The sequence below is a fragment of the Coffea arabica genome, chromosome 4e (genome assembly GCF_036785885.1).
Source record: "Coffea arabica cultivar ET-39 chromosome 4e, Coffea Arabica ET-39 HiFi, whole genome shotgun sequence".
In the NCBI taxonomy this organism is placed as follows: Eukaryota; Viridiplantae; Streptophyta; class Magnoliopsida; order Gentianales; family Rubiaceae; genus Coffea; species Coffea arabica.
The window spans coordinates 9,641,523-9,784,106 of NC_092317.1; the positions used below are offsets into that span (position 1 = coordinate 9,641,523).

At 36.8% G+C, this 142,584-nt stretch overlaps 10 protein-coding genes, 3 long non-coding RNA genes, 1 other non-coding gene and 1 pseudogene across 20 annotated transcripts; 9 read left to right on the forward strand and 6 right to left on the reverse strand.

Moving 5' to 3' along the window:
- The first annotated feature begins 443 nt into the window (after positions 1-443).
- Positions 444-2,487, forward strand: LOC113741282 (NADH dehydrogenase [ubiquinone] iron-sulfur protein 5-B). Its single transcript, XM_027268778.2, has 2 exons — positions 444-721; positions 2,148-2,487. Exons 1-2 carry the CDS (start codon positions 572-574, stop codon positions 2,244-2,246), a joined length of 249 nt encoding a protein of 82 aa, XP_027124579.1. The 5' UTR covers positions 444-571; the 3' UTR covers positions 2,247-2,487.
- A 2,999-nt stretch (positions 2,488-5,486) lies between these two features.
- LOC113742324 (uncharacterized) lies at positions 5,487-12,517 on the reverse strand. 2 transcript variants are annotated; one of them, XM_072047569.1, is made up of 10 exons: positions 12,017-12,504; positions 10,066-10,548; positions 9,803-9,960; positions 9,466-9,549; positions 9,304-9,356; positions 8,291-8,372; positions 7,313-7,420; positions 6,788-6,911; positions 6,532-6,617; positions 5,487-5,932 (listed from the first exon to the last, which is right to left on the reverse strand). In XM_072047569.1, the coding sequence occupies exons 1-10, from the start codon at positions 12,405-12,407 to the stop codon at positions 5,711-5,713; spliced, it is 1,791 nt and encodes a 596-aa protein (XP_071903670.1). In that variant the 5' UTR covers positions 12,408-12,504; the 3' UTR covers positions 5,487-5,710. The 2 variants fall into 2 exon arrangements, 1 of the variants encoding a protein (XP_071903670.1); XR_011813610.1 differs by having other exon boundaries at positions 5,719-5,932; positions 6,783-6,911; positions 12,017-12,517.
- Positions 12,518-17,209: 4,692 nt separating this feature from the next.
- LOC140005712 (uncharacterized) lies at positions 17,210-18,253 on the reverse strand. Its single transcript, XR_011813280.1, has 2 exons — positions 18,101-18,253; positions 17,210-17,967 (listed from the first exon to the last, which is right to left on the reverse strand). It is a non-coding gene; the product is annotated as an uncharacterized lncRNA (long non-coding RNA).
- Positions 18,254-25,884: 7,631 nt separating this feature from the next.
- Positions 25,885-27,770, forward strand: LOC140006029 (uncharacterized). The gene is made up of 2 exons (XR_011813611.1): positions 25,885-26,535; positions 27,025-27,770. It is a non-coding gene; the product is annotated as an uncharacterized lncRNA (long non-coding RNA).
- Positions 27,771-29,521: 1,751 nt separating this feature from the next.
- Positions 29,522-48,302, forward strand: LOC113742323 (isoleucine--tRNA ligase, cytoplasmic-like). The gene is made up of 27 exons (XM_072047570.1): positions 29,522-30,252; positions 31,128-31,193; positions 31,796-31,939; positions 33,259-33,473; positions 34,159-34,324; positions 35,779-35,892; positions 36,216-36,313; positions 37,108-37,186; positions 39,085-39,243; positions 39,572-39,661; positions 40,600-40,733; positions 41,515-41,674; positions 41,829-41,912; positions 42,069-42,281; positions 43,339-43,464; positions 43,836-43,973; positions 44,077-44,180; positions 44,394-44,457; positions 45,335-45,423; positions 45,510-45,651; positions 46,299-46,362; positions 46,452-46,519; positions 46,701-46,823; positions 47,288-47,353; positions 47,612-47,723; positions 47,812-47,903; positions 47,999-48,302. The coding sequence occupies exons 1-27, from the start codon at positions 29,719-29,721 to the stop codon at positions 48,110-48,112; spliced, it is 3,558 nt and encodes a 1,185-aa protein (XP_071903671.1). The 5' UTR covers positions 29,522-29,718; the 3' UTR covers positions 48,113-48,302.
- Positions 48,303-49,998: 1,696 nt separating this feature from the next.
- On the forward strand, positions 49,999-56,454 carry LOC113742969 (rhodanese-like domain-containing protein 11, chloroplastic). Of its 3 annotated transcripts, none has more exons than XR_003460943.2 (10): positions 49,999-50,292; positions 50,399-50,494; positions 51,086-51,193; positions 51,546-51,642; positions 51,900-51,939; positions 52,039-52,106; positions 54,604-54,691; positions 54,773-54,840; positions 55,839-55,911; positions 55,995-56,163. XR_003460943.2 is itself a non-coding variant. In XM_027271003.2 (10 exons), the coding sequence occupies exons 1-10, from the start codon at positions 50,152-50,154 to the stop codon at positions 56,076-56,078; spliced, it is 867 nt and encodes a 288-aa protein (XP_027126804.1). In that variant the 5' UTR covers positions 50,000-50,151; the 3' UTR covers positions 56,079-56,454. The 3 variants fall into 3 exon arrangements, 2 of the variants coding, with proteins under 2 accessions (XP_027126804.1, XP_027126803.1); XM_027271003.2 differs by having other exon boundaries at positions 50,000-50,292; positions 54,600-54,691; positions 55,995-56,454; XM_027271002.2 differs by having other exon boundaries at positions 50,007-50,292; positions 52,039-52,113; positions 55,995-56,454.
- Positions 56,455-57,336: 882 nt separating this feature from the next.
- Positions 57,337-59,255, reverse strand: LOC113741897 (cytochrome P450 71AP13). The gene is made up of 2 exons (XM_027269556.2): positions 58,289-59,255; positions 57,337-58,145 (listed from the first exon to the last, which is right to left on the reverse strand). The coding sequence occupies exons 1-2, from the start codon at positions 59,165-59,167 to the stop codon at positions 57,534-57,536; spliced, it is 1,491 nt and encodes a 496-aa protein (XP_027125357.2). The 5' UTR covers positions 59,168-59,255; the 3' UTR covers positions 57,337-57,533.
- Positions 59,256-71,277: 12,022 nt separating this feature from the next.
- On the forward strand, positions 71,278-75,009 carry LOC113740584 (cytochrome P450 71AP13-like). 4 transcript variants are annotated; one of them, XM_027268133.2, is made up of 4 exons: positions 71,278-71,492; positions 72,445-72,495; positions 73,055-73,979; positions 74,123-75,009. In XM_027268133.2, the coding sequence occupies exons 3-4, from the start codon at positions 73,077-73,079 to the stop codon at positions 74,750-74,752; spliced, it is 1,533 nt and encodes a 510-aa protein (XP_027123934.1). In that variant the 5' UTR covers positions 71,278-71,492; positions 72,445-72,495; positions 73,055-73,076; the 3' UTR covers positions 74,753-75,009. The 4 variants fall into 4 exon arrangements, with proteins under 4 accessions (XP_027123934.1, XP_071903673.1, XP_071903674.1 ...); XM_072047572.1 differs by having other exon boundaries at positions 72,450-72,495; XM_072047573.1 differs by lacking the exon at positions 72,445-72,495 and having other exon boundaries at positions 72,975-73,979.
- Positions 75,010-76,845: 1,836 nt separating this feature from the next.
- LOC140005451 (berberine bridge enzyme-like 9) lies at positions 76,846-78,074 on the forward strand. Its single transcript, XM_072046444.1, has 3 exons — positions 76,846-77,221; positions 77,857-77,949; positions 78,058-78,074. Exons 1-3 carry the CDS (start codon positions 76,846-76,848, stop codon positions 78,072-78,074), a joined length of 486 nt encoding a protein of 161 aa, XP_071902545.1.
- Positions 78,075-81,518: 3,444 nt separating this feature from the next.
- LOC113740718 (berberine bridge enzyme-like 21) lies at positions 81,519-83,672 on the forward strand. Its single transcript, XM_027268249.2, has one exon. It carries the CDS (start codon positions 81,601-81,603, stop codon positions 83,200-83,202), a length of 1,602 nt encoding a protein of 533 aa, XP_027124050.2. The 5' UTR covers positions 81,519-81,600; the 3' UTR covers positions 83,203-83,672.
- A 1,351-nt stretch (positions 83,673-85,023) lies between these two features.
- On the forward strand, positions 85,024-90,628 carry LOC113740710 (protein SLOW GREEN 1, chloroplastic-like). Its single transcript, XM_027268241.2, has 4 exons — positions 85,024-85,032; positions 88,397-88,543; positions 88,855-88,935; positions 90,274-90,628. Exons 1-4 carry the CDS (start codon positions 85,024-85,026, stop codon positions 90,439-90,441), a joined length of 405 nt encoding a protein of 134 aa, XP_027124042.1. The 3' UTR covers positions 90,442-90,628.
- A 2,080-nt stretch (positions 90,629-92,708) lies between these two features.
- On the forward strand, positions 92,709-95,751 carry LOC113742012 (uncharacterized; annotated as a pseudogene).
- A 119-nt stretch (positions 95,752-95,870) lies between these two features.
- TRNAG-GCC (transfer RNA glycine (anticodon GCC)) lies at positions 95,871-95,941 on the reverse strand. The gene has a single exon. It is a non-coding gene; the product is annotated as a tRNA-Gly (tRNA).
- A 1,207-nt stretch (positions 95,942-97,148) lies between these two features.
- Positions 97,149-101,740, reverse strand: LOC113740711 (probable phosphoribosylformylglycinamidine synthase, chloroplastic/mitochondrial). Its single transcript, XM_027268242.2, has 3 exons — positions 101,693-101,740; positions 97,448-101,651; positions 97,149-97,302 (listed from the first exon to the last, which is right to left on the reverse strand). Exons 1-2 carry the CDS (start codon positions 101,738-101,740, stop codon positions 97,449-97,451), a joined length of 4,251 nt encoding a protein of 1,416 aa, XP_027124043.2. The 3' UTR covers positions 97,149-97,302; position 97,448.
- A 2,477-nt stretch (positions 101,741-104,217) lies between these two features.
- Positions 104,218-105,328, reverse strand: LOC140005713 (uncharacterized). Its single transcript, XR_011813281.1, has 2 exons — positions 105,095-105,328; positions 104,218-104,408 (listed from the first exon to the last, which is right to left on the reverse strand). It is a non-coding gene; the product is annotated as an uncharacterized lncRNA (long non-coding RNA).
- Between the last annotated feature and the right edge of the window lie 37,256 nt (positions 105,329-142,584).

Below are 142,584 nucleotides of genomic sequence, written 5' to 3' on the forward strand. Positions count from 1 at the left end.
TAATTTTTCCATGAAAAATGACGGAAAATGCAATCCAAACACAACCTTAATTTTTAAATGTCAGGGACGAATTTGCTTCATTTTAAAAGTGAGAGACGAAAAGAATATTTTTGCGAAATGTGAGGGATGAAACAGGTCATTTTCCCAATTAAGAATATGTTGCTATTACACATTTTTTTCAAGATTTTAGTAGGGATGAAGCGATATTCAAGAAGTAGGAAAAGAAAAGAGAAATTAAAATTTAAGACCTCTGCAACCTGAAATTTGAACTGCTTCCTCAACAAATTATGCGTTCTCTTATTATCCTTTACATTATTTCAGTTTAATTATTTTTTTTATCTCACACGCATCACATTAAATTCATTACACTGTATATTACAAAATTTTTTTTCCAATTAATATATAAAGGACAGTAACACACTTCAGAAAAGGGCACTGCCATAATTTCGTCTCTAATTAAACAAATAAATAAAAGAATTGGAATCCCGAAAATATCCTTAGACCATCCGATCCGGAATTAGAAGTGACAACCGAGCGGCGAAAGAGCACCGAAGCGGCGGCGGAGAAAGCAATGGCGTCCGGGTGGGGAATAACGGGGAACAAAGGAAGATGCTACGATTTCTGGATGGATTTCAGTGAATGTATGTCTCGTTGTAGAGAACCCAAGGATTGCGCTCTTCTCAGAGAAGACTATTTCGAGTGTCTCCACCACTCTAAAGAGGTCTCCTTTTCTCCGATCCTTGTTTTTTTCCTTCGTTTTCTGCGATCTGTTTTGCTTTGTTTCAGTGTTTATGCAAGGTTTTGGTTGTAATTTTTGCGATTCCTGAAATGATTAGTTTAACTAGGGTTCTTTTTGGTGGGATTTTGTGTATCAAACTGAAGAAGTTAATTGGAGCTTCGAGATTATATTGGTTGGAGGTCTTATGGACGATAAATTGCTGAAAATGTTTTAGGGAGCTGGCATAGGGGATTAGAAGTAAAAAAAGAAACTAGTTCTACATTTCTTCGCTGTCTACTGGATTTCTGTCGTATATTGAGCGAAGCGGTTGGTTTCAGTAACTCAATAGGTTCTCGGAAAAAGTCAATGGATGAAAAGAAGCTAAAGAGAGGTGATGAAGGAGATATTTTGAGAATAAGGGAACTGTGGGCAAACCCCGTTTCTTGATGCAACAAGCTTAGTGCACACTTATGTGATCTGTTCATGTAAAGGAAAGTACCTGAAATGATATGAAATGTACTATAGTTGGTGTGCCAGATACTAAAAGAAGTAAGATTAGCTAGCTATAGGTCATCTGATCTCAAAAGAAATGAAAAGCGGTTGGCTGGGATGTGAAGTTGCACTCGAGATGTTTCATAACATGGGCACGCATAAAATGCACTGACAGGATCTGGAGGTTTAACATGAAAGTGTAGGGTTGTTAATATCTGATTGTGCTCAGTTTTATCTTGAGAATACTTTTTGGGAGTCCTCTTAGTCCTTTACTGTCCTTGGAAATTTGTACTTCATTCCAACGTTGTTCAAAATGATCTTCTCTTAGGTGCCTTACAAGAAGCTGAAGGGTTGTCTTGTGTTTGATAGGCATTCAACTACAACAGGGATGTATAGCCAACTGCCATTTCTATTATTTTCTCTTTTTATAGCCAATGCAATCCTTGACTGTCACATAGGATGTGATAACAGCAATAGATAGATGTGTGTGTTACATGTACTTAAAAATCTGAAATGTAACTAAATTTAGCCATAAAGATCATTCTGTTGTTAGAGTTGCAGAACATTGAACGTTTTATTTTGCTAGAGGACATTTTTATTTAACTTGAAATAGGTCCAACACTCTTGTGAAAGGTAATGATTATGAAAATTTTAATTTTAAGGGGGCAATGTTGTTATAAAAGGGAGTCACTTTAGCTTTGGGAGGGGATTTTTTTTTTTTTTTTTTTTTTTTGCGTGGGGTGTGGGGGGGGGAGAGCAAGTATGATGTAATTGAAAGAATTTCCAAATTTTCTGAACCTACATTGTGATTTTATCAAAGTTGAGTCGGGGGTTTTTGGTGGGGAAGGTAATTGCGCAGGCTCAACAGTATCTGGTTCTGGCACTGGTTCTAACCATCTTTTTTTTGCTTAAGTAAATAATATTGCTTTTGCTGCAGTTTCAACGTAGAAACAGAATCTACAAGGAGGAGCAGAGACAGCTAAGAGCAGCTACGCAGAAAGGTGAGGATGGTGGACATGGTGGAAGTCATCACTGATAAATGTATTTTGAGAGGGTGGGCGGTAAATGTTCGACTACTGAATCTTTTGAAATAATTGCCAAATCAGTTGTATTTTTCTTGTCAGCGATGGAAACAAAACATTTTGTATTTGTCAATTGTCTTTGTTTCTTGCAAGACACAACAAATTTCCTTGCAGAGGAAGATACATAGTTATTTCTTTGGTTTATGGATGAGTGCTGATAAAATAACCATAGACACATAAACTACTTATGTTGAATTTCAGAAGGTTTCACCTGGGTAGCTTTACTTTCAGCAATCGCAACCTGTGAGGTAGAGAATTCTTTTGCTTTTTTAGGATACAAGATATGTATTGGCTCCATAACCAATCATGGAAGCTTATCGTGTCCAGTCTGGTGATCTAGATGCTATAGCATTTCAAAGAGAGCTTATTATTGATGTTAGAAGTTTGAAGCGAATGAGAATCAAGTCATTATTCCTGACCAGTAATACAATGGATGTGCACCGAATTGAGTTATGAGATTGGTTGTCTGCCAATCTGCATAGCAAAGCTTATCAGGATGCGCGGGATGTAGTGCTCTCTGTTAGGCGTTTCACATTCTTGCTAAGTTAATTAGTGTGCTAATATTACAGAAACTGACTGAGTGGTAATATTTCATGGATGGTTCCTAGCTGATAATTTTTATACTCAGAAAAATGACTCTGGGAAGTGATGGGTTAGCATTGTGAGCCATGAGAAATGGAGTGAACTAGGAATGCTCGCATTGCAGCCCCTGATCTATATACTAAAGTCGTAACCCTATCTCGTGATTTGACCTACCTTCGGTTCAGTGTGGAGAAGTTTCAGTTGCTTGTTTACCCTCTGGGTGATGAAGTCTTGAGAACGGACTTGTGCTTCAAAGTAGCAACTCTGGCAGAAGCACTTCCACTCCTAAGGATCTTCGTTGAACAGCCAAATTAACAGTTTATATGGGCCTTACGGCCAGTGCAGCAACTTGCAAGTAATTCTTAAGCATTTTCTTCTGCTGCATCTTGATGAACTCAGGCAACTTTCAATGCTAATGAAACCTTGAAAAAAAATGTTATGGAAACCTTTGTCTTTCTTTTGGAATGTTGCTTAGAGAAACATATCTCCAACAATTATGCACTCTCCAAATGCATTTCATCTTGGGAGGCTCTTTGATTCGTGCCCAGGAAACCCTGTTGCCAACTTATACCCATGACAAAACTATGGTTCGCCAAAAAGGCTCAGTTAGAGTTTCAGGCAATATATTCTTACTCTCAGTCTGGTCAGCTAGAAGAACAAGTGTCTTCAAATTCTCGTACCGTAAGCCACTAATCAGTACTTCATCAGGAATCCAATTTCCTCACAAAAGGAAACTCAAGCGGATGCCTGGCGAGTTGGCGTCCAGTTTATTGTATTACTACATGACAAGGTTGATGGGTTATCAAGGCTGAATAATTGATTCCAGGACAAGCTTTCCTTCCCACCCCAAATGGCTACAAATCAAAACTCCTTTCCTCTTCACAGAATTCATGCAGCATTGATGAAGAAGCTTGTTTTTTTGGCTGGAATTCATAGCATCCAGTTTTGTAGCTCTCTTGCTTCTCTCTAGGGAGTAGGAGCCAGTAATGCAGCTGCCGAGTGCAGCCTTGTTTGACTCTTTTTTATCACCAGCTTAAATACCAGAATTGTGAAAGTTCAGTTTCTTCCAACTACGAAGTTTTCCCATACGAAGTTTTCTTATACTTTAGTATAGTTGAGATATGTTTATGTAGATTTTCAATCTTAAAATATGTGCCCGTGGATTCGCATCATATGATAATCCAGATGAGAGAAACACCGTGTGGGATGAGGCAACATTCATTCTAAGATTGCACAGACTTCTAATGCATAGAATCTTTGTAAATGTGCTTCAGGGATCTTTCAAGGAGGACATGAAGGAAACTTTGTATACGTAACACCAGAACACCTTTTACATTTTCATCATTGCTGATTGTTGATTGACTTGGATCTTCCTGAATACGAAGCAATACCTCAACAAAATCTTCATATTCAGGCTCAGAAATCTCGGGATCAAGATACTCCTTTATTACTCCGTTGAGGAAGCTAACGAGTTCCCTAAAAGTTCTTCTCTGGCCTCTCGTAAAACCACTTTAACCATGCCATCCATCCATAGAAAGAAATCAGCAATGTCTACTCCATTAAGCAAGTCTTCTTTATCATATTTATGTTCCCCAGCGCGTGATGAAAGCTCGCATTCTTTAAGGTATTTAACCATATCATCAGATTATACTGTTTTCGTAGTTACCATGAAAAGTATCATCACATCAAGCAAAGGTTTCATGGGTAAAAATTTTCTTAGATTTCGATGAACAAATATGCATAGATGCTACATTCTATGTTCTTGTTGAAATTCAATGGTCTGATGGAGAGTCGATGGCTCATGGCACATATTTCTTGTTGAAGTTCTAGCAGCAGTATTTCTTCTTTGCTTTTAAATACCATTTGGGAGATTGGCCAACTGCGGCTGCTCTTGCCATGGCAACAGCCAGACCATGCTTCCCTGTTCTTCTGTTGCTTTGTTATTCAGGATATAGCGTGAAACTGGAGCTATGCTTTCCCCATTTCTTTGATTTCAATTCGAACGTTGGCTTTTGTCTTCAAAATTTATACAGAAGATTTCTTTCTCATGGATGTTTCATTAGTCTTCAACCACCGAATTTAGTTGCCTCGTACCATTAGTTAAAGAAAGAAACGAAAAGGATTCTCAGCTACTTCGAAATATAACCCATATTGACTGTTGAAAGATATACTCCTATCATCTTTTGAACTGTAATCTTGTTGCATGACGCTTACACCTCTGGCTCCTCTTTTTGCTCACTGGGATGTCTAAAATTCAAAATGGCCGTCCATAATATGCTTCTAAAAAACCAATTACCTCTACAGTAGTTAGCCACCACGTGTCTTTGTGAGGTGGGAGGTCAAGGGTTCAAACATTGTCTCCCATCAAAAGTTGCCACTTAATGTGGCTTCTCTTAGATCCATATGAGTGCCTCTCGCATCCATATGGTCTAATGGTGGTTTAATTCCCATCGATTCCTCGTGACTTTGTTGGGTCACCCCTTTAGTATAGGTTAAAATATGAGTAGAAGTAGGTGTAGATGATGACAGTAGATCAAAAAAAAAAAATGCTTCTAAAAGCATGTCAGAGTAAAAGCACAATCAGGAGCTACTTTAGAGCACCAAACAATGAATAGCATGAATCTCCATGGATATCTGGACAATGGACGTCTTTTTACATGTTGAGTAATTGTTCTTAGAAGTTGCCACCAAAATTTTTGAAACTCATGTACACCCCAGAGAGGAAAACGACTGTACTCTACAGAAAAAGCCGCAACAACAAATTCTACCTCATCTTTTTCTAATTATCCATGTAACAAAAAGTGGAAAAGAAAGAAGGTGACACTTGGTGGCTCTCCTACTTCACTTTGTTGGATACCTTGATGTAATTCAGGAGCCTACTTAGGGCCTTGCCACTGTCGATAGCCTCTCTAGCTCTATCCAAAGCTCTCGATATATCTTCTGCACCATCACAACCAAGCAAGTGATCGATCATTCCAGCATTGAGGACAATTCGATCATATGCAGGACCTTTCTCACCACCCAGAGCTGCTAACCCCAATTCCAGGTTCCTCGAGACCTATAATGATTAGGAAAAGAAAGGGGCCCATTAATGATCATCAGCTCTTAGGGAGTAGGATTGTATAAGAATGCATACTAACATTTTCTACAAAAACCAAAAGCCGCACTTTCAAGAACTAGCTAACACACAGAAGATACAAGTTGAATGAGGGAAACTAACATAAAACCGAACAAAAGCTTGTAATAAAGCTATTGACTACAAGAATTAGACTAGCTATTTAACTCCCAACACATGCCTAACATAAATCATGTAGGACAGAAGTAAGCAGGATGTACATAGCAAACAAAATCTATGACAATATCTTAGCTTTCAAATGCCTGATATACTCAGGTCATGGTGTACAGTTTGGCAAGGCACTATCTGCAGTGTGTTTAAACTATTGCATGAACTTGAAGAACTTGGAAGCGGCATCATGATCACTGAAATTGCAGTGTCCTGGAGAATGGTTATTTCAGTATAACCAATTTCTAAGAACATCAAGTAAATTATTTTTTCTACCTAGCATCACATATCATAGCAACACTGCAGGAATAGAAACAAGCATGTAAAATTGGACAAGCATAAAAAGTTAACAAGAGAGTCTAAAACAACGTTACCGATCTATCAGTCCTTGGAGTATCACTAGGCTCAAATCCGAGGTCCCTGGCATTCACCTCCATGGTAAAAGTTTCACGAGACACACCTACAGTAATGCATATTTCAGTTTTGGCCTGTGAAGGTATACCACTGTCCATTTTCTAGCTGCTACCAAAACATTCTGTTAATAACTTTTTTTTTTTTTAATAACGTAATTCATTAAGCTTCAGAACGAACAAAGCAGAGTAAGACATAAAAATGAGATGTATACCATACCATCCAGTGCACCAGCAGATACCACATTCAAAGAGCGAAAGCCTGAACAGTAATTAACAGGTAGCCCCTTTGATGCATGAATTGATCTTGATTTTGTTGTCATTGAAAGAGCCCCTTCCTCACCCTGAAATTTATTTAAGTGAATAAAAATAACAATGTCTACAATGGAACACCTAAAGCTTCTGTATTAGCTTATTAATGAAGTTTAGCGGGCAACAAACTCGTACATTTTAAAAAATTCATACGTTGGAAAATCTACAGAATAGTAAACACTTGTGTGCTTAAAGCTTCTATTCAGATCAATTAATGTTACTGGAAAAAGAAAAAAAGGGTTCATATATGAGTATACAGATATACAACTCAACATAGTGGATATTTCAGAGGAAAATTTAGAGATCCAAAACTATGATATGATGAACATTTCCAGTACATAACCATAAAGCATACATACTGCAGAAGAATAAACATTATCCTCAAGTTTTACTTTGCTGAAAGAGTAAACCACTATGGAATCTAATGGCATACCTTAACCACCAAACCAGATTGGACACCTCTTCTTCTCATAAGCATTAGTAGTGGCTCCTCATAGCCATCATGATAAAATCCGGCAACAATTGCTTCTCTTCCCCTAGCCTAATGTGCAGGCCCAAGAGAGGAAAAAAAGGAAAAAAGGGAGGCAAAGAAAAGAAAAAAGGGACAGTGGGTTACCACATTCTCAACCAATTCTAGTAGTTTGGCTCTTGATATACCAATAATAAAATAAGAACCACATGCACAATGGCGGGCAAGAATCTCTGGTCTATTACTCAACAACTACTTCATTTATTTACACGGGTCATATTCAGGTTTTATCATTTGACTTGCTTGATTTTCCCATAGCTTTCTTTGTTCTTTAACTAAATCACCAACTTTCAAATTTGTACAATTTCTTTGTCAAATCATTAATCCCATGTCAAAGAAGCTATGTGATGCCACCTATGTTGACGGCAAATAACTTTTTACTCTAAATTTAGCGGGTACAAGACATCTCTCTACATGTTTATAACCTCATATGGATTCGTCCCATGAAATAACAACACAGTATCCATATTCTGCACAAGATATGTTCTAAGACGGCCAATTTGCAGGAACTTCAGCAGAAAAAGACATTTACTTCCCTAAATATTAAACAAGGTAATGCCTTGTGCAAAATAAATCGCGTGAAGGTAGAACAGTGTTTAAGCTTCAATATGTGCACATGAAATATATTATGCAACGCACAGTTTGATATGAATTTCAGTAATCTGAAAAATTCAGAAGTTGTAGGGCAAGACTACTACATCGGAAGGACCAAAACATTATATATATATATATATATATAAATCAAGCAAATGACCAAGGGATAAAATAAACTTTTGCCCTTCAGCTTACAAGGAGGAAGAAAGAAAAAGAAATTTGTTTGCCCTTCATAGACATTCAAAAAAATGTTGGGTGAGACATGAAATAAAGGCAATCCGAATTTACCCTAACAATTTGCTGAATCTTTTCAGATGTTGCCAGTGGCGGCCGTTTCTTTATATGTTCCCGAAATCCTACCAATGAATATCTGCACAAAAGCATACGCCATTAGATGCAGCGCCTCAGAATGAGCTAGACGACATAGTACTAATCACTAAGGAATTATCGGGGGTGGGAGGGGAGCAATCTCATTAGGAAGATGACATGGTACTAATAAATAAGCAAATCTACAAAATTAGTGGTCCTAGATGGATGAGCAAAACATATCCCGTCTTTAGATATAGAGAAACAGGAGTACTCTAAGAGAAGAAATTTAGAAGATGAGGGATGAGAAGACTAAAGACAGAACGCTTTTCATGCTTTCCCATTACAAATTTAGCATCATGAGACATAACTAACAACTTCTAGGAAAATTCTTCAGGAGATTGTCAGCTCAAATCTGTCGAATGACCCTAGGCTTCAAGGCCAGAAAAGTGGCTGCTCACACCAATACTGAAAAATATCGCAATCACAGTGGAAAATAATTTGGCAAGTCACCGAAAGATTAAATAAAGGAGAAAAAGCAATAGAGGTAATGATACCCCTTTAGATGGAGATGGAAGCTTAGGCTGTTAGCCTCCACACCAATTAAGTCAGAACATCAGAATCAAATCAATCCAAGAAAAACTCCTGAGCCAAATTACCAATGAAATTGCCTCTGAGAACTAAAAGCCTTCATACGATAGCAACCGTAATCAGACATTGTATTTTCTTTCAAAATTGACAGTGAAATAGAGGATATATAATTGAAAGAGCATTTGGAATGTAAACCTACATGGCATTCAGGAAAAAAGGAGGCAAGAAAAAGTTTTGCAAGATACAATCGGTGAAGTCTACATACAGTGAGGGGTGAGTATCCTGTTGATTGACATAAGCAAAGAGCATTTGGAATGTAGGCATACATGTAAACACAAATGGCATTTAAGAAAATAGAAGGCGAGAAAAAATTTTGCAAGATACAATTGGCGAAATCCACATACAGTGAGGGGTGAGTATCCCGTTGACTGACATAACCAAAGCCAACCTCCCCATCCTGCAATGACACGGAAAAATGTTAATGAGTTGCAACCAAGTGATGACGCAACAAAAAGGCTAACAAGATACAAAGTTCTGTAGAAGTAGCAAAAAGGAGGAAGAAGAACCTCAAGAAGCATTTTAGCTTGCAATGGAGATAAATGAGTGTTTGCTCCCATGAACTGCAGCATTTGTTCCTCAGTGATCCCAGCCTTAAAAAAGAGCAGCAGGCAATCAATTCAATTTCTATATTGCGCTTTGCACATGCAATCACCTTTCTTAGTTTTCTTTCTTTTTGCTGAAATATCACTTTATGGACCATAACTACCATGGAATATTTGAAAAGAATGATTAGGATGGAAAAAACACAAAATGTTCACAAGATTTCTGGAGAGAAAACCATCCTTCCTCATTTTAAATGTGTACCAAGACCCCAAAACTTAATAACAGTAAGCAGAAAATTACCTTTGGGGGCATCCAGTCCACACCATGCAGCAAGCAAGATTCACCATAACAGGATCTAACAGCAGCTACAAACAAAGTGCTCCTGAAGAAGCGTGTATTTCCATCATATGGTTCACCATAATGTGTCAGTGATTTAACGTCAGCAATTGGTGGTTGACCTGATCATACAGTGATAAGCAGCCATAAGAAGAAAAGAACGGCGCAAGGATCAATTATTACAAAGCTACAATTAACCTGCTGATCCTTAATTACGAAACAAGTACCAAGTTCATCATCAAAAGCAAGGCAGTAGGCTTTCAGCTCACGATCTGTTTCCCGGTTCATTCGTTGGCCTATTAAGAAGGCTGAAAGCAATGACTCACTAACACTATGTGATGCCGAACCATCTAATTTTAGTGGAAGAACATCTTTTAAAACACCCTGAACCTCTTCATACCCAAGATGTCCGCCAGCTAAAACTTCCCTAAGGGCACCGACTAATCTCATTTCAGAAGGAATGCTGCCTCCAAATCGGGGTCCAATAGAATTTCCAGCTCCCATTATTGATCCTTCAGGATCAGCAATAAAAATTATATCTGGAGGTAGTGCTTGCACTAACTGTGGCCAATAATGATTCATTGCGCACCTTTCTCCTTCGCTCCATTGGGTAGGTTCAGGGAAAGCATTAGCACGAATTGTCATTGCAGCAAAAAAAGCTCCAAGTTGTGCTCTCGACACTTGCTCTTCATCTTTGAGTTCTCCTTTTGCTGAATTCAACAATAACCTTGTGATTTAATTCCAAAAATCAACCAAAAAAAAAACAGAGTTGTCAAGTAAGAATAGCTGCATGAAACTTAAAAAAAGTTTGGAAAAGATATTTATACATACTACAGAAACTTTCTATATGGATCATAAATGATCAAATCCCACAGCACCCAGAAGTACGAGTGTGGGAGCCTGGGGATTCTATTAGTATCTCTAAGATATTAAATATCAAAGGAAGAGTTAACATCATGCTTTACAGCTAAACCTCAGCCCACTCTATTGTCAAATTATGCCATAGTCATCTTCCACTTATAAATCTCGTGGTCTAACAAAATTGTAGTTTGAACATGGCAACGTTGAACACCTCCTCCTTTGCCCCTCATGCCCATACCATCCCATCCTTCCCTCCCCTCCAGAAACGAATAGAAAAAGAAAAATAATAGAAAGAAACACACACAGGCAAGAACTGATAGAAAAAGTAAAACAACCTGCACGCTTAACTGGTTCACACCCTGAATTATGCAACATTTACATATCCCTAAAAATCCCTGAATTTTATGAGAAACGTTCATCTTTAGCGTTTTTATCCAAGGTTCAATCTTTTGCGGAGCCAAGCAACCAGATGGAGCTCTAATTGAACTGATTTAAATGCTTTGTCCGGGAAAATATGTTCCATGAAGTTTTCTTACATGATAAAAGTCATCTGCATCTTACACATATATGTCTAACCACTCGAAGGACAATAAGACAAGCTCATTTTCCGTTATATTTAACATGATTTTTCCTTCCAAGGCATCAATGCAGTGTTTTTCTTCATAAAGCAGTAGTTCTATCCAGAATGGTACACAACAATGCTGAACTCAGTTAAATAGCATAAATATGGTGCCTAACGTGCTAATGTATTCAAAATGTGATAGTCAGATAAACTAGCGAATACCTCTAGCTAGTTTAGATGTCAACATTGAGTTCTGCAGATCTTAATTAAAATGCACTCCTGTCCTTTTAACCACCTCTCCTGATCCCAACTTAAGTCTTTAACCTCCTACCATGCCCTTCAAGTAAATCACTCGCACAACACATCCTTCAAAACTCAGCATAGAACTCTTTGTTAACATTCCTAAATGAATATCCTCATCAAATTCAAGAAATTCAGAACACATTTTTTTTTCCTGGCACCTCGATTCCATTGAAAATTCTAAAACATAATCTGCAAAAGGACCACCAAAAAAAGAACTTTGTCCTCAACCAAACACATTCTTAACTTTAACAGTTCATCCAAATCTCATACTAGTAAAATACTGCAGCACAAAACTATACAAATCAATGCAAACCATTAATCAGTAAAGTAAGTAAAAATTTCCAAATAGGAATTTGAACAACATGGAAACTTCAATTATGAGTTCATAAATAAACATATGCAATAAAAAATTAAACAAAACTTAAAAAATTCAACTCAATTAGATTAGTTACCTGATTTAAGTATTGTCTCCAGAACCTTAAAAGCTTGTTCTTGATTAAGTGGCCGAGTTTGAGTAGGCCCAGTGCAGACCCTCGTCTGAGCTTCCAGAACCGTCTGATTGGGTATCGGAAAATTGGGATTCCGGTACGATGTTGAAATGGACGGGTTTCGAAGACCCGACCCGGTTTCGTCTGTCCGTACCGAATCCAGAACCGATTTAACAGCCAGGGGGCGGGCATTTTTCCGGATAATCAAGCGACCAAGATGATTTGATGCTAGGAAATGGAGGGAAAATTGCGGCGAGAGGCATTGAGGAGGCCTTAATTTGACGTATGGCGATGGGTTTGGATTCCACCTGATTTGGTTAACCCGACCCGGATCAAGAATTGCTCTCGTGGGCATGGCGGTGTAGCGGTGTCTCCGGGTTGACTTGGCTGCTGCGTTGTACACCTGAGTTGGTGCTCTTTTGTAGCTGCTGAGGTCAAAGTAGAATATTTTATCATTTGTTTACTTTCCCTTTTCTTTTTTCCCCCTTAAAAAATTTCAAGGATAACTTAGACCGTATTTGGATTGAAGGAAAGGAAGGGAAAGAAAAGGAAAGGATACCTATGAAAAAGAAAGGAAAGAAAAGTAGAGTAGAGTGGTTTTCCATCCATCTTGTTTGGATTAAATGCAGAAGGAAAAGAAAAAAAGTACTGAATTTTTGTTTGGATTGAAAAAGGAGAAGAAAGGAAAGGAACAGACCAAGAGTTAATTTACTAGAAAAGATAGGAAAATTTTGAACCTTTGAAAAATTTTAAATTATTTCAATAAATTTAGTTTCATTTCCCTCCGTTTTTCACTTATTTTTGGACGGAAACCATAATTCAACAAAATAACTAGACTCCCTTCCTTGCTTTCCTTTACTTTCTCTCTTCAAAAATCAAACCAAACAACACAAACTAAGTAGATGTTTGATTCGCAACTTAGAATCGAATTCAAATTTGGAATCGGATATCCTGGATTTGCAATAAATCGGATATCCTGGATTTGCAATAAGACCATTCATTCCAATACATCTGTTTGGTTCAAGTATCTAGAATGGATATCATTACTATACTTGATGTTTGATTCGTTGGTTCTTTCGGAATGAAATATAATAAATTTTCAATTTTAACCCTGCCTGTAAAATTGAAAATAGACTTTGTCTAAAGGTTTCAAAAGAAAAAATACATAAACCTTATTAATAATCTTGTCATATAATTACAAGTTATCATGAGCATAATAATGTAACATATCAATAATTACTTAGAAATAATCATATGACATAAATAATATTTTGTCATTTCATTTTATCAAAAGTAGAAGATTTACATAGAATCCAAACAAAAGATCAACATGTTTATAGCATAACCCAAAAGATCGTGAACAGAGTCACATGTTCCAAGATAGACAAAAAGTTCCCATCGAGTTTATCACCATGTTCACTAGCCATACTTTTCCAAACATTCATAATAAGTAGCTACACTTCAGAAATTAGATGAAGGATAGAGGAGATTAATGACATATTGTCTTCTCATGTCAGCAAGAAGATTAAAGAACATATTTAACTTTGTTGCATCTGCTCCTATAATGTTGCCTACTTTATAAACGTCTCCACTTGGTAATCCAAGATTGACCAACTCAGTAGGCAAATTATTGCTTCTATTTACAACCAACTGTTCACGTTTATCTTCATTTGCCATGACAGCTGCCATAGTGGTGAAGTTAGTGGCAATACCCTCCATGAAGGATCCAAACTGTCCTGTTAGTTGTTGAAATTGAATATCAATGGTTAGCTGTGTTGTAGTTGATTTCATCTTTTTTGATGGATTTCCTATTGTAGGTGATGCTTTCTTTTGCTTCTTTGATGAGTTTCTTGTACTTGTTGAAGCTGTTTGTGTTACTGAATTTGCTTCATCATCATCATCACTGTTATCATCATTCGTTAAGTCTACTTGGGCAGCAACCTCTTCCACTTCTTTTTTCATATTTTGGACAGCATTTGCAAAACCTTCAGCAACAACTCCAGTAGCTCTATCTCGCCCATACACTATGTCAAAATCATCCAAATATGGAAATTTAACATCCCAAAGGCCTTTTGCTTCTATATGCATCTAAAAAGTAGTAATCAAATAAATAAGTAGAAATTTAAATCTTCAAAATTTGAAAATATAAATAATTACTAATACTAAAAAGTTATAGTTAGAAGTTTTTTTACCTTACACCAATCTTCATACCATTGCCTTTCACATTGAATCTTTTTTCAACATCATTCTATTGACAATCACTTTTTTTACACATGTCAGTGATTGCATGATATCTAGATTTCAACCATTTTACCTTTGACTCTAAGTGTGGAGAAACTTGTTTTTCAAAAGTAGGAAGCTTGCGTAGCATTATCTTGTGTAACTCATTCATGTAGTTGTTTTTTAATCCACCATCCGTTTTCCATAAGGGATCACAAGCTAACTCTTGTAGTGCTTCAATCAATACCTTTACTTCATTATCATTCCAGAAACACTTGTTTCTTTTTCATCCCCGAATGCTTTCATCTTTCTCCATCCTATCATAAAATATCATTCTAAATAATTATAAAAATAAACCTTAATGTCAACAAATGAACTTTAGTTTAAAAGTAAATATCAATTCACAAATTTACATATTTATTACAACAAACTTTCAAGAAAGAAATTGTCAAATTATGAAGCAAAAGTGCATTCAAACTACAAGTAAATAAAAAATTTGAAATTGTAACAAATAATACAATAAGATTGCATAAGTGGCTAAATTGGCTAAAGGGTGATACACTTTAAAAATCAACCATCAAATGTAGCTCGCCAGGTGGTGAACATTTTTTCAGCTAAATTGTTTCTAAAATTGTTCCAGTCATCACTTGGTGTAATAGTTGTTATATACTCCATTTCTCCATCGTCGACATCACTTTCAGTCTCTTCACTATATGATACTTCACATAGCATTTGTTCTTGTGGATCATAGGACATGAACTTTCGAATCAAGTTATGCAATAAACAACAAGCCATTATAATTCGTACTTGTGTTCGAATTGTCAAAAATGAAGGTGATGCTAGAATTTTCCATCTTCCTTTTAGTAGTAAAAAACATCTCTCTATCACATTTCTCACTTTCGAATGTTTCATATTATAAAATTCTTCTGATGTCTCTGGTCGACGACCATGAAATTCATTAAGGTGTATCTTTGCCCTTGAAATGAGGCAAGAAATCCCTTTGCATTGCAATATCCAGCATCCACCAAGTAATAACAACCTTCAAGATTAAATCACATAGAAATTAATAAAATTTTTCTTGAAGATAATCATATCAGGATACTGGATAATCCAATGATACATTTACCTTGTGGTACTCTAAGACCATTAGGTCTAGAGATAGCATTTCGAAGCACACGACCATCATGTGCAGAACCTTCCCAGCCAGGCAAAACATATATAAATCTCATGTTTGGGGAACAAACTCCTAATACATTTGTCGCAATACTTGCTTTTCTTGTTCGATATATTGGCTTCTGATCACTAGGTGGTGTCACTTTAATTAAAGTCCCATCTAAAGCACCATAACAGTTCTATTATAGAACCAAACATATCAAACTAGTAACAAAATATGTCGTAAATCAAAGAAAAATTTCATTAAAATTCAAAATATTTATGTCAATTTACAATATACAGTACCTTAAAATATTTTCATCTGTCGTTTGTGCACTCATCAGTAATAGGCTCAGGATTCTCGAATAGCAACTCATATAATTTTAATACTGCTAGAAGACAAAGATTAAATTGGCGACTCACTGTTTCTCCACTTCACAAAAATGTAAGGCCAATCATTCTATTTTTTTTTTTTTTGATGAGCCAAAGTGTACACAAACATGGCAACAATTTCTTATAAACTCATGTTTCTTGTGGGTCTCTAATCCCCAAAGTCTCTAACCATGTCACATAATATGCCGAATGTGCGTCTATCCATGCGAAGTATACTCACACAATGAATATCACTTTCTCTAGTGATTCTAAATAACCATTGCATTCTCTCTCTTTTTTTTTCTTTAGATTTTATTGAACGTCTCACATTGTACAAATACACCAAAGTCACATGGTACCACATCATGAAAACCACAATGAAAGTCATAAGCATTGCAAACATAATTCGAAAATTGCGCATTCGCTTCCGTCTTCTATTTGTAATAGGAAGACGTGCCATTTATCTACAATAGAATGTTACAATATAAGTAAAATTTTATTTAAAAAAATATATAATTCTATGATATAAATAATTGTATTGAAAAAAATTACACGTCCAAAGAGGATTAATGTCCCAAGAGAATGATACATACATGGAGAGTAATAATAACTTGTAGAAAAATGAATTTCAACCTCATTTGTGTAATTTTTTAGAATATTGTGTTGTATGACCTCAATATTACCTAGAAAAAGCAGGGAAATTCTGTACTTATTAGATCTAGGTGGTCAAGCATCATAACTAGTTACGAACTAGGCACACTTGAGAACAATCACTTGATCCCATTTTATTTTAGTGTGTGAATCTGAAGAATTTAGGCATGAGCCATTAATTGCTTGGTAGTTCGATTTGACTACGTAGTTGTTTCTATTAATTAAGGTTTTGAAGAATTTCTCCCTACAAGTACCAATACAAGCGAGGCATAATGAAGGGTCAAAATTTCAACCTAATTGGGTACCAAGATCAGCCAAGATTTTCCTGGCATCATTAGTCAAGTTCTTGTTCCAAGATTGGGTGGCATCATTAGTCAAAATTTCACCATGTTTTGAGCTGCAGCAATTAAATTTTTGTACTTCCAATTAGTATTAAATTTTTTAATTTCCCTTTTTACCCCTAAATTTTCAACTAGTATTCGACTTCATTTCAAACTTGCCATCATTTTTAAACTAAGTGGTAGTTGTAAACTTTAGTAATTTAGAAGAGCAAAGCAGAGAAACATAGGAAATTTCAGAAATTTTAGCAGGTGCAATTATAAGACAAGATTGAAAATTTATTCAAGCCGTTTTTAAAAATTCTTCAAAGTTGAATGTGACTCCGCTAATTAGCATGAGTGTTGATTAGCAATCAACCAACTTTCGGTAAATCCTTTCAAAGATGCTAAACGGTAAAAAGGACTAATACTTCATAAGGAGACAGGATAGTAATAGGACTTGCTCTATCAATAACAAAGCAACCATGTTTTCTTCTTTTTCCACCACACGCGGAGGGCACTTTAATCCACAGGTGCCAACCTAACTTTTTACTTATTGCATTCTACACAATGGGGAGTAGAAAGTTGTCAAAAGGCTTTTCGGAAACCATTGTAAAATAATCCCTGAAGCTTAGTCAAAGTGGAAAGCACAGATAATGGAAGATGACATTTTAGGATTCAATTCTCCAGCTCAATAATCTTGACCATAGATGCATTGCCCACTTTTTGGCAAACAAGAACTCGATCAAGCGATTTTATGGCTTCAAGATTGGGTTGGGGGCCGACATTCACCCATGACTTACAACAATAGTGCAACTATAGCAACAATAACAACTTCTAAAACCCCGGAACAAATCTTAATTCTCAGGGGAAAAAATTGAATCTTGAAATGACTTCAGGCAATCAACATACATGACTAATGAATTCTCAATTTTGCATATAAATCGAGAAAGAACAGCAAGCAACGAAAATATAACCCAAAAAGTCAATAGCAGAAGAGAAAGCAAAAAACAAGCAGAACCCACAAAAAAGAAGCACTAAAGGTCAAGAATCATGAAGATCTGCTGATTGCTAATATCAGAAGAGAAAACAAAATTAGAAAAACATGCAGATTTGCAGGACCGTACAGAAAACATAGTGCGTACTGCTCCCAAGAGCAAAAAATCTAAAGAAACTAGAGATACAAACCTTTTAAGGAGCAATCTACAAGGGAAATGGAAGATTGAATCAGCAGAAGAAGATCCACATGGCACAAAGAATACTTGTTTATGGACTTGAAGAATAGAGAACTTGGGACAAGAGAGTTATTAAAACAAACAGAAGAAAACTTGCGTACCTCTCTAGTAGCACAGGTGTGGTATTCCTCGTTTTTATTCTTCTTCCCACGCCGAAAACTCCAGCTTGTCCTGTTTTTAAGGGGTAATTAAGCTAGAGAATTGAGGGGAGAAAGGCGATGGAGATGATGAAAAAGAGAGGAAGAAGAGAGACCGGGAATAAGATTTGGGTTTTGGACAAAACCCACCAACTTACTAAGTAATGGAAGAATGCCAAATTTTTAGACATCATTCCAAAATTTCAATTCCCATAGTAGTGAACCAAACATAAATCATGGAGTTTATTCCATAACTTCATTCTGATACCCTTTTACCAAACGCCCCCTGTTAAAAATTTAGAATATCTTTTTCTATGTATATCCCATGATTTTTGCTCTATTTTAAGATAGAATAATTTACTCCTAATGTATTTTAGGATAGAATAAATTAGCTCCTAATTTTTAGGAAATTACAGATTTCATGGAATTGACAAAAGTCAAATTTCATTTGTATAAATGTTATACAGAGTCTAGAACAAAAGATATGACAGAACAATTCAGTTTTTCTTTTTGTTTATGGTATCAGAGCTTCTGCTCTTGGGACCTCTTCTTGTCAGCCTTCATTGCTGAGTGCTTTTCTCTTTTCAAGTCTTTATTGTCAAGTGCAATTTTCAGCCTTCATTGCTGATTTTTTTTTTTCATTAGGCCTTCATTGCCAATTTTTCTTTGAAAACTCCAACATGTCTGAAACTGAAATATCAGAAATCCACTCCAATACCAAATCAGAAGAGACCTCAAATATTCCACAAATAGGGGATTTGCAGAGTATCCAGGCAGCCTACAGGCTCAACGGAAAAAACTATTTGAAATGGTCACAATTTGTTCAAACATTTCTCAAATGAAAGAGCAAAATCAGCCACTTGCTTGGAACTGGACCGAAAAAGAGAGATCCTAAATTCGCTGCTTAGGATGAAGAGGATTCTATGGTCATGTCATGGCTATGGAACTCCATGTTACCTGAAATAAGCGATACTTGCATGTTCCTACCAACAGCTCAAGATATATGGATTACTATTCGATAGACCTATTCAAAGGCAGGGGATGCTGCCCTAATCTATGAGATCAAAACAAAGATCTCAGCCACTAAACAGGGCAACCTTTCTGTTACTCAATATGCCAATCTTCGGCAAAATCTATGACAGGAACTGGACCAATATCGGTGTGTTCGGATGTTGTGTAGTGAAGATGCAGCCACCTTGAAAAACTTTATCGAAAAGGATAAAGTTTATGACTTCTTTGTAGGTCTGAATATGGAATTTGATCAAGTCAGAGTCCAGATATTGGGGAAGGAAAGATTATCATCTCTGAATGAGACAATATCATTGATTCGAGTTGAAGAGAATAGGCGAGAAGTCATGTTAGAGCCTAAAACATTATAAGGCTCGACAATGATTTCTACAAAGTCAAATAAAGACACAATTTGGTGCACGTACTGCAAAAAATCACGCCATACGCGAGATGATTGCTTCAAACTCCATGGAAAAGAACAAGTCCTTAGTCGTAAAGTAGGATTCAAAGGGGGAAAAGTCCACTTAACTGTTGGAGAAGACCAAACACAAGAAAAATCCAACCAGGCTGGTATGGGAGAATTCAAGAAAGAAGAAATCGAAAAGCTAAGAAACCTCCTAAATTCCCTTGAAAAGTCCTCTAGTACGTGTTCATTGGCTCAATCAGGTAAGTACCTTAACTCTTATGCTTTAAGTGCCTCAAGCATGCCTTCTCTAGGCTCTTGGGTCATCGACTCAAGAGCTACTGACCATATGACTCACAACCCAATCAGATTTAGAACATACAACCCATGTCCTGAAAATAGAAAAATTACTGTTGTGGATGGATCTCCTATAACTGTTGCAGGCCAAGGGACAGTAAATCTATCAAATTCTTTGTCCCTAAATAATGTGTTGCATGTCCCAAAATTATCCTCCAATCTCATATCTATCCATCAAATTACCAAAGATCTGAACTGTAGAGTAATTTTCTATTATACTCACTGTGTTTTTCAGGATTTGGTTACGGGGAGGACGATTGGACTTGCTAAGGTGAATGATGGGCTTTATTACCTTGAGGAGATGAGTGGCAACAAGAAGAACAAATATCAGTTATCCCTCACCTGCTCCTCAAATAATAAATCTGAAATTTGGCTTCATCATTTCCGTCTTGGTCATCCATCTTTTATTTTACTTAAAAGCATGTTTCCTTCACTTTTCAAGAATGAAGATGTTAGTAGTTTTCATTATGATACATGTAAAATTGCTAAACATCATAGACAATCATTTCCATTGAGTAATACAAGATCTACTAGACCTTTCTCTTTGATACATACTGATATTTGAGGGCCTTGTAGAATTTCTAGTATTTCTGGAGCAAAATGGTTTGTCATATTCATTGATGATTGTACTAGAACTACTCGGTTATTTCTTATGAAAGAAAAATCAGAAGTAAGCAGTATTTTTCCAATGTTTCATAAAATGATTTGTACACAATTTGGAAGTTTGATTAAAAGAGTAAGATCTGATAATGCAAGAGACTATTTTAATCAAATTCTCTCATCTTTTTTTCCAAAAAGAGGGTATAATACATGAGTCATCTTGTGTAAATACACCCCAACAAAATGGGATTGCTGAACGAAAAAATAGACATTTACTCAATGTGACTCGAGCAATTTTGTTTCAATATAAAGTTCCAAAAACTTTTTGGGGGAAGGCTGTTTTAACTGCTGCACATTTGATAAATAGAGTACCTTCAAAAGTACTAAATAATCAAAGTCCCATTGCTGCTCTTTCTGTTTTATGCCCTGATTTTAATGTCTCTTGCACATTGTCACCAAAAGTGTTTGGTTGTGTTGCTTTTGTACATGTTCATGCACACCAAATAGGGAAACTTGATCCAAGAGCTTTAAAATATATTTTTGTGGGATACTCAAACACAAAGAAAGGATATAAGTGTTATCATCCACCTTCAAAATTTTTTTTTACCTCCATGAATGTCACATTTGTTGAAAATGAACCTTACTCTCAAAGTAACAATCTTCATCCCCAGGGGGAGAGTAATGAACCTTACTCTCAAAGTAACAATCCTCATCCTCAGGAGAGTTCTTGGGAAGATAAGGAATTTCTCCTTGATCTTCAAAGTCCTACACTAAACTTAAAGTCTTTCAATCCTGACCATACACCAAATTCTAAAGGAGAACATACTAGCAGTGAACCTGAACCTGAATTTGAAGTTGAACATGCCAGTAAAGAAATTGAACCTGATCTTGGAGCTGAGGAAAAATCTGGTTTAAATCCAATTACACCACTCAAGGTCTACTCAAGGAAGAAAGTTCATATTTCTGAACCTGTGCAAATCCAAGAATCTGAACCACAATCAGGTACTGAAAATTCTGTTCCTTTGTGTGTTCAATCTGACTCTGCTCCTTGTGAATTTAATAATTTAGACCTGCCTATTGCTGTTCGAAAAAGAACACGAGAATGCACTAAGCATCCAATCTCAAATTTCGTGTATTTCCATAGACTCTCTCCACAACATAAAACTTTCCTTACCACCATCAACTCCATTTCAATCCCACAAACACTACAAGAGACACTTAGAAATAAGAACTGGTTACATGCTATGAAAGAGGAGATGAATGCCCTAGAGAGAAATAAGACTTGGGAAATTGTAAACCTGTCTAAAGGAAAGAAAACAGTGGGGTATAAATGGGTGTTTACTTTGAAATATAGAGCTGATGGTTCATTAGAAAGGCATAAAGTTCGGTTGGTCGCAAAAGGATATACACAGACATATAGGATAGATTACCAAGAGACCTTTGCACCCGTTGCAAAAATGAATACTGTGCGTGTTCTTTTGTCTTTAGCCGCTAACTTTGGTTGGTGTTTACAGCAATTTGATGTTAAGAATGCGTTCTTACATGGGGATTTAGAAGAAGAGGTGTATATGGAACCTCTACCAGATTTCAATGAAATGTTTTTTGAAAAGAAAGTGTGCTGGTTAAAGAAAACTTTATATGGATTAAAACAATCGCCAAGGGCTTGGTTCGGAAGATTTACTAAAGTGATGCTAGCAATGCAATACAAACAAAGTCAAGGAAATCATACTTTGTTCATAAAACATTCAAAAGGAGGTGTTACAGCTCTACTTGTATATGTAGATGACATCATCATCACCGGGAATGATCCAATTGAAAGAGAAACACTCAAAAAGTGCTTAGCAAAGGAATTTGAAATTAAAGAACTAGGGAGGCTGAAGTATTTTTTAGGCATCGAGGTGGCATACTCAAGTAAAGGCGTCTTTGTTTCCCAACAAAAGTATGTCTTAGACTTACTTAAAGAAACAGGCAATCTTGGATGCAAGGCAGCAAGCACACCCATTGAGCCTAACTTGAGATTGAATGAAGAGAAGGATGATAGCACAGTAGATAAGGGAAGATATCAGCGGTTGGTTGGGAAACTGATATACTTGTCCCATACAAGGCCGGACATAGCATTTGTTGTAAGTGTAGTAAGCCAATTTATGCATGATCCAAGAGAGAAACACTTGCAGGCTGTTAATAGAATTCTATCCTACTTCAAAGGGACACCGGGTAGAGGAATTTTGTTCAAGAAAAATGAAGGATTGCTCATAGAGGCATATACTGATGCTGATTATGTAGGTTCTGTTGTAGATCGTAGATCAACTTTAGGATATTGTACATTTCTTGGTGGGAACCTAGTGACATGGAGGAGTAAGAAGCAATCGGTTGTTGCAAGATCAAGTGCTGAAACAGAGTTTAGAGCTATGGCTCATGGAGTTTGTGAATTGCTATGGCTCAAAATAATCCTTGATGATCTTAAAATCAAGTGGGAAGGACCTATGAAACTCTATTGCGACAACAAATCTGCCATCAACATTGCACACAATCCAGTGCAACATGATCGCACAAAGCACATCGAAGTTGATAGACATTTTATTAAAGAAAAGCTGGACAGTGGCATGATTTGCACTCCATATGTAGCATCAAATAATCAATTGGCAGATGTCTTAATTAAGGGAATGCCAACTTCCAACTTTGAAGACATTACATGCAAGATGGGAATGGAAAATATTTATTCACCATCTTGAGGGGGAGTGTTGAAAATCTAGAATATCTTTTTCTATGTATATCCCATGATTTCTGCTCTATTTTAGGATAGAATAATTTACTCCTAATGTATTTTAGGATAGAATAAATTAGCTCCTAATTTTTAGGAAATTACAGATTTCATGGAATTGACAAAAGTCAAATTCCATTTGTATAAATGTTGTACAGAGTCTAGAACAAAAGATATGACAGAACAATTTAGTTTTTCTTTTTGTTCACCCCCTAAATCCCTTCAATTCCTCTCCTTTTCTTTCCCTCTCATTCCTTCAATTCAAATGGTTGTATTTGGATGATAGATTATATGAGATAAAATTTTTAAAAAATATTGTAATATTTTTTTAATATGATGTATGCGAAATAAAAAAGTGGTTGAAAAATATTTTGAACATACAAGCAAATAAAATTTTGTAAATAATCCATTGTCCAGATAAAGCTAGAAGACAACCAATAGCAAATTCTCTCCATTTTTCATTTATTTCTTTTTCTTGAGTGGAGTGCACTCCAAAATCCTACTGCAGCAAAGTAAGGAACTTCTTCTTATATAGTGGCACCGTTTGGATTGAAGGAATGAGAGGGAAGGAAAATGACTCCTCCCCCCCCCAACCTACTAATTCCCCCGCCCCCCGTTTCGCCCAACTTCCTCGGCGGATGCCCTCGCGGAGCTAATAAAAATTTATCATATAATTTTATTATAGTCAAATTTTACTAAATAATCAAGTATTAAAATATCAACACATCATCAAATTATTATCTATTGTAATTTTAAAATTGAAACCCATAAAAATAATTAAACAAAAGTTATTTGAATATAATCTAACATGATGAAACAAATATAATTAAAATAGTCAAATTTTCACTTTTGATGCAAATACAATCACTAAGTCATTATTATATTTTTTTTGAAAAAAAAAGTGTTATTATGTTAAGTGTAATTAGAAATTTAGTATAAATATATTAGTAAATTTAGTATAACTAATTAATAATTTCTATTAGTAGATATGTATAATTATTAGTATAATTGATAATATCAATTATATTACATATTCTAATATCTATTATATAATACATATAATAATGTCATTATTATAAGTTTGCAACTAATTAAATTAAATATTATATATATAATTGTATACATACATATATATTAATTTTTTAATGGGTGGCGGGGCGGTAGATAGGGCGGGGGAGCCGGCACCCGTCCTAATTGCCATCCCTAAGTCCAAATATTTCCATGGAAATGGAAATAATCGATGGAAATGAAACTAATCAACCGAGAACAAGTGTTTGGTCCAATTGTTTTTAAATATGATATTCTTCTTGCCTTTGCTGGGTTTAACTTTAACCCATTTAAATCCATCTACATTTATATAAATTTGATAAGGGGTTTTTAGTGTGAAGGCTTCCTAGACCTCCAACTCACCATTCTTTTTTTTTTTTGTAAATTTTTTATTTACTTAGATTCACAAAGTCTATTCATTCCAATCAAATGCACTTGATTTCAAAATTTTTTAAATACATTTCCTTTCAAATTTTTTAATTACTTCAAAAGCTTCCACAATGTAGCACACCAAGATTTGCGGACCTCTACATTTTTATTAGATTGACATGTATATTTTGATTTTACAATTTGAATTCACCACAACCTCCTTATGCACTTTGCCTATTGACAACAATAAATAAATTAGCATAACTGAACATGGACTCCAAACATGATCGAATACACATCTTATCCTCTTATTTGGATACAAAGCATTTTTTAGTTTTGATCAAACTGAATCTATTCTCAAACATGTTATCCAATGTATGTGTGTATATATATATATATGTATATATAAATTTGTTAGTTGCACTTTGCATAAATTTATTATAAATATCATCTAAATTTTTTAATATATTTTCATATAACACAACTATATTAAAAAGGATGTATAAACAATAGTGCATATATGGATATAAATAAATAAATGTGCATTTTAATGGTTATTTTTTAGAAGCCTTTTTTCAACACAATTTTTACTGAACATATTTATCTGAAAATCATTTCAAAATGTTTGTCCGTAGAAAAACATCAAAGTCAATAAAATTTCACAAATTTTATACTCCAAATTCATTTGTTCTCCAAATCCATAATTCCAATCATTTGGTTGGTAAAAAAAATGCTTGAAAAATGAGAAAATGAATAATGAATAGTGACAAGATGAAACATGGAACCACAGGGTTAGGAAAGGGCAAATTATCATTGTGGCAAAATTTTAGCGATAGGATGGGAGGAAGAGTGGGGCAAATTATCACCGAGGCAAAATTTTAGCTATAAGATAGAAGGAAGAGTGGCAAAATAATCTAAAAAAGGAAGTGATAGAATAAGAGATGAATAGTACTACGAGAATAAGTAAGAAAAGAATCATTAGGCTGTTAAGGACAAGAAAGATAAGACTTAAGAGGAGGAATGTGTTGCTACAGGAAAAATGGGGCTTTCAGATGAAGAAGGGTGATATAAAAGGCAATTATTTAAAGAATGTATATAAACCGGGAAGGGGGTGCCAAAGCATGGTCGTCCTCCATGTCTTGCTCACGTGCGGGTTGTTATCAAAGTGGCTGAGATGGAAATCTTTTTTTTTTTTCTTCTTTTCTCTTTTCTTCTTTTTCTTTTTTTTTTCTTTCTTCTTTCTTGGAACCCGACGTCTTTCTTTTCTTTTCTTTCTTTGTTTTGAAAGTTATCAGCGTGCTCCATCAAACGCCTTTTGTCCTTGGAACCCAACACTAATCATAGCATCTCTGCTAGCAACCTTATAAGAAAGGTCCTTGGAACCCAACACTAATTATAGCATCTTTGCTGAGCAGCGTGCTTTTTATATTGTATTTATTGAGCTGTTAAAATTGGGATGGTGATGATTATTAGCTTCCTATTAAAAGCAGATAATAGGACCCTAGAATCGTAATATATCGCTGCCCAACAATAATCAATGTATAATCTTACAGTTTACACGGCAGCTATACATCCAACCCGCCTGTGCGCTGATTTCGGCCGTCTTAATGGTTCCCCGGATTTCAGACAAAGGCACTCTTTACGCCTTTTCATGGATCTTCTGGGCCCGACTTTCTATGACCAGAGGTGGAGAGTAGCTTTTTCAGTCCTTCTTCTTGCCGGCGTCTCTCGCCTTTTCTTCCTCTCCTCCACCTTATTTTGGACCTGTTCCTCAACCTTTGCTGGTTCTGTTGCATTTCTTTGGGCTCTTACTCTCACCATCAATATACTCCTTGCTGCTATTAGCTGGAAGAGGTTCTCGTTCTATTTTTACTTTTCGATTCTTTTTTTGTTATATTTCTTGCTTCCTGCCTATCCAGGTTCTGAGCTTAATTAGCCTGTGCTTCTATCACTCTGCACTCATTTTCGCTTGTTTACTTATTAGCGTTTTCCCTTAGTTAGATTAGCTCCTGTCCCTATACTGCTTTTCCATTGTGCCTGCTGCTTAGATGCTTTACGTTTGTCTGCGCCTTGGCTGACTATGTTGTGTGCGTTCACTTTGTTAGCTCCTTGCTTGCTTCTTTCTTTATTTTTAGCACCGTTGTTTTACATGCTGGTGTTTTTAAAGCTACTGCTATTCCTCTTGTTTGTATATCTTTGGTTTTATTTACTTATTTTTCTCATTACATGTGTCCTTGTTCGTAGAAATGTTCTTTATCATTTCTTCCTAAAAGTGCCACTGCTGTTTTGCTCAGTTCATCTGTCGTTTACGTTCGGTCCGTTTCTTCTGTTTCTTGCATGCAGGTTGTTCGTTCCATCTCCTACAGTTAAAAGGTACTCTCTTCTCTTCCACTGTGTGAACTTTGCTGCTAAAACTTCGTTATCATTCACTCTTCTTTGTTGCTGCTTAGCCTTCATGCTCATTCCATCTTTTGTCGATTTGTTTAGCCTCTTTTTTTTTTTTTCTCTTTTCCCACTTTATGACCTTTGCTGCTAAGCCTTCGTCATCATTCAAACTTTTTGTTGCTGATTGACCTTTATGCTCACTCCCACTTTTGTCGATTTGTTTGGCCTCTTCTGTTTTCCCTTTTCCAGTTTTCTTGCTTTCTTCTTCTGCTATTTCCTTTTCCTTCCTTGTTTCTATTAATTCTGCCTATTCCGTTGAATGGCTTGTCTGCTACGGACGTTGTGTGGTATGGAAATAAAAGACATATTTCCTACCTTGTCGATATTCTGCTGCTTTATGGCTGATAGATGCCTTCTGTCTGGGAAAGCATGAGTTTTTTACTTCAGTAGTACCAGCTTCATGGATAGAAATGCCAAGCGTCGCAAACGTTATGCCGAGATGCCCCAGGAAAAGAAGGCAGATCTCTTGCGGCGCCGCAGGGAATCTATGCTAGACAGTAATTTTGTCGCACTGCCGACCTCAAAAAAACTATATCCATTAGTTGTTCTTTCTTATCGAGTTGCTGTATTGAGTGCTGGAATTGTTAGCTCCTTCATAATGTCTTCTGTGGTGGCGCATCTGCAACTACAGGTATTAGCGCTAATCTGCTGTTCGATGCAGCAATTGCCTTCCTGCATATTTCCAACATAAGTCAATACATTTTTTTTTTTTAGGAAGGCAAATGAAATGTCCAGGGCTCAAAAATTTTTTTTTTTCACAATGCTAAAACTATTCCTTCCAAGTCCAGAAAAAGTATATTTCGACTTCAAAAGAGTTTAAAATGATAAAACTTAATTTGGTATTTTATGCAAAAATTGCCGTGGAAATTTGATTTGGTCTGCTGCATTTACAACCAATGGAAAAAGCCTGCGGAAATGTGATAGTTGGAGTAATTATTCTCTCTCTCATATGTATTAGAAGATAAGTTTCCAAATTTCACCACTTAAAGAGCTCTAAATCTTCCATCCTTTTTTCTTGGAATTTTGATTTAACTGGATCATGTAATTACGATGTTGAAGCTATCAATTAGCAGCATTTCCTAAAGTCCACTAATTAAAAAAACCTAGCACATCACTTGAATTTGAAAACTTACCAAACTTATAAATGACTATAATTCAAAAAGGATATAAATGACTATAACAAAAAACAAAATAACAAAATTAATTAATTTAGCAACACTAAATTTAATTTTGACTTAAAACATAAACATGTTCTCTCCAAAAAAAATGAAAAAACCATTAGTGTGCCCGTTGTGATTATTACATGTTTCCTTTTCCAATGACCGGTAATGGTTCAGCTGTTGCTATTAAATAGTTAATGAGTCCCAAGATTTTTAAGCATGCTTTCTCTATAACCAATAGCACGCCTTCAGGTAATAACTCACTCACTTAATTTCATCTCACTATTCACCAGACACTTTCACAACAAACTTATTCAGTCTTACGTATTTCTCCTATATATACCCACACAACAAAACAACTACTGCAACTTAGACTTAACAACTACTAGCAGATGTTCACTGCAGCTCATATATTATTCCATTCTCGGCAGCTTCTTTTTTCTTTGCCAGTTTAGACTTAACAAATGAAAAACTCTCCTGCTGAAAAAAATGCCCACAACACATGCCTTCTTCGAGACATTTCATTTACTTGTTCCTAAAAATATCCAAGGTACGTGTCGAAGGTTATAGGAGAAAAAATATTTTCCTTACATTTCCAGTATATAGTCTATAACCATGCTATGAATCCAAAAAAAACTTTCAAACGAACTAAATAATTTCTCTGTATGACAAATTTTCTTCTGAAATACAAGTTCACTGTCCCCTCAACCTGGGCATATTTACACCGTACCACCGTGCGCAAGCACGGTGAACATCTCCTAGTAAGTAGTATCATGGGGTTGGGAAACTAGTGAGACTGGGGATAAGTTAGAGAGATGAGATTATATATTTGTTTAGTATGCTTTAATTTTGGATATTTCTTAAGGTCCTTTTGTGCTATTTTGAGAATATTTAATCTATTTTGGATTTTTAACATAAGAAATTCAGGTAGAATTTTTTTTAAATTATTTTACTTTCAAAATGTGAACGTGCATAGCATTCCTGTTTGGCAAGTGAATTTTTTGAGTGTTTATCTAAAACTTTAATGTAATTTATGTAGAAGTTTTTAAAAAAATTTTTGAAATGTGTAAATTTTTGAATATTTTGAAATGTATAATTTAAAAATTTTGAAAAATTTTTTAAGGTTGCTGTAGTTAAAGTTTTTAAAAAACTTGTAGCAACAAACTTGGTAAAAAACTTAAGTGTCAAAAACTTCCATAAACCTTTTAAGCCCTCCTGCAAACGGAGTCAATTCCCACGGAATTCCAACGCCACCCCAATCCTTCCCTTGTCTCTCAAAAACTTCCATAAACCTTTTAAACCCGCAAACGGCATCAATTCCCACGGAATTCCAACGCCACCAAAGCTTCCCTTGTCTCTCTAAAACCTAGCCCACCATCTCCTTCCTTCATTCCCCACTAAACCCAGTGAAAATTTCAGCTCAATTGAAGGCATGGATGACGTTTGCGAGGGCAAGGACTTCTCTTTCCCCAACCAAGAAGAAAAAATCCTCGAATTCTGGGCAGAAGTTAAAGCCTTCGAGACCCAATTGGAAAAGACCAAGGATTTTCCTGAATATATTTTCTATGACGGCCCCCCATTTGCAACCGGCCTTCCGCATTACGGCCACATTTTGGCCGGAACCATTAAAGATATTGTGACCCGGTACCAGTCGATGACGGGTCATCATGTGACCCGGCGGTTCGGGTGGGACTGCCATGGGTTGCCCGTGGAGCACGAGATTGATTTGAAATTGGGGATTAAGAGTCGAGAAGATGTGTTGAAAATGGGGATTGATAAGTATAATGAGGAGTGTAGGAGTATCGTTTCGAGGTATGTGGAGGAGTGGGAGAAGACTGTGGTGAGAGTTGGGAGGTGGATTGATTTTAGGAATGATTATAAGACTATGGACTTGAAGTTTATGGAGAGTGTTTGGTGGGTTTTTGCTCAATTGTATAACAAAGGACTTGTTTACCGAGGCTTCAAGGTCTGTCAAAAATCTCTTTTTTTTGGTTAATGTTAGCTGAAATCTTGTTGTTTTGGCTTGTATGTATGCTCGAAATGTTGATTATGCTATTTGTCTGTTGAATTGGTTAGTGAATAAAAGTATTCTCTGCTTAATGAGCTTTTGTGCGAGTGAGATCGGGTGCAAGTTTCGGTCTTTTTCTTCTGCCTTTTCTGTTTTTTGGGTTTTCATGGAGCCGGTGAAGCGGATTGTGATATTTTCTTTCTATTGTGAAGTTGGTAGTAATTTTAGTATCTCTGAATTTCACTTAACCTTAATTCTTCGTTTGATGTTCTTTCTTTAATAGTTAACTGCGGAGGAAGTGTTCTTAGGATCGGATAATTTCTGTAACCTTTAATAATTTGCATTAGTGAAGATGGGTAAAAATTTGTGCAGTTCTCTCGAACTTTTCGAACTGGGTTTTCGGGATTATGCATGTCTAAATTGTTATGTCTTTAATTATTTTTCTCTGTCTTTTTTTATTCTGTTAAAGTATCTTTTCATGATTATATTTGGTGAATTGTATTTGGAAATTGATGGAAATATTAGCCTTATGAGACTTGTTGGCTTTCTCATAAACTTGAGGGAAATGAAATATTCTGGAGATGTGTAATTTAGATAATTGTCTCTCCATGTTGTAGAGGTTGATTACTTTGTTTATCTCTTTCCTTTTTTCCGTAATCTATTTAAATGCTGAAAAACTTGAAGAAGCAGGGATGAAAGGGATCGTTTGCCACTGATTGTATTTTTGGTAATCTTATGATTTTGTTTCTCTAAATGCTGCCAAATGCGTCTATCTGGTTCTTTTGTCTTATGGAGTTAAAACTTTTAAACTTTCTTGATGTTGACTTTTGCAGGTTATGCCATACAGTACTGGCTGCAAAACTCCTCTGTCCAATTTTGAAGCAAATTCGAATTATAAGGTCTGAAATCTGATTTTTTCATTGAATTCGTTGTTGATCTTCTTTAACAACTGTGACTGGCAGCTTAACACTGCAGTAAATTCAACATCTATTCTTCCTATTTTAATTAATCCTATATGATAGAGCTGGCAATCGCTCACGTGGCTCTTCCTTGCTTTTGCAACTGTCAAATGATGTTTAATATCTTTGCAACGGACTTCATTGGGCGATCTTGAAAATTTACTCTATTTATGATTATCCTATTCACAATTTTATTTTAGGATGTTCCAGTTTTTGATTGCGTTTGAATATGTCAACTTTTGATCGTCTAATTTTCGCTCCTGGGTTGTTGTTCTTTCAATTTTGGAAGTTTTCACGTATTTTTTTGTTGGAAATTATGATTTGCAAATTCTTGTCTTTGTATGGATTGTCTTAAAAACTTTGTAGTGAAGTTAATGGTGACATGGTTTCAAGCAGAGTGAGTATAGTATGTTACTTTGCTTTATCCTTTTTGGTATCAAGTGGAGCAGGAACATAATCATGTGTATTTGTGTTATTCAAGAATGTATCAGTTGCAAGAATTTACAATGCATTGCTGATTTCAAATTTGTTCTGCTTTATAGGAAGTACCTGATCCTGAGATAATGGCATCTTTTCCTTTAGCGGATGATGAAGAGGGTACATCTCTTGTTGCCTGGACAACAACACCATGGACGCTACCTAGTAATTTGGCACTATGCGTTAACAAGGATTTTGTCTATGTAAAGGTTAGTAGCTGCTATGCTTTCTTTATCATCCATGGGTGATACAGATCATGCATTAGATCAACCAAGATATCTTCTTTGCTTTAAATGCTGTTGCTGTCGCCTCTTTGACATTCGGTATTGTGTATGCTGAACGGATAAATTGTCAATTGAGTCATGATACAGAATGCATAAATAACTGTATAGCATTTCAGAATTTCCAGCAAATTTTGGATTTGTAAACTTATGCCTATGTCTATTACCAATTTGAAATACTTTTTTATATGCTAATAGTGATTGTAGTACAATGTCTTGTTAGTATTTCAGAGTGCAAGGTTTATTTTGGTAATATCTGCTGATGGAACTGGTCCAGTCCTCTTTCATCTCTGTTCTACATCGGATAATATCTAAAGTTGGCTTTCTATAAGAGTCATTTTTTGGGTTTTAGAGTCAAAATTTTGATTCTCTTTCTCTTATCCTTGTAAATTGCCCGCTTTTTTTTTTCCCTTTTAACATACTTATTATCAAGTTTTCTTAGCTTTTAAGTTTGTCTTAGCCTTTAAAAGCCCTGACCTCTATGTCTAGTTTCCTAAATGTGTGTTCTGTGTGCATTTTATGTGCATGCATATCTGTTGTACCAGCATTTAGGTTAAATTTGATTCAAATGCAAATACTGTTCTTAAGTTAAAGGTCCTTGCTGGACATTCTTTTCTTCTTCATATTCTGAATTACTGCTATGTGTTCTATCATCTATTTCTACAAGTAAGAATTGTCTAATTAATCTATGCCACAAACTGCTTTCTTGCTGCCGCATCAGCTGAATTCCAGTAGAATCTTGTCAATTTTAAGTTCTATTCTTGGATATTCATAAGGTTTTTAGATGCTAATATTTGTTATTGAGTTGTTTGGTGCATCTCTTTTGGCACCAGGGTTACTTGTGAATTGTGCCATAAACTTAATAAATGAATTGAGCTTCAGAGACTGGTAATCATCATCTGCCTGGTGACCTTGGATCAATGTTTTTGTTTCATTGTGTTTTTTGAAGCAGTTGATTTTAGTTCTGTTACTTTCTGCTGAGAAGAAGTGGCTATTTTAAATATTGCGTTAGTTTGTCATAAGATGAATTAGTCTTGTACGAGAGGTTTCTCTAGTTGTATTTAGTGCCTATTGAGGTATTTGGATTTCTTTTGAAATGGGTACGTCTTGCATAGATATTTTGTTTAGATGGAAGTAAAGTAAGGTGTGTATTATGTTTTTACAAATGGCTGTAATAGACTTCATATTTATTTGGTCTCTCATTTTTTGTAAGTTATAAATTGATTTTGAGGTGGACAAATAACCAGGTGCGCAACAAGTTCAATGGGAAGATTTATGTGGTAGCAGAGTCTCGATTATCAGAGCTTCCTGTGGAGAAGGCAAAAAAGGGTGTACCTAATGGACCCGTTAATGATTGTGAGAGCACAAATCCTAAGACAAAGTCTTCTGGTGGGAAAGGAAAGGATCTCGCTACTTATGAGGTGCTGGAAAAATTCTCAGGGAGCTCGTTGGTGGGGAAAAAGTGAGCCTTGTCTTCTCTCTCTCTCTCTCTCCCCCGTGTGTATGTGTTCTTTTTACTCATTTGTTTCTGTCCGGGGTTTTATTTTGTGGATTGACTCCATCAGTACAAGTTCTTTTCTTTGGTAATTATTTTGTGATTATGCTCGATTTTATGTCTTTCTGCAGATGTTTCTTATGTGATGTGATGGCGTCAAGCAACCTAATTCAATACTTTGTCAAAAAGAAGCCCCCCTTCCCCTCCCAAAAAAAAAAAAAAACCTCCTTGGATGTTAGTTTACTTTGGTTGCTTCACATTTATATGAAGATGCTTGTTTGACAGAATGTAGTGGAATTTATCGGTTGAAATAAGAAAATAATATATCTGTATATGTTATATCTCAGCAAGAATGAACACAGAATCCACCAATCTGTTGTATATTCTTCTTCCCCTGCCCCTCTGTGCACGCGTGCAAAACCCAATATTCATGTGATGGGCTGCTTGTTTTAATAGATCTGAACCAGTTAATTGTAGAATAAGTTCAAGCTGGAACTTCTTTTGACAAGTCGACTTAGAATTGTACTTTATACCAGTAGGAACTTCGATTTACATGAGTTTAGAATTAAAAAAAATCTCATCTAGTAGTTTTGTAATATATTGATTTCTGTAGTGGTTTATTTATTATTATTATTATTATTATTTTTTGCAGATATGTGCCTCTGTTTGATTACTTCAAAGACTTTTCAGATGTAGCATTCAAAGTTGTAGCAGATGACTACGTAACAGCTGACAGTGGTACTGGAATAGTTCATTGTGCTCCGGCATTCGGTGAAGATGATTATCGTGTTTGTATGGAGAATCACATCATTACTAAGGTGTTTATTTATGCTATATTGCATGATTCAGTCATACAGTCTTAGATGATGCATGCTTCTTAGATTTTTGGCAAATTTGTGTCTTGTTTGAATCAGAGTGTGTGCTGTCATATTTTGTTCTTTTATTTTTTTGCTTCCGAACTTTTGTGCCAATCTAAGTTTGTTGACATGCATAATGTATGTATAACATGCTGATTATTTTCTGATCCTGCAACAAATTGCTCTCCTTTTAGGATTGATGCTTAGAACTTTGGAATGTTTTCTGGTTGATTTAGTTTCTTAATGGTGTTGGCGATGTTTTTGATGTATTTATGTGGACTGATACCCTTGATAATCAGAACATAATGCAGTTGTACTCTTTCCTCCTAGCCATATACATAACTCTATTACTTGCAAGGGGTGGGCTGGTTTTGTGGGGTGTCGTGTTAACTATTCTGGTTGAAGAAGTTTAATAACCAACACCAAACATATAACTCACTGCTTAAACAAACCCCAAAATGACACTTATGGCTAAACATAAATGCTTTTACTTCCATACAAAACCCTAATTTTAAAGCATGTGATGTATAAGATAATTTTGATTTGAATATGCTATACATTTGTAGCTTAAACAGATTACAGATTTGAACACAATTGAGTGTGAAAAGCTGAAACATGTAAAATGAAATTTATTCAATTCCGTTCCTGCTTTCCAAGAAGATGACCCAATGCCACTATGGTTTCGATCTGGATTGGATGGGTATTCTAACTCATTGAGGAACTGTGAAGGTGAAGTTGTAATCCAGGGGTCGGCAGGGTTTGCAGGGAACAGACAACTAGATAACTGGAGTAGAGGACAGAAATAGTAAAACAGGAGGGAGACAGAGTAGCAGAGATGGCTGAAGAGTTACAAGGGATGAAGAAATGAATGTCTGGGTGTGTGAGTTAAGAGATAAGAAACTTAGAAGCCTAAAGGACATTTTTCATCTTTGAATTGTAATATGGTTTTTTGGGTTCGTTCAATTTGGAATTTCGCTAACCATTTGAAATGACGAACTAAAGCATACCAACCCATCTAATTGTGCTTTGGTCATGCATAATTGACCATGACAAATGTATTTGGATACGTTTGTGGTATTTGTTTCTGTCTGTTTTAGCTTGTGAGTGGACATTTCTATCTTGTAGTAGATGAAAGTATATGAATGCTTCATCAAATCTAATATTTAGCAATTTCAAGTGTTTCCCAATTTGGTTCGATGGTAGAATTGCATTGTAATTAGCTTATTATCAGGACAATAATGGCTTTGTTTTGGTTATGTTTAGTTTCTTGCTTTCCATGGAATACCATCTGTTTGTTGTTTTTCTGCAATTAAAGTTTTGAGCATACTCTGGTCTGAGTAGTTGTCTTGCTCTGAAATTGGTCCCGTCTCTTTTACATTTCTTGGCACCGTTTTCATCGGGCCTCCTTTTTATAGGGTGAGAACCTGGTTGTAGCGGTTGACGACGATGGATGTTTTACGGAAAGGATAACTGATTTCAAGGGCTGCTATGTTAAGGATGCAGACAAGGGCATAATTCAGGCTGTGAAGGCAAGATCTAGTAACATGTTCTTATCTTCATTCATATAAAAATGCCTATATGATTGAATGCTAATGTTTAATGCATCTGTTGTGTCTATCCTATGATGTTTTAAACTTTTTATGAAAGCTACATCTTGAAGAAATGCTGCTTATAATAAATGTTATCCATCACTGATAATTTGATTACCCCATTTAGGGAGGTGTCTTTTTTCAATCTTTTCATAGTCAATAATTTTACTCAATGTATTTGAACCCCTTTTGTCAGGCAGTTCTACACAACTTAAAGTTTCTACTGTTTATTGTCGAATTTGAAAACAGTCTCATTTGTGCAGGAAAAAGGCAGGCTTGTCAAGTCTGGAAGCTTTATGCATTCATATCCCTTCTGTTGGAGATCTGATACCCCCCTTATATATAGAGCAGTTCCTAGCTGGTATATTCTCTGTCTGTCATATCCTGTGTCGTTCCTTTCTCTTCATATTGAATCTTCTTCTGCTATTGGTTCTTCTGAATATCTGTATGTTGGTTCTATCTTAATTTCTTTGTCGCCTTCTTGTGTTCATATCTGCCAATGTGTTGGACATTTTCATCAGAAGAGCCAGCTTTTGATTCCATTAAATTCACAATTTAATAGACAAATCTATGGACCTATAACATAACCTCTTCCATATGATATACATGGTGCTTGCAAGTATATAGGAAGTAGAACCTCTTCCACATGATACACCTAGTGCTTGAAAGTATTTAGGAAGCTTTCCAACAATGGCTGCTTGAGATGGTAAGACAATCTATAAAACCAAAATGGGGAACTACCCAGAATGATTCAGTCCCATGAACTGTTGGATTCTTTATCGGATATTAAGTGCAAGTCAAACTGGTATGGAGATCATTGATGCAATTGAATTGCTAGATAAGAGGATAACACAAATCAGGTTACATGACTGACGCTGATAACACAAAATGGGGAACTACCCAGAATGATTCAGTCCCATGAACTGTTGGATTCTTTATCGGATATTAAGTGCAAGTCAAACTGGTATGGAGATCATTGATGCAATTGAATTGCTAGATAAGAGGATAACACAAATTAGGTTACATGACTGACGCTGTATAGCTAGACTAGATATGTCAAAATTGTGGCTCAACTGTCTTTGCAATAGATATTATTGTAGGTCTTTGGCTTGTTTATCTTTGTTGTTTGATTTGAATTTACACTTCTATGTCTAGGTTTGTTGCTGTAGAAAAGATAAAGGATCAGTTGCTGGAGAACAACAAACAGACATGCTGGGTTCCAGATTTTGTGAAGGTTCGGCATGCTCTCTCTCTCATGCGCGCACGTGTGTACGCAGACGTGCTCGGATGCCCTTCTGTTCTAATTTTTCTCTTTCTTCTGTGTGTTGTCTTGTTTGTTCTGATTGCCTTTATCTTTACTTTTCAATATATAATTTGGAAAAGGTGATTTTAAATTTCTGTGCTTGAATAGGGGGTATGGGCAAGGGTTTCTGGGTTGGTAACTGAAACACTAAAATTCTGTCTGCTATCTACACTTTTTCCGAAGATTCAGTCTTGACAGATGATTTTATGGTACCACTGAATTATTGCACTTTTATAAAGCTTCCAAGTGTGTTATTTTCAACAAATGAGGTGAGGTTCTGAAACTTAAAAAAAGTTGTAATTTTTGAGTTACGATAACTAATTTTTGTCACTTCAAATGTGAAGCTTGGATCAGATGGATGTATAGCACCTTTCCTTCTTTCCATGCATTGACATGCCGGATAGTACTACTTAGCTCTTAACTTTTGAAGATAGTTGAGTACCTTATTTTTCCATGGACCAATTTAAGAGCATGATTCTACTATCACCTTATTTTTCCATGGACCAATTTAAGAGCGTGATTCTTTATGGCTCTGTACTTAGGAAGACATTGGTATGTCTAATAATTTGTTTTACTAGCTTATTCTTGTGATGGATTTATGTCTTAGGCAGGTACCAGCTTGTATCACAATATTGATATATGGATAGCTGGTTGAGTACATAGAAACAGTTAAATCATCTGAACCTTCAAACTGTGTTGTTTCATTTGGAGGATTGTGTCCTTATTAAGATGAACGATTGCATTAATTACAATTTGACCATGTGGCCAATAAACTTCCCATCGTTTTGCTCAAACTCTTTCTGTTGGCAACTGCATGGACTTAATTAATTAAGCATGAGAATGATATGAAATTTTACTTTCAAGCCTAACATTTAGGGTGTTGCAGTGATATTCAAGGGGATTGGAGAAAAAATCATGATTGGTGTACAAGTGGAAGATATGTTTATGATATAGTTCAAGCAAGAGTTGTTTCATTTCCTTACTGTGTTGTTTCCTTTTGAGGATCCTGTCCAGTTTAAGATAAACAATTTCTTTATTAACAACTTTACCATGTGGCTCAAATTCTCTCATTTTGGCAACTGTATGGACTTAACTAAAAAGCATGGGAATGAAATGGAAAGTGACTTTCAAATCCTAGCATTAAGGGTGTAACGTTGATATACAAGAGGAATGGAGAAAAACCCTTGATTGGTGTTCAGGAGGAGATCTGTTTATGATATAGTTCAAGAAAGATCGTTTCATTTCCTTTCTTCTTTCAAATTCATTCACTTTAAGACTGGTTCTCTTTGTTGTCAGCTTTTTTCATATTAGCTTCTCTTCGCTGAACTTCTTGTGGATCAATGTCATTACCCTTTTCCCGTATTGTTTACCAAAACATTGATTTCATAATTGCCTATTCCTCGATGTCTTTTGTGTTGTTAATGTTATTTAGGAAGTTTTATGTTGCAAGTCATATTGTAAGTAAGACACAACTCAAAACCATCATTCGATCATGAATGCTTGCTTGCCACTTTGTATTGATATTTATACCCTTTGATGATGGTACCAAGCCTGTTACTTCTGCTAATTTATATATATGTTTAGCTTTTTAATTGTCATCGCATGTACCACTGACTCTGGTTTTCCTCAGTCAGTTAATACATCCACTACTGCTGCTATCCGTATTAATAAACTAGATGATTGTAAAATTGATGACCTGTATTTATAGATGGATTTAACATCCTTTACACATAAGATATCCATTACTAAAGAATTTTCCTTCTCTTTTGAATTTTCAATGACGTTCTTTGTGTATTAACTGGTACTTAATTCTGCATTCCATTTATTAGGAGAAGCGCTTTCATAATTGGTTAGAAAATGCAAGAGACTGGGCAGTCAGTCGAAGTAGATTTTGGGGTACTCCACTTCCATTATGGATTAGTGAGGATGGCGTAGAAATTGAAGTCATGGATTCCATTGAGAAGTTAGAGAGGCTCTCTGGTTCTAAGGTTTGTTGTTTCTAGTTTTTCTATATACATACATGCAAGTGCAGTTATTATATTCTGCTGTATGCAGGGTTCTGTCCTGTGTATTGTTGCTATTGAAGGGTTATCTGGGTATTTTATCAGCAATTAGTGTTGTGTACTAGGGTACAGTAACATTTTATGGACAGTTATCTGTTCTAGAAAGATGTCTAAGCTTTACCTACAGAAATACAGATGTAGGCAATTGTTTAATATGGTCAATATAGATTTTATTTGACATTACGTGGTTATGAATGGAAGTCCCTCCCCCCCCCCCCTTCTCTCTCTCTCTCTCATATTGCTCAATATGCAGGTGACTGATTTGCATCGTCACAAAATTGATCATCTCACAATTCAATCCCGTCGTGGCCCAGAGTTTGGTGTGCTTCGACGTGTGGAGGATGTAAGTTGCTTTAGTAGCAATTGCTATTATTCTTCATGTTTTTCCATAGGATTGATCTTGATAATTGGTCCTGATCCTCTATCCCTGCTGCAGTCGAGAAGTTGAGTGTGAGGAAAAAGTTGGGACTCTATTGGGTTGTGTAAATCAGTAAGATACTGAACATGTAGTTTGTCTGTAATCTTTGATATATTATGTAAGATGGTGAACATGTAGGTTGCCTGTAACCTTTGATATGTTACAGAACTTTAGATTGAAGGATTAGATATTATTTTGTTTTTGTTGATTTCCAGGAATATACAGTTCAATGAAAACAATCAGTCCTTGGGGTTTGGACTGGTTTGGGGGCATAATGGTTTCATTGGGGATATTGAGTAGGTTTAACCAGTTATCATATTTTCTTGTGACAGTTACAATATTGGAATCTTGTGTATGGATCTTTTTTTGGTTTTGTTTTAACTTTTTAATGAGACAAAGTTTGGGTGGCATTGCATGAAGCTTAGTCTTTCCTTCAGTGCCTCATCGCCAGAAGATGGATCTGAATTCATTTAAGTGTATGAAAGTTGATGTTGATTAGTTGTGATTCATGCAGTGCTTGCATCTTCTGTTATCATTGAATTCTTTTGTAATCTTCTTTCTCATTCTATTTGGCATGATCCAGCCAGTATCATTGTTTCTTCAAGCATTCTGATTATAGGACAAGATTTGTACACCAAATAGTACATCACTATAAAACTTTTTGATGATTTAAGAATGTCAAATCTGCTTTTATTTGTAGTTGTTTATTCATGCTGATTGGTCTTGATATAAGCTTTGTTTCTTCTTGTCTTTATTTATTTATTTTTTTAAAAAATCATCATGAATTTCTGTTTGTCTGAGGATAGCTGATTTGATTTTCTTAGCTTTTTGTTGGCCTCACTATTTTGCATTCTTGTATGCAGGTATTTGATTGCTGGTTTGAGAGTGGGTCCATGCCATATGCATACATCCATTATCCATTTGAAAACGTTGAACTCTTTGAAAATAACTTTCCTGGTCATTTTGTGGCTGAGGGGCTGGATCAGACACGTGGATGGTGAGTTATTCTTTTTTATGTTTTACTACCTTTGATCTTTACTTTTCATGACATGAAATAAAAATAAGTATCGGGGATAATATATATACTTTTGATGTTTTTTAGTTCATCCTGGATATATATTGATCTAAGTGGCCATGAAACATTCTTTGGATTATGATGGAGGAGCCTTTAAAGGTTTCAGGAATAGCCTGATGTAGTACCATCTCTTGAGCCTTCAAACTTTGAGGTTTGATTGTGGTCCCTGGGTTAAAGGCTGGTTTGGGTCAAGGGCATTTGACATATGTTGTAGTTCCAAGAGACCTAGCATCATGTTATCCAATTCATTCTTAGGCCTACAATTTGAGCATGCAAAGACATGTTATTTTAGATCTTCAGCGCTTTCATGCATGAATTTAGGCATGTAGAGCATGCCTTGTTAGCACTTAGGTTGCCAATAAATAGACATTAATTTGTCCTATAGCTAATGTAGCCAATTCTCATTTTTTTTATTCTCTTTTTCCAAGACAATAAGATTTTTTTGGCAAATGGTCAAGAGAAGAGAGGGCATATAGTTATATGCAGGGCGCCATGTTTAAGTGATAATAACTAGTTGTTATGGCATATGCAATTTTTTTAATTCAATTTATTCAAGATGCATTGAAGAAAAGTAAATGTATCAAATTTAAAGGGCGAGAGAGACGTAGAGGGATTTCTTGATATTTATCTTAATGAGTGTGTGGATCTCACTTTCACATTACATGGTCAAGTCTGATAGTGGATTTGCTTCATGATTTTACAGGTTCTATACTCTTATGGTACTGTCTACTGCATTATTTGAAAAACCTGCTTTCAGAAACCTCATATGTAATGGACTTGTTTTGGCTGAAGATGGAAAAAAGATGAGCAAAAGACTGAAGAACTATCCTCCTCCAGGAGAAGTAATTGATGAATTTGGTGCTGTAAGTATTTTTACATGCTCCTTATTTCATTTTTACCACTGATAGCTACTATTTTTTTGCTGACTCATGCATTCTACTTTATGATTTTGTTTAACTACATGACCCTGGGCTCAGCAAGTGGTTGACTTGTACTACCTCTTCCATTTTTTTGCAGGATGCTTTGCGATTGTACATTATTAACTCTCCAGTTGTTCGTGCTGAGCCTTTGCGTTTTAAAAAAGATGGAGTATATGGTGTGGTTAGTATTGTTTTAGGATTTTTTTTGGTTCGAATTGATTAATGTTACTTTCTTTTAGATTTCACTGGTTCATAACATTCTTTTTGTCAAAGGTTTTGAGATATTCTTCATCTCTTTATAAACACGAACCACTAAAATGTTTTTTTCTTTATGCAGGTTAAAGATGTCTTTTTGCCATGGTATAATGCTTACAGATTCCTTGTACAAAATGCAAAAAGGCTTGAGGTTGAGGGTCTTGCACCATTTGCTCCAATGGATCAATGTACTCTCCAGAATTCTTCTAATGTTCTCGATCAGTGGATCAACTCGGCAACTCTGAGTTTGGTACATTTTGTTCGGAAAGAAATGGGTGCTTATAGACTGTATACGGTAAGTTTCATTTAGGGAAAAATGGATATGAATAGGGAATTATATGACATCACTGACAATTATTCTAGATTCATGATGAATTTCCTGAAAGAAATGCCTGATGAGGTATGGGAAATCCATTTGCTTCCCTAGAAATACAAGCATCATTGTTGATGGCATCTGCCATTTGGTAGTAATTATCAGTTGTTTAACCTAGTTAACTCTTAAATTTATTAAGTTAGGTCTTAAGAACTTGATTTTGAATTACGATGTTATTGTGCAGTTGACTCAAGAAGTCATGTGAATGGCTTGCTTAGTTTTTAAAATCCACGAGCCTGGCATGCTAAACACATACTGGATGGCATCAGTTACACTAGCCAGTGATGCAATTAGTTCATCCAGTGGTACTTGGGACTTGGTTAAATCATAAATCCAATAAGATGTTCCATGTTTGAAGTGTATTAACCTTCATTCCTTCTAACTCTTCTGAAGTAGCATACCTTAGTTTTCCACATTTTATGAAAGCAGTGTGCACGATTCTTGGTCTCATACCCGATTCTGGAACGAGGAATTAGGTCAGTATGGGGATTTGAAATTGTGTGTAGTTCAAGGATGGAGAAGGGCAGTGTGGGAAATGAGGAAGGGAAGTAATTTTTCACTTTGGTGAAGGATGTCATATACATTGATTCTTGGGGCCATTTTTCCTGCGTCTGAAGCAATATACGAGTCTCCATTTTCTCTAGCATGGGACGTTTTCTCTATACTGCAATTGACATTTTCAAACATCAAGTTGGTTCCCCACTACCGGCTGCCTCCCGGCCAGGGAGTATGGTGTTTTGCAAGGGGGCAGTTACATGAGTGCTTTGTCAGTCAAGTACTTGTAATTGAAGTTTGTTATATGCTTGAAATAGTCAATTAAGTCTTGCAACTTCCTGGGTTAAAGAAGAAAACTAAGTAACTTACAGTTACTTAACAAAATTTTGCTTTGTTTGCTGATTTTATTGCATTTGCACATGTAATGTTATTTTAGATCAATCCATGTGACTATATATGGTTTCCATCATATTTTCTTCTTTAGGTTGTTCCTGAACTCCTGAAATTTCTGGATAACCTGACAAACATCTATGTGCGGTTCAATCGGAAGAGACTGAAAGGTCGTACAGGTGAATTGGATTGCAGAGTTGCATTATCAACTCTTTACCATGTAAGCTGGCATTACTTTTGTGGGTTCCTAGGTTACAATGGATTATTATCTGTGAAGATTCTGAGTTTTTTACTAATAGCAACATGTAGTTTCTTTTTTGCGACTTATAATCTCAGTGGGATTATTTGTTCTTACAGATTATGCCCCTGATGAAATCTTTATAGTGTGTAAAAGATCAGTCCTGCTAATGGATGATCTGGTTATCTATTTCAGTGTGTTTTATGATATAAATTTCCATAGTTTAAATTTCACATCTGTAATTTTGCTAAAAGAGTATTCAAATCATTATCAGTTGCGTCTGAACATTTCCCATTTTTTCAACTGCTATTTGCTGCTAAATCTTTGTCATATTGCTACTTTGGTTGTAACAGGTTCTGCTAACTTCATGTAAGGCAATGGCTCCATTTACACCATTTTTCACGGAGGTTCTTTATCAGAATATGCGAAAAGTTTGCAATGGATCAGAAGAAAGCATTCATTATTGTAGTTTTCCAGAGGTTGAAGGGGAGGTAACCCTGATTTTTGTGTGAAGGATGTCTATTCATTATGTTATTATCAGGTTTTGAAAACAAAATTGTCTCTTGTTAAAATTTGTACTTGCTATGATATCAGGGAGGAGAACGCATTGAAAAAAGTGTTAGCAGGATGATGACTATCATTGATCTTGCACGCAACATTCGTGAACGTCATAACAAACCTCTCAAGACACCACTCAGGTCGTGCCTTTTGATTGCATCTGTTTTTAGATATTGTTTCACGATTAAGTTTGCTTCCTTGAACATTCCCGCTCCAACTCTTCTGAACCAAATCTCCAGCAGAATAAGAGTAATTTAAAGAAATTTTTTGCTTCTTAGAATACACAATCTATTGTATCGCCACACATACGCACATACTTATGTTGATCTTTCGTAATTGTATCTCCAATTCAGGGAGATGGTGGTGGTGCACCCTGATGCAGAGTTCCTTGGTGACATTGCTGGCAAACTAAAAGAGGTATGTGAAGGCATTACCAACAAAGTTGTACAGCTAAATATTAAAATTGAACTCTTTTCACTGTTTACTTAAGAGAAGTCTAGCTGTAACTGTTTTTGTTGGGCGCAAAACTGACAGTAAGCATTGTTCACTGTGATTGTGAATGGGATGTTGTCCCTGATGTCATATGCTTTAGTTTTTCTAAAGCAGCTTAAGACAAGTGCTGGTTTCAAACACTGGAACGGTGGTTTTGCTTCAAAGAGTTTCGAAAGCAAAGGCCTCCCTGAAAAGCAACAAGAGAGGGGCTTCTGGAATAAGCTTTGAGGTTATAAAGAAGCTAACAATGTGTCTTTATGTAAAGGTTGATAATTCATATTAACTTTCCATCTAAAAATCTGTAATCCAGATTATTTTATGAAAATATCATTATATTCACTGGAATGATGGAGGGTGTTTTGTGAGATAGTTTCCATCATTGTGTTTTGGTTTATTAATTTGCACGTGTGGTGAAACAAAAGTAGTTTTTGCAAATTTAAACAGTCACTTTCAGGTCGCAATGGGAATCTTAACATTTTAAGCTAATGACAGTTTGATGAATGCCTTAACTACGAACATACTGGTACAAGCTTATATGATGCTGACTTTCATGCAGCATGGTTCTTCTAACAGCTACTAGTGCTAAAGTACCAATTTTGCTTATTGTCTAGGAGTCTATTTTGATGTCTTACTGGCATCTGTTTGAATCTCTGTCTGGTTATATTGTCTCATTTAGATTGTGTAATTGCTGTATCATATATTATATGGTAGCCTTTATGTTGGAAATTTGTTTATTTTCTCCTTGCGGGTTTCATCTAACCTAATTTTTGTTCCCTTTGATATTGTGATTTCTCAATTGTAGTATGTGCTTGAGGAACTCAACATCAAGTCATTGGTCCCTTGTAATGATACTTTGAAGTATGCTTCTTTACGTGCAGAACCTGATTTTAGGTAATTAATTTTCTGTGCTGAAAGGCTTTTCTTTTTTGGACCTTTGGTAATTTTAGTTTGTGACGATTGTGTTTTTTTTTCCTTAGTGTATTAGGGAAAAGGCTTGGAAAGTCAATGGGAGTTGTTGCAAAAGAGGTTAAGGCCATGTCCACGGATGATATATTGGCTTTTGAAAAGGCTGGAGAAATAACTATTGCTACTTTCTCTCTAAAGCTTAGTGATATTAAGGTTTGTAGCTGGGTTGGCAAAGTTGCTATGACTTTTTTGTTGTTTGAATGTGAAATTCTTCATTGAGCTATATAACATTCTCTTCATCTTGATAAATACTGTCACTTTTGGGAATCCAATTTTTTATTAACACTCAGAAGATTTTTAGCTTCTTGTGCTGTATTTCTCAAGGCTACTCCTGCATGAACTTAGTTTTAGAAATTTAGAAAAATTGGTGTAAAAGAGGCAGGTTTTATAATTGCAAACCTTGATTATTGAGTGCTATGTATTTGGGTTTAGGTGATAGACATGCTGCGCGAACTCAGTACAAGAGAATGGCAGGCTGAAAGTTGAAAATCTGTAGATCACACATATTTTTCCTTTTCCTGTACAGCTAGATCAGATGCAATTTCTTGAGTGATTATAATTTTGGGGAAACTTCTGGAATGAATGCTTTATTTGTATTTTAAAATACTTGGTTAAATCATATATTTTTCGGGTTGTTTGAAAGGCTTTTATTTTTTCTTTTGGACTCCATTTAATTCTTGGATACTGTTTATTTAAGTATCTTTGGCTTTAGTTACCTGTGCTGGAATTTGACTAATGTTTCACCATTTACACTTTTGAAGAGAATTTTCATTGACTACCTTACTTGCCTAAACTTGCAGATCTCTCGTGGTTTCAGACGTCCTGACAATATTAGTGATAAGGACATGGATGCCGCTGGAGATGGTAGATTATTTGTAAAATTATCCCCCTCCCCCATTTATATTCCTTTTCATGTAATGATGAAAATGAAACTTTCTCACTTGTAATTGCAGGTGATGTTTTGGTGGTGTTGGATTTACGTCAGGACGAATCACTGTTTGAAGCTGGTGTAGCTCGTGAGGTGCTTTGTGGACTAATATAATCTGCTCTTGGCACACACACGTTCACACTCGGAGAGGGTGGGGGGGGGGGTTTGGGGGGCATCTTACTAGACTTCTTGTTGCTGCATTGGTATTCCTCTTTGGTTTTTTGTGCCAGTTCATATTTGTGATTACTGGTGTTTTATGCATCACTTTTTGAAGGTTGTCAATAGAATCCAGAAATTGCGGAAGAAAGCTGGGCTTGAACCTACAGACACTGTTGAAGTATACTTTGAATCATTGGATGAGGACAAGTCAATTTCTCAACAAATTCTTGAGGCTCAGGTGATTTTTCAGAGTTTTCTTCCACCAACTGGTTTTGATGCATATCTTTATGTATGTTTAAACAATAAGGTTATGAGGTGGAGGGAAATGAACTAGCAGCCTTGCTGCCAGTTTTTTTTTTGTCGCGCTAACAACTTATACCTTAGTAACCACGGACCTGAATTTTGGGCAATCCTCTCTCTCTCCCTCTTTCTGTCCTCCCCCCCCCCCCTCCCCCAAAAAAAAAAACATGTATCTAGCTACCTACTGATGTCTCTATAAACCAATCTCTTCACATTTTATTTGCAAACACTGGCATATGGTGATTACAATGTGATTTAGGGTTCTGTCCTCTGCTGCTTGTGTTTCCACTGCTTTAGGTTGGGTGAATGTGTTTTGGTACAGTTGTTTATATTATTTGGGAAATTGTATGCATTTGCTCTCGAGTTGCATGTCATAACAAGTTAATCAAATACCTTTTACAGGAGGCAAATATCAGGGATGCGCTTGGGTGTCCTTTGCTACCTTCCACCTTAATCCCACCACATGCTGTAAGTTGTTTTCAGCCCCTGATATTATTTTTCTTATTACATTGGTTGGAGTATTCCAATAGCACAAGTTTCCGTTTCTTTTAGTAGGCTAATGATGTTTCCTGATGTCCTTCTGGGGTATCTTTAGATATCATCCAATGAAGCATTCTCAAGTAAATAGTGACCCATGCATTCATTTCCTGTTCTTTAAAGAGGGCGTCAGAGTTTCGCTTTCCTCTGGTCGGTTATATTCTCAAACAGGATAATATGACTTTGCAGGTTATTCTTGCTGAAGAGAAGTTCTATGGAATCTCGAATCTCTCGTTTGCAGTCAGATTGGCAAGACCATCTCTAGTATTTGTCCCGGATGCCATTGTCTCTTTATATGCAGGTGCATTTTTAGGGTTATAATGTACTTGTACAGGTAATTTTGATTGAAGATTATGGGTTTTTATTCCGTTGCGAATTCATTTTTGCAGGAAATTTGAAGTTTGCGCAAGGTTTACAGGCTTATTTGTTAATGAGAGATCTATTGAACTTAAAGTCCGAATTTCAACTTGGAAATGGGAAGGTAGGTTTTCTTCACCCTCTCTGACCATCTGCTTCAACAAGTCAGTGGAATTGCTAATTCGCCTAATCTGTGCCAATATTATCTGCCTTCCCCAGATTCAAGTCACTTGCATTGAAAATCAGCCGCCAGTGGAAGTGGTGCTAAGAGAACACGTCTACTTGAGCGTTGGAGATTACTTTTTGGGCCCAAAAGCTTCACGATCGAACTGATTGTTTGTACTGTTTTATTTTTTTCCCCCATTCTTCTTTCTTCTTTTTCCCCATCCTCTTAGTTGTATGGGTCAGACAAGGAAACCTGGAGGCTGCCAAAGCAAGATAGAGGTGCCTAATATGTGTTATTGTTTGTATACGAAATGAAATTTTGGAAAGCAAAATGAAAGAAATTCTATAGTTGTAGCAAGACCGCTTTTTTCATTCTTAAATTTGGTCGTTTCAGTCATAATGTAGGGAACAAAGGTCCAAGACTCTTTGCCATACAACGCCTATCAATGGAAGAATCAACTGGGATGATATTACTATGTATCAAGAATTCTTTTTCATCAGTATCGCCATCAAAATACGACACCTTCAGTTGTTACAACCAATTTGTATTCTCTATCTATTCCAGAACTCATTAAATTTTGAAATTTCAGATTCACCAAGTGTTTGCAGTAATCTGGAACAGCTTTAATCTTCTTTAATAGTTCTTTTACAGTGTGACTGATGATTGACACCGCCTGATAGATACATGCCATTGTTATGTGTTGTTGCCCTGGCAGAAGCCTTAGGCTCCGACGTGGTTGAAGCTATAAGGATGATGCTGGAAGAAATCCATCACTGAGGGGTGGTCATGTCTTGCCTGTGAGATCATAATTGAAAGTGCCCGGCGCGGCCAAAGGAGGTTTTGATTTAATGACTGATATTGTGACTTTGTGATTAAAATTGAGGTCTTAAAAATTAGAGATCTACTGTAAACAAGATTATATTAAGAAGAAACAAAAAAAAAAAAATGCCTGGTCAAAATGAGTGCTCACGAGTGACGCTTTTGTTATTATTTTTTTTAAATCCTCATGGTCCTCTTCCCTTCATTTCAGCATACTTCATAAAGTAGTAATATGAAATCTAATTTAAAAAGAAAAATAAAAGAAGATATTAAAAATGAAAATAGTAGAAGTTATTGAAGTAATAAAAGTTAATGGAAGTCAATGAAATTTAATTACTACCAATAATTTGTTTGTAGTGGTTAAGTGTAAATTCTTACTTATATGAGAGTAACGTTATAACAAAAATATTTTAACACTAAAGATCATGCTTCATGCTTTATATATAGATTAGGATAGATATATTATAGAACAAATTACTCTACTACATCAAATTCATCGTGTCTTGGAACTAGGGTTACAAACGAGGTGAGTCGAGTCTAGTTTTGACCTCATCGAGTCAAACTTTGATTTAGTTTTATCAAGTTTGAATTCGAGATCGAACTCAACGAGCTGTCAATTTAAAGTTCGAGCTCGAACTCAACCCAAATTTGAGTCGAACTTGAGCTCGAAAAATAAAAAATAATTATTTTATTTTTTTAAAAAATAAATAAAATAATAATTTTTAATAAATAATAAAATATTAGAAATATATATATATATATATATATATATATATGTAATTTTACTAATAAAATTATATATATATATACTCAAACTTGCGAGTTAACGAATTTAATATTTTTGAGTTCGAACTCGAGTTGAGTTTTGACTCGAGTCGCTCGTGAGCAGTTCAATTCGTTTCCAGCATTACATGGAACAAATTACTCTACTAAATGAATTTCATCATGTCATGTCAAAAAAATAAGTATTGTTGAAAGAATATCATATCAAATAAGTGATTTTAAAGAGTTACTCTTGAAATCAACTATGACAAATGTACATTACATGCTCTATTTAGCTACATGACTCTTTTTTTAAACTTTAGTTACATGACTCTTGTGCGTAGTACCTCAACATAATATTGACATTTGTTAATGACTAAATTGGATTTTGGTCGAACCTTTAAAGACCATTTTGTTCATACTATTTTTTGGAAACATATTTGGAAGCCACACAAATACTATACATAAAGTTTGGGAGTAAAACTGCAATTTTTCTTCTCACAAATTTCCCCAATCTGTCTACACTACACTCCAGAGTACCTCATGTGACTCAAATGGATAACGCCCAGCAAATTTAATCACTGAACAAAGTTATTGAGCTTTATTCTCAACTGCCTCAACAACAATGGGAGCGCTGAGTTTTGGTTTTTCACCTCTGAATGCTGTCACTACCTCCAGCAAACAACAAACTTTGAAGAACTTGGGCACAGCCCATTTCTTCAACTCTACAAATATGCCTTCTTTCAACTTCAGAACCCAGCAAAACGTCCGTTTATGCTCAAACTCTCACTCCCACCTCACCAGAATCAAGTTTTTTTTTTCTGTAATTTTTTTGTAGATGTGAATATATTGATTGTAGTTTTTGTTGGCAGTGCAGGGGTGGCATAAGAATGCAAGTTGTTGAAGAAGAGTATGAGGTGCAGCAAGCAAAAGATATGGCTGCTGCAAAAAAAAGATGGGAGGCCATGGTATTTTACTGCCATAAATTTTATAACGCTTTGATTTAGTATTTTCTTGCAGGTGTTTATGTAATTTCGTTTCTTGGATTTGAATTTTGCTTGGTAATTTTTGCTTAATTTCAGCATTCAAGTAGTTGGTTTGTGTGGATTGCAACTGAATTTTTAATTCTGTACTGGTGTTTGAGAGTCATTGGTTAGTTGAGTGGTTTAAGTATGTTTCTTCCTTAATTTTTAATTTTTAATATTGCCAATCGAACTGAAATATGATAATAAATGGTTCAAAAAATAAGCCATTTTTGAATCTCATCTTTTGACAACTTAGAAACTTATAAGGTGACCCAAAAGTCAAGGACACCTCAAAGGGCTTAAGTGGTTAGAGGTCTGATATCTTAGTCCATGCTATACTCTTTTGACTTCAGGTGTAGAAATTGAGTGCTGATTATAACCAACATGATATGGTTAGTGATCATTTGCATCCTTCAATCATGGAAGTTATTTTTGTGGGCCTTAGCTTTATACTCTAGTATTTAGGCTATGGGTACCTTTTTGTTTCATTCTTCTTAACTTCTACTTATGTGGCATTGACTTGTTTTATCACAGATAAGGGATGGGAAAGTAAAATTTCTCACACCTAGGGAAGCTGGATATGCTATTCAACTCTCAAATAAAGTTCTACTCGATGTCCGTCCATCTACAGAGCGTAAAAAGGTAGCTTTATTTTCCTTTAAATCAAATTTTGTGATTAGATTAGACAGGTACCTCGATTTGGCTCATCTGTCCTGGATACTGAGTCTTCAACAAGTTGCTGTGTCATAGTTATTCTTGAGTATGGTCTTTTAATGATCTAGTTTGAATGTGGTTGATGTGATGATTTGACGACTGTAATTGAATGACATTCCTGGTTACTGATGTGTTAATTAGTAGAGTTGCCCCATTTTTTTTAAGGTAAAAACATTCTATTGATTCTCCTTTTAGGAGGGTATGGGGTACCGGTTAGTATGGGCCTACTTCCATGTCTCATTTCTTATCCAGTTACCTCGATTAAACTGCTGTTTTGAAGGCATGGGTTAAAGGCTCAACATGGATTCCATTATTTGATGTTGAAAACAGTATTGATGCTGTTAATCTTTCCAGGAAGATGACAAATTTCATGATGGGTATGCACTGTCCTATTACATTGCCTCAATATCATATTCAGCTTACACCATTTGCATGTTTCATAAGGTGATACAAATGGTTCAATGATATAATGAAAGATGAGGACAAAAATAGCTATATTGTAACTCAAACAAGATTGTTTGTTCTTGAAATAAAAAAATTTGATGTGTTCAATATTATTAAGGAAAAAAATTCAAGAAATATCTCAAATCTTTAATGTAACTATTGATAAGTGTGAGCATTTTATACCATGTAGGTGGCTGGTGGAGTGGTGTGCCAGCATTAGCGTATGACAAGTAAGCTGCTTAATTGTTCTCGTTCCAAATAAATATCAGTATCCAACAACTCTTTGGTGTATTGTGTTCTGTTCATTCACCATTTCATTTTCTTGACAGCAAATTTTTATCAAAAGTTCAGGAGAAATTTCCGAAAGATAGTGATCTTATAGTGGCCTGTCAGAAAGGTTTGAGGTGAATTTCATTTTTAATTTCTGTTAGTGTAAATCCAGTTTTCAAATGATTGCACATCATCCTCTGATTCATCGTCCACTCAATACACATTAATAGATATGTAGTGTATTCAGTGCCTCTTGTGTCTGTAGTAGACTTGGTAGAATTGCTACATAATCATAGATAGATGAATCTTTAGTATCCCAATGTCCAGAAACACCAAGGCTTTAGGGGTGTGTGTCAGTATCTACTCCTTTTTTTTTCACTGTCAGCTCACATTTGCTCAACTCTGTATATTGCAAGAGAAGAAAAAAGTCAAAATATATGTACCAAATTACAGAAAACTGATAGAGGATGAACTATTACCATTGCACCCTGTCGTGAAAGTCGTGGACCAACTTTGTGCTTCATTAAAAAAATTTTGGAAAAAAAGAGCATAAACAAGGATATTTTAGAGTTGTGTTGAGGGCTGGAAAATTAGTTTAGATTTCTCATTAAACAACTCTATTTATAGAGAGTGCAAGAAACAACTCGACACAAATTTCTCCTAACAAATCCCGACATACGACACAAATATCTCCTAACAAATCTCCACATAATATTTAGAACTCAATCAAACTTGAACTAGTCAAACACAATAAATGTGGAACTATTCTAACAATTAGACTTATTCAACAATTACTTTCTTTTATTCCATTGCTAAAAAATTTGCAGAGAAGTTGCATATCTTAACAAAATAATTTACCTGCTGTCTTTTCTGATCAAAACATTTGGTCAAAATATTTGTCTAAATAGCTGATTCATAGTTCTTATTCTTTCTTAGTAATTAAGTTCTAATTAGTATGCATATATTGTAGATACCATGAGCTTTTACAGTCAGCTCACAATTGCTCAATTCTCTTCATTTTTCACTGAAAGAAGTTAGAAATATATTTATCCAGTGCAGAAAACTCATAGGGGATGAGCTATTACTGTAATGTGCGTGGTCTAGATTTTTTTCTCCGAGGAAGCTTACCCAACTGTTGGAAAAATCTGTCAAACCAGAATGACTGGGTTCCAGAATTGGAGGCTGGGAGCTAATATTGAAAATTGGATGTGTGGTGGTGAATGTAAGGGACTATCTCATCTATACCCCCATCTGCTATCACCCTTTCGTGAACAACGATTACATAGTAGGACATGAGTTTAAAGGGAATAAGGTGCTAGAAATACGTATTCTGGATGGGGCTTCCACTTGGTTTTAAGTGACCAAAAGATGAAGTTTTATGAATTTGGCAAGTTGCAGCCCAATTTTGAATTTTGAGTTGTGGTGGTGAATGTGAAGCGTGGGTCAGTCTGACTTCTCCCTTGATATACTATCACCTCTTGAAGAAAGACATTTAGATTGTATAAATTTAAAGGCAGCGAGGTGTTAGAAACATGTCATTATGGAACAATAAATATTTAATTTTATATGACTGATAGTTGGAGTTCCATGCAAATCTCTGAGAGGGTGAAAGTAGAAGCACATGCTAGAGGTTCTTGTACAGCATAATGTCAAATGATCATTAGGACCGTAACCTCTATCAATGTTGCAAAAATGAAAATTTTGTAATTTTAATGTTGTAGGGAAACTATGCATAAATAAATTAAGGTCCTCACAAAATAGGTATAACTAATGTAGATTTACAATATTAAGCTACAAAAAGTTGGTATCTTGAGACTTAAAGTACAACAGAAGCGTGGACAAAAAAATAGCGTATACCAACATAGTATAAAATGGCACATTGGAAAGACATCCAAATTGGGCATTTATGAGCATCCAAGTTCTATTGGAACTGTTAGAGAAAATGAGAGATTTACTTTAGATCTTTTTGTATTCATCAAAACTGAGTGTAATACCTAAGTACAATACTTTCAGTGATCTTCAAAAAACCCTTTTTGAAGTGTGTATAAATTTGTCTGAGGGGATCTTGGTTTGTATTTTTACAGTATTTGTGTGTTTTGATCTTGTAGAAATTTAAATGCATTTGCATATTCTGTCCAGTGTGTGTTGCATGGTAGACTATACTGTTCTAGAAGAGAGTCCAATTTTCAAGAGAGGGGAGTGAGGTAATTTTACACTTTAGAGAAAAGGTACACATACTTTTTTTCTGGTGTGCATTGCGGCCAAAACTATTGATTTTCACTTAGGACCAAAATTTTTAACTTCTATGGGAAGTTTGTTCATGATGTGGGATTACAAAGTGATTATTAACAAACAAGATAGTATATAAGTAGAGGTCAATGGTTAACATTTTGGGTTTCTGCAATACTTTATATGCCATTATGGAATATTATGAATAAAATGAGTCCATATTAATCAAACAAGTCAGTGTATTATATGCCTGTTGGTTCCATTTTACTGCTTTTTGGCCTTTGGTCAAATTTTCTTTTTTGGGTACTAACTGATATGATGATTGAAGATAAGTTATGTTTAGGCATTGGGGAAATAACACAAGTTATGTTTTTAATACTTTATGCATCAGACAGATCCCTTGCGGCTTGTGAACTTCTATACAATGCTGGGTACAGAAACCTTTTCTGGGTTCAAGAAGGTTTGGAGGCTGCAGAAGAGGAGGTATTTGGTCAATAGAAGATAACTCCACTTTCCTTGCCATAATTCTTATTTCAATGACTCGTGCTTGTCTTTTCTTGACAGGATCTTGACAGAGAAGGTCCTCAACCATTTAAACTTGCTGGAATTGGTGGAGTGTCAGAGTTCTTAGGGTAACAATCTAGGATTCTTTGTTCTTTCAGACCTGTTTAATTTAAGAGTTACCATCTGCATATCTTTAGTTCCAAATATGAAACCTTGCTAGTTGCTATGATTTGATCAAGGGAGTTGAATAGGCATAGGAGATGCAATTTTCTAGGTAGTTGCACTATATTTAAAATCATATTTCAGCCTTTTAAGTGAACAAATTCGTTCATGGTACCATGCCTGAATTTCACTAGTTTGATTCATAAAGTTGCATGGTCCAAAATGACAATTTGCAAAATGCTCATATATAAGTTTAGAATTCATGTACAGTTGGGTCTACTACTAATGGATAGTTGCTCTGTTTGTGTAAATGTGTTGTGTTTGTACCACTATATGATAAATAATGAAACCAAGGAAAAGGCCAAAGAGCTATTGAAGTCCCTTATGTTCTCAAACTATACATCCAACCAATCCTCTTTTTTCCTTGTCGTATTAATGCCATCTTGATCTTAGACTTTCAGCTAACAACTCCTTGGTAGTTTTGCAGCACATTGGTCTCGTTGTTGAATAATTATAGCAACATATTAGACTCAAGCAGTTTTCTAGTCTTTTGTTAGTCCTTATGGAATGGGCTTGAAGAAATTGCAAGATGAAACAATGCCCTAATGCTCAACAAAAGATGATCAAAGTCCTGGAAAAAAGCTTCCTTTTTCATGAACATTTGCTTTAAACAGATGAATATGGAACATGGCTACTTCACGAATTAAGAATGCAATTAGTGTCCTTTATTACCACTTAGGCACCCACTATGAAATGGTTTTGTTTTCTACGTGAAAACAAATCACAGATGTGCCTTCATGACCTGGGAGACCAATGTTATTAGACCCAACCTCCCATGTATTACATTTCATACCTTCACTGCATAGTTTTCATGACATATCCAGTTGAAGCACAACTTCCTCAGCTAGAAGTTCTTGCTTGAGTTTTGGGCAATCACTGATGCTGTTTCCTTGTTTAACCTCAGTTGGACTGACCAGCAACGAGCTGCAGCTGCGAAGGAAGGCTGGGGTTACAGATTAGTTTTTACTGGTCGTTTGGTATTTATGCATCCCTGGTCTTCTTTTGAATGATTTGTGTTGTGGTTCATTTGAAATTTAGTAACAAGACTACATGGTTGCAGCTTGGCGTCATTCTTGCTGCTGATGCCTTGTTTTTTGGAGCACAGCAAGTAGGCCGTTATATTCAAGATTTAAGGGCACATTAAGTGCTTTCAGACATAGAAGGTAGTTCTGGCCCAAGTATCCAAGAAATGACCTATCCTCTCTCCATTTTGCCTTATTTAGTCCAAAGACATGCCAGACTTCATCCAAGAAACCTGTAAATGGTGCGTGATGCCATTGTTGTATACCTTTTCTTGGTCTTTTGGCCTGTAGCTCAAGTGATGGTCATTGCTTTACCGCTGCAACATATCTTGGTGAGACCTTTTGTGTTCGTGTGACAGCATGACATTAGTTAATCGCCTCATCAAATTTTGTTGTAAGGATTACTTGCTTTCAAAGGTATTCAATGTTGGTGAAATATTTGATTGCTTCGAATCATTTTTTCATAAGTTAATGATTCAGAACTCATTCCTTGGACTAGAGTTTGCCAGCCAAGATTGTTCATATTTCTCCCACAATTTGTAGATGGAACTATTGACAAAGTTTTCCCTTTTGAATTCCATTTCTTGTGGTTCGAGCTTTGATGTTTAACCTGTGGAACTCTCTACTGAGCTTTGAAAGAGTTTGTAGCCGTTGTTTCAGAAAGAAAGCATAAGAATCTTGGATAAACTTTGATGCACGAATCCATGATAAATAAAATCCGAGAAAGATATAACAAAAATCAATGATGGATACAAGGATTTCATCACTAGGCCATTATAATGTCATACACAAGTTCTTTTAACCTTCTGAATAGGGGTGTCAATTGGCTGATTGGTGCTGTAAGTTAGCCAAAAGCATTAAGACAATAAGCTGGCAACTTACCGCGACGAAGCTGAATGATAATGCTTGACAATATTTGGAGCTCCTACATTGATCACAATGGAAAAGTGTGTGACTATCACTCCTGCCAACTGCCAAAGCAAAAACTGTCTCGTTTTCTCCAAAAAAAAAAAAAACTTCTTGCAGGAATCAGGAAATATTGAGTTATTCTTTAGCTCTATGATCATGGAAACTTGCCAAATCATTGCAGTTTCTGAAATTTCTAAAATCAGATAACTGATCAATGCATTTAATCCTCAACCAAGATAAAGGCCACCAAGCTAAGACAGTTTTCATCCAGGTGGTAGGACATCAGTTTAATTGTTTTGGGTTCGCTGCCTGTTGCTTTTACAAGATTCTTGGGGCTTTGCCATGCTTTGACTTCTAGTTAAAACTGCAACGGTTGAACTTTTTTCTGTCCTGTACTTCTAGTCATTTGTCTAAAAAATTTTCTGCAGACATGTCTACACTCAAGTTGTTTATGTTGGAATATGCAAAAAATGATCAACAGCGATGCTTTGTGCATTCCACTTCAATAAATGTCCACATTAATTATGAAAACTATTAGTTGTGCCATTGATCCTGCACATACAACCTCATCTCATGAATTACAGAAAACTAAGTATTTATTCTATAGAAATTGAGAGCTGGCTATTGTTCTTCTCTAATTGGTTTCTCTGTAGAGTTAAATTGAGACCTTAAGAAAATTGTGGTTTGGCAACAACCATCAGAGGTGATATCCTGTGCATTGTGATACCAAAAACTTCTTTCATGTCCAGGTCTTTTGCTTCAACTCCTGGAGGAAGCTCCCAGTCAAAGCTGTGCAGAAGTTGAGCTAAAGCAAGCTCAACAGTTGGTGTACTAAATGTAATAGCAGGACAGCTTCGTCTACCAGCACCAAAAGGTATGAGCTCAAAATCTTGGCCCTTGTAATCAATGTGGCAATTCATGAACCTCTCTGGTTCAAATTTATATGGATTTTCCCATGATTCAGGGTCCCTTCCGATAGCCCAAGCATTGATGAAGAACCTTGTTTTAGCAGGAATATTGTAGCCATCAATTGTCACATCTTCCATTGATTCTCTTGGGACTAACACTGGAGCCGGAGGATGTAGTCGAAATGTTTCCTTCACAACAGCTTTCATGTAGTGTAACTGAGGCAGGTCATTCTCAGATATCGATCTTTTTTCACCCACAATACTTCTCACCTCAGCCTGTGCTCTTCGCAATACGTTGGGATTCACCATGAGTTCTGTCATTGCCCATTCCAAGGTGATGAAATTTGTATCAGTACCTGCTGCAAACATGTCCTGCAACAAATGTAAGAAAAGCAATCAGAGAAATCCCTTTTGCAAAAACTGAAGCTGGAAAAATGACAGTTTCAGCATCAGACTCATTGAACCAAGAAAGATTGAGTTGAAAGACAAATAATTAATAAGAAGTTTGCTCCAACCAGTGTAATTGCTTTGATATTATCCGTGGTGAGAGGAGTTTCAAGATCCTGCTTTCGCTGCATTTCAAGTAAAACATCCACGAGGTCCTTGCGGTCTTTCTTGTTCTCAAGATTTCGATGTTCCTCTAGAATCTCATCGAAAAACTGGTCAAAGCGTCTGAAAGTGTCAATGAGTCTGGATTCCATCCCAGTCAATTTGTGCATAAATTCCATGGAAGGGAAGAAATCTCCAATGGTGAATCCTCCAAGAAGAATTTGATACTCTTCAAGCAGCTTTTGGAAGTTATGCCTAACATTATCCCCTCCTTGTGAGAAGTCCTTCCCAAATGTAACGCGACAGAGGAGATTATTTGCATACAGGCTAAGCATATTGGTTAAGTTTGTAGTACCTGGGCATGATTCTGTGATTCGCTGAACTAGATGAGCAACTTCTTCTTCCCTAATAAAGCTAAAGGACTGAACTCGCTTGGCGCTTAACAGTTCAAGGATGCAAATCTTGCGTATGTTTCGCCAGTAGGCACCATATGGAGAGAACACAATATCCGTGCAGTTGTAGAAAAGGTGTTTGGCTGAAAATATTTGTGGCCTGCTTGCTAGCGCAAGATCATTGGTCTTCATAGCTTCCTTTGCTAATCTAGCTGATGAAATCACAACTGTTGGCACCTGACCAAGCTGCAAGAACATGATCGGACCATACTTCTTGGCTAAGTTGTGAAGTGACTCCTGAGGCATGTTACCTAGTAGATGAAGGTTGCCAATAATGGGAAGTTTTGGAGGGCATGGTGGAAGTTTTTCATTTCTGTTATCTTTGTGCTTCAAGAGCAATTTTAGCAGCAAAGCCAGGAATAATGATGAAAAGATTAGCAAGGGGAGAGCCATTGAAGTTCTTTCTTTTCCAGTTTGAGCTGCTGAGTAAGAGATCAACTTCACGGTGGGCAGTACATGTAGTATGGACACTGGCTGGTCCAGCTGCGTTTTATCTGATTATGTTTGGTTGGTGTAATTCTCCAAATATCGCACAACCATCCAACTAGGGTTGGTGTGTGTAAACTTTCGAATTAATTAAAATACATATGAATTTTTTCAAAATTCTTAAAATTTTAAATGAAAAAAATATTAATGTCTAGAACTTAGAGGAGGTGGTGGCCCTCCCCGCCCGTCCTCCCTCCTTCCTTCCCCCTCCAAGTTCCGTCCCTGCATATAATTTTGGTATAATTATGAATATTGTATTTGAACGCTAGTTCAATAGAAAATACATCAAAATTAACCAAATCATTATTATACTAAAAGCGAGAGTTGGAGTTGCTACAGTGAAAATGGACCGGTTATCCGGTAATTATGAGCAACTTCGGTGGCTTTTGGTGCTTGATCAACTTTGGTGGCTTTTGTATTTGTGCTTTAAAGTTTAGAGGTGTATTTGTATCTTCATTGTATAATTGTAGTTGCTTCAGCTCCCCCGGTGAGTGGGCGGTGGGTGGTGTCCGAAGCGGTTTGTGGGAGCCGCACAAAGCTCTCTTGCCCATGTAATCTTGAGAGAAAGCCATCTGAAAAACAACATATTGGATGTGTTTCTTTCTCCAATTGAAGACCTGGATTTGGCGGTCTTGCAAGGTGAAGTCTTCACACTCTCACCTAACTGATCTTGTGAGCAAGCCATCTCAAAAGCAATTTCTTCTTCCAATTAAAAGCTTCGGGTTCCATAATTTTGCGAGATGAACTCTTTGCTTTATTTCTGCCTTTTAGCCGTTTTTTCCTTATAATGAGAGCCCTAATGAGTCAGAATGTTCGTTCAAATCATTGCAATGGTTCACTGAAGGGTGTTAAAAATTTTAGAAATATTTTATAGGTTTCAACTGTTGTGAAATGGGAGCCATTGTTAGACTTGCTATGGCCATCTTGCTGCATGATTATGGTTTTTCTGGTGATCAGTTTTTATGTTTTGTCCCACTGAAAGAATTTGCAGAACAATTGAGTGCATATGATATATATACAGTGATTTGTCGAATGCATTGATTACGCATTTTAAGCATGGTTTTAGCCTCAATAAAAGGCCCATCTGTCCTTCAAATTTCTTTCATTTAATATGAATGTGTATCGTCTTTGTTGGGTATATTTAGTTAGACCAAGTGATGTCATCCTGTATTTTACAAAATTATATCTGTCAGCTGTACTTGTTTAACCTCGCACAAGTTAATCACTTCTACGGCATGGTGAAAGTAGAGATTGAAGGTAAAACGACAAGAGATCCCATCCAATTAATGATCTTTTTCTTGGTTGATTGTAATTGTTGATTATTCATTTTTTATCTGCTCTAAATTAAAGGTAAGCATATCTCCGGTGCTAGCATCACTTATATGCACAAATTCATAATACTCGCATGTAGGATCAAGTTTGCTTTTATGCAATTATGTCTTGATGTCTTGTCTTGTTGAATTAAAATTACTGGCTACTCTCTAAGGCCATTAATTTCAGAGTAAGATTATTATGGAATTTACTGGCTTGCCCAAATTGGACCATGTAACAACCTATTACAGTTAGTTTATCTTTATCGTTCTAGCAAAAAAAATCTCGTTGCATTGACTGTTAGATCGTTGATAATTTATTGCAGCTATGAAATACTAATATATCGACACTAATATATCGTATCGATATCTCACGTTAAGTCAATTAGTAGTCCAAGTCCAATAGGTACAAAAATCTCTTCAGCTTCATAAATAAATTGAGTAAATGAATAACGACAATAACCAATTTACCTAAAATCAAATTCCCTATAGTTACTAGCACCCATAATGTATTTAATATATAACCTTTTTATATTAATTCGCTTGCCTTCATTTGATCTTGTTTAACACAGACCCAGGGCATCTTCACGCATCACGTGAGGCTGAAAAAAACTAGTCTTATAATAAAAATTATACAAACTGAATAGAATCACTAGAGTTGGAGAAAACTCAACTAAACTTGCCCAGTTCCTGTTTCATTTCAACTTAGATACTTTCCTCAAATGGGGATTCTTCGGCACTAAGGCCAGAAAAAGGGATACGGGGCACAAACGGTTGCAGGTGCAACCGTTTGTGAAGGTTGTCCTCATTTTGCACTGCGCGTAACATTGGTTAAACACGATGTAACTTTTTTTTCACAGGATGTATTTTCAGAAAAGATAGTGATGGGCCCCACACTTGCGCGCGGAAATCGAGTTACATGGTGTAATCTCAGCCGCACAAAATTTTGAGGGCAAATCTTGACCCTTAACCGTGCAGGGACGGTCATACTGATGACCGTCCCTGCCCCAAATCCCAGAAAAAGAGTTCTTATACTTTCCACGTTTCATGTGATGTGCTATATTCAAAAAAATTCCTATCTTATTTCGTCTCGATGATATCATCCTTGGAAATCCATGCATCTGTGAAGTATATCTTCCATAATCACTAGTGAAGACTTTTGCCTGACATATTTGCCTCTGAAGACTTCGTGTGAAGTATTATATCTTCCATAATCTTCATTTTATATTGTATGGTACTGTGAAGGGATAGAATATTACTTCTTCCTGGAGTTCTCCAACCTCCCTATTCATCACTAGTGAAGAAACAGGATTCAAATTTGTACATATTCTTACAATATCTCACAGTCATCTGTTTCCAAAACTTGTCGCCAAGCGGGAAGCTTCTGCCTTTTTTTTCCACAAGAAAATGGAATTCTTTGCATGGGTCGAGAAAAAGCCATATTGATGGCCACAAATCAAGCAGTATCTTTTGTCCTTTTTTTTTTTTAATATTATATTTTTTGAGGGTAAAAATCATAAAGTATCTTTTCCCTTCTGCTGTGCTTAATGTGATTTGGGAAGACTCAAAGGTATGGATAGGTAGAAGATACGAAGAAAGTGCCTTACAACTAATAAGTTTGGGGGGAAATAGGAAATTAGATAGTTACACAAAATTCAGTGCATTTCACCCTTTCAGCTTGCATCAATTTCCACGAGACAATAGAAGATTATTTGTGTCACTGTTTTTCTCTTTCATTATTTATGTAATTTACCAGTATCCTGCATTTTATTTTATTTTAGTTTTATAGAAAATGGTCATATAGCAAATGAGGAGAGGTCCTTTCCTTCAGGGTAATTCACAAATTTTCTCATACTACTAAAATTGTTCCTCCCTTTGTCATAATATTTTCCTTTGTTGGTATGGGTGTAAAAACTTATTCTAATGAATTTGAGATTGAAAATTTCATTTTCTTTCAGAACATCTTAGGGTATGTAACAATGCTTTTTGGTTTAAATAGACAGGTCTAGCTTCATCAGGTCGTTATTTCTCATAAAAAAAAAATTGTCATTACTCATTTTAACTTGATATACTTTGTTATCTTCCAAACGGAGTGTTTATTTTCCCTTCTCTAAGTCACTGAGAATTCATTGATATTTAAGCTGTTCTCCAATATCTTTCTATTCATGCAACAGATCCATCTATAATGATTTATCATTTAAGTTTCACAGAATATTTAGATGGTGTTTGGTGAGAACAAGTCAAAATCATGATAAACGATATTTTAGTGATTATTCAGAGCATAGTTATAAAATCTAGCCCGATCCAACGGTGGAACCGATTAATTCGGTGAACCTGTCATAGGATCGAATTGAGTTGCTAATTAAACTAATTAAGCAACAAACTTGTTGATCAGTCTTATAAGAGAAAAAACTCAAACCTTATAAGAGAATTGTGAATCTAAATAAAATATTCCTAGCTCGCACTTGGTATCGAATCCAAAAATTCCAAATCCCTGCCCATCCGTATAAAAATAGTACGGAAGAGAATGTGTACATAGTGAGCCATACAAAAGTATATTTTGACAAAACTTTGTGTTGTCTTCTTTCGGCAGCTGGTAGGACTATATAGTTATATTAGAAGCTCATGTAGTTTCATGGCTAAATATTTTCCAATACGAATCTGCTGGACCAAACACCGAAAGGGGATTTTTCCAATGACAAATTTTGAAGTGCAGAAAAAGGTGTTCTTGGTACTTTGCACTGTCGAGTGGTGCAGAAAAGTGAAGGAATGGGTGATTAAAAGAGTAAAAATGATACTCTTTAAAAATTAAAAACCACTAACTTAAACATCAGAGTTTCCCTCTATCACAGGTTACACCCGAGCAAGACAGTCTACATTTCACCTCAAGACGTTGAGCCAATTTTTGGCATCAATAGATTCAGAAAAAAAAGATAAATAAATAAAAGAATACGTGGGTACCCAAAAAAGTGACTAGACCCAGTATATTTTCTCCTCTGGACCCCCCCCCCCCCAAAAAAAGGCCACTTCCTTTTGTTTATTACTAAAAAAAAATCGCAAAAATGTTGATCTGATAGGGAAATGGTATAGAACCAAGGCAATTATTATTATTTTTTTAAACTGTTGGGTTGTCGAGTTGACGGCAGCCAACTAGGAATTTTCCTTAAAGGCTGCCGGACTGTCAACCCAACAACTTGTTTGGAATTTTTTTTTTCAATTAACCTTTCCAACAGGCTACTAGCCCCCAAAGGTATAATTAGTTGGCTTTCAATACCAAATGGTCAAAACTAGAAATTTTTATGGGATAATTTCAAAAACTTCCCTTGAGGTTTTTGATAGTTTCTCTTAGCATTCTCAAATTTTAAACAATTTTACTTGGTTCCCCTGCTTTAAACTTTTTGTAATATTTAAAATCCATTTCAAAATATAATATTAAAAATCTCATTTTGGGAGAGATAATACAATTTCATTTCAAATTTGATACACCAAATCTATTGCTTAAATTTTATAAATTGATCGATATAGTTCTTTAATGAAAATTTAATATTTGACAACAGGATAAAAAAAAAACTCTTCAACAATTTTTGTGTCATTGGTTCAGACAAAAAAGTTAAATTACTTAAAATTATGAATGATTTACGGTACTCTTAAAAATATTATTTATTCTGATGTGTTTTTTTTACATGCCAACAAAAAATATTTAAAACTTTATTGAAGTTTTTGCAAGTTACAAAGATAATATTTTCTTTATTGTAAAGTGTCTTGAGTTAACTTATAAATCAATTACATATTTTTTAATTAAAATTTTTTTTTGTCTAAATTGATGGTTTGACAACTAAAAAATACAACATGTTAAAATTTATATATAAACTTGTTTTCATTTTTTTAAAGTTAGTCCAAGACGGTATTCTCATGGTTATAAATTATTGCAAGTTATTTTTAAGAGTACGGTAAATCATTCATAATTTTAAGTAATTTAACTTTTTTGTCCAAACCAATGACACAAAATTTGTTAAGAGCTTGTTTTGATCTTGTTATCAAATGTTAAATTTTCATTAAAGAACTATATCGATCAATTTATAAAATTTAAGCAATAAATTTGGTGTATTATGATAATTAAGAAATCACAAGAAAAATAAAATTGTATTCTATCTCCTAAAATGAGATTTTTAATATTATATTTTGAAATGGATTTTAAATATTATGAAAAGTTTAAAGTAGGGAACCAAGTGAGATTTTTTTAAAATTTCAGGATGCTAAGTGAAACTATCAGAAACCTCAAGGTTTTTGAAATTATCCCATAAAAATTTGTGGCTTTGACCATTTGTTATTGAAAGCCAGCAAATTGTGCGTTTGGGGCCAGTATGTCAGGCACAGGGACTTAATTGCAATTGGATCGAAAGTTTGGAGGGCATTAGTGTAATTTCTCATATGGAGCCAAATTTGTTAAAAGTTAGTTATAACTGATTTTGCTGAAAGAATAGTTAGCTGCACAGAAATTCTTGCCAATAAGATTCTGTCTGATCATTGAAGGTGTATAAATCCAGGCAATGTAATAGATTTGCAGACAAGAAGATTAATCACATTTATTTCCCCCAAATTCTCTGTCTCTCTCTTCCAATTTCTCTCTCTTCCTTCTCCCTCTCTTTCCCTCCCATTTCTCTTCTTCTACATTCAAACCTTTCCACGCCTGCTGGTCTCAATCCTTCTACTATCACATTGCCAAGGGCTTGACAAATTAGTATCAGAGCTGACCGATCCTTGGCCAGCTACTGAAATCCAAATGACAGAAAGCACTCGATTCAAGGTTTTGGAGGATCATCTCAAGAAGCAAGAACAGAAGCTGCAGGAAGTCATGAAGGACGTCAGAAGTATACAGCAGCAGGTAAAAGAAGAGATGACAGGTAGAGATCAACGTATGGATTGGATCGAGATTGGAATGGAACAGAAATTCGAAGCACTCAGCTCGATGATGAAGACATTGTTGATCAAGGAGAAGAGTACAGGTGATAAGGCTAAGATGGGGAAAGATCGAACACCATTGCTGCCAACACCACCTAGTCACCAGAGGTTGGATTTAGGAGCAGGAACTGAGGCGAAGGACTTTGAATTCTTAGGTAAGATTTCTGGCCATTCCTTTCCTAAACTTGAATTGCACCAGTTCGGGGGAGAGAATCCACGTGAGTGGATCAGGAAATGCAACAAATACTTCATGTTGCATAGCATCCAGGAGAACCATAAGCTACTGGTGGTAGAGATATTTTTGGAAGGGAAGGCTGATATGTGGTTTCAGGGGGTCAAATTGGAGAAACCACGACTAACATGGAGAAAATTTGAGGAATTGCTTTGCCAGAGGTTCAAGGGGACCTGTTGTAGGGACATTGTGGAGGAATTCAACAAATTACAGCAAACCAACACAGTCGAGGCCTATCAGGAGAAGTTTGAGGAATTGAAGACACTGATGTTGATTCAAAATCCCAACCTGAGTGAAGAATATTTCATTTCCAGCTTTACAAGTGGCCTCAAGGAGGAAATTAAGCCTATGGTACGAATGCTCAAGCCAAACACCCTTTCAGGAGTCATAGAGATAGCTCATTTGCAGGAACAGGCTATTAAGCTGCAAGGAAGGACAGTAAAGGAAGGTAACAAAGTGGTGGCTGAACCAAGGTTTGGAATATACAGACATCCTACAGCTATGAACGGGGGAGTCAGCACCTACAAATTGCCTCAAAACAACACACCAAAACCAGAAACTAAGAAGCCTGAGTTTAAGAGGCTATCCCCCCAGGAAGTGCAGTATAGGAGGAATAATGGCTTGTGTTTTAAATGTGGGGAAAAGTTTGGGGTTGGACACCAGTGTAGAATGAAACACTTAAACTTCATGTTATACGAAGAGGAGGAGGATACAGAATTCCAAGATGCAGTGGGGGAGCAGGATGAATTAACTGGCAATCCGGGGGAATCAGTAGAGGTATCCCTCGATGCACTCTCAGATTCCCTCAGGAGGAACACAATCCTGTTGCAAGGACAACTAGCAGGGAAAAATGTAAAAATTCTGGTGGACACAGGGAGTAGTGATAGTTATATCCATCACAGACTTGTGTCTGCACTGAGAATTCCATTTGAGCATGTGAAGCCATTCACAGTCACCATGGGTGATGGGAGTTTGGTGACCAGTGGAGCTCAATGTTCACAAGTTCTTTGGAATGTTCAAAATTACAAGTTCAGTTTTAACCTCAGAATTATGGAATTAGGGAACTGGGATCTCATTTTAGGAGTGGATTGGATGTGTAACTATAGCCCTATCACTTTTGATTTTCACCAACTTAAAATATCCATGTTCCACCAAGGGGATATTGTCACCTTACATGGAGCAGTGAATGATGCAACAATGGAGCTGGTTAGGAGGAAGGACCTCAAAGGCTTCTTGCAAGCCAAAAGGAGGAGTTGTGCTACTTCAGCACAGCTTGGCAAGGTGACTACAGAGGCAGTACCAGAGACAATTGCAGCACTGTTGGATCAATTTCCAGAGGTCTTCCAAGAGCATACTCAATTACCACCAAACAGGAGTCTGGGTCATCAGATTCCCTTAAAACCTGGAGCACAGGCGTTCAAAATGAAGCCATACAGATACCCTCACTCACAGAAGACAAAAATAGAGAGGCAAATAGCTGAAATGCTGAGTTCTGGAATCGTTAAGCAGAGCAACAGCCCTTATGCCTCCCCAGTGTTGCTAGTCAAGAAGAAGGATAATACTTGGCGTTTCTGTGTGGATTATAGACACCTAAATGACCTGACCATCAAGGACAGATACCCTATACCCAACATTGAGGAACTCCTAGATGAATTGCATGGAGCCAGATTCTTTTCAAAAATTGATCTGAGGTCTGGATGCCATCAAATCAGGGTGAAATTAGAGGACACACACAAGACTGCTTTTCAGACTCACCAAGGTCATTATGAGTTCTTGGTAATGCCATTCGGATTAACAAATGCCCCTGCAACATTCCAAGCCTTGATGAACCAGGTGTTTGAGCCTTTTCTGAGGAAGTTTGTTTTGGTGTTCTTTGATGACATACTGATCTACAGCACCCGTTTGGAACTCCATTATCAACACTTACAGCAGGTGCTGGAAGTGCTCCAAAATCACCAACTGCATACCAAGTTTTCTAAGTGTTTTTTTGCTCAGCAGGAGGTGGAATATCTAGGACATGTAGTCTCCAACAAGGGGGTACGGATGGACATGAATAAGGTGGAATGTATCCTGTCCTGGCCATCTCCTAAGACTGTGAAAGAGCTTAGAGGCTTCTTGGGGCTTATAGGGTATTACAGACGTTTCATTAAAGGGTATGGAGCAATTAGTAGACCACTGGCCAATTTACTTAAGAAAGATGCTTATAGTTGGAATGTAGAGGCACATGAGGCCTTTGATCTGCTTAAAACAGCCATCAGTAGTGCACCAGTGCTGAGACTTCCTAACTTTGACATTCCTTTCGTAGTGGAAACTGATGCCTGTGGACAAGGTATGGGGGCTGTACTTTTGCAGGAAGGACATCCTATAGCATTTGTCAGTAAAGCATTCTCCCTCAAGAATATGGGACTGTCTGTGTATGAGAAGGAATTAATGGCCTTGGTCTTTGCAGTCACTAAGTGGAAACATTACTTGATTGGCAACCACTTCATTATCAGGACAGATCACAAGTTACTGAAATTTTTATTAGAGCAAAGATTAACCACTACAGCACAATAAAAGTGGCTAACCAAGCTGTTGAGATTGGATTATGAAATCCAGTATAAAAAAGGTTCAGAGAACACAGTTGCTGATGTGTTGTCTAGGAGAGTTGCTCCTGAGCAACAACAGCTCCTGGCATTAACCACAGTTCAACCTGTATGGATGCAAGAATTACAGGACAGTTACTTTGGGGATCAACATAGCCAGGACCTGTTGAGTCAACTGATACTTAACCCTGAACCACAGGATTCTGACTTCAGGCTCAACCAAGGGGTACTCAGGTATAAAGGGAGACTGTACGTGGGGAATAGTCAGGGGATTAAACAGAAGATCATCAAAACCATGCATGAGTCTCCTATTGGGGGCCATTCTGGCCAAATGGCCTGTGCTCAGAGGGTGCAAAGCTTGTTCTATTGGCCATGCATGACGACAGATATTATTCAGTTTATGCAAGGATGTGAGGTTTGTCAAAGGAACAAAAGTGAACATGTACCATATCCAGGACTGTTACAGCCTCTCTCTATACCAACTCAAGCTTGGTCTCACATCACCATGGATTTCATAGAGAAACTACCTTGTTCTAGGGGGTTTGATACAATTCTGGTGATCATAGACAGACTCACTAAATTTGGTCATTTTATGGCTCTCTCACACCCATTTTCAGCAACACAGGTAGCTCAGCTCTTCTTGGACCACATCTATAGGCTGCATGGTATGCCTGAATCTATCATAACAGACAGAGACAGAATTTTTACTAGCAAGTTTTGGCAAGAATTGTTCAGGTTGACTGGAACTGAGCTGCATTATAGTTCTTCCTACCACCCTGAAACTGATGGCCAGAGTGAGAGGCTTAACCAATGCTTAGAGACTTATCTGTGATGCATGACGTGCGAGGCTCCAACTCAGTGGAGTCAGTGGTTAAGCTTAGCAGAACTATGGCACAACACCTCTTATCACACTAGCCTAGGAGCTACACCCTTCGAGACTCTCTATGGCTATAAACCACTGTCCTTACCTATAGGACTTTACCAGGACACTGTGGCACCAGCAGCCAGCACTATGCTACAAACCAGAGGTCAAATGCTGCAAAGAATCAAGGAGCATCTGTACCAAGCACAGAATAGGATGAAGGTGTTTGCTGATAAACACAGGACAGAGAGACAATTTGAAGTGGGGGATTGGGTCTTCCTTAAGTTGCAGCCATACCGTCAACAATCTATAGCAATCAGAAAGTGTTTGAAATTGGCTGCCAAATTTTATGGGCCTTTTCAGATCATAGAGAAGGTTGGTGCTGTGGCTTACAAACTCCAGCTGCCTGCAGGAGCCAAGATTCACCCAGTATTCCATGTTTCACTCCTTAAACCAAAACTGGGGCCACATCAACCTACTAATCCTACGCTTCCAGAGCTTGACCACCAAGATCAGTGCCTTTTGCAACCTGCTGCCATTTTACAAAGAAGGGTCATCCTACGCAATACTGCTCCTGTCATACAATACCTTATCAAGTGGCATCAATTGGGTGAAGAGGAGGCATCGTGGGAGGATCAATCATTTTTTAATAGCCAATTTCCGAACTTCCAGCCTTGAGGACAAGGCTGCTTTCAGAGAGGAAGTATTGTCAGGCATAGGGACTTAATTGCAATTGGATCGAAAGTTTGGAGGGCATTAGTGTAATTTCTCATATGGAGCCAAATTTGTTAAAAGTTAGTTATAACTGATTTTGCTGAAAGAATAGTTAGCTGCACGGAAATTCTTGCCAATAAGATTCTGTCTGATCATTGAAGGTGTATAAATCCAGGCAATATAATAGATTTGGGGACAAGAAGATTAATCACATTTATTTCCCCCAAATTCTCTGTCTCTCTCTTCCTTCTCCCTCTCTTTCCCTCCCATTTCTCTTCTTCTACATTCAAACCTTTCCACGCCTGCTGGTCTCAATCCTTCTACTATCACATTGCCAAGGGCCTGACACAGTAGCCTTTTAGAAAGGTTTCTAACTTACATGACATGCCATAGCCCAACAATTAAAAAAAAAAATCCAAGCACGTTGTTGGGCTTACAATCCGACAGCTTTTCAGGAAAATTCCCAATTGGCTACTGGACTAGTCAACCCGGCAATCCAATAGTTGAAACAAAAAAAAAAAGCCTTGCTTGTGCCGAGCTTAATTAGCGTGACAGGCATAGTTCTATACCATTTTCCTGTCAGATCAACATTCCTGCATTTTTTTTTCAGCAATAAATAAAGGAATTAGCCCTCAAAAAGTGACTACACTTCTATGCCTTCAGACCCAGAATATTTTCTGCTCTGGAATAGCCCGCATGTTTTCTGAGTTTCCTTGACGTTGATCTCATATCCTATTCTACATTTCTGAAGTCTAAGCACATCATCCCTGTTCTGTTTGATAATGCCTCCCATGGGTCCAAGAATATAAAGACCATTTGCATGATTTTAAGAGAAAAATGCAGTTTTGGTACCTATACTTTGATGCACAAGCGATTTTAGTCCCTAAATTTTGGACGAAAATAAATTTAGTACCCGAACTTTCAAATTTTGAGCACATTAAGTACCCTTGACGATTTTTTCCCAAATTGTTACCGGAAAAAGCCATGTGACCGTCACGTGTTCGGCCACAATTGTATAAAAAAAAATAGAAAAATGCAATTTTGGTACTCAAACTTTGACGCACGAGCGGTTTTAGTCCCTAAATTTTGGACAAAAACAAATTTGGTACCTGAATTTTCAAATTTTGAGCACATTAAGTACCCTTGACAATTTTTTCCCAAATTGTTACCGAAAAAAGCCATGTGACAGTCACGTGTCCAGCCATAATTGTATTAAAAAAAAGGCCAAAAAAAGGTCAAATGCCATTCTAATACTAAGTATTAAATTTAAGGACTAATAGCGTAATAAAGAAAAAATTCAAGGACTAAATAACATCACATGAGTCAATTAAAAAAAAAAGAAGAAGAAAACGATGTAAAATTCTACCAAACTTATTTCTATCTTTGTTCCATCTCTCTCTCTCTCTCTCCCCAAAGAAAACCTAAGAACCGAACTTCAACAAAAATTCAAGTTGAGCATGACGTGATCCAGCATATGTCAAAGACAACATGAAGACTGATCTTGATAATTGTGTTCTTATAGTTGCTCTTGTTCACCTCATTTTCATCCTCCAATCTTGATACTGAGGTACACTTAAAATTGCTTCCAGCTCTTTCCCAACTGTTTTTCCATTGTGTCAGTATCCCCTTCTTGTTAAAATTGCTTCCAACTGCTTTGTCCCAAGGACTAGTTCAAGTTTCTTGTATCAAGTTAGGTAGCAGAATACATGACCTTTGTGAAATACAGGATTACACATCATTATTTACACCTTTGTGGCTTGATTCTTAGATTAATGTACTGGAATTGGAGCTCATTTGTATCGGTTCTTGGGTTTTGTTGACTCATGTGATGTTATTTAGTCCTTGGATTTTTTATTTATTATGCTATTAGTCCTTAAATTTAATACTTAGTATTAGAATGACATTTGACATTTTTTTGGCCTTTTTTTATACAATTGTGGCTGGACATGTAACTGTCACATGGCTTTTTCCGGTAACAATTTAGGAAAAAATCGTCAAGGGTATTTAATGTGTTCAAAATTTGAAAGTTCGGGTACCAAATTTGTTTTCGTCCAAAATTTGAGGACTAAAACCGCTCGTGCGTCAAAGTTTGGGCACAAAAACTGCATTTTTCTCTGATTTTAATTCCACGTGAACAGTTTCGGATGTCAATTTTTTATTGAATTAGATGAAATATCAATCAAACAGGTGATTCCAACTTGCCTCTGACAAAGATCATTGAGACACTAAGCTCCTGAGTCAAGGACAATAAAATCGTTTCAACCAGTCGCTGAAGTAACTCTCGATAATTTTGGATATTGACATTACGATAAAAAAAATGAAAGTCCAATCAAATTATACTTACTGATTAATGTCCACTAACATTAGTTTCTGTTGGCCTGATAAGTATACGAGAGAATGGATGTTGACCTCGTACCCTTGTCATCGATTTGGCCAATCAAATCAATGTACCTTTCATTTTCGTAGCCTTAATTTTTCTTTTTAGAAAACTCAGAATTGCAGTGTGCTCTACTTGAAAGTGCAGGAGCAAAGTGCATTTCCATCCCACCATTTCTTACTTGAAACATCAGGTTTTGTACTCATTTTCCTCTTTAGTAACTCTTTAAATTTCTGGGCTTCCGTGTCTAGTCTTGTTTTATTGTCATTGATCATATTTGGCCATTAAAATTTATGGGATTGTCTCTTCTTTTCCCCCCTTCTGATGGTATATTTTGTCACTGACCACATTTCATGTGATTTTTGTGTAGTTTCGTGAAAAAAGATTTAGGATTCTTCATTATATCATGAAATAAGGGAATGAAAGTAATCTAAGAAGTGAAGAAAGGCTTACCTTTTTTCTCAAACGTTTTTACAACACCACTTTGCATAAATTAGAAGTTACAGAAAAAGTATTTGATAGAGATAATAAAACAAAAGAATAAGAAATTTATACAAATGTATCCTTTGGATGGTGAATAAAACCGAAGACAAAAGTTTTTTGCTGTATCAATTAGAAAAATTTGTTAAGTGTCACAAAATATGACAAACTCTTACTGATGTTATGGTGCAGAGAATACCTTTTGAGAGACATACTAAAGCACACCATCATAGCTGTATTCCAAATGAATACTGATCTCCTCTCCATTCCAGGAAATTGCAAGGAAAAACTTCAATGGATCTCCTTGAATGGCAGAGGGAAAGCTTTCTATGCATCATATTTGCAACAATATCAATGGTTCTGGTGCTAAAGTTGCTGTTGAAGAAGAAGGAAAGCAGAAATGGCAAACTCCCACCATGTCCCCCAAAACTTCCCATCATTGGTAACCTGCATCTGCTTGGTAATATGCCTCATGAATCTCTTCACATCCTTGCCAAGAAGTATGGTCCTATCATGTTCTTGCAGCTTGGGCAGGTGCCAACAATAGTGATTTCATCAGCTATATTAGCGAAGGAAGCACTGACAACCTTTGATCTAGCCCTGTCAAATAGGCCTCGAATATTTTCAGCCAAACACCTTTTCTACAACTGCACTGATATGGCTTTCTCTCCATACGGTGCCTACTGGCGAAATATACGCAAAATATGTATCCTTGAGGTACTAAGTGCAAAAAGAGTTCAGTCATTTGGCTTCGCAAGGCAAGAAGAAGTTGCTAATCTAGTTCATCGTGTAGCAGAATCGTACCCCAGTCCCACCAATTTAAGCCATATGCTTGGATTATATGCAAATAATCTCCTCTGTCGCATTGCATTTGGTAAAGATTTCTCACACGGAGGAGACCATGTTCGGCATAATTTTCAAAAGCTGCTTGAAGAGTATCAAATGTTGCTGGGAGGATTCAGCATTGGAGACTTCTTCCCATCCATGGAATTTCTACACAAATTTACCGGGATGGAATCAAGACTAAAAGACACTTTCAGACGCTTTGACCAGTTTTTTGATGAGATTTTGGAGGAACATCGAAATCCGGAGAACAGGAAAGACCACAAGGACCTGGTGGATGTGTTACTTGAAATACAAAAACATGGGGATCCTGAAACTCCTCTCACCACTGACAATATCAAAGCAATAATTTTGGTTAGTTAGAGCAAAGTTCTTGTTTCATTCTTGACTCCAGCTTAATCCTACTAGAAGAATCAAATGCTCTGCTCAAAACTATTATTTTCTAATGCTGTCTTACTTAGCTCCAGTTTCTAATTGCTTCGATATTGTTGATGCAGGACATGTTTGCAGCAGGTACAGATACAAACTTCATCACCTTGGATTGGACAATGACAGAGCTCATAATGAACCCCCAGGTGCTACGAAAAGCACAGGCCGAGGTCAGAAGTATTGTTGGAGAAAGAAGATCAGTTTCAGAGACTGACCTGTCTCACTTGCACTACATGAGAGCTGTTGTGAAGGAAACTTTTAGGCTACATCCCCCAGCTCCAGTATTACTCCCTAGAGAATCCATGGAGGAAGTGACAATTGATGGCTATCCCATTCCTTCCAAAACAAGGTTCTTCATCAATGCTTGGGCAATGGGAAGAGACCCTGAAACATGGGAAAATCCAGACATATTTGAACCAGAGAGGTTCATGAATAGTCCTATTGATTTCAAGGGCCAAGATTTTGAGCTCATACCATTTGGTGCCGGTAGACGAATGTGTCCTGCTGTTACATTTAGTACAGCAACATTTGAGCTTGCTTTAGCTCAACTTCTGCATAGCTTTGATTGGGAGCTTCCTCCAGGAGTTAAAGCAAAAGATTTGGACCTGACTGAAGCTTTTGGCATCACCATGCACAAAATATCTCCTCTCATGGTGCTTGCAAAACCAAACTTTTCTGAAGGTCTCAATGGAAAATAGAGACCAATCTGAGAGGTGTGATTCCATGAAATCGCTTCTAAGGAAAAATGCTATGTCCCTGAACAACTGGTATTTCTTTCGGTCAAATTATATAGTCTTAAGTACCTTGAATAACCGAAGGCGGGGCATATTCACAGTTATGTCCAGTCTTTGTACCTGTTACAGGAATCAATGTGCAATAGTACTAACTCTGTGTATTCAGATTTTGTAATTAATGCACCAACGACAAGCACCAGAATGAAAGCTTAATTGTGTCAGCTCCAAGTCCCCGATAGGTAAAGATAGAATGACCAAAAACTAAAGCAAGTTAAACTAAATTGTGCTTCAATTAAAGATTGCTTCAGAGCCGTCTGAAAATTGATATGGTAGCAGCAATATATATTCACGAAATACATCTGCCTGTTCTGTGAAAATTCACAACTAGCAAACTTCTCAAGTATAAACTGGCCAACTTCTCACAGGTCCAGGCGGTTCTCGCAGCAAGAATTCACCGAGATAACATTATTCCGCAAACACCTACATTCTTTGAATACATCCCACTAATTGTTTGGATCTTGAAATTAAATGTAGAAGAAAATTGGAAGTCTTTGATGATCTCGCAGGCTTTTTTTTTTTTTAATTAACCTCACAGAAAGGACAGTAACATGGGCTTTATATTCAACTGTAATTTTCCTCCTCTGGCTTCCTCAGGGAGGCATTTTCTTTGATATCATATTGTTTGAAGGTCAAAAAAGTGGGGGGAGTTAGTCAAGCATAGAACTTGAATCAAGACAAATTGAATATCCATCGTCAATTGTATCATCATAATATTTTTAGGTTCACCGGTAGTGTAGAATCAGGACAAAATGATAAAATCAGAATTCAGTATCTTCTTTATTGGATCCTAACGAGTGTCATACATTAGCGTGACGCGGAGTTTAATCGATCTACTCTCCTTGTAATGTTCGAAACTCTAGTATTTGGTTGGTGCAACTTGCAAGACTATGCCGTCGGTAGAAACTAGAAAGTTGGATCATCCAATTGAGCTACCAATTTTCTAATTAATGGTCTCTCAATAAATTAAGCTATAGTACAGTAAAAACCGTGTTTCTATTTTTTTTTTTTGATAAAAATCAAATTTCATTAACAAATTACAAGAACCGTGTTTGTACATCGCTGCTTTAATAGCCTGTTAAACATGCACTAGAAATTACAGATTTGTAATTTAATCAATATAATAGATTTGAAAAATTATGAACAACTCTGAAAAATACAAGAAATTTTAAAGTTGTCTTCTAATAGATAAATCACTGCAATCCTCTCCTATACATGATGCAATCTATTAATCAACGGTTTTAAACTCCAATGATGATGATGACATCTATCAAAATAGATCAAAGATCCAAAAAAATTTTAGATCTAACAACCAAATCTGAAATAAATTTAGATCTAATCAACAAAAAAAAGAAAAAAAAAACAAAAATCTCCACAAGAATCTCTGGGGAAATAGAAAATTCTGTTAATAGAAAATGAAAACTCTTACTAAGAAAACTTAGGAGAGACTTTATTAAAAAATTAAATAAAACAAACTGAAATTCATGGGACGTGGTCTCCCTCCTTAAGGGGAAGGCCTTTGAAAAGGGAAGAAGAAGAGAGAAGAGAGAAGTTGAAAACCATGTTTCTATTTTGTTGTTGGTTTTATATCCAAATCCTATGTTTTGTCATTGCACTACCACTTGACAATAAAAACAACTCCCAAATTGGACTCAGCAAAACCTGGTTCTGCATAAATTCAATGGTTAACTAAGCGTGTTTGCTGAAATGGTATGCTGAAATGGTATCCTTTCTTCTTCCTTTTCTTTCTACATTCAACTCCCTACCCTCTGCAGCATCAGACCTGATCTATGGCAATTTTGCTAATTGCCTAATAAAGATAGGGATCCCCAATGACCAAATATCAAGAATTCTTTACAGCCCCATGAATGTTTCCTATAATTCAGATCTACAAGCCCATACAAGAAATGGCCTTACACAAGGGCGACATGTACCCCAAAACCACTTCTAGCCCCCTATAAGGGCTACAAGCCCATGTTTTTTATCATTACGGTGAAAGAATGAGTGAAATTCCAGAAAGTGAAGCGCCTTTCCCTCATCGATCTGGGATCCTGTTCATGATTGAATATTCAGTGAACTGGCATGAAGAAGATCCTGCATTTGCCAAGAAGTACATAGAGCAGACAAGGGAACTACACAGTTTATTGACACCTTTTGTTCCAAAAAGTCCTAGGCAGGCTTTTCTGAATTATAGGTACCTTGATATTGATACTACAGGACAGACAATGAGTTACAATGAAGGAAGAGTTTATGGGATCAAATATTTCAAGGATAACTTTTACAGATTGGTGAAAGTCAAGTCCATGGTAGATCCTGAAAATTTCTTCAGGAATGAGCTGAGTATCGGACTCTGCCTCTCAGGCCACTCTAATGGGGGTACAATAATGCTACTATTATTGAAAATTTCCAAAGATAGTATAGATTTTGATTTTCCAAAAGGATTTCATTGTGTTTCCACACAACAATCTAACAACAGGAAAAACACAAAACATGATAATTAAAGTCTCTAGAATTGAAGTTGATTGTAATTAGTGTTGGGCTGGCCCAAACAATTCTATGTATAAATCCTTATACTATATAAGAATGAGTTTAAAACTTTAATTTCAACAGCAAGAGTGGCCTTTTTTTTTGGAAATGTGAGAGTGTTTGGAGTGCAATTAGAGTATTGAATATGAGTCATTATAACTAATTTAGTTTTGTTGTAATTACTTGGATGACCTTTTAAACATTTAAAGCTAGGGGTAAGTTTGATATGTGACAGTGTTTGATATCCGATTAAACATCGGGTACAACTGAATTCAGCTTGTGTTTTAGTGAAATTACATAAATGCCCTTCTAATCATTTAATTGTATTAACATCTAAGTCTTTTAATTTCTTAAAGCCTTTCTCATCAGTTATTTGCAAAGTTATGATATATAGATGTTAAAACACAATTAATGTCAATTAGTAGAGAAGTCTGGTTTCTCGACCGTTACCCCCATCTATTCAAATTCATTTCATTTACTTATAGGTTTTGTTCCAGCACAATCATACAGTATATTGAATTCGGATATTTCTACATTAGCTACTCCTCTTCTCCATTTTGCAACACCTTTTTCAATAGGTATGTTTTTTTTTTAACCAATCTACTTTTTGGTTGTAAAAAATCTGTAATATTGCAAGTTGTATGTGCAATAACTTTTTAGTGTTTTAATTCAATTGTCCATGTTAGACAAGCTTGATACGTAAGAGACCACATTTGTTAATTGTTATTTATGGTTTAAAATAAGTTTATCATCATAAATTTTCCCATTTATAGATTGCATCTACTTCTTTTGTTGTTTTAACTATTAGTTAGGGTAATTTCAAATCGTTTGCTACTTTATTGACTATTCCATTTAGACAATTTTTCACTTCATCTGATTTGCCAATATGTTTAACTATCTACTTAAAACTATTTGGCTAATAATCTAAAGTATGTACCTCATTACTTTTAATTGTTTTTCTTGAATTGAGTGGATTAGGATGCTTTAGTACTTTTTTGAGGTAATTATTCCTCTAAATTAGCATGTTAGTTGTTGTATATCTTTGCAACTAATACAAAACTGATATTTCATGATTGTAACCCCTATCGAGAAGGAGATGCTTTGCTATATGTCCTAAATCATATAATAAATTATAATTAATTGCTTGCTCAATGTGAAGGCCTCGTGATGATATATGTCCTTGGAATCAATATAAATTCAAGAATTTGGCTTGCAAGAACCGAAATTCCACTAGCAATGATTTCCTCAAGTATGCTAATTGTTCAAATCTCACTTATATGACAAGATAATTTGGTGGATTGCCCTCATATCAAGATTAAATTCAAACTAAATAACAAATTTTAATATCCCTAAAATGCATGAGCAGATATAAATAGGTCTTTTATTATACTAGGTTAGATGCAAAGTAGTTGATCGTATCTTATAATTATGTTTTATTGCATATTATATTTTTTGACACAATATGTAACTTATGATTTTTTTAAATTTAATATCATATAATAAAATTTTCATACTTCAATTCTTATACTAGAAAATGCCAAATAATAATTATTAACCATCTTTAATTATAGGCACTAAACTCCCACGCGTTGCGTGGGCTTTTCCCCCTAGTATATATTATATAAAGATAAATAATATTTGCACTCTAATAAAATTCTCAAACACTCTAAACTTGTAATTTTTTTGTTAAAAATGATATAAAGATCCAAAACCTATATTCTCTAACAATGTGAATAAAAAAACTACCCCCAAGGCATAGTAAATGATCGGTTTGCATTATTTTCATAGAGACCACTACAGTTTGGATTACAAAATCTCGGTTAAAGTTGTAAAAGTCCACTAAAGAATAATGAACGAGTCCAAAAATAATGCTCAACTCCAAATCAAAATGACTAGTACTTAAGAATTACCAAATAAGTTATACACATAAAGAATTTATAGAATAATAATTTTAAAAAAATTTCCTCCATTATTAATATTACAACAATTTAGGACTGATATAAGAATAGTGAAAATAAGACAAATTGAAAAGATGAAACAGGAAGAGTTACCGATAAATGCATAGATGGCCAATTCGTCTCTTAGAATATTTTATATGTTTTTGTATCATTTCATTAACCAAAAAAAAAAAAAAAAAGAAGAGGATGGAGTACTTAGAGCATTTTTGGGATTGCCAATATCAGTTGTCTATATTAATAACACTCTATAGAGTTTATAAGTATACAATTATAATGTAAAAACCTAATATGTATAATTATATGAGAGTATATAGTTATTATTACATATTGTATATATTTACAGCATATTTTAATTATGAACTTGTGCTCAGCCCCAAGTATGCTCGGAATTCCATTATTTTTGTGAGTCGAGTATGATCTTCACAGTAAGAGGTCAAAGCTCAAAACCCAGAAATTCTATTACTTTTGTGATTCGAACCTCGAAATGCCAAAGCCTACCTTGAATAACTCGGTTGATAGCCCTGGGTCTTTCTTTAACATGAAACAGTGACTATGAAGTCACGTAGTTGATTACTCAAAATTCTCCGTCACTTTCATCCTTAACTTTTTAGTTGTTTTTTTTCCCCAAATTAACAGCATCATCTAACCATTCATACAACAAAAATTTATTCTCTCTTGTGATTCTCAACTAAATAGGGAAAACGAGGGAATCCATTAAATGAGGAGGCACTTGCAGTCAGATTAGCTCTCCTAATGGCCAAGGAAGCTGACTGCAGGAGAGTGGAAATACAATCTAACTGTAAAGCACTCATTCATAAGATCCATGCTCAGGAGACTCAGGTCAGTGAAACTGCAAAATTCGGATTCTTGAATTGAGAGAGCTGTTTGAACAATGTATATATCCAAAGGAAAGAAATGCTTGTAATCATAGGTAGCTCAATTTGCACTTTAGTTAGTTAATGATGTCAAATGGGATTCTAGTATTCCACTGTCACTTATTTATTTCTTTAATCAAGAGCATCGACCAATTGCTATTTCTTAATGTCCAAAGTGATAGAGAAAGATTTTTTACAACTATTGCCTCTCGGATCTTCTAGTGTCACTGCTCGGGCCATTGCCGGCCTGAGATGGCTTCTTCAAAGCATGCTTACATGGTGGCCTGAAGGCGACTTAAAGTCACTACAGGAGGAGAAGGCGACTTTAAAATAGTCATTTGAGATGGCGATTTTGATTTGTTTTTCTATTTTCTTTTTCTACTTTTTCACCCAAAGTGAGTCATCTAGCTAAAATAACAAAGCGAGTCACCTTTATAAATGGCGAAATCTCTACTGTTGGAAAACTTCAAAATTTACTATTATTTTCATAATTTAAAAAAAAAGGATTATTTAGGTAATTCACTCCATCAATCCTATTCTTGTATTCGAATCATTCTACAACAATTCAATGAGGTAGCCCTCCTCAAGCTTGATTTTGCCATGCCTCCCTTGTTAGAAGCCACCGAGTTTATCAATCGTTTCTTCTCGTCCATATTTGCGGGATTCCTGTTGCTTAATCTTCGAAAATTTATCGTTTGGACAGTGAAAGATTTTGGCTGCTGGTGGAAGATAAACTAATCTCTGCTTGAGCTGGCAAATGCCAATTAAGATTGGTCTTTCAATAAATTAAGCCATATTTACGATATGTTTTTTGTTTTCTTGCTGGTTTGCGAGGAATCTTGGGTTTAGAAGGCCAGTGCACAAACAGATAAACATGTTTTTCCTTTCTTGTTGGTTTGTATATAAATTTATGAACTTTGTTGGAAACTAATATTTGTTCACGTGAAAGTGGACGGCTAAAATGCTAAATCTTTTGTGTACAATTGAAAAAATACATAGTTTTGGGTGTATAATTATCGTAAAAATTTAATTACTACCTCAAAGAAAAAAAAATACGTAGTTTTTGATGTATAGATATTGTCACCTTATAGTATATTTATGTATAAACTCTTTTTAAAAAAATTGGGATTGTAGTTCAATAGTTGGAATAAAATAATTTCTTGATATAGATATGTGAAAATGCTATTTATAATTCTTTATTTAAATTATTTATCTATTAATCAAGTTGAATAATATGCCAAATGTGGAACATGTCTACTGTTGGTTCTGAATTAATGAGCAATTCACTCATAGCCTAGGGGTGCATATTGCTAGTAACTTAAATTCACCAAGTATAAATTGGTATGGTACATGGAAATTGTGATCAACACCAAGTCCGCATCTTAGATTGCCTGCAATGTTACCCTCTCTTCTTCTTCTTCTTCTTCTTTTTCTTTCTGCATTCAATTCCCTAACATCTGCAGCCTCAGACCTCGTCTTTGACAACTTTGCCCATTGCCTTGCAGGAAAAGGGATCCCAGATGACCAAATCTCAAGCATTCTTTATAGCCCCATTAACGCTTCCTACACTTCAGTTTTACAAGCTTATATAAGAAACAGGAGATTCAACACTTCCACAACCCCAAAACCGCTTCTCATAGTCACAGCTTTAGAAGAATACCACGTCCAAGCAGCTGTTCTATGTACAAAAAGAACTGGGCTGGAACTGAAAATCAGAAGTGGCGGTCATGATTTTGAAGGAATCTCATACGTTTCCAGTGTTCCATTCGTCATTCTTGACATGTTCCACCTTAGTAGTATTCATGTTGATATTGAAAATGAAATTTCTTGGGTACAAGTTGGCGCGACACTTGGGGAACTCTACTACAGGATTTGGGAAAAGAGTAAAGCACATGCATTCCCTGCCGGTGTATGCCGATCAGTAGGCGTAGGCGGCCACATAAGTGGGGGAGGTTATGGCCCTATGCTACGCAAATACGGCCTAACTGTAGACAATGTTGTTGATGCACGAATCGTCGATGTTAAAGGCAGGATTTTGGATAGGGAAGCAATGGGGGAAGATCTTTTCTGGGCTATTAGGGGTGGTGGTGGTGCGAGTTTTTGCGTTGTTTTGGCGTACAAAATCAAGTTAGTCAGGGTACCAGAAATTGTAACATTTTTCAGGATTGTTAGGACCATGGAAGAAAATGTAACAGATCTTGTTTATAGCTGGCAACAGGTAGCCAACACGATTGACAATGATCTCTTCATCAGAGTTCTGGTCCAACCAGTTACTGAACAAATCAATGGGCAGAGTCAGACTACAATTGGAGCAACATTTATAGCATTATTCCTTGGAGATGCCGATGGACTCTTATCTGTTATGAATGGAAGGTTTTCTGAATTGGGATTGAAGAAACAGGACTGTTTGGAAATGAGTTGGGGTGAATCACTCCTCCGGTGGGAAGGTTACGCGAGTGGTACACCCATGGAAGCTATCCTTGACAAGACTTATGCCAACTTCGCGAAGAGGAAATCAGATTATGTGCAGAATCCAATTCCAAGGCATGGGCTGGCCTCCATATTCAAGAAAGTGATTGAGCTAAATAAAACAGTACTGGAATTCAATCCTTATGGCGGAAGAATGAGTGAAATTCCAGAAAGCCAAACGCCTTTCCCTCATCGTTCTGAGATCATTTTCAAGATCGAGTATTTAGTGATTTGGCAGGAAGAAGGTCCTAGATTTGCCAAGAAATACATAGAGCAGACACGGGTGCTATACAGTTTGATGACTCCTTTCGTTTCAAAAAATCCTAGGCAGGCTTTTCTGAATTACAGGGACCTTGATATTGGAACCACAGACAACGGGAAGAACAGTTACAACGAAGGAAGAGTTTATGGGCTCAAATATTTCAAAAATAATTTTTACAGATTGGTGAAAGTCAAGACCATGATAGATCCTGAAAATTTCTTCAGGAACGAGCAGAGTATACCAACTCGGCCCCTCCGGCCATTTTAGTTGGGGTAAAACTTTCAAGCTTATTAACACTTTTACTCTTTTACGATCCAGAATTGGGTGCAAAAGTTATTATTTAAAGTTTTTGACTCGGCCTGGCTGCATTTTTAATTGAAGTACAGTTCTCAACATTCAGGCCCAGTATATTTCTGGTCAGGAATAGCCTGTGTTCTTTGTCTTTGCCTTGCCAGTTTCTTGCACTGATATCATATCCAGATCTACGTTCCTGATTGCTATTTGCAACATCTGTTCTACAAATAGCATTATTGTTTTGAATAGCTCGGGTCAAAATATATTTTGTGTTACAAATAGTATAGTTTCAAATGGCGTGTTCTAGTCATTATGTCTGTTATACAAGGTTAAATGTATAATAGTACTGAATTGTTTGTTGCACTCGAGTTTTGGTTGTTGTATAGACTTGTTTAAGGAGAACCAGGAGGAGAACATCGCGCGATGCGCGGTGAAAATTTTCATGTTTGCCCAGTTATTCATGGTACATAATTAAATTTCAAGTTTGTCCAATTATTTAGGGTTTTCCAGTTATACAAAGTACATAATTGTTGCAAATTATATTAAGCTGAATCATAAATATTGTATTCATCCATTCAAAATTAGATAAAGCTGTATCGTATTTATCCATTCAAAAGTTTCTAAAACAATTAGCAAGAGTAATTTTTGATGATACTGTAACTGTGAAGTGCATCCATGTTAGCAAACTTAAGAAAATGGACTCTCATCTAGAAAGAAAATGAAAAGTATAATTGTAAGTTACAGACTTACTGGATTTCTTTCTCCACCAAATTTTACCATTAGAAAGCAGTATCAGTACAATATTCTTAATGTTCCAAAAGGTATAAATTATAAAAATACAAAAAGCCTATGAAATGCCCTTTTTCTCTCAACTACTAACACCCATGAAGACTTCTTTTTTTAATGTAAATAGTAAGAGATGCAAGACTCAAACACAATCTGGAGTGGAGAGCTGCATATGCTTCCAGTCTGTGATAAGATAAACAAGTCATTATCTCAAGTTTAGAAGCTTATTGATATAGCAAATGAGATACGATAAAGCAAATGAAATAGATATATAATGGAAATATTTTGGGTGCATGATAACAACAAAGAAAGGTATCAATACCTTTCAAAATGGCATTTGAGGCCAAAATATTCATCCACCGACCCAACAAATTTTATCACTTTAATCTTGTTTTCCTACAACAGTTGAAACTTATTCAAAACTGTTTTTGAATCTTGGAATTAAATCACCAAATTGCATTAGCTGTGACAGCTCCACCTCCCCCTAAGGCGAACCAAAGAGTTCGGCGGACCGCTTGCCCAACTCTCGCCAGGACTACGGAGTCGAAACTCACAAATCCTATAGTACGCGCGATGGGACCCAAAGAAAAATGAACAATCGGAGACTACTAAGGTGAGAACATGCTTACCAAACCATAAGATCTTAATATCTCAAATGAATACACTTAATAGACAAGATTAAACACTTATACATATATTTACATCGGAGTCTTTAACAAATTAACTAAACTACGATACAAACCAAAGTATTCATACAATTAAAAATATAATTCGGGTTTCGGTTATAAAAGAGCTTAACAAAATAATATTTACACTAGCTCGACCCTTTCTTCCAAAATCAAGGATTCAAAGTTTGCCCCCTGAAAGGAAAACAAAGTTAACGGAAAGGGGGTGAGTTTACGCTCAATGAGGTACCAAAATAATAGCAGTCAAGAATCATGGAGTTTCATGTTCACTTAGTCACATATGCATATCACATAGAGAAATGAACAAACACCTTAGATAGGAATGATACAGGTAGCTCTCAGGAGCCAAAATTCCCATTGCCATACTTGAACCAAATTCGTTGACTCTCCGTCAACGTATAAAGAACAACCATGTCCGTAGACCCCACTTTACACCAAATTCCGTCTACCGAACATACCCCTTACCGGACCCGAACACCACATACAGAACAGAGATGGTAATACTCGAGTATACCGGAATCAAGAGTCTCAATACTCAAAGATTCCCAGAAACAGACTACCGTGGCTCGTTATCTAATCAATCAGGCCCTTGCCGGCTCGACTCGAGAGACTAACCACAGGTTTTGAGCTCAGAAATCACTGAAGGGTCGTTGGATACAAGCCTCCAAACAATGTCAGAATAGACTTAGATACAGATAACAGAGTCAAGTATACACAGTAAATAGGCATACAGATAACCAAGAGAACGAGTGTGATAAAGTACACTCTCGTCTCAAACAGAATAAACAGATAGTACAGTCATTCAAATTACAGATTTCATGTACAGAAACCAAGTTAAACAACAAATGAGGGGAGTGTTACACTCACCAGTTCCAGTACAGATACTTCAAAAGTTTTTACCCAAAGTGGCTTTAATCGCCAAGAAACCCTAAAATAATCAAGATAAAACAATTATAGTTCGCACATCTACAAACCCAGTAAATGGAATGCATAAATGAGACTCGACTACATGTCGTACGCCTTTCCAGGTTAAGTACTAGTACAAAAGAATAAAATATGACTTTTGAGCAAAAAGATAACAATTGGTCTTAGAGTTACAAATAACTCCCAAAATCCCTTCATTTTTACCAAGATCAATTCAACTTGAAGGAATCGCGTAGCCCTAAAATTTTGGGCAGCATGCCCTCTGTATTTACCTATTTTCCAATCATTTATGGCTTCATTATTTTCCTTAACTCAGTCCAATTCAACACATAAGAAATCTCAATACAATAGCCCTTCAACTAGGATCAAGTTCATCCAAATACAAAGCATAGTCTAGGAATGCAATTGGAAATCAAATTTTAAGGACAAAAGCTAAATAGCAGGTTTGACGTCTCTTAGCGTATCGGTCACAACCGAAGCTACACTTATCGGATTGGGGTGTAATTTATACCGTTTCGAAGCTAAGATAAAGGCCTACAACTTTGATGAAGACCACTTAGTCCAGTTAGTAGTGTATCTAGGTCAAATTTTCAAATTACAGAACCAGCATCTCACAATCAGACTAGTTAACCGTACTATGATTAAATGACAATAACTCAGGCTACCGAAGTCCGATTGAGGTGTATCTTATGGAGTTTCGAAGCCAAGATATATACCTACATTTCTTATGAAGGCCTCAAAAGTTAAATCATGCATTTTCAGAGTCAAAATTGAAATCTCCACGAAGACAGAAAACTATCCGCGAAACAGGGGTTATGGGCAGTCAAGGGTATTTCAGTCATTTCACATGATACAGTGCTCCGATTGAGCTGAAATTTTACAAACAGTTATAAAACATTATTTCCTACAACTTTTATGTTTTGTGCTAAGCCTAATTCGTTCTCTAACATGGTCAAACAGAACCGGGTAGAACAGGGTAAATTGGAAACTTTAAAACTGAAATTTATGCACTCTAGTTGAAACTTTTTGAAGGCAAGCAAAACTAGCATTTTCAAGCTCAAAATTACTCATGACAACTACCAAATCATGGCTAAACATCAATCATCATATGAGGACAGAAAATTTACTATAAAAACTGAAATTCACCATGCCCCTACTTCAAACCATAAACTTGTCCATAAAGCTACATATTTAACCTTTCCAATACACTAATTAACAATTATTACAAACAAAGAGGGATTTTGCAAGCAAAGTATCTTGGATCCTCAAGAAAGATGGTGGTTTAGAGATCTTCTTCCCAAATTAGCTCCACAAACACCTTGAAAACTACCTTAACTAGTACTTTTATGGAGTAGTTTGCGATTTAATCAGTTGGAACTCAAGATTTGGACAAGAAATTGAAGTGGAAGATGAAGAACTCTCTTGGTTTCTCTCTCACTAATTTCAGCCAAAGGAGACAAGAAAATGAATGAATTTTGGTCAAAAATCTGATTTAGTAAAGTTACTAACCTTGGTCAAAAGTCCAACTTCTAATAGCATAGTGACACTTGGCTCCTTTTTAGGGTTTTAATCTTATCCTTTTGTCTACCAATGGTGATTTATCTAGCTAACCTCTAATTGTCTCCTAGCACCTTGTACAGTAATATTCCGTTATACAAAACTTTAATTAATCAGCAAAAATTTATCGCACTTAACGCACTAACGGGCTCCACATCCATAATACGCTTTAAACTGAATATGAACTAATTTAAACTAGGAAAATGATTTAAAAACTCTACTCACTAATAAAATGTCTGGAAAAATCAATATAATAAGGTATAATGAAGAAAATGCATACGAGAAAATAAAATAAAATAATATAAAAAATAAGGAAAATTTACGGGTCCTCACACCAGTTGGTTGGGACTCATGATTTTTCAGCAATAATTCATTATTTTGTTCAGTCAAGAGAAGACATGCGATAAATTCAGAATATTTTTTAAATCTCTTCTCTCAATATTGCTACTGCAAGAGCATATTAGAGACATGAAAAGTAGAAAATGTCTTCCCTAACATATCTTCATCAGTGACTTTTTCGTCACATAATGATAATTGAGAAGTAATTCTGAACATGACTGAATTATATTCATTGACAGATTTAAAATCTTGCAACCGTAAGTGAAGCCAATCATATCTGGCTTTTGGAAGAACGACCAACTTCAGGTGGTCGAATCTTTCTTTCAAATCTTGCTAAAGGACAAGAGGATCTTTGACAGTAAGATACTCTATTTTTAATCCTTTATCTAAATGATGACGAACGAAAATCATAACTTTGGCACGGTTTTGGTTTGAGAATTCATTTTTTTTCAACAATAGTATTACCAAAACCCATTGCCTCAAGATGAATTTCAACATCCAATACCCATGATAAATAATTTTTTCCAGAAATGTCAAGAGGTGCGAACTCTTGTTTTGTAAGATTAGTCATAAGAAATTAAAATAAGTTTTTGACTTAGAAATTTACCTCGGAAGTCATCTTTGGCTGTCATATTTTCTTTTTCAACACATTGGTACCTTGCTTTCTCAGGAAAGTGGTAATTAAGCTTCTAACAAGTTGAGATCATTCTGTGACAGAAACTCTTGTGCAGTTTCTTTTAAAATTAGCAAATCTGATGAATGGTGGCTCATTAGTAAAAAATATTTCTTAGGACAGACTGCATTTGTCAAACCAAAATAGTTCTGCTGGGTTAGGATTTTCCAAATATTAAGTTGTGGTTTTTCTCTTGCTTTAGGGTTTAGCAATGGTGATGCACAAGAATCATGAAGGACCAGCTGTTTTTGAGATGCTGGACAGGGCTCTGGAATTGGCTCGTTCCGAGAAAAAAGTCAATGAGGAGAGGAACATAAGAATACTAACTGCACAGATGCATGTAGTAAAGGTATCCAGTTGGACTTTCTTATACAAGAATTTGAAGCTGTTCAGAAATTAGGATCTAAATCTAATCAAGGAATGATGATGCATTCAAGTTCTGGGTCATTATGCTGTGTATACATTCTTGAAAATGCATATCCACTTTAAGATCAGAACAATCATGTTTTAGGAAATAGCTAAAATCCACAACCAGTAAGAGAAAGTTGGGGGGGGGGGGAGAATCTACGTGATGCCCTCGTGATCAAAAGTCTAACATCTAAATCTACGTGATGCCCTCGTGATCAAAAGTCTAACATCTAATATGTTTTACTTCTGCAGGGGGAATTAGAGGAGGCCTTGGAAAAGTTTCAAGCTCTTATTAATGAGAACCCAAGGGATTTTCGCCCTTATCTTTGCCAAGTAAGTGTTTTTGTTTTTGGATTTTTTTCTATTTTGCTTTTTTGGCATTTCATCCTTTCACCTCTGCTTGATGAAACTTTCCCCTCCAATTATGTTTCAGCAAGGATATGAAAAGTTTTTTTTTCCTTTTTTTTCCTATTTGGCTTTTTTGGCTTTCATCCTTTCACTCCTGCTTGGTGAAACCTTGCCCACCAGTTATGTTTCAGAGGATATGAAAAGGACATGGTGCTAGTCTGCTATATGTATGACTGTAAATTCACTTGTTTGACATTGTCAGTTATAAAATTTTAGGAGCAAGCTGAAAGCTGCACAAAGTCACTCTTAAATAACAAAAAGCTACTGAGCCACAAGATTTATTTTTCAAATATTAGGTTCATGAGGGTGTTTTAAACTTTGGCATCTAAATGGACAAGGAAAAACATCAAGAAATTTTGGAGATGACATTGCTAGCTATTTATTAGTCTACCCTGAAACTACATAAAAGACAAGTAAAGGAACATCACATATTTGATTTTTTTAGGGAGGGTCAGGAGCAACAGGGAAGATTAATGATATGGACTTTGGACCTTATTTTGATGGGAAAAGTAAGGTGAATGGAACAAGGAATGCCATTCTCTTTTGTCCTTCCTAGAAATGAGTTAAAAGGAGTAGGAGAATGGCTTCCCTAGGTGATGTACTAATACATTGCACTTCTTTTCTCCTCTTCCTGCTCTTTACCAAGCATAGCCTAAGTGGCACCCCTGGCTAGGTCCTGGAAGGAGAGACAATTGCAATTTAGCTATTGGCTTGGCTTACTAAAGTAGTTTTAAGAAAGTGAAACAAATGTTGCACTTGCCAGATGTAGGAAATTATTGATCCCTTGGATACGTCTGTGTGAATGTGTAGGATAAGCTCATGCTGAACACAACAACAAAGATCAACTTACCTCTCAGCATAAGCGCATGAGGCTCCTATCTTTACTAGATTTGTGCTTTTGATCTCTAATCTTCTCAATATAACTAAAGGCATATTGCTAAGAAGAAGGCAGTGGGATGGCTAGAATCCAGCACTAGGAGATTGACCATCTTAAAGGGCAAAGGCCAATTGAAGTGCCTAGGCTGATTGAAGTAGGTTTGTCTTGTGTATAAACTCATGTCTAATCTTTTGGGGAAGCTAAATGTCACAAATATGTATTGAAAAAGGCGGTGTCGAACAGGACACATTTCACTTTATTCGCTTCACATTTTTTTGGTACAGTGCTTTTGTGAATTTGGGGTTTTTTGTTTTGCGCGCGCGTGTGTTCATGAGCACCATTTATGTCACGAGTTTGTTGACCATTTCCCTTGGCTGTTCTGGCAGGGTATAGTTTACAGCCTGCTTGACAAAGAGAAGGAAGCTCTAGAACAGTTTGAGATATATCAAAGTCTTGTACCTGAAGAATTTCCACAGAAAAAGTTCCTTGATGATGTTATTTTGTCAGCCAGAACTGAATCAAAGCAACAGCTTGAGAAGGAGTTGCAAAGCTGAATTATCATGGCAGACATGGCATTTGCAACTCTATCTTTGATACTAACCACTTACCAACTACTTGAATCTCAGCCAGCCGTAGCAAACCAGTTCTACAACATAATTGTACATGAACATAATTTGCAAGGCGTGTACCTTGATGTTTCTGCCATGATTCTTAATGGATGAATTCAGCTTTTAGGTGCAATATTTTGTGAATCTTACAATTTTTTGTGATAAAAAAGGTTCATTGGGGTAACATGTCAAAATGAACAATTAATTAGTCACATTTGTCAGATTCACATGAAACTTTGTCTCCTTTTTCCTTCAAGACCATATGTATAACAAGAAAACCATAAGAACTTGTTGGTTTCTATGGTTTAGATATCTCTTGTAATGACAATAAATACATACCATATGTAATTTTGTCTACATTTATTTGATGAAAAAAAATGACATGTCTATATTATGACTCCTTATCTCCAAGTAATCATTATGTAAATGTGAATGTAAATTTTGTTCTAAATTTTATACAATTACCAAGCCAAAACTAATCCAAGTGACTAGTATAATTAATTTCATGAAAAAAAATCATTGGCAAGTAACTACACCACAAGTATGCCTTATACACCATTGGTCTTAGCAATGTATTTTTTTTTGGCCAAGTTATGTTTTCTTGGGTCCACTAATCCAGCACTTTCCAGCGTTTCCTACATTTGCCTAAACATTAGAAGATCACGATTCCAAAGTCCAAAACTCAAGTGCTCAAACCCAAAATTGGGATAATTTCACAAACCTCCCCTAAGGTTTCTGACACATGCATTGAGATCCCTCCAGGTTTTAAAAATTTCACCTAGCTCCCTTGCTTTTCAAATTTGGTAACAATTCAGTCCAATTAGGATTAAAATATTACTATCATGATAGAGATGACATTTTATATTTCATGAATACCCTCTTTCTCCCTATATTAGTACAAGATTGCTTGTTAATAAAAAGGTAGAGATGATTATGGGTATTTTATTCTGAATCATTTAATTTATGTTAAATACATAAATATTTTCAAATAAAATTTAAAAACCGTTACACAAATATTTTTACGAAAGGAAAATTAGCATGTTTTGTATTTAATATAAATAAAGTATTTGAAAGTAAAAAAAAAAATTGTTCATAACATATCAGTTCTTTACGAATTTCTTCCATTATATGAATAAAGTACTAGTTATTTATGAGTATTTTACTTTGAATCATTTAATTTATATTAAATACATAAATGTTTATAAGTGAAATTCAAAAAGTGTTACACTAATATTATTACGAAAGGCAAACTAGTAGGTTTTGTATTTAACATAAATTAAATACGTGAAAGTAAAAAAAGAAATTACTCACTTTTTACCAGCTCTTTACGGGTTTCTTCTATAATATGAATAAAGTATTAGTTATTTATAGGCATTTTATTTTGAATCATATAATTTATATTAAATACATACATGTTTGTAAGTAAAATTTAAAAAGCGATATACTAATATTTTTACGAAAGGAAAACTAGTAGATTTGTATTTAACATAAATTAAATACGTAAAAGTAAAAAAAAAAAAGAAATTGCTCATAAAATATCAGCTCTTTATGGATTTTCTCTATTACATGAACAAAATAATAGCTATTTATGAGCAAAAAGAAATATCCCATAAAGTACCAACTCTTTATGGCCTTTGTCTATTATATGAACCAAGTACCAGATTTTTATGGACATTTTATTCTGAATCATTTAATTTATGTTAAATACATAAATATTTGCAAATAAAATTCAAAAGCCGTTACACAAATATTTTTACGAAAGGAAAACTAGTATGTTTTGTATTTAATATAAATGAAGTATTTGAAAGTAGAAAAAAAAATTGTCCATAACATACCAGTTCTTTACGAGTTTCTTCCATTATATGAATAAAGTACTAGTTATTTATGAGCATTTTACTTTGAATCATTTAATTTATATTAAATACATAAATGTTTATAAGTGAAATTCAAAAAGCATTACACTAATATTATTACGAAAGGAAAACTAGTAGGTTTTTATTAACAAGTAATCTTGTACTAATATAGGGAGGAAAAGGGTATTTATGGAATATAAATGTCATCTCTATCATGATAGTAATATTTTAATCCTAATTGGACTGAATTGTTACCAAATTTGAAAAGCAAGGGAGCTAGGTGAAATTTTTAAAACCTAGAGGGGTCTCAGTGCAAGTGTCAGAAACCTCAGGGGAGGTTTGTGAAATTATCCCCCAAAATTTTCTAAGCTAAACTAACCGCTGGACCAACTACCAAAACCACCATGATTCTCAATCTTCATCTGCCGCCATTGGCAACGGTCATTCTCAACCGCCGGCCAACTTTCACCGGATTCCAGACTCCGTTCATCCAGCTCCGGCTATCCCCCCTTCAGTTCAGCGGGGAAAGAGCAGGCATCATCTCATTCTCCCCTGCTCCTCTAAACACTAGCACTACTGATAATTTCAAAGCTACTTCTACTGAAGAAGAAGAAGATGAAGAAGCTGTGAAAACAACGGAGCCAAGTGCTACTCCGGTGAGAATAGTACTGGTCGGAGAAAACAGCGTCAGCCCTCTCAAGTCCTCGCCTTGGTTGGACGTCATGCTTCATACTGTGAGTTATATTTCTTTCTTTAAAGAGTTATCCATTGCTTAGAAATTGAAAAGAATCAAAGAATCGAGAACTGAATTTAAGGGCTATTTTAGATTTTGTTTTGTTTTCTGGAATTATTGGTGAAATGCATGTTCCTTGTGTTTGTTAAAAATGTATTCTTTTAGTGATGAATTATATCAACAGAAAAAGGGAACGTGAATTTGTCTTGAATTTTTTGACCATCAGAAATGATATTCTCTTCGAATTATGAACTTTGGATATCTGAATGTTAAGCTTATTAGGCTCGTCTAGAGGTTGTAAGAGCTGGCTATTGAAAAAGGCATAAAAATGTTGAAATTTTGGTTATGCAAATTGTTCGGCCATCTTTCACCTTCGTATTTGATTGTGTTATGCGACTTCCATTTTTTGAGTTTAAGAGTATCAACAATCCTTGAAAGCACAGTTTTCTGACTTTTGACTTGTGTGGTTTAAGGTGTTTATAACATAGCTTGAACTACCTAGTTGAGTTGCTATTTCCATAATCTGTTTTGGAAATGCACTTCTTAGCCTTGATCTCGAGATTCTCTGTTGAAAACTCATGGAATTTTCGGCGTTTATAGTGTTGTTTCTGGAATGTATAATTGTCAAATCCCATTGAGTTTTTGCAAATGCTTCCAAATCCAATCTAGTCGAAAAATGTTTTTCATGCTTACAACACATTCTTTACCCTTTTTTAGTTTTTCTTTCTTCTCACATCAATCTCAGTTAGGAGCCGAAGAAGTGCAATGCAAGAATATAGGCTAATGAATTGGGACAATGAGATTCTTCAAGTAATAATGTTTCATTCAGCCTATGTTTTTGACTTTTATGTATCCTTTCATGCCTTTGCCATGAGATATTATTTTGTTCTAGAGACAAGCTATTGACTTAATTAGCCTTCTCTATATATGAGCAGATATAGTAGTGGTCAACTTATCATGCTGCATTTTCTCCTTTTACCATGATTTTTTGGTACTATGACAATCGAAGCTTTATTCCCGTGTCGACTGTGTGTATTGGACATAAATGAGAGAGCCTTGACTCTATCATATCCTACAAAAACATGTGGTTCCTTGTCTCACAGTTGTAGACCTTTTCACTTATTTCTCTTCGACAGGCCAAAAGATTAAAATGGGTTGATGAAGCGTATGATATGCTGGTATTTAGTGACGGACTCCTCAAATCAACTGATAAAACCATGGAAAATCTTCATCAGGGATTAAGGAATGCAGATATTTTACTGATTGTTGCTGTCACTAATCAAGAATCTGTTGAATGGGTTCAAGCAAATAGTGTAAACGTCCCAAGCATCTTATGCTTTGAGTCCTCTCCAATGTTGAGGTACAAACTTGGAGGATCAATTGTAGAAACAAAATCCAATGGCTATATATTCAGTCAATTGACAGCAATTTCCCAATCAAAAAGAAAAACTGAATCAACCAAAATAGTCCAAACTGTATCTGAGGTTTGGGACAGGCATAATTCAGATGATATCAGGTTCTGTTTGTTAGTTGTAATTAATGCTTACATAAGACCAGTCCCAATATTGAAGAATCTAAGAGCAAAAGGTTTCTCCACCTTAAACTGCATGGTAAAAAATTGTGGCCCTCAGATACTAAACTGTTTATTGGATCCCAACTGCAGAAAAGCTCTCCAATGCTTGAATAAGTGCAGTCCTGTGGACCAGGTATGCAACTATAGATGTATTGCTTCATATGAGAGTCCATGTCTAGAAGAATTTTCTCTCTGCGTGTTGCAGAAGAATAACTGTTTGGAATTGGATGCCAAGATCCCTGAAAAACCTTCTGTGCCTCCAATGATAAAGTTCTGAGGGGACAATCTATCTCATGAAACAGCTGAGGATCTTTTTGTGGCTTGGTTGGGGAAATTGGACTGGAGTTGGCGAGTCATAGCAGGACAGAACCCAGCCTATGATCAGTTTCCATGCCAGTACCAACTGTTTTATAGAGGAAAGGCTAGAGGATCATTCTGGTTTGAGCCAATATTTCAAGTAAGGACACTTGAGGGGGATTTGGTCTGGAGAAGGCGAAAATACCGAGTTAGAAGAGGAAAAGTTCCAGCAACATTTCACTTCAGTGTCTTGGACAATGGAGTGGTTTTGAAATGAGTTCTGGACAATCGTGGACGTCTCTGATGATTTTAGCTGGGGTTTATTCCATTACCATGGAGCTGCTCGAGTTGCAGGACAATCATATACTGGTGCCGTCCTTGTTAGCCCGGATGGCATGTATCCAGATGAGACACAGAGGCAAAGGCTGTTTTCAGCATTAGATAGATGTGATATCAAAGAATGGGAGCTCTTCAATGTGGATAATTTGTCATGCCCAAATCCTCCTTTAGGCCTTCCAGAGGGTTCAAGACTGCACAGTAAGATTGAACCTGAAGACATGAAAGCATAATCAGTTGAGAGATTTGGTATTGGGGATTGCTAAACTAAACTTGCCATTAGACATGGTCATTGAGCTAATTGCTAAGTGAGTTGATTCGGCGAAAAACATGCACCAAGATGAATTTTGTCCTTGGGGAAAATTGATGGTCAAATATGACCATTTGATATATCAAAATAGATGTAACATGATCTGATTCAATCCAGAATAGAGTGAGTTTCTCATAGTCTCAGCTAAAGGATCCATTTCCATGATCTATAAAAGGCAGTTTAATTTTATACGTTTACTTGCAAGTATGTGCCTCAGCTGGAAATCATCTCTGGCTATGTATGGAACGAAGGTGTTGACGTCAAAAAGACAGATGCACCAGCCGGGAATCGAACCCGGGTCTGTACCGTGGCAGGGTACTATTCTACCACTAGACCACTGGTGCTGATTGCTCGGGTTTGTTAAATTTTAGAACTTTACGTCTAAATAGCCAGTCCTTATCATCCAGTAAGAAAATTTATTTAAAATTCCTTTTATACTTTTTTTTCTTTTAAAAAAACTAATCACTGCATGGGAGAAAAGAAAAAAAAAAAAACCGAGTTGTAGATAAACTCTAATTTGTACATCCCTCAAGAATGTATAGGAATCTCTATACAGTTAAGAAAAAATGCATATATCAAATGGATGAATGACCAGTTTTTTACATAGAACAAGGGGTACTTGTTTCATCCGTCACTTATTAATATCCTTGCTTGGATAGCATTCAAGACAGGTACAAGAATCTCTACATGGATAATAAGTGTTTTAAAAGTTCAGAAATAAGTTTTCTGTTGGAATTGTAAGGCTACATGCACAAGCAAAACCGGCTACAGCACATAGATTAATCATCCTTTTTCAAGTTTTCAATTGTCTTCTTGACAGGCAATAAGTTTTCAAGTTTTGGTTAAGTGCAGGAACTGATTCTTCAATCTGCTGCTTTAGTAGGCTTTGCTTAATGGAACAAGGACAGGCCTTCAATAACAAGGGCGGCAATGAGGATGAAACAACATGCAATTCATCAGCCCATAATTAGTGCAGTTAATCAAGAAAATCCACTTTGAGACATCTCAACCTGCTACGATGATATGTTTGATTCTTGACCCGGAAAACATGTGAATCTGGTTCCAGACACTGGCCACAGGGCTAAAACTAATATCCAATCCAACTGGTGGCCTTAAATAGCCAAAGTCCCTCAACTGAGTTCCTCATACAGAAACTTCATGCATCGGTTGAAACCGAAGGGCATTCAGGTTTCTTCACATTATAGATCTTGACAAGAAAAGTTCAAGAAAATTTGAACAGATAAGATCCAGCTCAGGAGTCATCGGGAAATCAAGGCCAAACAAATAGAGGATAAGGGTCAAAGGGGCACGTCTTAACTCACCCCACCATATCTAATCAAATTAGTAGCAGGCCATAATTTCACAATACGCGTAAAATGACAATTAACCTCTTCAAGACAACACCAGCACTAAGTTACAGTACAAGTTGAAGTCCCTGCCAACATGGCCTGCACCGAACTACACAACGTATCAGATTTACGATAAAAGACTTGATTATGAATTACAAGAATGAAAGTGAAAAATATCCTTGATCTAATGACAAGGCTCATCTTTCCAGCAAAATTTCAGAAAGAAACAAATGGAGTTGCTCCCAAGTGAAAGATGATATGCGACTGCATCTGTTAATGGGAGATGGATAACTTGTCCTTCGAGGCAAGGCCAATCTTATACGCCACCCTTCTCGTGCATACTTCGGAAAAGTAGTCTACAATGACAACAGCTTCAATCTAATCAGCCACATTGAAAGAAAAATCAACAATATACTGTTTGCATATTACCACCAGAATCAACACACCTACGGTACCATGTTAACACAAAAATGGCCACACTAATTGGTCGTAAGAACTGACCTCATGAACACCATTCTCTGGCATTCTGGAACATCTGCAACCATGGGCTGGGCCCCTTCTTATCCACACTCCAGTGCTTTGGATACCAGGGGAACTGCCACATCAAAAAACAGCGCTCTGGATGAGGCATCATGGCGAGATGCCTCCCATCTGGAGAGCAAATTGCTGCAACACCCAGGGGCGACCCATTCAGATTGAAAGGGTACACTTCTGTCGGTTTCCCATCATCATCACAATACCTCACTGGGGCCAACTTTGAGTTGAGAACAGAGTTCCACACACCTTCATCAGGGAAAAAAGCTCTTCCCTCACCATGAGCAGCCCATACACCCAATGTGCTACCCTCCATTCCTTTAAACATCATAGCAGGTGATTCTTCTATCCTCACACTTGTGAAGCGGCACTCAAACCTCCTAGACTCATTGTGGATGAACCTTGGCTGTGAAGGGTCCCCATTAACCCCCATAACACCTCCAACCCTGGGGCCAGGGACCCAGCCCAACAAAGCCATAAGCTGGCAGCCATTGCAAACTCCAAGACTGAAGGTGTCTGGTCGTTCATAGAACTCTTGAAATTGATCCAAAAGAGGCCTATTAAATCGAATAGATGCAGCCCAACCCTTTGCTGAATCAAGGACATCAGCATAACTAAAACCTCCAACGAACACAATCCCCCTGAAAGGGTGCAAAGAGATGGTTCCACTAAGGAGGTCGGACATTGTAATATCCCACGGTTCAAAGCCAGCAGCATAAAATGCTGCAGCCATTTCTCTGTCCCCATTGCTGCCTTCCTCTCTTATAACTGCTACCTTTGGTTTTGAAATGGAAGTCATATATTTCTCATCAGTATATGTAGGAGTGAATGACAAGTCCCAGGAAGGCACCTGGCGATATTTCAGGCCATCTTTCTCTGATTCTACACAGGAAGCCAATCTTTGAAACTTTTCAAGTTGAAAGCTGGTTTCTTCCCATATATCCCTCAGTGCTGAAGTTTCTTCATTCAAAAAAGTAACTCCATCAATCTTCACATCAACCACCTGTGACACAGTTACACTTCCAATAATCCCAGCAGAAATGCCTACATCAGATAGCTTTGCCATTACCATGTCCAAATGTTTCTTGCTGACCTCAAGGAGTAGTCCAAGCTCTTCTGCAAATAGTGTTTTGAACGGACTACCCTCCACCGAAGTCAAGTCCAAGGAAATTCCACAGTTCCCAGCAAATGCCATCTCAAGGGCACTTACAATCAACCCTCCATCGCTGATATCATGACCAGCAGAGATCAAATCCTCACTAAGAAGCTCCTGAACCTTATTGAATACTGTTTTGAGGTAAGGAACATCGTCAAGGTCAGGACACTCATTCCCAACCTGATCAAAAACTTGAGCAAGAGCAGATCCGCCTAGACGCCGCTTCCCTTTTGCCAAGTCGATATGAAGCAGTATGCCGTTGTCTCCGAGTTTTAAATCTGGGGTCACTGTTTTTGTTATATCTGGACAAGTTACATAGGTGCTGATTACAAGATTTCCAGGAGCCTTGACAACTTCCCCTGATGTACGGGCTGCCATTGAGAGACTATCTTTTCCCCCATCAATTGCAATACCAAGTTCAATCATAGCCTCTGAAAGAGCCAAAGCAGCATCATACATTGCTGCTCCTTCCCCATCCATTTTAGCAGCATACATCCAATTTCCACTTGCTTTGACATCAGCGAGGGAAGTGACCTTTGCCCAAACTAGATTAGTAAGTGCTTCTCCAACTGCCAGTCGCGCCATTGCCTTTGGATCCAAAAGCCCTTTGATTGGTTGCTCCCCAATTGAGCATGCACCTCCTGTCAAGTCAGTGTAGCTTTGAGCAATAACAGCAACATCAGAAAGTGTAATTTGCAGGGGACCTACAGTTTGCTGCTGTGCCACAAGACCTGTGACACACCTATCAACTTTTGTAGTCAAGAATCGTTTTGAACATACCGAGGGCAGCCTTAACACTCTCTTCAGAGAATCCTTTAAGGTTATCCCTGGTGCAATATCAAGTGGCTCGCGCACATTAACTGTGCGATGGAACTCAAAGGTTTTCTGTGGCATATCACCAAGCACTTTTTCAAGTTCAAGGTCCTCAGCTGGTGGTGGAGGCGGCAATCCCTTTGAAATGCATCTGTCAACAGCCAAACTGTCAATTAAGACAACACATCCCTCCCCACTAATTGTTCCAATAACAGCCATAGAGACTCTTTCCCTTTCACAGATAGCCTGCAGCAGGCTGCGGCTTTCAGGCTTCACCAATATTGCATCTTGCTCCTGATACTCTGCACCCCAAATTTCCAAGACAGACATGGTGTTATCTCCAACTACAATTGCTCTTATATCAATTTTAGCACCCTTTGGATATATTATTTCCTTGACAACATTACAGTTTCCACCAGCGCCCTGATCATGGATACTTATGATGGGGTTCTTCTCTCCCATCTCGATGCATGCACGGACCACACGATATAACTTCTGAGCCATCTCTGCATCTCCACGTTGTACAGCATTGAAGTCAAGTTCAGCGTCATTCTGACCGCTGACCATGCTGGATGCAGCACCCCCTCCCATTCCTATACGATATGCTGGGCCTCCAATCTTGACAACTAACATGCCAACTTCAGGCTCACCCTTTGTAATGTGGATGTGATCCATTTGCCCAATACCTCCGCTGAACATAATTGGCTTCAACCATTCACGCCTTTCCCCACTTGGGAGTCTCATTCCAAAAGTCCTCGTGTAACCTTGAATTAAGGGTTCCCCAAATTTATTCCCATAGTCTGATGCACCATTACTAGCATCAATGAGAATCTGCAATGGAGAAGCCAAGTTAAGTGGGTAAGTGAATGATGGATCTTCCCATGGGGCATATGACCCTTCAATATTGAGATTTCCAACACAGTATCCAGCAGTAGATGCGACAACAAAAGAACCCCTCCCGGTTGCATGGGTGTCCCTAATGCGTCCTCCAGCTCCAGTTTCAGCCCCGGGATATGGTGCCACAGCACAAGGAAAATTATGGGTCTCAGCAGTAAACAAGATATCAAGGTCATGTTTGCTCATGTTTAAGGAGCATGTGGAACCAGGTTGAACTGGCCGCAACTGTTTCACAGGAAACCCTTGGATTGCACTAGAGTTATCCTTGAAGCCAATGACGGAATTGTTAGGGTTTGCCCGCAAAGTACTCTTGACAATCTGCATGAGAGTCCTGTCCATTGGTTTACCATCTATAACAATTTTCCCAGTAAAAAACCAATGCCTGCTGTGTTCGCTGTTGGACTGTGCAATATCAAACAGCTCAACATTGGTTGGGTTCCTCTTAGTATCATGCCTGAAAAGCTTGGTGTAGTATTGTAGATCTTGTTCATCAAATGCCAAACCCATTTGCTCGTTGATTTCCTCCAATGCCTCCCTTCCTTTCTCCATGACTGGTATATGTCTGACCTCCTCTGGAACTACATTTGTCTCAAAGGAAGTAAGCTTTTGTGCATAAACACATTCAGTCATCCGATCATGCACCATTGCAGCAAACTCATTAATTTGACCGTCCAGCAGAGAACCGCTACCAGGCTTAACATGCAACAAGTACCTCCTCGATCGCTCCATTCTATTTATCTCTGTCAACCCACAAGCTCGGCAGATTGACACAGCATTTGCCGACCATGCTGTGGTAAAGGACAGCCTAGGTCCAACTTCAACTAAGATTGCATTAGAGCTATTCTTCACCTCTTTATCAAGAAAACTTTGAGTCCCCAGATTTTCAGGCTCATATGTTTCTCCTAACACCCATTGAAGCACTGAGAGCTTCTCACTAGAAAGACTGGAATCGAGCCCGATATTGAAACAATGTTCAGTTTTCAATCCAATTATTTGGTTTGATATTTTGGTCTGAATCGTTTTCAGAAGCTCACATGTGGCACTCTCTTGAATCAAAGGTACACGATAAAAATGAATAACCTTTTCGTGTCCTATCCCCTCAACCTCACTTAGTTTTTCATCAACTGAACTACCAACATTTCCTGAAACCACAGCTCTAACCTTTACTGGCAAATGGGATCTTAACCTAATACCCTTGTCATAATTTTTTCTCAAATGACTCTTTCCTTGGACTGTACCCCAAAGCAATCGATTTGTCCACCTTGGTGGATGTCTAGGCAAGATTAATTTTTGCCTACCCGAACCCTGTAATAGTGATCAGACAAAAACCAAAAAATAATCAATACCGTCCATTTTCCAAGTACTCTCACATAATAAAATAAGTATTTCACCATTGGAAAAAGTAAAAAGAAAGAAATATGAAGAAAATGCATACGTGCAGAAACTCTGATGCTGTAATATCCCAAGCAGAAGCAGCCATGAACTCAATCTGCAACAAATGAGATAAATAAACATGCATGAGCAAAAGAATGCACAACTATTCAGCGGGGGCGAGGTAACAACCATCAAAAAAACAAATCTTGGAACCATCAAAATTTTGATCAAACCTCTGTAAATGATCTAAAAACTAAAACATGGAAACGGACTCATTTAAATTAAAAAAAAAAAAAAAAACCTCTACCAAAAGGTTCCATCACAAACTAGCAAGTCAGACCAAAAAAAATTATACCTTTCAGATTAAGAGACAAAGGCAGCTATTGTTGTACTTTGTAATGGCGGGTTCAAGAGGTGGCGATGGTGGCCAGTGAATTTGTCAAGGGGTGGTGTCGGCAGGAGACCAGTGAATCTGCCAACGTTGAGGAGTAGTGGCGGGAGGAGAGGCTTTCCAGCGGTTTATATGGCTAGGACTTTAAGGGCACTACACAATGCTCTTAATAGGGAGCGCAGTTCCCGCAGAATCCTAATCAGACTCTGCTCGTTCCCGCTTAAACCCTCGGTGAAACTGGCTTAAGCCCGACTACAGAGCCTATGCATGTCTATATAGGGATATACCACCAGTGAACCAAAGCACATTCTAACTCTCTTTGGCACAAAAGAAAGTCTGCTATCAAATCAAAATTGTGGAAAACTTCCGCTTGTGACGGACTTATTAATCATGTATTACTACGATTCTAACTAAAAACGGACAAGGATCCTTTTTCTAATATAATTCAGCAAGTGATGCAACTAAATAAAAGCAAGAGTTATATTATTCCTAAAATAATGGGATAATTTCAAAACCTCCCATGAGGTTTCTGATAATTTCACTGAGCTCCCTTGAATTTTAAAAAATTATACATACCTCCCTTATTATTTAAAATGGCAATTTTACCCTTAAATATTTTAATGAAATTCCCTTATTTGGCATGCTTATACTTAGAATGAGTTTTAAAATTATTTTTTTCATTCTTTTTCCTTCTTATTTTTTTTATTTTTATCCAATAAAACTATAAAACTACCACTATTGCCTCTAGTTTTTAACCAAATGTTGAACTAGTGATATTTTTGACAAATTAATTTTATATGTAATCCAATGTTTTTGCTGATCTTTGTTTTCTATTTTTTGGTATTAAAATTAATAATAAATCAATAAATGGCCCAAAACCATTATTAAATTATGATAATCCCACTACTCGAAAAATTCATAAACTCTAAATAAATTATTTCAACATTTTCTTTTCTATTTATAAATCTAAATCCATAATAAAATACCATCAAAAGTATCATATCATAGTAATAAAATTATTATTATAGTTGTTTATCAAATAATAAATATGGACATGAAAAATTAAGCACATATGCCTTATAATTATACTAAATAATCTGATAATTATATAGGAAAATAAATTAAAACTTATTATACAAGGGCATTTGAAAAATTGACCAAATCAATATTATTTTAAGGTTTTGTTACTAAAACTATCAAATCAAGGGAGATAAGTATAATTTTTCAAACCTTAGGGAAATTCAGTGAAATTGTTAGAAATCTCGAGGGAGGTTTCTGAAATTATAGCTAAAATAATTAATCACTTCTGGCTCCATAAGCAAATTAGAATCGTTTCTAATTGATCAGCTAAAATTTCGAGCAAAGTCCAGTTCAAATTCCGCAATGTCCACTTCAATGTCCGGACTTGACAATGGGCAAATTTGTCTATCACTTTTATTTTTAAAATATCTCCTGTGTAATTTGGTTGTTTGGATGGTAGATTATTTAAGCAAATTTATTTGCTTGTTTTGTAAAAAAAATTTTCAACTACTACTTTTTTATTTCATGTACATCACATTAAGAAAATATTATAATATTTTTTAAAAAAAATTATTTCAAATAATCTACCATCGAAAACATATGAAACAACAGCCTTGTTTTTTATTGATTATTTTATTTCAATTTGAAATAACAATACAATGAAATTATAGGTTTGTTTTTGATAGATTATATTTTATTTTAATTTGGGATAACCACGGTGTTCTTGTTTGGTTTTATACTTTTTAATGACAAAAAAAAAGAATTAATATTATTTTACCCCTTAAACTATATCATGTGATGACTCCACTTCCCCCAAAGGCGAACCCCAGAGATTAGCGGACCGCCTGCCTAGCTTTCGTTAGGACTCACTCACTAACATTAATTTCAGAGATAACACTAACTCCAAAGTAAGAACGAAACTCCCCAATAAATATTACAAGCCATCCAACTTCACAAAAAACTCCATACTTATGTATATGACTAAGCGAAATGAAATGCATGTAGTTCAATCACTTCTCTAAGTATAAATATGATTGCAATTACTTAAAATAAGGACTACAACTTTTGAATTCCTTATTCTTTGGATAGCAAATCAATAACGCTAAAACTCTTCAATATAACATCTACATGCTACCAATCATCTGAATATACAAACCAAAATACAGACCAAAAGATAAGAACTTGTAAACTAATACCATAATACAGTGCCGTCCAAATACAAGATTAAGATTTCCTATTACAACTAGCACTATTCTTGTCCTTGTCATCCCCGTACCCTGTTAAGGAAAACAAATGAAGGGATGAGCTAAAAGCTCAGTGAGATTCCAAGAGAACAACAAGCAATTAGGCATTTTAGCATTCACATGATAGCATGATCACATTTTCCATAAAGAACATAACATCCAGACAACTCATTTAACCATGTACAGTCGACAACACATGCATATAAAAGGATACAGTCTGTTCTCGGGAACAGGTTCCGTGACAACTTGTTCAGAATCTGTTGACACTCCGTCAACCATGGAATCATAACAAGTCCAGTAGATCACCACTTAACTCCAACCTCCATCCACCAATCAATCCCCTATCGGGCCCGAACTCCAAACATAAACAGTGGTGGTAATACTCGAATATACCAATTAGTCGAGCAGATAACACTCCACTCGACAAAATAGTAGACTCAGGGTTCGTTATCTAATCGACCAGACCCTTGCCGGCTCGACTCGATTAACTAGCCTATGGGATTTAGGATCCAGGCCGTTACTTTCAACTCATGCGCATGAATCTCAGTTCACTTGTAAACAATTCACTTATAGTAGTAAAACAACAATTCAGTCAAGTTAGGTCGAGTGTGATAAAGTACACACTCACCTATATAATAACAAGTCAATTCAAGTAACAAGTCATATACATGTTATATTTGCACAACAAGTAGCATGGAACTTGTAGTTGGAACACTCACTAGTTCAAGCAAAAATAGCGTCAAAAGTTTCCTCCTGGATTGCCCCTTGATCAGACAAGCCCTAAGAATAACCAAGTGAACAGAATTCATAATTTAGACTCGACTATGAGTCGTATACCTCTCCAAGTTAATTTTTTTTTTCAAAACCCAACATACACAGCCATATTTAGAATGCAAATCAAGGAAAAATTTAAGTATACTCTAGGGCAAAAACTCAAGTAGGGTTTTGAAGCGTATGAGAGCATTTTGGACTCAAGAAACATGAATAGCCAACAAGTTCCTTATTCGCTTCATGGCGGGAAATTTTCCAGCGGCGAACCAATGAAAGAAACAAGGTTTTCTCAAGTCAAGTCAGCGAGGTTGTGTCCAAAAGACTTTCAAACTAAAGACGTTGAGGCTAAAAGGTAGCAAGGTGCAAAACAGCCCTCCAAATCAAAATTTTTTCGCAGCCATGAAACAAGTACAATCATTAGGTTTTCACCTCCCAATCTTCATAGTTTTCACTCAAATTCACGCACAAAACGCTTCTCCAAAGTTTGGAACAAGTTTTGGCCAAAACCAATTACTAAAATGTTAGAAAAACAACAATGTCATAGGCTGCACTCTCCATCGACAAACAAGCACAATTTTAGCCAGCAATTTGGAAGAAAATCCCAATGAAACCCTTCCATTTCAACCAAAATGCAATACATAAGAAAAGCTTAAAGGTTCACTAAGCATATTAGGCAAGTACATCACCAAATCAGTCCAAAATCAAGGGAGTAAGCTGCCCCAAAATTTGGACAGGATAACCCCTGTTTTATCCTATATTTCCTCTCCAAATTCAATACAAAATTTCATGGCCAAACCATCCAAATCAAGGCCACAAATGATAGGCTATACAAGCTACTAGTTTCAGACCATAAAGCCACCAAAAATAGACAAGTATTCAACTCACATGTCTCCATACCAAGGCTGGCCATTAAGCAAAAGTTCAACTCTACAAGCTGAAATTTCCATAAGCAAACTAATAGAACATGTACAAGTTAGAAAAATCACATGACATGGCTAACATTTATATTAAACATGATATTAACATATTAACACTCATTTTCCTCAACTAAAACTGGAAATTTATCGCTTGGGACATGAAACATGTAAAAGTGAAGTTTTCACCTCTCAACCTTTCATTTTTTATTTCAATTCACTACTCATACCAAAATTAATGTCTAATCATATGTTTAAGACATTAACAAGATGATTTCACCGCACAAAGCCAATTGTAAAGCTAAACAAAATCACTATCTCTTTCGGTCAGCCTTGAGTAGAATTCCAGCTATGAAAACAGTGAAATAAATGGAGTTTAAACCACTTAAGGTCCATGGTTTTGGTTCATTTCCAACACATACTTGTAGTTTAAAGTCTTATATGGTATTTTGAGCAAATTGAGCTTAAAATCATCTTGAAAATTTAGCAATCAAGGCTGAAATTCCAACAAGTATTATTTCTTTGGAAAAATCATAACTTGAGTTATAAATGTCAAAAACTTATACAACTTGGCTCATTCAAAACTAGACTTGAAATACTAACAATCTTTAAAAAACACCTCAAGGAGATTCGATTCATAAATTAGTCCAAATTGAGGCACAATTTACTACAACATCCCAGTTTTTATTTGTGCAGGGCGCATTTTTCAATCAACTTGGGTGATTTTCTGGTGCATATGTAAAACAAACCACAGCTCCAATTTTATACCGTTAGAAAGATCTATGAGTCTAGTTTCAAACGCAATTGACGGCACTCAATTTCGATTTTTTTACACTAAGTTATGATCATTTTACTAAAACTGCCCAGTGGTGACTGTCACCCGAAATTCAACCTTTCACTTGAGTAATTCCAACTTTATTGCTACCAATAACTCACATCTAGGCCAGCCATTTGCTGCCAAATTCAAAGACAACATGCTATATATCATACTAAACAAGAAATATAACATTTAGACCATGACTTCCTAGGGAAAACTCCTCAAAATTTCGCAATAAGAGGCTGTAAAATAAGCTCCTGTCCCCCTTAGTTTCAAACAAAAGTTTCAAACAGATTTCAGCAAGGTTTCTTCCAACAATTAGTCTTTCTTGCTTCTATCCCAACAAATACCACATACATGTCTAGATAAAAGAGGTAAATGGTACATGAAGTGAGTTCTTCGCCAAAACCAGCAAAATTTTGCAGTTAAAGCTGCAACTTTTCAGCTTTACTCCATCAGCCTTCAAGCATCAACATAACCAGAAAATTTTTAGCAAAGTTCCTTCAAAATCCAACACTAACCTCACTTAGATTCAAGTAAAACAATACGTGCATGTCATAAAAATAAGGATAGGAGGTATATTAAGTACATCTAGACAAAATCCAGCAAAACTTTAAAGAAAAGAACCGAAAATAGCAGCTTTGTCCTCTTGGTCTTTAAGCAGCAATTTATCCAGAAATTTTTGGCTTTGGATGAACTTTTCTCCAACTAAACTTCTCTTTTCTCAGTTCTAATTCATTCTAAGACATTATTAACCAAAGGTAGTAGGAAAATAATGAAGAACTTAGCAACTGCCTCTCTTTTTCATTCACGGTTCATGGCTGGAATAATGGAGACAGAATGCTCTTTCCTTCCTCAGCTCCTCAAGGTTGAATCACACCAAGAAAAATAGAGCTTCCTCACTCTTTCCTTCCTCTCTAACTCTCTTTCCCTCGACTTCAACTGATATGGAGATGACCAGAAAATTCTCTCAACTTTTCTCTCTCGGTTGCAGTAGAAGATAGGAGACCAGCCTTGCCCTCTTTCTTTCTTGGCTGAAGTGGGACAACCAAGAGGAATGTTTTGGTTCTCTCTCTCGGTTCCAACATGAAGTGAAGAAAGGGGAAATTGGCTGTCGGTTAAGCTGAATGGAAACAAGAAGGAATGGAAGCTATTTTGACTTGGTCAAATATGTTTGGTTAAAATTTGTGGCTTGAGCAAATCATCTGTCAGGGACTTGAATCAATGGTGGTGAATTGTTAGTGAATCAGTAAGGAAGAAAAGGAAATCTGGGAAAGAGGGAGAGAGAGAGAGAGAGAGAGAGAGAGTAGCGAGAGAGAAAAGAGATTAGAGAGAGAAAGGAGACAAATTCAATTCTGATAACTAAATCTGTTACAAGCTGTGGGTCCCATTTATTGTCAGAAACTAACTAATCGTAACTAACTGATCAATTGGCCAAACGATGCCGTTTGGCTAAGTAATTGCCCTAAGCCCTTAAACGGTGCCGTTCCACCAAGTAATTTCCCCAATTCCTTAAACGGTGCCGTTCCAATAATGTGTCTTCATATCTGCTGGGCTGACAATCCCTTCCCCTTGCGAACAGGCTTGTCCGCAAGCCTGCAAGAAAATTCTGGAAATTGGTGCTCGATGAAGGTTTTATCTTCCCAGGATGCTTCATCAAAACTAAGGTGATTCCACTTAACCAGGAGTTGTACCACAGGCTGTCCATCACGTAATATTGCTCTACTCTTCAGGATCATCTCTGGTTGGAGGGAGCACAGATCATGCTCATCCCACTCTGGTAATGTAGTTGATAGTTGTTGGAGAGGACCTACCTTCTTCTTTAGTAAGGATACATGGAAGACCGGGTGCACCCTGGCCCCTGCAGGAAGTTTCAGTCTATAAGCTACCTGCCCAATCCTTTCTTCAACCTGGAAAGGACCATAGTACTTAGCAGAAAGCTTTAAGCACTTGCGCACAGATATAGACTGTTGCCTATATGGTTGTAATTTTAAGAATACCTAGTCCCCTACCACAAATTCCCGCTCAGTCCTGTGTTTATCAGCAAAGTGTTTCATCCTATTTTGAGCCTTGGATAAGTGTTCCTTGATGCTAGCAGTGATTCTGGCCCTGTCCTGTAATGTCTGAGTTGCAGCAGGTATCACTGAGTCCTGGTATGGTCCTAGAGGAAGAGGTGTTGGTTTATAGCCAAACAAGGCTTCGAATGGGGAAAGTTCCAAGCTGGTGTGGTAAGCAGAATTGTACCACCATTCTGCAGTAGGTATCCACTTGCTCCACTGGGATGGAAATTCACAAGTCATGCACCGCAGATAGGATTCCAGACATTGATTGAGCCTCTCACTTTGGCCATCTGTCTGCGGGTGGTAAGAAGAAGAGTATTTGAGCTGAATTCCCATGAGCTTGAACAGTTCCTTCCAAAAACAACTGGTGAACACTCTATCCCTGTCAGTGATGATCGATTCTGGCAACCCATGCAATCTGAAAACATTATCCAAGAACACTTGTGCGACCTGCCTAGCTGAGAAGGGATGTGTCAATAGCAAAAAATGTCCAAATTTGGTGAACCTGTCCACTACAACCAGTATAGTGTCATATCCCTGAGACTTGGGAAGCTTCTCAATAAAGTCCATAGAAATGTGGGACCAAGCCCTTTGAGGGATGGGTATGGGCTGAAGTAGGCCAGGATATGGGAGATGTTCAGACTTGTTTCTTTGGCACACATCACACTCTTGTACATAGGCAATAACATCCTTCTTGAGCTCAGGCCAGTAAAACAAGGATTTGATCCTATGCCAGCAACTCTTCTGTCCTGAGTACCCCCTATTGCAGAATTATGCAGAGCTGAGACCAATTTGCTTCTGATGTCATTTCCTGTCCCTACATACAGTTTCCCTTGGTATCTGAGTACTCCTTCTGCTAGTGTATAGGATGGTTGAGATGTAGAGTCTAGCAGTAGTTGGGACATAATCTCTTGGCAGTGAGGGTCACCTTCATAACTTTGAATCAGTTCCTCCATCCAACCTGGCTTAACAGCAGATAGGGCCAAACAGAAACTGGTATTGCTGTCCCTTGAGGCATCCGTCCCCTGTCTCCTTGAGAGTGCATCAGCAACCAGATTTTCAGCACCCTTTTTGTATTGGATTTCGTAGTCCAATCCCAGTAACTTAGTCAGCCACTTGTGTTGTAGAGCAGTATTGAGTTTCTGGTCCAGTAGGTACTTCAGAGACTGGTGATCCGTCCTGATGATGAAGTGATGTCCTACCAAATAATGCTTCCATTTAGTGACAGCCATTACTAGAGCAAGGAGTTCCTTTTCATACACAGATAACCCAAGATTTTTGGGAGATAGTGCCTTGCTCAGAAATGCAATAGGATGGCCATCCTGCATTAATACAGCCCCTAGACCTCCACCACTGGCATCAGTCTCAATGATGAAAGGCCTACTGAATTCTGGCAGTTTAAGAACTGGTGCAGTGACCATTAATTCCTTTAATTTCTCAAAAGAATTCTGAGCACCTGCATTCCATATGAAACTATCCTTCCTCAAGAGTTCAGTCAAAGGCTTGCATATTTGTCCGTAACCTTGTATGAACCTCCTATAGTACCCAGTCAAACCCAAAAAACTCCTCAATTCCTTCACAGTCTGAGGTATAGGCCACTTCAAAATACAGTCAATCTTAGTTTGATCCATACTAACACCCTTTTCAGAAATAGTATGCCCCAAATAGTCTACTGTTTTCTGAGCAAAAGAGCACTTAGATTTCTTTGCATATAGTTGGTTCTGTCTCAGAGTATCAAGTACTATTTTCAGATGCTGCACATGTGACTCCAATGTAGGACTGTAAACCAATATATCATCAAAGAATACCAAAACAAATTTCCTCAAATATGGTTGGAATACCTGGTTCATCAAAGATTGAAAGGTGGCTGGCGCATTGGTAAGGCCAAAAGGCATCACCAAGAACTCATAGTGGCCACAATGAGTCTGAAATGCTGTCTTGTGAGTATCCTGAGTTTTGACACGAATCTGATGATATCCTGCTGTTAGATCCAGCTTTGATTTGAACACAGCTCCTGCCAGTTCATCTAATAATTCTTCTACATTTGGTATTGGATATTTATCCTTAACAGTCATTTCATTCAATTTTCTATAGTCTACACAGAACCTCCAAGTGCCTTCTTTCTTTTTAACTAGCAGCACTGGAGATGCAAAGGGACTGGTGCTGTGTATAACTATTCCATGCTCCAACATTTCCGTAACCTGTTTTTCTATTTCTCCCTTTTGAGAGTGAGGGTAACGGTATGGTTTGAGCTTGACTGGTTGAGAGCCTGGCTTCAGAGTAATTTCATGGTCAATGCTCCTTTTAGGAGGTAAGGAATCAGGGGTCTTGAAGACATCAGCATATTCACTGAGGATATTTTCCACTGCTCTGGGTATGGTATGGTCGTCTCCATCTTTATTTTGCTTCCATTCCATGGCTGCACACATCTGCTTCTTATACTCAATGAAATATCTCAAATCCTTCCCTCTGATCAGGTCCATGTCACAGTTCTCTGCTTGTCCTTGTAGGTGTACTGTCTGTCCTTGGCTGAACAGAGAAATGCTTAGCTGATGAAAATCAAATGTGATTGGACTGAAGTGTACCATCCAATCCACTCCCAATATAATATCCCATCCTCCCAACTCCATTACTTTAAGATCAAACCTAAACTTGTACTGATTGACTTCCCACATTACTCTTGGACAGATTGCATTACTGTTAACACAGGTGCCATTTCCCATGATCACAGAAAAGGGATTTGAAACCATTTGGTACTTGATATCCATGCCAATGACTAACTCACTGTTGATGTAGCTATCAGAGCTACCAGTATCTACTAAAATCAACACCTCCTCTCCATCCAGCTTCCCTGTCAGTGTGATAGTCTTTCTTTTTAAGGCCTCCGACAGTGCATGCAGGGACATGTCCATCACTTGACCAGGGTGTCCAGTTTGGTCGTCTTGTTCTCCCAGTGCATCTTCGAACAGTGATTCCTCCTCTTCTTCGCTGATCAGAAGGTTTAAGTGTCCTGGCTTACATTGGTGTCCAGGTCCATACCTGTCCCCACACTTAAAGCACAGTCCCATGCTCCTTCTGTGCTGAATTTCTTGAGGTGAAATTCTCTTAGAATCCTGACGGTCAGTTTGTACATTCTTAAATCTGGTGTTCCTGAAATTCCCAGTTGATGGTATCTGGTAAGTGTTGGTGTTGCCTGCTACAGGAGTAGTGCCTTTGGTCATGCCAAACTTATTTTCTGCAACATTTCTGTGGCCTTCTCTAACTCCTCTGATCTGGATTTTGATGTTGCGTTCTTGCCACAGCGAGATCTCAAAGGCCTCTGATAGTGTAGTCGGTCTCAGCATCTTCACCATAGGCTTAATTTCTTCTTTCAAGCCACTGATGAAACTGGAGGTAAAGTAGCTCTCATCCAAATTACTGTTCCTGGCCAACATTAGTGGCTTTAGTTCCTCAAACCTCTCCTGGTACTCTTCCACACTCCCTTCCTGTTGTAGTTTGTTGAATTCCTCAATTATGTCCTTATAACCATTCTCATTGAATCGTTTACACAGGATCTCCCCAAATTCTTCCCAGGATAGTCTAGGTTTCTCAATCCTAACCCCTTGGAACCACCTATCTGCCTTACCCTCCAGATACATCTCTACAATGGCTAATTTCTGCTCATTCGGAATTTGGTAGTTAATGAAATACTTGTTACATTTTCGCAGCCAATCTCTCGGATTTTCTCCTGAGAATAATTGTAAATCAAGTTTTGGGAGATTTGGCGCTAGAATTCTACCTTCATGCCTGAAAGCACGCGTAACTTCTGCGTCTGGATGCAATCTGAATTGCAGAGGGGGAGTCGGCAGCAGTGGCGGTGCCTGTTCTGTTCCTCCCCTGGCTTCTTCATCTGGCAGCTTGTCCCTCGCAGCAGCCACATTCAGCATGATTGAGCTGAATTTTTGTTCCAAGAAAGCGCCAAATTTCTGCTCCATTCCAGTTATCAAGCTTTCCATGCGCCTATTGTTCTCTTCCAGTTCTTGACGAACCTCTCCTCTGAGCTGCTGCTGCGACGATTGCGAAGATTGAAGATTCTCCATGATTTCTTGTAGCTTAACCTCCTGTTTCCTCACTTGTTCTTCCAAGGTCTTGAATCTGGTGCTTTCCGCCATGATTGTATCCAAGGATTCCGCTAGCTCTGGTACCAATTTGTCAGGGACTTGAATCAATGGTGGTGAATTGTTAGTGAATCAGTAAGGAAGAAAAGGAAATCTGGGAAAAAGGGAGAGAGAGAGAGAGAGAGAGAGAGAGAGAGAGAGAGAGTAGCGAGAGAGAAAAGAGATTAGAGAGAGAAAGGAGACAAATTCAATTCTGATAACTAAATCTGTTACAAGCTGTGGGTCCCATTTATTGTCAGAAACTAACTAATCGTAACTAACTGATCAATTGGCCAAACGATGCCGTTTGGCTAAGTAATTGCCCTAAGCCCTTAAACGGTGCCGTTCCACCAAGTAATTTCCCCAATTCCTTAAACGGTGCCGTTCCAATAATGTGTCTTCATATCTGCTGGGCTGACAATCCCTTCCCCTTGCGAACAGGCTTGTCCGCAAGCCTGCAAGAAAATTCTGGAAATTGGTGCTCGATGAAGGTTTTATCTTCCCAGGATGCTTCATCAAAACTAAGGTGATTCCACTTAACCAGGAGTTGTACCACAGGCTGTCCATCACGTAATATTGCTCTACTCTTCAGGATCATCTCTGGTTGGAGGGAGCACAGATCATGCTCATCCCACTCTGGTAATGTAGTTGATAGTTGTTGGAGAGGACCTACCTTCTTCTTTAGTAAGGATACATGGAAGACCGGGTGCACCCTGGCCCCTGCAGGAAGTTTCAGTCTATAAGCTACCTGCCCAATCCTTTCTTCAACCTGGAAAGGACCATAGTACTTAGCAGAAAGCTTTAAGCACTTGCGCACAGATATAGACTGTTGCCTATATGGTTGTAATTTTAAGAATACCTAGTCCCCTACCACAAATTCCCGCTCAGTCCTGTGTTTATCAGCAAAGTGTTTCATCCTATTTTGAGCCTTGGATAAGTGTTCCTTGATGCTAGCAGTGATTCTGGCCCTGTCCTGTAATGTCTGAGTTGCAGCAGGTATCACTGAGTCCTGGTATGGTCCTAGAGGAAGAGGTGTTGGTTTATAGCCAAACAAGGCTTCGAATGGGGAAAGTTCCAAGCTGGTGTGGTAAGCAGAATTGTACCACCATTCTGCAGTAGGTATCCACTTGCTCCACTGGGATGGAAATTCACAAGTCATGCACCGCAGATAGGATTCCAGACATTGATTGAGCCTCTCACTTTGGCCATCTGTCTGCGGGTGGTAAGAAGAAGAGTATTTGAGCTGAATTCCCATGAGCTTGAACAGTTCCTTCCAAAAACAACTGGTGAACACTCTATCCCTGTCAGTGATGATCGATTCTGGCAACCCATGCAATCTGAAAACATTATCCAAGAACACTTGTGCGACCTGCCTAGCTGAGAAGGGATGTGTCAATAGCAAAAAATGTCCAAATTTGGTGAACCTGTCCACTACAACCAGTATAGTGTCATATCCCTGAGACTTGGGAAGCTTCTCAATAAAGTCCATAGAAATGTGGGACCAAGCCCTTTGAGGGATGGGTATGGGCTGAAGTAGGCCAGGATATGGGAGATGTTCAGACTTGTTTCTTTGGCACACATCACACTCTTGTACATAGGCAATAACATCCTTCTTGAGCTCAGGCCAGTAAAACAAGGATTTGATCCTATGCCAGCAACTCTTCTGTCCTGAGTACCCCCTATTGCAGAATTATGCAGAGCTGAGACCAATTTGCTTCTGATGTCATTTCCTGTCCCTACATACAGTTTCCCTTGGTATCTGAGTACTCCTTCTGCTAGTGTATAGGATGGTTGAGATGTAGAGTCTAGCAGTAGTTGGGACATAATCTCTTGGCAGTGAGGGTCACCTTCATAACTTTGAATCAGTTCCTCCATCCAACCTGGCTTAACAGCAGATAGGGCCAAACAGAAACTGGTATTGCTGTCCCTTGAGGCATCCGTCCCCTGTCTCCTTGAGAGTGCATCAGCAACCAGATTTTCAGCACCCTTTTTGTATTGGATTTCGTAGTCCAATCCCAGTAACTTAGTCAGCCACTTGTGTTGTAGAGCAGTATTGAGTTTCTGGTCCAGTAGGTACTTCAGAGACTGGTGATCCGTCCTGATGATGAAGTGATGTCCTACCAAATAATGCTTCCATTTAGTGACAGCCATTACTAGAGCAAGGAGTTCCTTTTCATACACAGATAACCCAAGATTTTTGGGAGATAGTGCCTTGCTCAGAAATGCAATAGGATGGCCATCCTGCATTAATACAGCCCCTAGACCTCCACCACTGGCATCAGTCTCAATGATGAAAGGCCTACTGAATTCTGGCAGTTTAAGAACTGGTGCAGTGACCATTAATTCCTTTAATTTCTCAAAAGAATTCTGAGCACCTGCATTCCATATGAAACTATCCTTCCTCAAGAGTTCAGTCAAAGGCTTGCATATTTGTCCGTAACCTTGTATGAACCTCCTATAGTACCCAGTCAAACCCAAAAAACTCCTCAATTCCTTCACAGTCTGAGGTATAGGCCACTTCAAAATACAGTCAATCTTAGTTTGATCCATACTAACACCCTTTTCAGAAATAGTATGCCCCAAATAGTCTACTGTTTTCTGAGCAAAAGAGCACTTAGATTTCTTTGCATATAGTTGGTTCTGTCTCAGAGTATCAAGTACTATTTTCAGATGCTGCACATGTGACTCCAATGTAGGACTGTAAACCAATATATCATCAAAGAATACCAAAACAAATTTCCTCAAATATGGTTGGAATACCTGGTTCATCAAAGATTGAAAGGTGGCTGGCGCATTGGTAAGGCCAAAAGGCATCACCAAGAACTCATAGTGGCCACAATGAGTCTGAAATGCTGTCTTGTGAGTATCCTGAGTTTTGACACGAATCTGATGATATCCTGCTGTTAGATCCAGCTTTGATTTGAACACAGCTCCTGCCAGTTCATCTAATAATTCTTCTACATTTGGTATTGGATATTTATCCTTAACAGTCATTTCATTCAATTTTCTATAGTCTACACAGAACCTCCAAGTGCCTTCTTTCTTTTTAACTAGCAGCACTGGAGATGCAAAGGGACTGGTGCTGTGTATAACTATTCCATGCTCCAACATTTCCGTAACCTGTTTTTCTATTTCTCCCTTTTGAGAGTGAGGGTAACGGTATGGTTTGAGCTTGACTGGTTGAGAGCCTGGCTTCAGAGTAATTTCATGGTCAATGCTCCTTTTAGGAGGTAAGGAATCAGGGGTCTTGAAGACATCAGCATATTCACTGAGGATATTTTCCACTGCTCTGGGTATGGTATGGTCGTCTCCATCTTTATTTTGCTTCCATTCCATGGCTGCACACATCTGCTTCTTATACTCAATGAAATATCTCAAATCCTTCCCTCTGATCAGGTCCATGTCACAGTTCTCTGCTTGTCCTTGTAGGTGTACTGTCTGTCCTTGGCTGAACAGAGAAATGCTTAGCTGATGAAAATCAAATGTGATTGGACTGAAGTGTACCATCCAATCCACTCCCAATATAATATCCCATCCTCCCAACTCCATTACTTTAAGATCAAACCTAAACTTGTACTGATTGACTTCCCACATTACTCTTGGACAGATTGCATTACTGTTAACACAGGTGCCATTTCCCATGATCACAGAAAAGGGATTTGAAACCATTTGGTACTTGATATCCATGCCAATGACTAACTCACTGTTGATGTAGCTATCAGAGCTACCAGTATCTACTAAAATCAACACCTCCTCTCCATCCAGCTTCCCTGTCAGTGTGATAGTCTTTCTTTTTAAGGCCTCCGACAGTGCATGCAGGGACATGTCCATCACTTGACCAGGGTGTCCAGTTTGGTCGTCTTGTTCTCCCAGTGCATCTTCGAACAGTGATTCCTCCTCTTCTTCGCTGATCAGAAGGTTTAAGTGTCCTGGCTTACATTGGTGTCCAGGTCCATACCTGTCCCCACACTTAAAGCACAGTCCCATGCTCCTTCTGTGCTGAATTTCTTGAGGTGAAATTCTCTTAGAATCCTGACGGTCAGTTTGTACATTCTTAAATCTGGTGTTCCTGAAATTCCCAGTTGATGGTATCTGGTAAGTGTTGGTGTTGCCTGCTACAGGAGTAGTGCCTTTGGTCATGCCAAACTTATTTTCTGCAACATTTCTGTGGCCTTCTCTAACTCCTCTGATCTGGATTTTGATGTTGCGTTCTTGCCACAGCGAGATCTCAAAGGCCTCTGATAGTGTAGTCGGTCTCAGCATCTTCACCATAGGCTTAATTTCTTCTTTCAAGCCACTGATGAAACTGGAGGTAAAGTAGCTCTCATCCAAATTACTGTTCCTGGCCAACATTAGTGGCTTTAGTTCCTCAAACCTCTCCTGGTACTCTTCCACACTCCCTTCCTGTTGTAGTTTGTTGAATTCCTCAATTATGTCCTTATAACCATTCTCATTGAATCGTTTACACAGGATCTCCCCAAATTCTTCCCAGGATAGTCTAGGTTTCTCAATCCTAACCCCTTGGAACCACCTATCTGCCTTACCCTCCAGATACATCTCTACAATGGCTAATTTCTGCTCATTCGGAATTTGGTAGTTAATGAAATACTTGTTACATTTTCGCAGCCAATCTCTCGGATTTTCTCCTGAGAATAATTGTAAATCAAGTTTTGGGAGATTTGGCGCTAGAATTCTACCTTCATGCCTGAAAGCACGCGTAACTTCTGCGTCTGGATGCAATCTGAATTGCAGAGGGGGAGTCGGCAGCAGTGGCGGTGCCTGTTCTGTTCCTCCCCTGGCTTCTTCATCTGGCAGCTTGTCCCTCGCAGCAGCCACATTCAGCATGATTGAGCTGAATTTTTGTTCCAAGAAAGCGCCAAATTTCTGCTCCATTCCAGTTATCAAGCTTTCCATGCGCCTATTGTTCTCTTCCAGTTCTTGACGAACCTCTCCTCTGAGCTGCTGCTGCGACGATTGCGAAGATTGAAGATTCTCCATGATTTCTTGTAGCTTAACCTCCTGTTTCCTCACTTGTTCTTCCAAGGTCTTGAATCTGGTGCTTTCCGCCATGATTGTATCCAAGGATTCCGCTAGCTCTGGTACCAATTTGTCAGGGACTTGAATCAATGGTGGTGAATTGTTAGTGAATCAGTAAGGAAGAAAAGGAAATCTGGGAAAAAGGGAGAGAGAGAGAGAGAGAGAGAGAGAGAGAGAGAGTAGCGAGAGAGAAAAGAGATTAGAGAGAGAAAGGAGACAAATTCAATTCTGATAACTAAATCTGTTACAAGCTGTGGGTCCCATTTATTGTCAGAAACTAACTAATCGTAACTAACTGATCAATTGGCCAAACGATGCCGTTTGGCTAAGTAATTGCCCTAAGCCCTTAAACGGTGCCGTTCCACCAAGTAATTTCCCCAATTCCTTAAACGGTGCCGTTCCAATAATGTGTCTTCATATCTGCTGGGCTGACAATCCCTTCCCCTTGCGAACAGGCTTGTCCGCAAGCCTGCAAGAAAATTCTGGAAATTGGTGCTCGATGAAGGTTTTATCTTCCCAGGATGCTTCATCAAAACTAAGGTGATTCCACTTAACCAGGAGTTGTACCACAGGCTGTCCATCACGTAATATTGCTCTACTCTTCAGGATCATCTCTGGTTGGAGGGAGCACAGATCATGCTCATCCCACTCTGGTAATGTAGTTGATAGTTGTTGGAGAGGACCTACCTTCTTCTTTAGTAAGGATACATGGAAGACCGGGTGCACCCTGGCCCCTGCAGGAAGTTTCAGTCTATAAGCTACCTGCCCAATCCTTTCTTCAACCTGGAAAGGACCATAGTACTTAGCAGAAAGCTTTAAGCACTTGCGCACAGATATAGACTGTTGCCTATATGGTTGTAATTTTAAGAATACCTAGTCCCCTACCACAAATTCCCGCTCAGTCCTGTGTTTATCAGCAAAGTGTTTCATCCTATTTTGAGCCTTGGATAAGTGTTCCTTGATGCTAGCAGTGATTCTGGCCCTGTCCTGTAATGTCTGAGTTGCAGCAGGTATCACTGAGTCCTGGTATGGTCCTAGAGGAAGAGGTGTTGGTTTATAGCCAAACAAGGCTTCGAATGGGGAAAGTTCCAAGCTGGTGTGGTAAGCAGAATTGTACCACCATTCTGCAGTAGGTATCCACTTGCTCCACTGGGATGGAAATTCACAAGTCATGCACCGCAGATAGGATTCCAGACATTGATTGAGCCTCTCACTTTGGCCATCTGTCTGCGGGTGGTAAGAAGAAGAGTATTTGAGCTGAATTCCCATGAGCTTGAACAGTTCCTTCCAAAAACAACTGGTGAACACTCTATCCCTGTCAGTGATGATCGATTCTGGCAACCCATGCAATCTGAAAACATTATCCAAGAACACTTGTGCGACCTGCCTAGCTGAGAAGGGATGTGTCAATAGCAAAAAATGTCCAAATTTGGTGAACCTGTCCACTACAACCAGTATAGTGTCATATCCCTGAGACTTGGGAAGCTTCTCAATAAAGTCCATAGAAATGTGGGACCAAGCCCTTTGAGGGATGGGTATGGGCTGAAGTAGGCCAGGATATGGGAGATGTTCAGACTTGTTTCTTTGGCACACATCACACTCTTGTACATAGGCAATAACATCCTTCTTGAGCTCAGGCCAGTAAAACAAGGATTTGATCCTATGCCAGCAACTCTTCTGTCCTGAGTACCCCCTATTGCAGAATTATGCAGAGCTGAGACCAATTTGCTTCTGATGTCATTTCCTGTCCCTACATACAGTTTCCCTTGGTATCTGAGTACTCCTTCTGCTAGTGTATAGGATGGTTGAGATGTAGAGTCTAGCAGTAGTTGGGACATAATCTCTTGGCAGTGAGGGTCACCTTCATAACTTTGAATCAGTTCCTCCATCCAACCTGGCTTAACAGCAGATAGGGCCAAACAGAAACTGGTATTGCTGTCCCTTGAGGCATCCGTCCCCTGTCTCCTTGAGAGTGCATCAGCAACCAGATTTTCAGCACCCTTTTTGTATTGGATTTCGTAGTCCAATCCCAGTAACTTAGTCAGCCACTTGTGTTGTAGAGCAGTATTGAGTTTCTGGTCCAGTAGGTACTTCAGAGACTGGTGATCCGTCCTGATGATGAAGTGATGTCCTACCAAATAATGCTTCCATTTAGTGACAGCCATTACTAGAGCAAGGAGTTCCTTTTCATACACAGATAACCCAAGATTTTTGGGAGATAGTGCCTTGCTCAGAAATGCAATAGGATGGCCATCCTGCATTAATACAGCCCCTAGACCTCCACCACTGGCATCAGTCTCAATGATGAAAGGCCTACTGAATTCTGGCAGTTTAAGAACTGGTGCAGTGACCATTAATTCCTTTAATTTCTCAAAAGAATTCTGAGCACCTGCATTCCATATGAAACTATCCTTCCTCAAGAGTTCAGTCAAAGGCTTGCATATTTGTCCGTAACCTTGTATGAACCTCCTATAGTACCCAGTCAAACCCAAAAAACTCCTCAATTCCTTCACAGTCTGAGGTATAGGCCACTTCAAAATACAGTCAATCTTAGTTTGATCCATACTAACACCCTTTTCAGAAATAGTATGCCCCAAATAGTCTACTGTTTTCTGAGCAAAAGAGCACTTAGATTTCTTTGCATATAGTTGGTTCTGTCTCAGAGTATCAAGTACTATTTTCAGATGCTGCACATGTGACTCCAATGTAGGACTGTAAACCAATATATCATCAAAGAATACCAAAACAAATTTCCTCAAATATGGTTGGAATACCTGGTTCATCAAAGATTGAAAGGTGGCTGGCGCATTGGTAAGGCCAAAAGGCATCACCAAGAACTCATAGTGGCCACAATGAGTCTGAAATGCTGTCTTGTGAGTATCCTGAGTTTTGACACGAATCTGATGATATCCTGCTGTTAGATCCAGCTTTGATTTGAACACAGCTCCTGCCAGTTCATCTAATAATTCTTCTACATTTGGTATTGGATATTTATCCTTAACAGTCATTTCATTCAATTTTCTATAGTCTACACAGAACCTCCAAGTGCCTTCTTTCTTTTTAACTAGCAGCACTGGAGATGCAAAGGGACTGGTGCTGTGTATAACTATTCCATGCTCCAACATTTCCGTAACCTGTTTTTCTATTTCTCCCTTTTGAGAGTGAGGGTAACGGTATGGTTTGAGCTTGACTGGTTGAGAGCCTGGCTTCAGAGTAATTTCATGGTCAATGCTCCTTTTAGGAGGTAAGGAATCAGGGGTCTTGAAGACATCAGCATATTCACTGAGGATATTTTCCACTGCTCTGGGTATGGTATGGTCGTCTCCATCTTTATTTTGCTTCCATTCCATGGCTGCACACATCTGCTTCTTATACTCAATGAAATATCTCAAATCCTTCCCTCTGATCAGGTCCATGTCACAGTTCTCTGCTTGTCCTTGTAGGTGTACTGTCTGTCCTTGGCTGAACAGAGAAATGCTTAGCTGATGAAAATCAAATGTGATTGGACTGAAGTGTACCATCCAATCCACTCCCAATATAATATCCCATCCTCCCAACTCCATTACTTTAAGATCAAACCTAAACTTGTACTGATTGACTTCCCACATTACTCTTGGACAGATTGCATTACTGTTAACACAGGTGCCATTTCCCATGATCACAGAAAAGGGATTTGAAACCATTTGGTACTTGATATCCATGCCAATGACTAACTCACTGTTGATGTAGCTATCAGAGCTACCAGTATCTACTAAAATCAACACCTCCTCTCCATCCAGCTTCCCTGTCAGTGTGATAGTCTTTCTTTTTAAGGCCTCCGACAGTGCATGCAGGGACATGTCCATCACTTGACCAGGGTGTCCAGTTTGGTCGTCTTGTTCTCCCAGTGCATCTTCGAACAGTGATTCCTCCTCTTCTTCGCTGATCAGAAGGTTTAAGTGTCCTGGCTTACATTGGTGTCCAGGTCCATACCTGTCCCCACACTTAAAGCACAGTCCCATGCTCCTTCTGTGCTGAATTTCTTGAGGTGAAATTCTCTTAGAATCCTGACGGTCAGTTTGTACATTCTTAAATCTGGTGTTCCTGAAATTCCCAGTTGATGGTATCTGGTAAGTGTTGGTGTTGCCTGCTACAGGAGTAGTGCCTTTGGTCATGCCAAACTTATTTTCTGCAACATTTCTGTGGCCTTCTCTAACTCCTCTGATCTGGATTTTGATGTTGCGTTCTTGCCACAGCGAGATCTCAAAGGCCTCTGATAGTGTAGTCGGTCTCAGCATCTTCACCATAGGCTTAATTTCTTCTTTCAAGCCACTGATGAAACTGGAGGTAAAGTAGCTCTCATCCAAATTACTGTTCCTGGCCAACATTAGTGGCTTTAGTTCCTCAAACCTCTCCTGGTACTCTTCCACACTCCCTTCCTGTTGTAGTTTGTTGAATTCCTCAATTATGTCCTTATAACCATTCTCATTGAATCGTTTACACAGGATCTCCCCAAATTCTTCCCAGGATAGTCTAGGTTTCTCAATCCTAACCCCTTGGAACCACCTATCTGCCTTACCCTCCAGATACATCTCTACAATGGCTAATTTCTGCTCATTCGGAATTTGGTAGTTAATGAAATACTTGTTACATTTTCGCAGCCAATCTCTCGGATTTTCTCCTGAGAATAATTGTAAATCAAGTTTTGGGAGATTTGGCGCTAGAATTCTACCTTCATGCCTGAAAGCACGCGTAACTTCTGCGTCTGGATGCAATCTGAATTGCAGAGGGGGAGTCGGCAGCAGTGGCGGTGCCTGTTCTGTTCCTCCCCTGGCTTCTTCATCTGGCAGCTTGTCCCTCGCAGCAGCCACATTCAGCATGATTGAGCTGAATTTTTGTTCCAAGAAAGCGCCAAATTTCTGCTCCATTCCAGTTATCAAGCTTTCCATGCGCCTATTGTTCTCTTCCAGTTCTTGACGAACCTCTCCTCTGAGCTGCTGCTGCGACGATTGCGAAGATTGAAGATTCTCCATGATTTCTTGTAGCTTAACCTCCTGTTTCCTCACTTGTTCTTCCAAGGTCTTGAATCTGGTGCTTTCCGCCATGATTGTATCCAAGGATTCCGCTAGCTCTGGTACCAATTTGTCAGGGACTTGAATCAATGGTGGTGAATTGTTAGTGAATCAGTAAGGAAGAAAAGGAAATCTGGGAAAAAGGGAGAGAGAGAGAGAGAGAGAGAGAGAGAGAGAGAGAGTAGCGAGAGAGAAAAGAGATTAGAGAGAGAAAGGAGACAAATTCAATTCTGATAACTAAATCTGTTACAAGCTGTGGGTCCCATTTATTGTCAGAAACTAACTAATCGTAACTAACTGATCAATTGGCCAAACGATGCCGTTTGGCTAAGTAATTGCCCTAAGCCCTTAAACGGTGCCGTTCCACCAAGTAATTTCCCCAATTCCTTAAACGGTGCCGTTCCAATAATGTGTCTTCATATCTGCTGGGCTGACATCATCCCTCTCTTTCTCTCGGTTGAAGGCTGGTCTAGGGAGTTCTTGGTCAAGATATTTTTGAGTCACAAGAGTTTTAGTCAAAACTTTATATGACAAGTGGACAAATGGAACAATTACAAATTAAGTCTATCCCCTTATCAATAATTCACCTTAACATCTATCTCTCATCTCATTAACTCTTAATACCTTATAGCACAATAACCCTTTTGTACAAATTTCCCTCTAGTTCACAAAATTTATCGCACCTACCTCCCTAGTTGGACTAATTGGTTTATCACCCCAAGAAACCAACATGCAATAAATTGAATGAGGCAATAGAAGAAAAATCAAGATTCAACCGTTAGATTAATCAAAGATTCAAGGCAATTAGATTAGAATACAATATATATATAAATTCTAAGAAATATAAAATATAAATATAATTTTCGGATACTCACATATCACTACTATAATTTTTGGCCCATGACGTTATCTTTTAATTACTTTACCTTATAGGTAATTCAACTCAGTATGTTAATAATTTTTGCACAAAAATACCTTTTTATTTTATAGCATTGCCACACTATTATTATCACTTTATCCCTTTAAATTATAGTAATACAATCGCTTTACGCCTTTACATTTTTTAGACATTTTACCCTATCTTTAATCTAACTAGTCAGTTCAAAAATTTTTAAATGTATTTACCCTTTTTTATATATAATTTAAAAAATTTGGAATGGTTATTCTTTCTTTTTTTCACTCTAAGAGTTTCAAAAACATAAAATAAAAGGATTTTCTCAAATTTCTTTTTTCACACTTATTAATACTAAGAAAAGAAAAAGAGATAGAAGAAATGAAAACAGAAAATTAGATTTTACAAATAAAGAAAATAAGGAAGAATCTAATATTATCGTATTACTTTAACATCATCGAAATTAGAATTGGAATTGGGTGGTAAATAGAAAAGTAAAATAATTTTAAAATAACAAAAATATTGAATTCTTCCTTATTTTGTATTTAAAAGAAAAAAGAATTGAGCTCTCTCTCTCTCTCTCTCTCTCTCTCCCCGTCTTTTTATTTTTTTCAATATTAATAAGATTATCAAGAAGAAAGAGATTAATGTTTTAACTTTTTCCTTTAATACTAAGGGATAATTTCAGAAACCTCAGAGAAGGTTTCTAACAATTACACATAAATACCCTCTAATATCAAAAATTACACTACCCTCCTCTTGATTGACATATTTGATAACAAATTAAGTCCATGTCACAAAAAGTAATATTAAAGGTGATGAATCATCTTGTCAAACAATTATATTCCAAGTTTTCCCTCTTTGACCCTACAAGAAAATAAGTTAAAATTTTGGGCAAGAAAAATGGCAATAAAAAAAAGAAAGAAAATTTGACATCAAGTTGATCCCCTTAGCACATGAAAATAACATTAAATAAATTAGCATTTTGGACAGTAAAGTCCTACAAGAACTGTTGGAAGTGCAATGGTAGTTTGTGAACAATATCTATCATCTGGTGAATGAGCTAAAAACAAAGGTCAGTTTCAACTGAACACAAAGGCAACTAGAGGCATATTTAAACAAGTATCATTCACAAGCACAGCCTTTGAAGAAACATGTCTTCATCAAACTATCATCGGAGCTCATTTCATGCAGGCACATCATTGAGGATCAAAAACAGAAATTGTGGGTGTGTATGCAAAGCAACAATTAGAATTTTCGAAATCAAAAGAAATCCTGACAAGTTATTTTTTGTGGTTCTAAGTGCGGCTATTTTGAGTGGTTTGATGGCAATGAAATTGAAGAAGTGAGCAATCGAAGATGAGAAAATCCAACACAAGTTCAAAGATCAAAAGACATTGGCATAGATTTGTAACATCTCAACAGCTTTTGATCAAACTCATATGGTGTAAATATGTCACTATTTTCACTAATCTTTTACAAGATGAATGATTTTATCAGTTTCTCTACTAGATTCTCTTCGTTCTCTATAGTTCTTTCTTCTTCACTTTACAAGTAGTACAATTGCTAAAATGGCGCCAGAGGCATTATATATCTCAAGCTTAATGGCACTAGATCACATATAAAAATATTATACTTGGAAGACTTATCTTTTCCCCAAATTTCTAGTATTTTAGGGACTAATTTTCAGAGGGTATTTTGGTATCTTTATTGCTCTTAAAGATGACATCTGGTCACATCAAAGTGAAAGGGGAGGACAATATAATTTTTGATATTGGAAAGTATTTATATGTAATTGTCAAAAACCTCAAGGGAGGTTTCTGAAATTATCCCTAATACTAAAAAGGATAAGAGAAACTCTAAATTTTTTATTATTTTTATTACACAAAGAAAAGAGTGCTTTCTTTTAAAATTTTTAACTTACTAAGTTGGTTTAATGACAAGATGAATTGTCTAAAAAAATAACTCTATGAGATAAATTGATAATGAGGTCATAGTTTATGGGGGTAAAGTGATAATAATTTTAAAAACTAAACATATATTTTCACTTGAATTAACAAATTCCATTAAATTTGACCGTTAATTTTGACGGTAAAATGATTAAAAAATAACATCAAGAGAGAAATTGATAATAACACCAAACTTTAAGGAGATAAAGTGATAATAACCCTAAAAAAATCAATCAATCAAAGAAGAGTGAAATGGTGACATATTTGCACCATATGAGGAAAAATGACAAAAGCCATAGTAGGTAAATTTGGAATAGAATCAACCTTTGTAGTCAGTGTAGACACCAAATTTTTCTTAATTTCAAGTGTTTTATTTTTCATTTAAATTGTTTGAATAATTTTTGTTCTGTAGATTTGTGCAAAAAGAAAGAAATGAAAAGAAAAATGGATGTTCAAAATTGGAGATTTTGGTAGAAGTTTTTTCTTGAGTTCAAAACCCAACAAAAAATCCAAACTAGATTTTTTTATTCTTTGTTTCTTCCAAAGGTTTGGTTAGTACAAGGACAATTCATCATCCAAATTCTATCATTTAACACCTATCAAAAATAGATCAAAGGGAGGGGAATAAGACACATAATTATACTTTATCCTAACCATCAATTCTAGGTTTTAGAATTTTTTGTCCCATAAACTCTCACTCTTTCTCTCACTCTCGGTCGGGAACCTCTCTCAATTTCACACACTCGCAAACATCACTTTTTTTTTCTTCTTTTCCTCTCTCAACTACACAAAGACAATGACTCCAAATTTCCCACAATTTCCAAAACTCTCTCGGCTCTCCCTCTCTTCTCACTCTCACAATACACTAACACAACAACTCCACAATAACAAAATAACTTTCACCCTCGACTCCCTCTTTCCTCTCTTAATTAACGCAACACATCCACACAAAAAGAGAGCAAGCAAGATACGGTTAAGGCTTGGGAATCTCATCACAAATTTCAACCAAGGGACTACAACATTCTCAAGCATAATTCGTTAGTTTTTTTGCAAAAATTAAGGTCAAAAATGGATTCTACGCGAAAAATCGAATGGGAGGTGTATTTTAGTGAATGTTCGTGACCGGAGAGGTCGCCTACAGCCTATGACGGCATCGCCGGTGGCGGCTGCCATGGCCGCCGGCTGCTAAAGATTCAATCTGTCGGAGAAGGAGAAGAAGAAGGGGAGAAGAATAAGAAAGAAAGAAAAAGCAAAAATTAGGAAAGTTGGACTTGTTTTTTGCATTTTTCATATGGGCTGGAATTATTTTTTTTTTGTGGGGCTTGTGTCTAATTTCATTGGGTTTGTATTTGGGTTTTAGCATTTAGTTTACATAAATTTCATTTGGGTTTTGTTCTATTTTTGGTGAAGATGGCCTGCATTTTTTGTTTGGGTTAGGGTATGTTCGGCCCAAATCTTTGAAAAGAGGAATGGCCCAACATGTTTGAGAAATGGATTTTGCATTTTGGCACCTAATCTTTTGAGTAATTTTATTGTGGTCCTAAAATTATGGATTTATTTCACTTAGGTTCTTAATTTAATTGCATTTTGGTTCCTTAGTTTTTTTACTCAATTTTAACTCCTGATCTTTTTAATAATTATAATTTGACTCCAAAATTTTTTAATTTTTGTAATTTAGTCCCTGGCCTTTTTTATTTTTATTTATTGTTAATTACAATTTTTTCACTTCTTTAATTGTTAATTGTTAATTTTACTTCATCTAAATGCATTTAATTTGTAAATTTTGGTTGTTTTATGTTCATTTACATTTTTCACAATAATAAGGGGAATTTATTATATGTTTACATTTTCTTTTAAAATTGTCAAGTAAATGGTGCATTGACCCGTTTGTTGATTTTGGAAAAGTAGACAACTCTTCCTTCCACTCAGTTAGCCGTTAGTTCAAATGGGAGGTATACCTATTACCCTTTAAATTCTTTTATGTGCTACTATGTGCTTTTTTATGTTTATATGTTTTCCCTTTTTCTTTTACTTCTTTATTTTAAGCTTTTATTCATTTTATACTTGCTTAATTTAAGTGTTGTGATTATTTAGAGGATATTTAAATACCCAAATTGTAATATATAGGTTTTATTTTTTATTTTTTGTAAAAAGCATAATTAGTTAGATAAATACAATAGATAGGTTAGATAGGATTATTATTTTATATTTCCACTTTTAAATTGTAATTAGGGCTCTCAATGTAATAGTTAGGTCTTATTTACTTTGCGTGTTTGTGTGTTTATGCACTTATATGTTTGCTTGCTTTTATAGGATTTTACATCTAGATATTTTGTCTATGTGTTATGTGATCTACATGCTTTATGTGTTTTATGTGTTTATTTATTTTAATTACACTCTATATACTTTATAATGAGTGCATGATATCATCATACTAGTCCAATGCTAGTTGTAGTCTTTCTTCGGAATTTCTTTTTAGTCTATCGCTAGTGAGAACTTGTAAAAATGGGTTAGTCGAATGCTAGATGCTTTAGACCATTTTTGCACTAGATTCATACCTTATGTAATATTTATTGCATCTCATGCATTTTTTCCTATTTTAGGTTATTTTCATTTACATGATATTTTTCTTCTATTATTCCCTTACCCTTTATATGTTTGAACCATATCATTTAGAATTGCATTTCGTTTTAAAAAATTAGAAGTAAGCTAGTTCATTTACTTGACTAAATTAGAAGAGTCACCCTTCGAATATAGAAAATGGGCGAGTATGACTTTTAATCTTAGCATGCTATTACCTCTCTATAAGAAGAAAAATTGAGTCAAGAATTTTAGTCTTTCGTACCTATTATGTTGCATTTTTCTCTTTTAGATCATGTATATTTATCTATATAGTGTAACTTCCTTTTTTTTTTGTCTCATTTTTGGCATATTCGTGACCTCTTCGAAAGATCATTTTTGGGTTTCACAATTAATGTGATTTGCACAATTAAATTTCGAAGAGATATTTCGTCCCTCTTGATACCTCCATAAATTTAGGTTTGCATCCATATAGAAGTATCCAAATATGATAAATTTTATAGATTAGATTAGGAATAATTTTGACTAAATCTTGCAATTAGTTTTGGTTAGGTTGAAAGGGTGTCTTAGATCAAAATCTTTGCCTTCTCTTTTTTCAACTATGACTCCCGTACTCTTTTATCTTATTTTCAAAGATCTAGAGTCGTCTAAAAGGGTTTTATTTATTTTTTTATTTAAATTATATTTTGAGTGACTGGGTACATTTAAATTCGATATCAAGTGGAGACTCTCTTTCTAAAATCCTTTTTAGACTCATATCTTGGGCTCAAACCATCACATTATTTAAAGTACCATTTTAGACCATTTTTTTATTTTCTAAAATCAAAAACTCATTTTTTAAACATCCTTTCTCTTTTATTTTCAAAAAATGGGGTGCGACAACTAATACTTCTAAATGCAGAGAAATAGTATGAAATATCTGATTTGAATAATTATTTTGTTCATATACCTTTTTAATATATTGTTTAGTGTTACTAAAGTTGAACTAGTGGATCCCTCTTCTCTCCCCCTTTTAAAAGAAGATGCTATAATATGTCCTTTTAATGTAGAAATTTTTATTTCTTGCAAAGGAGGATGAATAGTATTAACAGTACTATTATTAGATAAAGTCCATTTTTTTTTACATAAATTAGTCTGAACATTAATTTGGGTTATAATATACAGGTTGTCACAAATACCTATTTTAGATGCATAATAACTTAACCAAGTGAAAAATAAAAAATTTAATTTTCTTAATTGTATTTCGTTAATCCATTCTATTTTTAAACGCTTATGACAATTAGGAGATAATTTAGAAAACCAAATTCTTTTTTTTTGTCATTTTGTATATCGTTAAAATTTTCTTGTAAATATTTCTGATTTATTTGAAATTCATGTTTACTTATAACATTAATTTCTCCTTGCATTTGTGAATGTGTAGGTGAGTATTCTAATATTGTTGGTGGAATGACTTCTGATATTGGAGTTTGCAATTAATATTTTGGAGATTTTCTACATTAGAAGAATTATCATGAAATGCTGTATATGAAAATCTTGAAAGGTCTAGGAAGTATTAGAAGAGGGAGGTTTTTCTCTGAATGAATGGAATTTAAGTAATATTGAACCATCATGTTCTTCTACTATTTGATCTACTTCGCATCTATCTAGACTACGAGGAGGCTACGGATTTTGAATCAAGAATTCTAGAGAAATAGTTATTTCATTCCATTTTAATCTTTTAGGAGTAAAAACTATTGGTTTATTTGTTTCTACTTGTAGTAAAACCGTTTCATCCTTAGAAGTAGGAATCATATTGAACCTAGGATTAATTTGTGAGCTTAAAAGCCTAAAATATACTTGTAAGGATCGAAAACAACCTAAGAGGGGGGGTGAATTAGGTTTACAAAAAACAGCTAAGATATATGTCACTTTTCTTCACGACCTACTTTTCTTTTCTCAAAGACCACTCAATGGATCAGATTACACGAAAGCACAGGTATTCGTAAGATGAAGAGGAGAACAGTTTATATAGAAAAGCTGTAAACGAAAATAGTGAAACAAACCAGGCTTCAAGCTCTACTGGAGTTTGAACAGCACTTTTATATATCAGGTTACTTCAAGTTGAACAATCTTGCAACTAATATTCTGTGTACAAGGGAAGGATCACTTCCTTCTTGCCCCAACCTACACTTGGTCAAGCAAGGAAGTTTTACAAACAAACGAAAAACCCTCACAATGCTATACTATTGAAGAAGCTGTGTCACACTTGAAAAACTACAAGAGAATTGCACAAGCTAAGAATACAAATGTTCCTTTGGAGTATTCTAACACTTGAATCACTCACAATCTGATGTAGACTTGATGTGCAAAGTTATCCTGAGATGGTTGACGTTGTTCTTTTTATAGGAGACCAGAAAATTCTTCAATCAATGCTGTCAACGGGTAGAAGGCAACTGAAGAGTCAACTAGCCGTTGGTGCTGTCGGACGTCCGATGTTCAGTTTTTATGCGTCCGAACGAGATCAATGAGTTCTGGAAGTTTTCTTGAATCTCTTAGGACGTCCGATCCCTGATCATCATGCGTCCGAGGGTAAGATGTACACTTGGAATTTTTCTCTTCAATTCCTTCGGACGGCCGATGTGTCCAGAGTGTTGCGTCCGAAGTGCAGCAACGCTTGTCGAACGTCCGATACTCAGGTGTTGAGCGTCCGATCGTGATCAGTAATTGTAGAAGCCCTGGCTTGTCTTCTTCGGACGTCCGAGTCTGAGTTCTTCACACGTTCGAAGATACTCAAAGAATGTCGGACGTCCGATACTCTCCTTTTGTGCGTCCGACAACTTCCTCAGCACTTTTCATCCTTTTTGATCTTCTTTTATTTGCTTTAAGTCCACAGACCTGTTTAGTGTTATTTCTGAAAAGGATCTCTACAAAGAGTATTAGTAACATCCATTTGTTTTGTAATAATCAAAAGATGTGAATTGAGATAAACAATCTCCCCCTTTTTGATGATGACAAAACATTTGGATCGAGCAAAAATATACGAGCTAGGATATAACTACTCCCCCTAACGAAGTGCATGAGTATTCAGGAAGAAACGCAACGCAACTCCCCCTGAAACTGACTCCCCCTAACTAGTTACTCTATACCATCAATGCTAATCCAATAGTTACTCTATACCATCAATGCTACCATCAATGCTAATCCAATTCTTCCCCTTTTTGTCATCACAAAAGTGAGTATCATTTTTGATACCAGCAGTATCAGATAACATCAGTATGATCCATCAGAAACATTATCAATAACACGCAATATCAGATAGTATCAGCAAAATCCATTCATGTTCAGCACAATTTGAAATCAACAGAGATATACATAACGAACACATTCCATAACAAACAATCATTCATAACAAATATTCATGACAAACACTTAGTTTTAACATCCATAAACAGTAGAAAATATCCAGTTGTACAGACCAGGTGTACATCACTTAGCCAAAAGTTTTGCAATGCAAAAGATGAACTATAGTCCTAGATTAAGGTGCAGTGACCTAGTAGTGCCTAGATGGTGATTTTAGATGATCCATGCCTCCTCCTGGCCAGACGAAACTGTTCAGGGTCCTCTTCTTCCTCAGTTTTTTCATCATCATCTTCATATGCTTCCTCAGTTGCTGGAGCCTTGCCTTTATCCTTGGGCTGAGAACTAGAAGTTGGTGTGGTCTCAGTACCAGTAGTTGGCCCTGTGGGCTCAGGTCTTGACTCTTTCCCATGAACATTTGCATTATTTTCAGGTATTGGAGGGACAACAAGATTTCTTTTTTCAATGAAGGAGGATTGTTGGGCAGGGGTCATGGTCATCATGAGACCATCTTCAATAAGCATGACATGCTGTTTGAGGTCTTCAAGCAGGGAGATGACTTCAGAATTGGATGCGAAGGACTTGCTGGCAGACTTTTTAGGATGAATGGTGAAGGGAGAGACATAGTCTGACTGATCACGAGGAGTCCTAGGAGTGACAAGGGTTTCATGAAGGTTTTTTCTTCTGGATTCAGCCACAGTCTCCTTATAGCACCAATGGCCATCAAAAAATCTTAAATTCTTTCTTTCAAAATAAGCTTTTGAGAAAACTGATGAAGCACTGTCTTTGGGATATTTTCCAGAAAAAGGTATTTCAAAATGTGCAAAGATAGGAGTCAGAAATCTGCCATAAGAGAGCTTCCTACGACTGTCAGTGCTAATTTTGAGCAGAAACTTGCACATTATAAAACCAAAGTCAATGCGAATTTTTTCAACAAAGCAGTAGAAAAGATAAAGTTCCATTTTATTTGCATCTGTTCTGTGGCCATCAGTTGGCACCAACAGATTCGAAATGATGGTGAAGATGATCAGATTTTGAGGACTGAGATCATCTAATCTTGGCTCAGCAGGAGTATTGAAGTGAGTTTGAAAATAGGTCATGAGTTTGGCAATGTAAAAATGATGGTAGGCAGAAGGAAATTTCTCATATGAAAAGAAATTTACAATTTTTCCTTTGAAACCAGATTCAATGCTAGTTTTCAGAATGGAATTCACAATGTCAGGAGTTAACGTGATGTCTATAGAGTTGACCCTAGAGATGAGTTCAGTGTGTGATTTACCCTTTCTAAGATTAGCAAAGAATTGATGAAGCATGTCAGGGTAAAAGACATTAGGAATGGTCAGAAGATGAGTCCATTTCTGGAATTCAAATAGTTTAATGACAGGTTCAAGATCAAGCTTACGAAATTCGTAGGGAATGATGAGCCTTTGGGTGATGAACCCTTTTTGAGAGACTAACTCAAATCTGTCTTTGGCTTCATCATCAATGAATTTTGGGAGAGGTGTGGGTTCTGTTATGGGCTGTGTTACTGGATCTTTCCCAGAATGTTTCCCTTTCGAAGTTTGTGTGGTAGATGCCCCAACATTCTGAGCCTCAGACCTTGTCCTTGGAGATTTCCTGATGGAGGGTTCAGGTGTTTGCTGATTCTCAGCAATGTTTCGTTCATTCTGCTGATCAACAGAGGGATCAGCAGATTGCTTTTTCTTGGATTAGGGAGTGCTCTTCCTCTTTGCAGTTCTCTTTCTTTTACCAGATGACCTTGTGACAGTTTCATCACCCTGGGTAGCCTGTTCTGGTTCATTATTTCCACCAATAATGTTCCCTTCAGAGTTCTGCCCTTCCAACTACTCATCAGATGATTCTGCAGTTGGAGTAACCAATTTTCTTTGGGCAGTTTGCTTCGCTTTACCACCACGGGTCACAATCTTCTTCTTAGGCGCCACAGGAGGTGGTTCCTCAATCTCAATGTTCTCATCTCTCAGCCTAAAGGACCGTCCGGCACTAGTAGATCCACCTCTGATTCTAACCATGATGCAATGTGGATGTGTTTTTGATGCAGAACGTGTTGTACAGAGGAAGAATGCAGTATGAGCAAGAATGAGAATGTACTTAAATGCCGCAGGGAGAGAATTATAAAAAGTTAGGGTTTCGGATGTGAATTGGGAACAATGGGGTAGTTGGGGGTTAGAAGTGATTTTTATGAGTGGTTAATGAGCAATAGGGGTGTAATGGAGTTGGTTGAGTCAATTTCTTGGAACTTGGTTTGATGAGAGAGGAATTTGAATTTCAAATATGAGAGGAAACTGAAAGGTTGCGTCCGAGACTATGGAAGATAATGAACTAGGAAGAATAGGTAACTGCCTTATAGTGCTCAAATTTTTGAGTGTCGGACGTCCGAAGGTATTGACGCGTCCGACACATCCGTCCGAACCAGAATTTTTCTGAAACTGATCGAAGAACATTGTCGGACGTCCGTTCCAATTCATCGGACGTCCGATAAGGATTGACCAAAAAACAAAACTTAGAATCTATTTTCTGAGACGCCCAGTTTTGTTCTCAGGAATACAAATTGATCCAGTGGAAGAGATTTTGTGAGGATATCAGCGATTTGTTCTTTAGAACAAACAAACTGGACACGGATTACCCCCTTTGAGACAAGATCGCGAATGAAATGATGCTTTATATCAATGTGCTTAGTCCTAGAGTGCTGAATGGGATTTTTTGTCAGATTAATTGCACTAGTGTTGTCACAGTACATAGGTACACATTCATACCCTAAACCAAAATCATTCAATGTGTTTTTCATCCATAGCAATTGAGCACAACAAGCACCAGCAGCAACATATTCAGCTTCAGTAGTGGACAATGAGATAGCATTTTGTTTTTTACTAAACCAAGATACCAAACAATTTTCAAGAAAGTTGCATATACCAGTAGTACTTTTTCTATCTATTTTACAACCACCGAAATCAGTATCAGAGAATCCATATAAAGGAAGTTCATGGCATTTTGGATACCATAAACCAAAGTTTAAGGTTCCTTTAAGATATCTAAAAATTCTTTTTACTGCATTCAAGTGTGATTCCTTTGGACAGGATTGAAATCGAGCACATAAGCATACAGCAAACATGATGTCAGGCCTACTGGCAGTTAAATAAAGTAAACTTCCAATCATACCTCTGTACTTCTTTTCCTTAACTTTCGTACCGTCCTCATCCTTGTCAAGTTTGGTAGAGGTGCACATAGGTGTTCCAACAGACTTTGAATCCTCCATTCCAAATCTTTTCAGCAGCTCTTTGGTGTATTTTGCTTGATTTATAAATGTTCCATCTTGGGTTTGAACCACTTGGAGTCCAAGGAAGAAGTTCAGTTCTCCCATCATGCTCATTTCAAATTCTTTTTACATGATGATGGAAAAGTCCTTGCACAAGTTCTCATTAGTAGCACTAAATATGATATCATCCACATATATTTGCACAATTAAAAGATCTCGTGAGCTTTGTTTTGTGAAGAGTGTAGTATCTACAATGCCCCTTTTGAAATCATTTTCAATCAAAAATCCACTCAGACGTTCATACCATGCTCTAGGAGCTTGCTTTAATCCGTATAAAGCTTTTGAGAGTTTAAAAACATGATCTGGATAAGATACATTTTCAAAGCCAGGAGGTTGGTCAACATAGACTTCTTGATCTATAAAATCATTTAAGAAAGCACTCTTAACATCCATCTGAAATAATTTAAAATTCTTGAAACATGCAAATGCTAGAAACATTCTTATGGACTCCAACCTAGCTACAGGTGCAAAGGACTCATCAAAGTCTATCCTCTCTTCTTGAGTGTATCCCTTAGCCACCAGCCTGGCCTTATTTCTAACAACCTCCCATTTATCATTCATTTTGTTTCTAAAAACCCACTTTGTGCCAATGATAGGATGATCTTGTGGTCTAGCAACCAGGGTCCAAACCTTGTTTCTTTCAAATTGGATTAACTCTTCTTCCATAGCTAAAATCTAGTGCTCATCATTCAATGCATCAACAACATTTTTAGGTTCAATATGTGATACTAAATCAAGATTATCTACTAGGTGTCTAGAAGAACGAGTTCCGACCTTTTCAGATGGATCACCAATTATAAGCTCCCTGGGATGGTTATGAACAAATTTCCAGGTTCTTGGTAGATCATTAGGAGTAGCGGTATCTCTGTCATTCACTTCTCCAGCTGGACTGTCTTGAGTATCAGCATCCTTTAAATCAGTTTCTGGTGAAACAGAGTCATGATCATTGATTGCTAACTTCTTTAGTTCATTTTGAACACCTGTATCATCATCTTCACCAAACTCATAGAAATGTCACCATTAGATTCATCAAATGTAATGTGTATCGCTTCCTCTATGATCAGTGTTCTACGATTATAAACTCTGAACCCTCTTTTGTTTTCACAATATCCCAAGAAAATTCCCTCATCAGATTTTTTGTCAAACTTTCCAAGATGTTCCTTGATATTCAAAATGAAACATTTACAACCAAATATTTTAAAGTAACCAACAACAGGTTTTTTGTCAAACATAAGCTCATAGGAGGTTTTGTTCAAAATTGGTCTTAGGAGAACTTTGTTCATGGTATAACAGGCTGTGTTTATGGTTTCAGCCCAAAAATATTTTAGTAAACTGCATTCACTGAGCATGGTTCTGGCAGCCTCTTGGAGAGTTCTATTTTTTCTTTCTACAACTCCATTTTGTTGGGGGACTCTAGCAATAGAGAATTCATGAGTAATGCCATTATGATCACAAAATTCTGGAAAACCACAGAACTTGAATTTTGTCCCATTATCACTTCTAATCCTAACAATTTTCAAGCCAAGCAGATTTTGCACTTTAGCAAACAATGAAGTAAAATTCTTAAAGGCACCATCTTTATGAGCAAGAAATAACACCCAAGTATATCTAGAGTAATCATCAACAATCACAAAATAATATCTCTTGCCACCAAGGCTTGCAGTTTGTGTAGGACCAAACAGGTCAAGGTGCAAAAGTTCAAGTGGTTTTGAAGTAGACACACATTTCTTGGATTTAAAAGATACCTTGACTTATTTTTCAAATTGGCAAGCATCACATATCCGGTCCTTTTCGAATTTGATTTTCGGGAGACCTCTAACAAGATCCTTTTTAGAGATTTCCTTCAGCAAATCCATGTTGAAGTGACACAATCTTCTATGCCATAACCATGGGTCCTCATTTGCTACTTTGAGATATTTGAGATAGGAGGAATCAATTTTTTCAAGAATAACTACATAGACATCATTAACCCTTTTTCCTTTGAAAATAATGTTGAACTTTGAGTCAAATATGAGACATTCAAGCTTTTTGAACAATACAAACAGATTCCTATCACACAGTTGGCTAACACTTAATAAATTGTAGCTCAGATTATCAACGAGAAGAACATTGTGGATAGAGGTTTTACCATTCTTACCAACATCACCAATACCAACAGTTTTGGCTTTGTTATCATCTCCAAACGTTACCTTTCCACTTGCTTTTTGCTTGAGTTTAACGAATTGTGATGCATCACCAGTCATATGTCTTGAACATCCACTATCAATGAACTATTTTGATTCTTCAGCAATGTTATCCTGATTCACCTACACACATAAACCCACAGGATAATACTTGGTACCCTTTACATGTTGGGTCCTTGAGAGTTAGTCTTATGTCTAACAATCCACATGCATCTCATGCCATTCCTCATGTTTTTCTTAACATAACAGTTGCTATTCATGTGACCAAATTGACAACAAAAATTGCATACTGACATTGAATCAATCAAATGAACAGGTTTAATGAATCTGACTTGCCTTCTCCTGTGGATTGCAAACTCATTGGCATTTTGATTCAGTCTTATTTGATGAGTATTAACATAAGGTTCAGTGTCATTCTTTTGAAGACGGTTCTGCTTTATATGATGTAACAAATGACATAAATCATCCATCCTTTTTCTTAAGCTACATTGCTCATTTCTGAGTATGTCACAGAAATTTTTCTTTTTGTAAAGTTCAGCAATCACATCAGTTTCAGTCCTTTTCAGGTTCTCATTTTCATGCTCAAGACGCTTGTTTTGTCGAAAAAGATTTGCATTATCTTGTATAAGAAAGCTAATTTTTTGCTTTAGTTCCTTGTTTTTAACATAGGATTCTTTCAGGCTGTTATGCATTTTTTCTAGAAAAGAATTAACATCATCATCAGATTCACTATCACTGTCGGTTTGAGAGTTGCATTGTGTTACCTCTTTATCTCCAATGACCATGAAAGCCACTTGAGCAGATTCCTCTTCTTCTTCAACTTCACCTTCTGAGTTGCAATCATTCCAGGTAATCTGGAAATTATTGAACTTTGGTTTTCGTTCAACCTTGTTCTCCTTCTTTTTCTTCATTGGACACTCATTCGCATAGTGTCCTGGTTGGCCACATTCAAAACACTTATCAGTCAACTTCTTGTTGAACTCCAGTTTCCCTCTGTTTCTGAAGTCATTAGACTGATTTGGTAAGGAATAGCTGGATCCGCCTTTCCTGAATCTTCTCTTGTTGAGAAATCTTTTGAAACCTCTTGTGATGAGTACAATATTACTGTCATCACCTTCCAAATCATTTTCATCCTGTGAGGCTGTTTCATCTTCGTCTTGTGAAGCTTTCAGAGCAATACTCTTTCTTACTTTGTGTCTTCTTCATCCTGCATCTTAGATTTCAGTTTCAGTTCGTAAGAAGTTAGAGAGTTAATCAGAGATTCAATGGATAAGGTATTTAGATCCTTGGCTTCCTCAATGGCAGTCACTTTGCTTTCCCAATCCTTTGATAGAGCATTCAGAATTTTTCTGTTCTTCTCACCTAGAGAGTACTCCTTCTCAAGCACCTCTAAATCCTTGATCAGATCATTGAATCTACAATACATTTTATCAATATTTTCATGAGACTCCATCTTAAAAGATTCATATTTAGTGACCAAAATGGATTTCTTTTGTTCTCTCACATTCTCGCTTCCCTCATGGATCTCTCTAAGTTTATCGCAAATTTCTTTTGCAGATCTGCAGCCTTTGATTCTAATAGACTCATTTGAGTCCAATGCACTGTATAGAACGTTCATGGTCTTGGCATTTAGAGTGAGATGAATTCTATCTTCAGCAGTCAGCTCACTTCTGGCCTTTTGTCTCGGCCTATGAGTAGTTTCATCAATAATAGTTGCATCATATGGACCTTCACTAACAATAAACCACAACTCAATATCAATAGATTGTAAGAATATAATCATCTTTTCCTTCCAGCTCACATAGTTTGATCCATTGAACATTGGAGGTCTAGTAACAGATTGTCCCTCAAAGAACATGGCATTGTTGGTTGTCATATCTACTCCCAAGTCGATTGAGCTTAATCTCTAGGAGACCAAGTTCTGATACCAATTGTAAGGATCGAAAACAACCTAAGAGCGGGGGTGAATTAGGTTTACAAAAAACAGCTAAGATATAGGTCACTTTTCTTCACGGCCTACTTTTCTTTTCTCAAAGACCACCCAATGGATCAGATTACACGAAAGCACAGGTATTCGTAAGATGAAGAGGAGAACAGTTTATATAGAAAAGCTGTAAATGAAAATAGTGAAACAAACCAGGCTTCAAGCTCTACTGGAGTTTGAACAGCACTTTTATATACTAGGTTACTTCAAGTTGAACAATCTTGCAACCAATATTCTGTGTACAAGGGAAGGATCACTTCCTTCTTGTCCCAACCTACACTTGGTCAAGCAAGGAAGTTTTACAAACAAACGAAAAACCCTCACAATGCTACACTATTGAAGAAGCTGTGTCACACTTGAAAAACTACAAGAGAATTGCACAGGCTAAGAATACAAATGTTCCTTTGGAGTATTCTAACACTTGAATCACTCACAATCTGATGTAGACTTGATGTGCAAAGTTATCCTGAGATGGTTGACTTTGTTCTTTTTATAGGAGACCAGAAAATTCTTCAATCAATACTGTCAACGGGTAGAAGGCAACTGAAGAGTCAACTAGCCGTTGGTGCTGTCGGACGTCCGATGTTCAGTTTTTATGCGTCCGAACGAGATCAATGAGTTCTGGAAGTTTTCTTGAATCTCTTAGGACGTCCGATCCCTGATCATCATGCGTTCGAGGGTAAGATGCACACTTGGAATTTTCCTCTTCAATTCCTTCGGACGGCCGATGTGTCCAGAGTGTTGCGTCCGAAGTGCAGCAACGCTTGTCGGACGTCCGATACTCAGGTGTTGAGCGTCCGATCGTGATCAGTAATTGTAGAAGTCCTGGCTTGTCTTCTTCAGACGTCCGAGTCTGAGTTCTTCACACGTCCGAAGATACTCAAAGAATGTCGGATGTTCGATACTCTCCTTTTGTGCGTCCGACAACTTTCTCAGCACTTTTCATCCTTTTTGATCTTCTTTTATTTGCTTTAAGTCCACAGACCTGTTTAGTGTTATTTCTGAAAAGGATCTCTACAAAGAGTATTAGTAACATCCATTTGTTTTGTAATCATCAAAAGATGTGAATTGAGATAAACAATCTCCCCCTTTTTGATGATGACAAAACATTTGGATCGAGTAAAAATATACGAGCTGGGATATAACAACTCCCCCTAACGAAGTGCATGAGTATTCAGGAAGAAACGCAACGCAACTCCCCCTGAAATTGACTCCCCCTAACTAGTTACTCTATACCATCAATGCTAATCCAATAGTTACTCTATACCATCAATGCTACCATCAATGCTAATCCAATTCTCCCCCTTTTTGTCATCACAAAAGTGAGTATCATTTTTGATACCAGCAGTATCAGATAACATCAGTATGATCCATCAGAAACATTATCAATAACACGCAATATCAGATAGTATCAGCAAAATCCATTCATGTTCAGCACAATTTGTGTCACCAACTTTAGCCGTATGATCCAAACTTCTAACCACTCCAACAGCCAAAATTTTGTTTGGATCAATCATGCTCCTTATTGTAACTTTATCCCTAACCTTGAAAATACCAATTTTACAAAGTTTGTGAAAATCTCACATAAGAGAGCAACTTCTAAACAGAAATTCATTACATGATACTATAAACCAGCCCAAATTTCAGTGGTTTAGCATTTCATTCCAATAATTGAAAAAGTAAAATCTAAACAATAAATTATTGCAAAAAATGTCTAGCATTCAAGTAATAAAATTGGAATATAGCTACAGCATTTCAAGTTAAATTTGAACAACAACAAAAACATATTAAGTAGTAGTTCCAATTAATGAACCTAAACTATAGTTATGGACTCAATTTATTATAACTGATCATAGGTCTTAGTACTTACCTAACATAAAATGCAGCTAATGAAGTTGGTCAAACCTTCTTCTTCTCCTCCTTGTATCCTCTTTATGCAGTAGATCCTCTATTGAACTTGATTATGTGCTATCTAGTCACCTAAGCTAAAAGGATAAAGAGGAAAAAAAAGATAGTCTAAAAAAAGAGCAGTGCTTGACAATCATAAAAGAACGGTGCATCTTTGTCTCAAAGATATAAGAATGATTGAAGTTTACTTACATCAGAAAATGAGATATACCATGAATGAGGGCAAACTAAGATTTGGTTTGACAGCTGTATTACTAAACTATATTGAATCTCTAAACCATTTTAGTAGAGCCACACATTCTAAATTTGATGAGTTTATTTGCTATACCATGCCATATTAGTTCTGCCACAAAATGGAGTTGGTTGAAAGTAAAGACATATTAGTGATGTAACATTTAAAACCTAAAGTATAGTAAGAACCAAAACAGGTGCTAGTTCCTAGTTTTTGAAGAGTTAAATTCAAAAAATTTCAATTTCTACTTCAATATGTCCATCTTCAACAACTATATATATCAATTCAGTTCCAAATCTTCTCACAACAGTACATAGAATCATACAATATCACTCTCCTGTAAGTATGTTATTGTACTTTATTAGTCTCTTGATGACTCTCTATCTTCCTAACAAAACAACAAAATCCAATAACAAGGAAGAACAAATAAACCAAATTCCAAGAGCTATCAAATAAACAATGAACAAAGCTGAAAATAAGATGCTTAAACTAGACTAATAAAGCTTAAACTCTATTTGGTTTCTTATCACAATCCGAATCCAAATCCAAGAACTTGATAATTACCAACCACTCAAGTATTGCCCAATATTGCCTTGTTTAGGAGCACATAATTTAAGCATCTTCAAGTTCAACCAGCAGTATTAAAACTAGTTAAACAACTATTCAAACCGAGTAGCTATATTTCGAAAGTTTCTTTCTGGCAAAACAGCAAACACATAGCAGACATCATTAGACTTCATGTTTTTGGCTAGAAAAGTATAACACTAAATGCTTGAAATCAGTCCAAACTCATGACAAATAGAATAACCCACTTAATATCAAAATTTCTAACCTAATTTTACAAGAAAAACTCAACAGAAAATTGAATCAAGAGACGGAAAAAATTAGGCACGAAAAGCAAATAACTTTCAAAAATCAAATGCAGACTAACCGTTTGTCTGCCAACACAATCTTGCCTTCCTCTACCCTTAAATGACATAATTATCACTAGCTTCAAATGCCCTAATTCCTCTTTGCAATCAAAC

What these genes read in the sequence shown, in the direction of transcription:
- LOC113740584 (XM_027268133.2), top strand. Translation starts at nt 73,077, where the DNA reads ATGGATCTCCTTGAATGGCAGAGGGAAAGCTTTCTATGCATCATATTT. An exon ending in ATATCAAAGCAATAATTTTG is followed by an intron (nt 73,980 to 74,122) that starts GTTAGTTAGAGC and finishes TTGTTGATGCAG; the next exon opens with GACATGTTTGCAGCAGGTAC.
- LOC113740710 (XM_027268241.2), top strand. An exon ending in CACAGATGCATGTAGTAAAG is followed by an intron (nt 88,544 to 88,854) that starts GTATCCAGTTGG and finishes TTACTTCTGCAG; the next exon opens with GGGGAATTAGAGGAGGCCTT. An exon ending in TTCGCCCTTATCTTTGCCAA is followed by an intron (nt 88,936 to 90,273) that starts GTAAGTGTTTTT and finishes CTGTTCTGGCAG; the next exon opens with GGTATAGTTTACAGCCTGCT.
- LOC113741282 (XM_027268778.2), top strand. Translation starts at nt 572, where the DNA reads ATGGCGTCCGGGTGGGGAATAACGGGGAACAAAGGAAGATGCTACGAT. An exon ending in GTCTCCACCACTCTAAAGAG is followed by an intron (nt 722 to 2,147) that starts GTCTCCTTTTCT and finishes CTTTTGCTGCAG; the next exon opens with TTTCAACGTAGAAACAGAAT.
- LOC113742969 (XM_027271002.2), top strand. Translation starts at nt 50,152, where the DNA reads ATGGGAGCGCTGAGTTTTGGTTTTTCACCTCTGAATGCTGTCACTACC. An exon ending in ACTTCAGAACCCAGCAAAAC is followed by an intron (nt 50,293 to 50,398) that starts GTCCGTTTATGC and finishes TTTTGTTGGCAG; the next exon opens with TGCAGGGGTGGCATAAGAAT. An exon ending in GCCTGTCAGAAAGGTTTGAG is followed by an intron (nt 52,114 to 54,603) that starts GTGAATTTCATT and finishes TGCATCAGACAG; the next exon opens with ATCCCTTGCGGCTTGTGAAC.
- LOC113740711 (XM_027268242.2), bottom strand. Translation starts at nt 101,740, where the DNA reads ATGGTGAAATACTTATTTTATTATGTGAGAGTACTTGGAAAATGGACG. An exon ending in GAGTACTTGGAAAATGGACG is followed by an intron (nt 101,652 to 101,692) that starts GTATTGATTATT and finishes TCACTATTACAG; the next exon opens with GGTTCGGGTAGGCAAAAATT.
- LOC113740718 (XM_027268249.2), top strand. Translation starts at nt 81,601, where the DNA reads ATGTTACCCTCTCTTCTTCTTCTTCTTCTTCTTTTTCTTTCTGCATTC.
- LOC140005451 (XM_072046444.1), top strand. Translation starts at nt 76,846, where the DNA reads ATGAGTGAAATTCCAGAAAGTGAAGCGCCTTTCCCTCATCGATCTGGG. An exon ending in CTCAGGCCACTCTAATGGGG is followed by an intron (nt 77,222 to 77,856) that starts GTACAATAATGC and finishes ATTTACTTATAG; the next exon opens with GTTTTGTTCCAGCACAATCA.
- LOC113742324 (XM_072047569.1), bottom strand. Translation starts at nt 12,407, where the DNA reads ATGCCCACGAGAGCAATTCTTGATCCGGGTCGGGTTAACCAAATCAGG. An exon ending in GGAGACAATACTTAAATCAG is followed by an intron (nt 10,549 to 12,016) that starts GTAACTAATCTA and finishes TGTTGAATTCAG; the next exon opens with CAAAAGGAGAACTCAAAGAT. An exon ending in AGATTCAGCAAATTGTTAGG is followed by an intron (nt 7,421 to 8,290) that starts GTAAATTCGGAT and finishes CCTGCACATTAG; the next exon opens with GCTAGGGGAAGAGAAGCAAT.
- LOC113742323 (XM_072047570.1), top strand. Translation starts at nt 29,719, where the DNA reads ATGGATGACGTTTGCGAGGGCAAGGACTTCTCTTTCCCCAACCAAGAA. An exon ending in AGAATCACATCATTACTAAG is followed by an intron (nt 34,325 to 35,778) that starts GTGTTTATTTAT and finishes TCCTTTTTATAG; the next exon opens with GGTGAGAACCTGGTTGTAGC. An exon ending in GCATAATTCAGGCTGTGAAG is followed by an intron (nt 35,893 to 36,215) that starts GCAAGATCTAGT and finishes TCATTTGTGCAG; the next exon opens with GAAAAAGGCAGGCTTGTCAA.
- LOC113741897 (XM_027269556.2), bottom strand. Translation starts at nt 59,167, where the DNA reads ATGGCTCTCCCCTTGCTAATCTTTTCATCATTATTCCTGGCTTTGCTG. An exon ending in ATATCAAAGCAATTACACTG is followed by an intron (nt 58,146 to 58,288) that starts GTTGGAGCAAAC and finishes CATTTGTTGCAG; the next exon opens with GACATGTTTGCAGCAGGTAC.